Source organism: Venturia canescens, chromosome 8, assembly GCF_019457755.1.
Source record: "Venturia canescens isolate UGA chromosome 8, ASM1945775v1, whole genome shotgun sequence".
NCBI lineage: Eukaryota > Metazoa > Arthropoda > Insecta > Hymenoptera > Ichneumonidae > Venturia > Venturia canescens.
The window spans coordinates 9,674,877-9,819,055 of record NC_057428.1 but is presented as its reverse complement, the minus strand read 5'-3'; the positions used below and the strand labels follow the sequence as shown (position 1 = coordinate 9,819,055).

Sequence of the window (144,179 nt, the reverse complement as noted above, 5' to 3'; positions counted from 1 at the left end):
GACACGTTGAGCTACGCAAAGATCGGTTCGTGAACACGTGTTGCAGGATCACCTTTTACAGGCGTACACTGCTGCGTTTCAAAATCATAGAATATGAATATGTTCTCTTTTGACTTCTCATCGACGCGAATAGGCCTCATATAGCACAGGTGATTATAGGGCTGCTGCGATATACACGTTTTACAAAAACCCACCCTGCACACATGCTTCTTTTTCTCTAAAGGTCTTATCGAGCGAAAGCAGTTGCGCCCAGCGCGCAGGGCGGTGCTTGAAGGCAGCGAGGGCATTTTTTTTCAAACATCTATGCTCCCGGCGAGAACGGGTATTACAGATTGCGCAGAAGTTTAAGCTGCCTACAGCGCCACGCAGATTCAAGATAGGTTGGAAATGATGCGACCGCTCATAATACAGAATGTATAACGTGTGCCGGACTGAGCCTACTGTATCCATAACCGTCTGTGTACCGTCAAACACCGGTCTTTCGCGTCGCCCCAAAGTCAAAAACTCGAAAACTCGAAAACCACGATAGCTAACTCCTTGCGAGCCAAATAATTCTGGTATATAACAATTTCGCGTATACCACAGCCAGCGGGCCGTATAACAACATTTGCGCTTCTCGCGAGCTCAAGTGCCGCCTCTTTTTGAAGCGACCCGTTAATCAATCGTATACGCTGCCATGTAGAATGCAGAGCCCCCGAGCGTATCTCACCCCTTTCCGCGTACGCGCGTGCTGTTACTAACGAGCGCGGCAGACACAGATTGTCGGTATTTCGAATCGTTAAAATTGATTTTTTAGCAACACCTTCGTGTGTCAAACCTTTTCTCCCCCTACCCTCCAAGCCTTTAACGATACATACTTTTATATGGAAAGAATCATCAATATCCAGAGACGCTGCACTTTGAGCTATGTTTGTTATTAATTGCCAGATATCTACAAATGTATAGACGCGGACAGGACGCAATGAAAGCCAAACGGGGCCGTGCGCTATGCTGCTCGCGGAGAACGAGATCCCCGCGTAGTCACCACCCTCACAGTGACTCGTGAGATGCGTCAGAAGATCGCGGAATGCTCCTTCAAGCCATGCTGTCACGTTTGTACCAGCGTGAGGTTGGCGGATACGCAATGTTATCTCCCGACCACGTAGTTGAAAACGTTTGAAATAACGGGCTGTATCGTGTGTGATGATGATCCGCCCTCCCGGGGGTTGCACATCCCCGAAAGTCTCATTCCCCTGTGTATTGCGCGTTCTTCCCCCGCCCGTTTGCATATCTGTAATCAAACAAAGGCGTGAATTATAGAGTAGAGATCGTCGATAAAAAGGCATATTGTAACTTTAGTGTACCTGGTACTAATCGCGGTACGCCAATAACGAGTCAGCTGACGAGTCAACTGACGAGTACCCTGTGGTAAATATTACAAAACCTTTTTAAACATATCCTGTATATACCGCAAGGGCTACAGATAAAGAGAGAGAAAGCGCGCGAGTGAGGGAGAAAGAGAGAGAAGACGGCATTATTTCCTTACCCGAATCACACTCCATCAGCTGTTGAAACCATAGGCCGAAGCGTCTAGCGTCTAATTGCTCCTCGTTTAGACGCTCCTCCTCCTCCTCCCCCTCCTCCTCCTGTTGAGCATCCATCGGATACACCCCCAGCTGATTCTCGGTCTGTACGAGGTCATCTTCCTGCTGACGATGGTGGTGATACGATGGACCCGCTATCGCTCCGTCGTCATCGTTAGCTCTGGCTTGCCGGTACACAGCTGTTTGGGTTATTTCATAATCTCTGTTTATTAACGCGGTTTATTTTTATTTTATTATCACTGTACGACTATGCTTACCCAGTATATCAGACCGATCGCTAAACATCAAGGAGGGGTTGAGAATAGTCGACGCCTCGTCGTCATCAAACTCGGGCTGCAGCGGTATCGGCTCGGCCGAGGCTGCCGAGGTGCTCGCTCTAGGCTCTTCCTCAGCCCTCTCCTCATGCTGCGGTTCTGAAAAAATACCGCTCGAGTAGTTTTTATATCTAAAAACGAAAACCGCGGATAATAATGCCAAAATAGAGTTGAATACGCACGGTAGAGGGCGGTTTGATGCTCTAGATCCGTTTCTTCCACAGCTCTCGTCGCCTCAGCGAGAGCCTCTTCTTCTTCGTCACTCACCGCATCGTAAAACTGCCGATAGCCTATGGTAAAATGCTGCGGTATCGGCTCGGCCGGGGCTGCCGGGGTGCTCGCTCTAGGTTCTTCCCCTACCCCCTCCTCATGCAGCGGTTCTGAAAAAATACCGCCCAGTAGTTTTTATGTATAAAAACGAAAATCGAGGATAATAATGGCAAAACAGAGTTGAATACACACGGTAGAGGGCGGTTTGACGCTCTAGATCCGTTTCCTCCACAGCTCTCGTCGCCTCAGCGAGAGCCTCTTCTTCGTCACTCCCCGCATCGTAAAACTGCCGATAGCCTATGGTAAAAATAGCTGCTGTATTGCTAGCCGCCAACAACAGTGATTTATCGAGATAAAGGTACTTACATCTGATTTCATCGACAAGGCCTCTTATGCGGGGAGCTTCTAAAACACCGCGGCGCTGTAACTCCTCATACACAACATCCAGCACTCGTTGACCACTTAATATGCCTCTGTTATAGGCCACCACTAGAGCACGTAAAGGGGCCCATCAGATTACGTATTTAAGTCTGTTCACGAGTCGATCACCCGATAAACGCAGCAGCTCGTAACACCATAGGTCGTTACACCGACGTCTCAGCTGAGCGCTATGCGGTTTTGTTAGACGTAAAAGACCCAAAATACAAGAACGCACTGATTCATCCGACATTGTAAGGGATAATCGTTAAATACCGTTCTATATGACGGTTGAATCGCTACTGACATATCTCGAGCGAGAAGATAGGTGTAAATCATAATTGAAATGCTAGCGATACTTTTTTCAAGACAGCAAAGATGCAGTCGCTGAAGTTTAATAGTACTCTGCATGGTCCCCGGTGTTTGCGTGAAAAAGCACGCGCACGAGTGAGACAGCTTTGTTTATGCCTGCAAGCATATTTCCGAGCATATTGCTCCATCTCCTGTATAGCATCTTCTCCCGAAGACCGAGCTGTGTCTTTAGCCCTCGGAGATACGCCCTTCATAAGTGAATCGGTTGAATCCGCAAAAATATCATATAATAAAGAATATATATCGATGGGGTTTGTTTAGAGACATCAAGAGGCTGCAGCCGTATGCGTAATTTTGACAGCTCTGTATAAAGCATCGCGTCTCACGGGAGAGCGAGAGAGAGGATTGCGCGCTAAAGGATCGGTATGACGAGAGCGAGCAAGACGGTATACGGTATCACCGCTACAGCACTGAAGCGCTGTGCCTCTACATCTAGCGAAAGAGCGAGTGAGAGAATGCACGGTGTCGCGAGTGTGAGTGAGAGGGTATATGTTGTTGCTGCTGCTCTCACGCTCGTGCGCTTCACAAGAGAGAGAGTGAGCGAGAAGATGTATCATGTCTCCGGGTGTGGGCGAGAGGCTGTGCTCTATCCTACTTACAGCTCTGGAGCTCTTGGCCGATGCACGTGCAATTCTGATGACGCTGCGCGACGACGTCGCAAGAGCGCAGGGCCTCGCATCTCATGAGAGAGCGAGCGAGAGGGTTTATCACGGCACAGGTGCGAGCGAGATAGCATGCGCTATCATTGCCACGACTCTCAAATGCTCGAGTATTGTGTCTCACGAGAGAGAGAGAGAGAGAGAGAGGATGTATCATGACACTGGAGCGAGCGAGGCGGTATATGCCATCGCTGCTGGCTGTTGCTTAAAGAGCCAGCGCGATGCTATGACTTAAGGTCAATGCTACGATGACGTACTCCCCTGCCTGCTTAGAGACTGTGGTCGTGCACGGTGAGCGTGAAGTATTGCATCTCAACAGAGAGCGAGCGAGAGCGTATACGTTGACGCGTATGTTAGCACGAGAGCGAGTAAGAGGGTGTACGTCGTCGAGATTGCAGCCACGTGCAGTTTTGATGAAGCAGCGAATACCTCAAGCTCTCGCGAGGCATCGCGCCTCGCGAGCGGTCTTATCTAAGCGTGAGAGTGAGCGAGAGGGCATGTGTGAATCCTTTGCCCCGTATACGAGAATGACTGCATCGAGCCGAGGTGTCAGCTGTTTTTACACCCCTCCTGTCCTTCTTTTGCCCCTGCAATGATATGCTCATCATAAGCACGTATTTGCATAAACGTCTTAGCCTCTTCTCCCATCAGTCTTCAATCGAAACGCGCGCGAGCATCTCGTCCCGATCAACTCTGTCTTCAAAATGTATCCGCGTTACCGGGATTACGAGTTCCTCGGTGTGGCGTTTACGTGTCGTGTCATACGGCTGCTGAGCGTTGCGTCGCTGTACGTGCGTACCGACGCTCTAGAGCAGCTGTATTTACACGTGGTGGCGTTACTGCACAACGAATTTATAGACAGGAGGTTGGGCCGGCCCGTCCAAAGAGAGGAGGCAACGCCGGGCGTGAGTTGTGTGGTGGTGCCGCGGGGTTTGTGTATCGCGTACCGTGGGGAGGTTGTTTACTGTGATAGCTGTGACTATGTCGAGGTGTATCTGGTAGATCGTGGCGACAGTGCGTTTTACGATTTAGACTGCTTCTACCACCCCTCACCAGCATTAGAGGTGATACCAGCGCTCATGATAGAGTGCTCCCTCCACGGCCTCGCCTACTTAGACGGGTATTATTACGCGATCCACGAGGTGGAAGCGTTGTGCGAGGGGCCTCTTACAGCCATCGTCATGAGCCCTCCTACACGGCACCCCCTGAGCGTCCTGCTATTTGCTGAGGACGGCCGGGATCTCGGGGTTGTACTCGTGAACGAGCTGCTGGTACCCGACGGTTATCACGGCTACGACGAAGGGGGCGACGACGACGGGTTCATCGACGTTGTCGATACCCCGGCCGGTGCCGAAGAATAGGTTGTGTGTGTGCGTGCGTGCGTGCGTGCGTGCGTGTGTGTGTGTGTGTGTGAAAAACGATGGTGCGCGAGGCAACGGCGTGGAGACTGGATCGGGGAGAGAGATGCGTCACCCTGGTGAGTTTTTAAATATATATATATTTTTTATTTTTTATTTTTATTATTTATTTTTTCTTTTTAATTTTTATTTTTTTTAATTTTTTTTTATTTATTTGAAATAAAATGAATATATATATATATAGAGATTTTTTTATTTTATAGTAGTAGTAGTAGTAGTGGAGTTAAACATGCATACCCTTGTCGGGTTTTTACATGGTGTGCATCTCTTGTATTTCCTCTATTTATATATTTCCACTATTCGTTTCTTTTCCCACTGTTTTTTGTGTTTTTCACTACACGCACTGTGGACCTACTTTTTTACGTGGGTTCCGAACCACAGAGAATACAGCTTGGGACACTTAGAAAAATCCATTGGTGTCGGCGGCGGGAATCGAACCCGGCCCGTTACCACTGAGCCACTGCCTCTCTATTTTTATTTTATATTTTTTACAAATATAAAATAAAATATATATATATATATACACCGGAAAAACGATGGCACACTATGACGATACGCTCACTCCCCTCCGCACACCCGCAAACCTCTCGCCAACAACGCCGGCCGCTCGGCCTAGTGGGGGAAAGAAGTGGAGATAGGAGTGGGGGTCACCATAGTGTGCCACCTACTACTCCCGTGTACATCACCAATAAATCCGGGTATTCAACCACCCGACGTAACAGGTTTATAATATTTTTTGGTGGCAGCGGTGGGATGCCGTCGCGAGTTTAGTCATTGGTGATTTGCTTTATTTCGAGATCCTTCTAAGTGCACTAAACTCAGTAATATTGCTTCGATAAACATCTTAATGTATCGACCTCTCAAACGATTCGCCATACTTCAAAACCCATTCCGTAAAACTGAACATTCAGTTAAATAAAGTTTTCATTTGGCGAGCTACAAATTCTTCTCTCGCCTCGTATAACCAAAATTGATTTGTCAAAAAAAAAGGGGAGATTTATATTGAGGCGAAAATTTGTACCTGGTCTCTCCGAAAACTCATAGTTTAAATTTAGCTCCCGGTCATACGGTAACTTGGAAAATAATACTCCTCAAAATTTCGTTAAAAATTCGTTCAGTACGTAAACTCCAAACTGTAAACGAAAACTTAGTCGCTCATTTTGGCAAAATAGAAGCAAAATAAAATCCCGTCTCCAGTAATCACGAGCACGGTCAATAGTGTATTTTTCGGGTAGAAGTTTGTGAAATCCGGTAATAATTAAAATTGCAAAATGAAACACCTAACTTCCGAAGAACTGAACGTTCTCCGCGAACAATTACTACTGAAGGAACGCGAGCTAGTAGAAAAGGAACGCCGATTGCAGCACAAGGAGGAAATATTGGACGAGGAAAGAAAAGATGTAGTAAAACAATTCGAGTCCCTCCAGGCCGCCGTCGACGAAGACGAGGCCGAAAAAACGGAAAATAGTCAAAACGACCAACTCAAACACTTACTAGACATAATTAACGAGCAACAAAGCGCTAGCAAAGCGATGCAGTCAAATCTCGATAAAATAATAAGCGAGATAAAAAATTTGAAAACCGATAGGCCGAGTTCACAAGCCGCAATGTTCGTGGCAGACGGCGGTGGCGTACCAGCGAACCTCTCATCCGGGCAAAACGCGAAGACAAATTACGTACGCGAGAACCATCGAACCCAAACAATAGAAAACCCAAATTCTCAAAATCAACTCTACTCGCAAAATTCGGGGAACCCCCATAACACAATTAATTTGCCTAACATTAAACACAAGGACGCTCTCGAATCGGTACAAATTTTCACCGGTTACAATTATCCAGTTCTCCGTTATGTTCGCGCTTGTCAGAAAGTTCGGAGCTTGTTCGGTCCGCATCATGAAACGACGTTGGTCCTGCTCCTCAAAAACAAACTAAAAGGATTCACGCAGATGGCTTTCGAGGACGACAACTCGTGCTGTGTTAAAGAATTCACCGATAGATTGAAGTTATTGTTCGGTTCATCAAAATTAGTCAACGAGTATCGCGGTGAATTAGGTTCGATAAAGAAGTTGCCAACGGAAAACGTAATCCAGTACATTAGTCGTGTAAAAGACTTACACGCCGAGATCCTCGAAATGGACACGGAAACGTGGGGGCCGTTAAACCCAGAGCATCGGGCCCAATGCGAAAGCGACACTATGGACAGTTTTATAAAAGGGCTCCCTCCCGATTTCTGCATTCGCGTCCGGCAAGAACATTACCGTGATTTAGAAGAACTTTTTTCAAGAACTATCATGGTCGAGAAAGAAATCGTTACTGACCAAAATTTTCCAAACTCCTATTCGATAATCAACCAACGCGCAACATACGAGCCGCATTCGCGTCAAATGTACCTTGCTCTCATTGCAACAAAGTAGGCAATGAACCAGATAATTGTTGGCGAAAATTCCCAGAAAAGCGCCCGAAAAGAGACAATCGTGGCGGTAACAATTACAATCGAAATAATGGAAACTTTATTCAGGACAACAGTCACAACGGTAACGCAAACAGACCAAGACCACACTGCATTTATTGCTACAGATTAGGCCACGTCGAAGAAAGGTGTTACAAAAAACAGAAGGACCTTGCAAAAAATGAGGTTGCTCACCCAGCGGGACAGGGCACGTTGGGGAAACTACCATCTCGCCCTGTAAACCTGGTGGAGACGACACCATCCGTGCCGTCAACATCTGCTTAAGTAACGATTAAAAATCGCCTTCCGTTACCCTCTACTGTCCCCAGTTGAGTGGCCTCACCGAATTTTTAATAGACTTCGGAGCGGAAGTAAATATCGCCAAAATCAACATTGTCTCTAACCCCTCATTGATCGACAAGAGAGAGACGATCCAACTCAATGGGATCGCGGGAAAAACGGTCGCCACGTTTGGGTGGATCACTGTCAACCTATGTGGAACACCGACCATCTTCCACATCGTAGGAGACGATTTCCGACCCTGCAACACGCTCTTCTCGGGGCGGAATTTCTCGCGGATAATAAGGCGTCCCTAGATTGGTCGAAACGACTCCTTTCCTGAGACAACCAGACCTACCCGTTCACCGACTGTGACACTATTTTCCTCGCTAAAAGAAGCAAGACCGTCGGTTTTGCTTGGGTGAAAAACTCCGAAATAAAATCCGTCACCGAATCGATCCGAGAACTCCGTGCAACGGAAAGCCGGAAATTTTTTAGAGGTTAGGTGCGGACCCTGGATTATGGGATCGAGACGTCGCCGAGTCGCTCCGAGAATCCAGGCATCCAAGGAAATAGGCAATTCACCGTCCACGGGATATGGGATCGAGACGTCACCGAGTCGATCCGAGAGGATACCCCGAGAGGACACCACAGGAACCCCAAAAATTTTGAGGATAGGTTTATTCTTATTGAGGCTGATGTAGAGGTGTACTGAGAGAGGTCCGAGTTGATCCTTTAGCCAGGGAGAACTGTCTGCCGAATGAGTCGCGCAGCGCTTCTTATACCCGTGTCCCAACCATAAAATTCTCGAGCGCCGAGAATCTCCGTTTTCGCTCGGTTCTGCGCACTTTTCTGTAACGCCTACTCTGATTGGCCCAATGCCATGATTCGCGCTCGCCCGTTGGTCGAGCGGGCTAACATACGATGCGCGGACTACCGCTTTTTATGATTTACAGCTTATTACGATGTTGAACAACAAAAACTTCAATTTGATCTGTTATTATTTAATTTCCTTCATTTTTTAACATTGTTAGTTGTTTTAATATGATTCGTAAAATTATAATCGCTAAAAGTCACGTACACGTCCTATAGCCCATTAACGCTCTCCTTGCGCATGCGTCGTAGTCGCTTTTTACATTTTTCATTGTGATTGGATTTTACATTATTAATTTGACTTGTGATCATTTTTCTTAAACTCGTGTTATTTTTCTGAAAATTTCGATCGTAATTACGTGCTCGGGCGACTTGAAATAACAAAATTGTAAAAATAATTAATTTCGGTAAAATATAGCGCGGGGAAGTTCAGAGCGGTGCCGGTTGCCCCGCTCGGGCTCATGCCTACCGGCCTAAGATGGCCGCCACCTGTCACAAACGACGAGTGTGGTCGCCGCGATGTTTTGTCCGCGATCTAAAGATCGCGGAGTTTCGTTAATTTCGATGGGCTCGGGCCGTTGCGCGAGTGTTCCGTTACAATACATACATATACTTATACACACATATATATGCACGTTCTTCGAGTTCGAACCGGCGAAGATACTTGAGAGCGCCTGCAATTAGATTCGTAAATCAGAGAAAAGGAAAAAGAAATGTCTACCCGCTATTTACTCCCGGGGTAACAAGAGCACCACTTGGCTTACCGTCGCGCTCGCATCCGTTGAAAATATCTGATACACAAAGGCTCGCGAGATGAAGTCATCACAATTTCTTTCTCGCGCGAGCGGAGAAGTGTTTTGCTGACCACCCTTATCAGCGAAAGTCTCCAGACGATATCCGATAGTTTCATCCGGTGCTGGCGCGATCTCACGAGCGCGGTACAACTCCCTGAAAAAATTAACTTTCATACACTCACGGTAATCAGTTTCGACAATAGCCCATTTACGAAATATTCGACCAATAAATTCCTACCTGCAATATTCGGGCCTCCGTACCGCGGTCGTGGATACCGTTGAAGGCCACGCCCTGCAAACCTGTAACCTCAAAATCTGTTCGTGAAAAATTGTAACCAGTTAGACTTACACTCATCGTCAAACATTTTCACTCGTTTCATCTCTTTAGAACTCGGAAAGTCATCATCCCGCAATAATTAACTGTCAAATCAACGACCAATTAACCAAGGTTAATTAATCATTGATATTCTAATGAACAAACCTGTAACGCGCCTTCGATCGATAATTATAAAGAAAAAATAAAGTGAAATCAATGGATAACTAATCTTTATTAAATATCCAATGATTTCGACGGGAATATAGGCATATTTCTCCATGACGCAAGATAAAAGAATTAAGCGTGCGAAAGAATACAATATATAAAAATAAAGTATATGAAGCGCAACTTTGTACTTACGCTCGAGAAATCACCCCCGAAGACGGTCGCTTATCCGAAGGAATCGTATTACACCCTCGAGTCGCGCGACGCACGAATGTGCGCGCGTGTGTGTCAATCATGGCCAAAACTGCTTAGTCGCAATCACGTCATTTTTTTTCACTCACTCGGGGTGCCTTCTCGGGCTGTTTATTTAAGAGCACAAGATTGTAACGCTCCTCAGTTCTCGATCTCTCACCAGTCTACTGCGCCTCTCGATCTGAGTAGGATCATAGTCAAATCGTCGCGAGACTAAAATCGACTCATTAAAAATTCGTTTGTAAAACCACTGTAAAATCTCTACGGAGACACCTCAGTACTTTTTTTTCAAATATATCACCAGAGTGCACATCGTTCATCCGCATCATTTATATTTATTTCCGGCTCCTTCGCGATCATCTGTAATTATTCTTCGTTTGTCACCGTCGATAACTTTCAATATTTTTCTTCCGAGTTAAATCGCAAATTTCCAGAAATCGGCAACCTATTAATTCCTTTTGGTTCGCGAATTCATTAGTTGTTCTCTTTTTCCCATCAATTTTTTGGGGTTCATTATCTGCTCCCAAACATCTGCTCTGTTACGATAAGCGCGGGTAATCCTGACTTTTGCCTTCCGAGCCTTACTAATCGGCACGTCGGCACAGGAAACTCTCTTATCCCTCGCAATCACTGTACCTATCAAATCGGCGCGTATTGCGACCCCCTATTCTTCGCCCTCCGCGCCTTGTAAAACCGGCACAAAGCGAAGAATTCCTTCCATCACCTACAGTGAGCAGATTCTGACCCCCATAAAATTTGTCAAGATGTTCGATTACCATGCCTAAGCGCCGAGCCGGCAGGGCATTTCAAATCCGTAAAGCAAAAGCCATCCTTTACCAAGCACAAACCCAGAGAAACGGAGACAAAAATCCACCGGGAAGTCAAATCGTTATAACCAGTCGCGGTTCACCCTCCACGTCAATCAGTGTCGTATCAGTAAGAACCGGTCTTCCCGACCCGGCAAACATCTCCGAATCGGGCGAACTCTCTGACGCATCAACTGATACCGCACCATCGTCGCCTGGCGGATCGACCTACGTGGTGCGTCACGTATCATTTTCTACGTTCCCGAAAAACGCACCGGTCGCGGTGGTAAGGCCGATTCCTCGCCCTCCCGTCGCAACTACAGCCGAGCCGCCCACACCACCTGCACCGACCGTTCCTTCAGCCGTCAAAACGGTAACCCTCCAATAGGGGTAAGTAAATCATAACGGTATTTTCCTTTTTTTTTTTATTTTTTCTCTTTACTTTCACTCTTTTTGCCCAAATTGCCAACGATTATCTCGCGAACAAGGATTCTTTTCCCAAGAGGGAAGATCTCTCTCTCTCTCTTAAAACTAAGAATCCAAAATAAACTTAAACGTCGGTTCCCCGTGTACATCACCAATAAATCTGGGTATTCAACCACCCGACGTAACAACGGCCAATTCATACTTCGTTATCTCATTGAATATCAGAAAACTCAAATGTCTACACTGATAATGAGGGGAACAAAAATAATTTTCATGAGAGCAGGAAAAATCTGTTTTCTCGATAGTTTGAATTATTTTCCAATGTCTCTTAGTGCGCTCCCCAAAGCATTCGGATTTGATGATATTTTAACGAAAGGTGCATTTCCTCATCTCTTCAACACTCCAGGAAACCAAAATTATGTCGGTCCGTTCCCAGTCCTGCACTTTTATTTGTCTGACAAAATGTTTACTACGGAACGTTAGCGGTTCATGGCATGGTATCAAGAAACGATTGACTCTGGTTATGCTTTTAACTTCGCTGAGGAATATTTGCGATATTGTCGCGACGATGTATCAATGCTACACATCGGGCATGCTTAGCTTTTCGTAAATTATTTATCCAATGCGGTAGAGTTTGTCCGTTTGCCGAAAATTGTACAATAGCATCAGCATCGGCGTGTTCATTAGTATATCGCAAAAACTTCCTTCCGATGGATAAAATAGCGCTATTACCCCCTGGAGGTTATCGATGGGCAGATAAACAATCTCGCAAAGCTGTTTCGCGGCTTGTATAGCTCGAGCGAGAAAACGGTGTTATCATCACATACGCTGGTCGGACACGAGAGCAACGTTTACCCCCGGGATTACCTCCAGTAAACGGTTATTACGAAGAAAACAATATTCGTCACGTCTTACAATTCCATAGTTTTTATTGGCATGTATGTAAACGGTACTTTCGTGTAAATAAAGACAAACGAATACGCTGTGATGATACGATACATCAGCGATACGAGCGTACCGTAACGACATCTAAACGAATTAAAGAGCAGGGATTTTTATTAATAGAAATACGGGAGTGCGAACATGATGCTATGCTGAAAAATAATAATGAAATAGTTGAATTTCTGAAAAATCACCCTATGCTGTTTTCGAAGCCACTTGAACCACGTGAAGCATTTTTTGGAGGAAGAACGGAAAATTTTGTAAATATGTACGAAGTGAAAGAAGGTGAAAAATAAAGTATGTAGATTAGGGTGGCGCAAAAAAATCGACCATTTTTTTTCAGGGTCCTCTATGAAAATATGTTAATTTATTATTTTTCAAGAGCCCCCTCCAAAAATCAGCTGAAAATTTTTTTTTTTGTGGATGTATGTTCATTATATCCGTGGGTATGTAAAACTGGAAAATTTTTGATAGAACATCCCAAAGTCTACGTTGGTGAGGAGTGTCCCGTTCTCGTTGGACAAGACAATTCATTAGAGCGTGTTGAGAGCCTGGTCAAGTATACCTTTTTACCCCCTCGTGATTTGTATTTTCCGGTCTTACCATTTCGAGTGCATGGAAAATTGTTATTTGCATTATGCAAATTATGCTATCTTAACTTAGATAGAAATAGCAATTGTGAGCATGAAAATCCAGATGACCGGGCTTTCAGCGGAGTTACGTCCTAACACATACTCCTATGTAGGCCCCTAATTTTTTTTCGACATACTAGTAAATAGTATGCAAACTAAAACCACATCATCATTTGTCGACATCGGTAAGAATCATTTAGACATACAGTAACAATAACTCATAGCTCATAGTACACAAAAACAACTCTATCTCAGCTAAACAGTATTGATAAGACCTACCCGAATTATCCGCCTCTATATCAGCTGGGAAAAACAATCACTCCTTACAGTTCTAACTCACGATGATCAACCAGTCCAAGTCCACCGATATCGTTAGAACTGAATCACGTCGTTACGTAAAATTCCCTCATCCTAAAAACCGAGCCAATCAAACCCTCTAATATACTTTCCCACACTTTTTTCACCAGCATCCAAGCCTGGGAAACCTCTTATCATCTCAACAGCCTATCCTAAACACAAAAACAATCCCCTTCCATAACTCTCATACAGAAAATCCCGAAGTTATAAAATGACCATTTTTACAACACAACAGTTAGTTAACACCAGCTTCTCAAAAAGTGACAATCGAATATCAAACGTAATAACTCTTCTTCAATCAGTAAAATTGTTAAACTCAGCGAAACTCAAATTTAAATCTGTCTCAACTTGTAATAAAAAGTGTAACTCTGCATTAATAAACAAAGTCATATTTTTGTAGTAACAAAATATCTTCGAACACTTTTTATTCAACGACCTTCAACATCGACTCCGTGGTTGGAAAATCTCTCCCCAATCTACGGATATTAAAACCTCCAACTCAAGATCACGTTTACCTACAATATAACGTATGTACTCGAGAACCGTTCAAAACCTCAAAGAAGACTCACCAACGGTGATCGACCAATCGATACATCGTTCTCTACATCGAGGATTGAACGATCTCATCTAAATCTCCCTCTCGGGACGTAACAACGGTACATGGGTTGTCGATGAATTGAGGAAAGCGATCTCACTAGGCTATATTGTATTACACGTAGACGAAATTTGGCAATATGAAATTAAGCGGTATGACTCCTTAACTCAAAGCGGTGGTCTTTTTGCAGATTATATAATTACTTTCCTGAAAATCAAACAAGATGCTAGGGGAGTACCAATGAATTGTATTGAGAATCCTGAAGCGATGCAACAATACACCACCGATTATAAAAATGTAGAAGGAATCGTGCTTGATGCAAACACGATAGATTTTAACCCTGGTCTTCGTTCGCTTGCCAAATTGGCTCTTAATTCTTTTTGCGGAAAATTTGGCTAGCGTGAAAGCCAAACTAATACTTTGTTTATTTTCACGTGTGCAGAGCTCATGGATATACTAACAAGTCCAGAAATTGAAATTACAGGAATCTTACCTGTAAATCATAGAATCATGTATGTAAATTACAAAAAATACTGATGAGGCTATTCGTCCATCGCTTACAGCTAATGGTGTGATTGCTGCATATACGACGGCACAGGCACAGCTCAAACTGTATGAATATTTGGGGGGACTCGGACGTCATGTGTTGTATTGTGACACCGATTCGTGCATTTATGTAAGGCATGAACGAAGTGATGAATATCAACCTCTGGTCGGACAATTTCTCAGTGATCTGACTGACGAGTTATGTGCGTACGGAAATGGTTAATACTTCACTTCGTTTGTGTCGGGTGGGCCAAAATTCTATTCTTTTATTGTACGTGAGCCCGATGGGACCCCTATAGAAGTATGTAAAGTTAAAGGTATCACGTTAATCTTTCAAAATAGTCGACAAATAAATTTTATCAAACGATTCGCTCAATTGTGACGGGAGAAAGGAATGCGCCAATCGCGTTTTGAAATTCGATGCGATAAGACGTACCGAGTTCCATCATATCATTCCATGCGAGGAAAGTAAGTCTTGCGCCCCAGTGAGTGTAAAATGTCAGCACGATAGAGAATATTATACCCTACCCTAGGGTTTTGTTCGAACAATTGTATGAATGTAAATTGAGTAATGAAATATTATTGGATGTAAAATTTGGGTTTAGTATTATCATATTTCTATTGTTCAATTTTATAATAAAAATAATGTATAGTTCTGTATTGAAAAAAAAAACTGTGATAACGCTCAATAAAAATGGTAAACTTTATTTTCATATATGTCTACGGTGATAAATTGTACCCTCCTCTTTTTCCATCTTAGGAGAAAAAGTCTTGCGGGAATACAGCTGGAATTCCATATTCTCCCGAAAATAAATATTATTTTGCAATGAGTTCCATCGTCTAGAGTAAAAAAGCCTCGATCTACTCTACCATCCGCCCTGCCTCATTTTGCATCGTTGGTAAAAAAGCCATGCTCCGATACACCCGACACCTCACATTCTTTCGAAGGCCGGAGATCATCTCGAGGCTAGCTATTTTATACCTGAGGTTGAAAGACCTGGCTTCACTACAATCATTATCATGAATTCTTCCGAAAGACGGATATTATTTCTTAGTTAGTATGTCTGAATAATGAAATTTTCATACGGTCGTCTGTTATTTTCTTATTATTTCTATGTTTAAGAGAAAAAAAGTGCAATGCAATCTTTTGCACTTGAAAGAAGCTAGTAGTGAGATTTTTTCAAAATAACAGTAAGAATAAAGAATAATAAAAAAAGAGTAACAATTAATGTTTATTGACATGATTCAAATTGTTATTTCAAAGCTAATTGAAAAAATATTTAGGTCGCTTTTTAAGAAATTCATTCAAATAAGAAAATTTTTATTCATGCTTTCATGATCGTGAACGAATATAATCTAGAGCAATGAACTTTCTCATGATGGATCTATGGTGGAAACATCCATGGACATCCATGATTTGAAGACCAACTGGTCGTGGTAAAACTTTTTTCGTAAAAAAATGTTTGAAATATATTCACGAAATGGCTGACGTGCGTTTCAAATGCGTTTCAAATACTTTTTTATTACTCGGAATGACAACCTTATTATTTAGAGTATGATGACAAAATCGAATTCCGGGAGGGATTGCCGCAATCTAGTGATTACTCAGCAGATTAGCGGCCGAAACTCATCGTGATCGATGATTTAATGCGAGAGGCCTCAAATAATAGTATTGTAGTGTTACGTCCTCGGGTTCAACCCCATTGAATAAACCCAATTTTTTTTTTGCGAAAATTAAATATTTCTTTTTGTAATAATAAAATTTATTATCATTATCAACTCAGCGTATACGCGTAGTCTTATGTTGTTTTCTCACTGTGACGGGGGAAATTTTGAGCCAACCGGAAAAATTGTCATATTTAAAAATAACATTGGCAATGTCTCGCAACATACTTTGCAACTTTGTCCTACAGTCTGCTCGATATCCGATTACATTGGACCATCGAACAGCAAAAGCCAACACAGTTCTCTTATCGCCATCCGGTGTCGGATGAAACGTTCACCCAGACCCAGACTGGAGCCTCGCACGTGGAAACATTTTTTCGCGCAATCAGCATCCGGTCTGAGCGCGCAATCGGCTAGAGCACTCTGGCCACCGTGAGATAATCGCGACGACGTTATTGTAATCCCCTCCACTCTAGAAACGAAGAAGTTGCAACGCGACAAAAAACTAGTTAGTTTTCGATCATTACTCAGCCGTTTAACTCGGTCACCTCTCCGGGTATATTCAAATCCGAATACTTTTCGCGTTAGCAATCGTTTTTGCTAAAACCATTCTTTTCGTCGGGTATAGTCAGGACTCCTGAGCATGCGTGCGAAACGCCTGAGTTCGAGGATCGGTATTGGCTCAAACTTTTATCTTTTTACATTTTTATATTCTTATAAACTTCGTGTAAAGTCTTGGAAACCTTCGTATCGCGTTCGCGTTCATTAACAGTGATTTTTCATCAATTTGTCATATACAGTTCGCGTCGAGAATTTTCAACTTTATCACGTCTGGTTATTTGTAGTTGCGCATCGTCTTATCGGATTTAGAAGTGGGTGTTTTTCGAGAGTTTCATCTTTGGCCCGTTTCAACAAATTTTTCAACTGGACTTTCGAGTGAGTAACGTTCGTTTCGTCAAACCTACAACGTTGGATTAATTTCGATAACTCGAAATTCAAACGCCAAGCGTACGGCAATAATTGGAATTAGAAATCCCAGGCTTGAGTTTATTTCGTTAACTCGAAATCCAAACTTCAAGCCTTCGGTTATTTCAATATTTCAGAATTTTTATTTTTGAGAGTTTGATTTTGATAAATTCACACATTTACTAATTCAAGTTCAAGTGTTTTTTAACTCGCTTCAATAACTCCAAAATAAATTCCAATTTGTTTTTCGCCCAGTGTTGAATTACGAATTTGATTTTCGAACGATAGCTTACGACGATCTACCAATTTGACTTCTGGAGTGATACTTTTTGATTATTTACTTATTAATTTCCACGCGAGTGAATCGATTCAAATGTTTCAAATCCAACCTTGAGATTATTTGTATGCAAATTCAAATTCAGGGCCACTTTTACTTTTGAATAAATTTATTCCGATAGACTCAAATCTAATTTCGAGACCGTTTTAATTTATTTTAATATCTCCAACCAAATCCAATAACTCAAATTTAGACTACAAGCTCATCTTTCATGTCTAGTCGTTCACAATTCCGCATTCCAATAATCGAAATTTAACTTGCGATTGAATATTCAAGTTCGAATAGTTCGTTCAAATATATTCAGGTATTGACAGCTTATTCCAACAACTCAAGTTTAATTCACGATTTAAATTAATCCTTTATTTCAGAAATTTATCTTTCGAAGTGTTTTTGTTCTAATAATTTGAAATCTAAAAACCGAATTTATATTTATTTAAACTACTCACTATTTTCTTAATAATCCACGAATCAGCCGTTTATTGAAACTCTACCGGAACAACTCACAATCAAAAGCACTTCAGAAATTTTCAATTTCGTCTCACCTCGGGAATTTTCGAGCGCGTTTTATTCTGAAACTTTTGTTATATCTCACCTTGGAGATTCTCGATCACATTCATGTCTTAGCGATTTTCTTTTTTACGCGTACCCGCATCGTGACGCTTACCCTCGATACTTTGGTTGCTCAGCTTTGCGCGTTTTATTTTGTCATCGACGTTTTTTCTTTTAAAAAATTCGTCGTTTAATTTTCGAAATACTTGTTGCCATTTTTAAGCGAGTTCCGTTCGGCCCGGCCGACATTCTGAATTTTTTACTGGCTTTTGTTTGACAATATAACACTAAAGGAGGAACGAGTATATTTTATTTCGTCAATCCCCGCGTTGCATTTCTCCACGTATTATTACGTTCACAGTTATCCGTGGCAGTTGTACCGGCCATCATCGTGGTAAAACTCCGAAACTTTGAACAGTCTCGAAATCGAGACTCTGCAGGAGACGCCAAAACTAATTTCACACCCTATACACTTCGCTGCTACAAGGGAAAGGTAAGAGCTCGCTACTTCATTATTCATTTCCTTACGTCTTTTCCAGCCCTATTGAGATCGCGAATTATCAGCGTACTCGGTTCCAATCCCGGAGGGAACCCCCTCGCTCAACACAAGAACCTCGAATAAACCGTTGCTCAGGTTAGTCTTCCAATCTTTTGTTGGCATTCTGTTACAATCCTCTAAACCTTGGTGGACGAAAACCGTGACGTAACAGTAGATTTATTCACGAAGGGAAGTCATCATAAAAATTTGAGCGTCATTTTCATAACTCAAAACATATTCCATTGTTGTGTCCGCGAAGACCGTCGCGAAGGAACGAGTTATCAAGGACGAGTATTTAAGGGATTTAGGCCAAAAGAGCTGAACTCCAACTCGATACTTTTACAACAAGTTAACACTAAGTTTATTTAAGAAGTTACAAATTCGAGGTTTTATTGCCTCGAGACCGATCGTTACAATTCTCGTCAAAGACTGTCGAATTTTGGTTAGTTGGTAAATTTATAGACTTGGGGGTTTTCCCCTTCTCGTGCGAATATAACCTGGATTTCCTTCTGGAAGTTTCGATGTCGACATCGAGGGTCGATGCGCTCGTTCGGGAGCATCGATATTTCAACATTCCTGCGTTTGCGCTGAGAGTGCTTAATTTGTTTTAATGAGTGCGATGTACGGGCACAACATCCCTCCCCCCTTTGGGAGACGAAATTTATTTCGGCTATTTTTCGCACGGAATTAAAATAATTAAATTTGTGTGAAACTTGAATATGCTTTCCCTTTTTTAATTCCTTTTCCACTTTCAGTAGGATTATGTTTAGGTTATAATGAAGCGTTTTGTGTGGCATTATTTTTGTTTTTTGGGCGTGCCTTAGTTATGTAAATTTTATCATCAGTAGATCTAGATGCAAGTTCTTCTATGATTTTTGGTCTTGCCACGAAAGTCGGGGCTAGTTCGATATCATTAGTTTGTTGCATTAATCGAACTCTTTGACAATGTTTAGCTTTAAAAATTGTTAAAATGATAATTATTATGATGATCAGAGTCATGCTAATGGCACTTAGAGAGTAATTTCCAATTATGTGATAAGGATGTGCCCAAATATTCGGTTCTTCTTTTAGTTTTTGCTGAAGAATTTCAATTCGTTCGCCTAATTTATTCGTTTCCAGTGGATTAGTAATTATTTTTGATGGCACGCTGTAATTGAAAATTGGGTGATTAGCGTTTACCATTCCAATCGCATTAGTTAGATTATATAGCGGTATAAATGTTATAAATTCGTGTTGTCGTAGTTCGTTTAAAGATAACAATTGAAAATTTATTGATGTGGCGGAACATTCTCCGTCCAAAGCCAGTAATCCTGTATTGTGGATTATTTCGTGTGTCGTAGATTTATTTTTACAATCTATTCTTACGCTTTCGGGTTTTGGGGCTACGAATAGCCATCTACCTTCTTTTTCCAGTGCGATTATTAATGTTTTCTCGAGTTTTACAATTCGTTGATTACATAATAGTTTTTCGGGATTATTTCCTAAATAAATCGCTATTTCGCATGGCGTATTGCCGTTTATTGTTTGTAGTGACTGTTTAGGTTTGTAATAATAGATATTGTCGACTTTTCTGGCTTTGTTTAAATCTTCTTCAGACATTGTTATATACATTCTTTTGTAGTTGTCAACCATTATTATTTTAGATGTAGTTTCTATGAATTGGAATTGATTTTCATTGATTTTCGTAGGTAGTGGATAGACTTTGTTGACTTTCAAAATTGAATTTTCGATTAAAGGGAATTTTATGATTAGAACAAATCGTAGTTTTGCTGTGTAGCTAGTAATTTCTGCTGTTTTCAGTAAGTTAGTCATTTCACTACTCTTGACGTTCGTTCGAAAATTTAATCCTTTAGGAATGTAGGGAGTTGCTTCTATTAGATAGTCAGCCAACTGCTTAGGTGAAATTACCGTAGGGTTTATTGTTCCTTTGTAAATTTCTGTTAAAAAGTTTGCTAGTTGATTTACGTCGCTTGTAAAAGCTTCGACTGTCGTTGTAAATATGTTTATGTTTTCGTCTATCATTTGTTTCCTTTTTATTGTTGAAAATTGACCTTCTACCGTGTTTTTAATTCTTTCTATCATATGCATTAAATTGTCCATTTTGTCTATTATTTCGGAAGTAGATTCGTTGTAGAGTTTTAGTGTAGATTGTAGAATTTGTACATTTTCCTTTAACATATCTTCGTCAGTTTTTTGTCTTGTTATTAAGTCGTCAATGTTTTTGTCTATTTTTTCTGCGTCATCTTGGTCGAGATTCCCAGTTATTGCTTTGATTACTGTTCCTAGACCGTTAATTAATCCTCTCTTGTTTCTACTTTCTCCTGTGCCTACGAAGTTGTATATCGCTGTTATTGAGGAACTGACTTTCTTCAATAACGGTTTTAGTGTGCTGTCTACGGTGGAACATAGTGAATCGTCAGTTGTTTTGCTGCATAATTTTTCCAAAGTTTCTAGTGTTTTGAATAAAACGTCTGCTTTTCTTTCCATATAGTGTAGATCCATGTGGATTACTAATTTCCATGTTCCTTTTACCAAATATAATGATCCTATTTCCTCGAAGTATATTCCTGGCGATGTTTGAAAATTGTTGATTCGATATTCATTGATTACCGATGACTCGATCCCTCCTACGACTGCTATTGCGCTCGCACACCTGTAATGGGTTGTTTGAGTTAGTCCCTAGTCGGTCGGTACGGTAGAAATCGACTTATCTCGATGTCGGTAAGTGCGCCGGGTGGTTACTGTTTTGAAAGGATTTTGACCTTATTTTTTGTTTCTTTTCTGACTACTTGTCAATTCGCTGAATCTGCGTTTTGAGTTTTCATTTTACCGCGAAAGTTTCTCGTATTCACTTAGTATACTATCGTCTTTGAGTGTGTTTCGTTTACGAGTAAAATATTATAATGGCGAATATTGTCCACATTAATTTAAGAGAGGCAATGTTTTTTATCGTAGCGGAGACCCGCCGTAAGGAAGTGTCGGTGAGTCTAGATTAAAATGGATTGTGTATAGATATATATATAATGGGTGGATCTATTCAATGAATATTTTTTTTTTCATGAATATATATTTTTCCTTTTTAACTTTTCAGCGCGTTTTGTACGGGCCCCCTTTGCCGAAACGGCGTCGTGGCACCACGCTAGAGTTTGCGGCACGTGTTTTCCGTGAGGAATTTATTGTAAGTTATTTTCGTTTGTTTTATTTATTTTTATTTGTATTATTCTTATTTCTTATTTTATTTAATCCCCTCTTTCTTTTTTGTTGCAGGAATTTATTGAGGATTTTGCCGAGTACCGTCGGTATTGTCGGGCTGAGCCCAATGACGAGTTTGGTCGGCCGCGGGGTACCGAGGGGTTCGACATCGGGTTTATTCGATGGATGTTCGAAGGGAGATGGGGCCAGCTCCACCCGGAAGACGACTGGGATCATCCGGCTTGGTCCCACCCTTTAGGCGTCGCCTCCGCATACGATGCGGATTAGATTGTATAAAGATGTGTTTTGTTTTATATATTTCTGGGAAATAAATCGACCCGTTTGTTTTGTACTTCGGATGTGTTGGTCCCTTTATTTCCTTTTATGTATATATTCTCTTCATGTTATTTTATTTTTATCTTATATATTTTTATTTTATATATATATATATATATTGTTACGTCCCGGTATGATTTGATCTTACCGTGGTCGCAAACGACGCTTTAGTTTCGGTCAGCTGTGAGAGACCGGGGATTGAAGCGGTGTCGGGTGACAGACGAACCCTTTTCTTTTACAATTTGGATGGAACCCACTTACCTTTTCGCTGTTGCTTAAGATATTCGAGAAGAGTGCGGTGATATCTGTGGCAATGGTGAGGTCCCTCGTTCTCGTACCACCCGGTATGCAGCCGACGGCGATTGGAAAGAGACGAGTGGAGAATAGCGGGCGGAACCGTTGTTCGCGGATATATTCGCGCGGGTGAAATAAAAATGGACCTCCGCGCGAGTAATGTTTGAAGATGACAAATTATATTCAAAATTTAGAACGGATTAAGTGATACCATTTACATTGATGTTTTGTATTTTATCAGAGCGACCAAAGCGGGAGGAGAACCGTTCGGTTTCATTCGCGGATCAAGACAGACTGCCCTTTTGCATTTCTCTCGCTGACTTCGGCTGTCTTATCCGAGTCAGTCGAAAAATGCTTAGGTCGAGGTTCCCATGATTCGCGTTTGACGCATTCAACATTTTCTCATGGCGAACCGTCTCACGGCGTTCGTCGCTGCTGAGTTGGGTTTTCTTATCTCTAAGCGAGGCGGACCGCGAGCGGTTCGTCTCTTCGGATAATTATTATTCACGTACTATATTACGTTGTATCTCTTATTAAAATAGGCATAATTTTTGGGGCAAACTATCGAGACGAATCTCCAGGACGTAACAATATAATATATATATATATTGTGATATGCTGATACCACTTACCGATCACAGATGTATTTTCGACCATTGCGAGTATTCAGTTGCTTGCTCACTAGATGGGATAGATTTTTAATCCACGCGAACTGTCCCACATTTATTTCCATCGCATTTTCTATGTACAGCAAATTGATGTGTCTCTCTTTTTTCTATTTGTTCAAGCGAATAGGTTGAACAACATCATTCGGTGCACTATATATATTTATTGAGATGCTGTTGAGGTTCTCAAATTTTTTTATTTGATCCAGAGTCATGGGGAAGTTGATACCCTCAAGATTCAAGATTGTAGAATAATGTGGATATGACGATGGGCGATCACTATGATTGGCGGCGGGATGGAGGGCCGCAACGATCGCCCAGCCGAAACACGCGTTATCATTGGATTTCACATTGATCACTGCTTTTTTCGATCTAATGTGTTTTGATAGAGTTATATGGCAACCCGCGCGCATAGCATTATACTTATTAATGTTCAAAGTTAAATTCAAAATTGAACTTAATGTCCAACCACTATCACTTTCTTGAAATTCGTCGAGGGATTTTAGCGTTGGCTCAACAACATGATTTTGATACCAATCACTTATATCACATGTTTCGAGCAGTTCAACCGTCTTTGTAATTATACTTTTATTTGCATACCTGCCGTTCACAGTGAACTCGCCATTAAATTCGGTATTAACTTTTATGCTGTTATGTTTGGAGATATTGTTCACCACTTGTAATGCCACCAAGTCGTATGAGTCTTGTAAAAATTTTCGTGGATCGATGTAATTTTTATTAATCACAGCACCGGTTAGCACACGATTTCCAAACGCTGTGTCGACTTCACACCACAACAAGTTTCGATCATTTAACCCATCACCCGTGTGAATAAACTGGGAACGGGTTGTTGATTTCAAAGTTTCTAGTCGTATAATTCGCGCAATTAATAAACGATGTGCTGCTATATTCAATCGGGCACGTTTTGACGAATTTTCCCCACTCAACGATGCGATAAACGCATCACACTGTTCTTCCCACGCAATATATTCTTCCACCGATTGTAACGAAGCCGCACGAACACTTAAAAACTTTTCCACATCATCAACATCATTAACGTTTGCCATGATGATGAGGAGAATATGAAACTAAACTTCGATGTGGACTCGAAGAAAACTCGATCCCGAATGTCTCGATTTTTGAAATCATCTCGACAAAATTTACATCATCCCTCCAAACTTTTTTCCCCAAATGTTAACTTTTTTCTGGTAGAGGGGTGTGTATGTGAGAATTGAAAATGTAGTGGTTGTGAAAATCTATCACCGTCTCTCCTTTACATATTCATATTACTGCTCTAGATTAACTTCAGTCGGGGAAAAATGTTGGGTGGGCGAGCATTTTTGAGGGAGAACATCTTGAAGATATCTTTTTACGGAAACTATAAGTCAATCATGGGCACGTGCGTGCATTTTTCCCGATCCTGTCGATTATAGCGTGAAGAAAAAAAATGTGGCTGGGCTCCTGTTCTGGAGAAAAAAAACTTAGAGTTTGGGAAGTCATAAATCAGCTCACATTTCCCTAACCTTCTAAACTACGTCATGAAAAAAGTCAGTCCTGTTTTTTGCCGTAAGACTTAAAAAGGTCATGCATGATCTCATATGGTATGTGTAACGGTCAAAAAAAATTTTCGTTCCTTTCCGTTCCTTGTCACGTCTCCGCAGGTCATTGCAGGTACAGATTTTCGCTGTAGTAAAAAAAATATATATATCCTCAAATTTTGGGTTAAAGTCGTTGGAGGGGATTGCCATTAGTTGAAGAAGTATCAAGGGTATGCGAAATCCCTCTTTTTTTTCTTTCTGCAAAGACTTGAGGACAATTTTTCCCAGAAGAAAAATCTAGTCCTTCAAAAACCGTCGAAGACTTACCAGTCTCGTTACTCTTGATTTTATTTTCTCGCGAAAAAACCACAAAAAAAATGTATTTCCAAAACTATAACACTAGTGATCTTATTGGAACGTATAAAGATGTGAAAATCGCGAGTGTAATAAACCCGGAACAATTGTGCCTGTATATTCCTCGAGAAGATCAATTTACTGAGCGATTATTGTTTACAATAAATGCAATCAAGAAAGACCATCCTGAAGTGCATATGCTCATGGAGGAAGTGTTGTACCCGGGAAAACCTGTGCTATATTTGGAAGAAGACGACGGAGACGCACCCGCATTCTTTCGAGGAACGATTACCGAAAAAAATGGCACTGAGGTAACCGTGTATTTGGGAGATTATGGATTACAATATACAACGAGCCAGGAATCGCTATATACGCCTCTAAGGTGGACCTTTGAAGCTCCATATCAAGTTATTATATGTGGAATTAAAGGGTTAGAGCCTAAAAAGAGGCGATATATCTCGAAACATTCGAAAATTGTTGTCGAATTCGCCCGGAACGAAAAATGGACCTTGGAAATTACAGAACAAGGGCCATGTTCGGAGGCGATATGGGGAAATCTCCATTTACAAATTGAAAACTCAAATGAAACTTTAAAATATACGGAACTTATGCGAGCTCTGGGAGCAGCCCGCAAGTCCGAGAAAAAAAGTACATTTGAGTTTCAAACGACGGGCCTCGTCTATTGTAGTGCCGAACAACACGAGGCGAAATTCAGAAATTTTTCGCACGAATTTATCCATGCACGAGGAGTAGACGAAACTTCCAGTCGATCAAGTGTGAGTGATGAAGAAAGATGGAGTCATGAAGATGCGGGAGAAGAAGAGGAAGACTTCCAAGAAGTATTAACACCGGACGAGATCAATTGGAGAGTTCAGTGGGGATTAATGGCGGCACCGGTGTCACATCCCGCGTGCATTAGGGCACAACCGCGGGGCGTGACGACGCTCGCGAGACTTGGCAACAGAGCGACCTTGGCTCGACCTCCGTGCGTCGCCTCGTGCCGTCGCGAGTTGGGGCCCTCGGAATCCGCTGGCTCAGCATCGCCTGATCCCGGGTTACCGAGGAGGAATATCCTTGGGTACGACCGGGTGCTGACGGCGCGAGAATATCATGCCGCGACATTTGTGTGCACCCCCTATAACTTTCTTCTACCTCTTCGTACTCTTTCGCTATTTTCTTCTGTGTTTGTGTGTATGCGTGTGTAACCACCGCGCGTCTCTTGTAACGCGGTGCTGCGGCGTGTCAGTGTGGAAAAGGAGGGGAGAATTGTCCCCTCAAACCCAGCAACTGTAAGTGTTCTACTCTCCGTTCATGTTCTTTGTCTCTCTCTATTTCACTTCTTTTGAATAAACTCGAAATTACGAATACTAAATAACCTGACTTGTATTACTACCTTGAGCGATCCCGTCAACTCCCCCGGGGCCCGTACGGGACCACATAGGCGATCTTAATCTCATAAAATCCTACGCTTCTCGTAGGTTGGTGGCAGCGTCAATTTAAAGTAAACTCTGTTTCTTGTCCATCTCGAACCCTTCAGAATAATAACCATTACGTTCGTCCCTTCAGGACGTAACACCGGAACCAAGTGATGAGGAGTCCGATGGATATATGTCCAATGGATCCGGATTTTGATGGTGAGTCATTCTTATATATAAATTTTATAGACTGATGAAATTGAAAATTAAGAATTTTTGGGTTTTTTTTTGTTGCAGATCATCAGCTATTATAATAATAAGAAAAATTATAATTTCTAATTTACATGTAAAATTTATATTAACCTAGGACAATATTATTCTTGTTTAAAATATTTTTTTCGTTTTTTTTTATCTACATTATTAAAAGAGTGTAACTAGTTTTAAGAATAAATAGAATTATATCGATTTCATCTCATTAAAAATCTTTCCTAAAATCCCCACCCCAGAACAACCCTTTTCCATCTCTCTGACCATCCCCTCCACACACCGCAACGGTTCCCCTTCCCGCAACGGACCCTGCCCCGCAACGGACCCTGCCCCGCAACCGCACGCCCCGTTCCCGCACCCCCCTGAGATCCCTGGTCCAGAACTCTCATAGCTTTAATACTAATTACGTTTATGTACCAAAAAAAGAAATAAAAATGCGCTACACATCTCGCGATGTTCTAATAATGCGTTTGTAATGGCTGCGCGAGGAAGTCTCGGTAAAAAACATGTTATAATTTTAGGAGCACTTTGCTACTTTACGCAAAATCAACAACGACAGATTTTATGGATAATCGAACAAGCATTAATCCGGATAATCTGCGAATATGCGCTCAATGTATTACTCGGTAATGTGAACCTCAAAACTAGTGCAAGACGTCGGCTGCGAAAGTACGCAATACTGATTCGACGCTTAGCTGAAAAACGAGGAAATTGGAAAACTTAAAGACGATTCATCATCAACCGATGTACTACTTTTTTCAAGCTTCTCCTTGTTCCGGTATTGAAATATTTCCAGCATGGAACACGCCAGAAAAATGGTTCTCATTCTACATGAAAATCTACATCGTCTTGGAGAAAAACAGCGAAAATCCACTGACAAAACGTTTGCTCCTCCTTTAACATCATTTCTGAGCAGTTTTCAAACGACGGGTACTCCCTTTTCTCGTTTGGACTCTGAAATAACAGAAATTAAAAATTCTGCATCGTATGCTAGTGATGGAGATAAATTGGACAGCATATCTGCAAATTTCACATAGATATCTGAATCTCACTTCACATTGTAATGGCCGACCCATTTATTTATAATTTACTCATTAGATAGTTTAAAGTATATTAACTGATTGTCATAAATGTAGTTTATTATTAAATCGTATAATTTCGAAACGTTCAGTATGAATCACTTCCTCTTGTGAAACCGAATTCTTCCTACTGTATGAAATTAACTCTTGTAGCCAATTGCGAAACTTATTTTACAGATTGTAAGAATTTCGAGTTCCTTCACCTCTAAGAAACGTAAATGAAATGCACAATTCATTGCGAGAACCCAGAACGACACTCACTCTCTTACTTATTAGACATACTTTTATATTTCTGCATACACATTTGCTCAACAGTCTAAATTAATACGCTGCAATTTCCTAATATCGGAAGCATCGATAGAGAATTGACAACAAAAATTCGTCAGTCTTTCGCTAATCTTCGGTCTAAACGGAGCTCCTCAGGTATTATTACCTTGAGTCCGAGTCTTGTTCCAGGTTCTTACAAGATAGTTAATAGTTACGCGTCTTCGAATCTTCGCAATCAAGCATCACTGCTCGAGAGTTAGTGGAGCACTGAGGTGCAGCGTTTCTTTACCTCTTGAAGACAAATAAGAACTCATTAATCAATTATTTATATATCCAAACCTCCTAAGTGCTAATAATAAAAATTCCCAAATCAAACATTATTTCGATATATTATACTTTCAAATTTATCGAGTGTACTACGCGATTTGTGTACGCGAGTGTGCTGACTACTCTGTCTTCGAGGAGACCCGCAACGCTCTGCGTCAGCACGTCTCAGATTACGCGTAGAACATCAACCCGTAAGTCCAAACCTGTATCACTTTTCATTTCATTTATGTTATATGATTGTAAACAAGAGGAAGTAGACTGCGATCTTATTCGACTGTGATCTAAAACCCCAATTCTGATTCTTCAATGAACAAGCTAACGTGTTACTCACCTTCTGTTTATATGTCTTGACCTATATCGATCGTCCAGAAATCCCATATTGCATATAAGCAATCGTAATAGGTGCGCCTAGCACTTTAATAGCTATTCCGAACATCTACTATTTTTATTTTCTCCTTTCTACTCAATTATTTATTTGTTTATCTGAGAGATTAGTAACTTTAATATTTATTATTTGTTATTTTCCTCTCAGCCCGCTCGTTCTCACGTTCGGGCATAACACATTCAAAGCATGATGAAAAAAATAAACTTAATATTGCCGCAAAAACGGTTGGAACTTCGGAAAAACATGACTTAGAGGCGGACAGTGATCATAATACATCGGAACAATCAGCTGAGATGAGACCGCGATTAACGTATTATTGATAGTAATCCAAAAAAATTTCACCCAAAGGCTAAAATGTTATTGCCCAACCTTCATAGTGCCACGTTCTCGAGTTCAACCCTACTAAATAAATTTGATTTTTTCGTTCACAAAATCTAAATATTCTTTAGTTATAACAAAAACTATAATCAGTATCAACTTAGCGTATTAGCGTAGTTCTATGTTCGTTTTTTTCACGGTGACGAAGGAATTTTGAGCCTCCCGGTAAAAAATTCCCACATTCAAAAATGAAATTCGCAATGTCTCGTAGCAAACTTTGCAACTTAGTTTCACAGTCCCCCTCGATATCCGACTACATCGACCATCGAGTGGCAAAAGGGCTCTTATCACATCACAGTTCTCTTATCGCCATCCGGTGTCGGATGAAGCGTCTGCCCAGACTGGAGCCTCGCGTGTGGAAATATTTCTCGCATGATCAGCATCCGGTCTGAGTGCACGATCGGCCAAAACACCTCAGTTACCGTGGGATAAAAAATAAAAACGAAAAAGCTGCTCAAAAGTGAGTGCAAAACTTGCTGAAAGAATTGTCGACCCCTCGCTGATACTGAATCAAACTACCTCGGAACCAACAGAAATGTTCGAATAACCTGTTCTGGAGTGTTCAAATGCGAAGAGAACAAAAGTATATGAACGTCGATTAGCTTGGGCGAAGGGAAGATATAGTGGAAAATATAACGTTTGAATGTTACGTTAAATTTTTCGAAACGTTTCAAAATTCAAAAAATAAACTTAAAAAAATCTTTTTGTATTCTAAATCTGTACAAAATATTATGGATTTTCATGATTTTCAATTTCAAGAAAAAATTAGACTACTTTACGGATTCAACACATTGTTCGAGATTCTATGATAGAGTTTTAGTTATTTTTAGGGGTTTTTATCAGATTTATGTTAGTTTTAATGATAGTTGATGTTTTAATGATATTTTAATGATAGAAAGTGGTTTTTAAAACAGTCCAGGTAACAAATGTACTTATCTCTATATTTTCACAACATTCATTCTATATTTTACTAAATTTTATTTAAAGACTTGTTAGTTGTGTACCGTTAATTTGAAATTTTGCGAATGTTGAAAAACCCAAACTCTTCATATTACGACATAATATGATGATATTCTGTTATCGTTAATTCACTTTTTAGTTCATTCCAATAAATACACATAACTTTTCTTAGCCTTCTCGGCCAACTTCTTTTCTCGACGTTAGAATCATAGGCAACAACCCATGACGTACCAGATCTTAACATGCTTGTACAATGACCTTCAAATATAGTTTAACCATGATGGAATATAGCACTATTGACTTTATATTTTTGGCCGCATACAGAAACTACAGAGGATGGAATAGCTTTAATACTAGAAACAATCTTTGAAACGTTTTAAGTTTTTTTATCTACAGAGAATATGAAAAGTTGAAAAATCAAAACGCGTTGAACAGTTTCGAGCAAAATTTTTGTTAAAAGTGTTTCCATATCGCCACAATCGTTACACTGTCCTTCAATCGAATGCCACTGAGACAAATTATGTTCAATTAGCTCCTGTACAGTCAAAGCTTTTTTAATACGCAGAATGGTTGAACTAGTATATTATTTGTTTGTTCATCTGTGGTCGTATATTGATAAGTTTTACCCCGAACTTTAATGGTCAGTTTATGTTCTACAACATTTCGAAGTAAACCAGATTTTTTGCAGATTCCCATGAAAAATTCAAAAACGTCGTGCCGTTTCTCAATGACAAATTTTGCATAGCCCATTGCCGCCGAATCGGTATAATTTTTTGAGCTTAAACATTGCATTCCATAACAAAATAGCTTTTTTTAAACACTCATATGGTCATGCTAAGTCAGTAATTAATAAATTGTAAATAACAAACAAATTATAATGTCCAAAACCAAAGCAAGCTACTACATCTCACCTCACGAACCGTGCCTTTGGTCGACGCCCAGCTCCAACGGCCCCGCGCTGCTCGCTACCTGACTGACATCCGCACGCAACGTGAGTAATACCAGTGATCGACCAGAGGTGCGGATCGATGATTAATCTTTCTCGCCAACGATCCTGCAGCAAACCTCGATATAAGCGAGTCAGACGGTTCGGAAAGTTAGATCTCAATCTTGACAAACTCGCTGTGCCAAGTAATGCTACATAACTCTTCTGTATTGACACGTTAGCGGTTGTTTGAATATCTTTATTAAAGGTTTGGACACAAAAACAAGTTTTATTAAATTAGACTGTGGGTTGATAATATTTTGATTATTAATAAATGAACAATCTTATGCTAATCAAGAGATTCGGTAGAGTCGCGAGACAAGTACATAGATAGCCCTGTCGTCTGCTAGGCCAAGGCTCTCATATTATTATTTCTGAATAAAATAAATTTCGGTAGTGGGGGTAAAATTGATAAATCGTTTTCTTGAATTACGAAGCCAGGAGTCTTTCACAATTTGAAAAATGATTTTTTAGCTAATTTAAAAATTCTCTAACAGAAAGTTACTAACACATTCGTAGATTGCTATGTTTGCTTAGAACAGCATCAAAAGTATCTTGATACCAGCTATAATCCGTTTCCATGAAAACTCGTGTCCCCACGACAGGAATAATGAGCAGCGATTGATCATGATATTCGCTGTACCGATCCAGTGGAATAAAATTCTTGAATCGATATTTATATATGCAATACCATCAGTCAGTTTTTGATGGTATAAAAAACAGAGGTCTGACATTACGACGTATGGGATAAATAAAAGAAAATTCATCGTCTAATGAAATACATAATATCTATCTATTCATCAAAACTGGTCATGTAGTGTCAACACTCTCGAACTCTGGTTCTCTGGAATTACAATAAAGTATTTATTTATTTACTTAAGACTAATCACAAGTTTGGTCAATAAAAGGTGTCAAAGGTTCCGGAAATTTGTCTCTTACAATAATTTAAACTGTTTATAATAATTTCAACTGTCAAATTTCAACGATACAATGACTCAACTTACGGACTCCACGGAGCAAAAAAAATCCCTCTCAAAGAATTGCCTCTCAGCAATTTTTCGTAATAACAACGCAAAAAGCGGCAGATGTTTTACCGCGCATAACGATTCGAAATATTTTCTCAAATACTAACGCTACCCCGAAACAATATCCTTTGACAAACCCTCTGACTTTCGCAACCTCAGTAACTTGGATTACCGAAACAACGGTAATCGAAGTCCCGATAAACTTGGTGGAGACGACACCATCCGTACCGTCAACATCTGTTTAAATAATGACCAAAAGTCGCCTTCCGTTACCGAATTCCTAATAGATTCCGGTGCGGAAGTAAACATAGCTAAAATCAATATTGTCTCTAACCCAGTGTCACGTTCGGAGGGGCGTGAAGGAAAGGTTCGGGTATTCGAACGTCGAGCGGCATACGTTATGACCCATAGACTTTTCCAATCAGCATGTATACGCAGAGCGTTATTATATAGATATACTCATTATGAGTGTCGTGGGCGCACGCCGATAGACCTCGAGAAGTCTTGCTTTATCTTAGTTACGACTGCGGAAAGGGAATTGAAGGTTGTGAATAAAGAGATCTAGGATTCTTTATACACTCTTTAATGAAAACAAAGGGTTAGTAGAATTACAAAAGTGGAATGAGATACAGAGATCAAGGATTCTCAATATATTCCGATATTAAAATTAAATGTTAGTAAAATACAATTGAAGGATACAAACTTGATGAAATAAATTGTTAAGTACTTTACCGGAGAGGCGTCTTTGATTACTTCGATTCGTTGTAGCTAACTTGTCAATGTTGAGTTACGCGGATGATCGGAAATTATTATAAGTCCGAGAAGTGGACGTTCGAAATTATTCTAAATCCCAATCTTGAAAACGGACTTTAACTTTAATAGAAAGACTCGACTCGCTCTCTTCTACAGAAGACCCGGAGATCGGTCAGAGTTTAAGTATAAAACGGCTAACCGAATGACAACCGAACTACTGTTAACAGTATAATCGTGACTCTAAGTACGGAACGGACTGCCACGAAGAGGAAAAATCTCGCCTCGAAAATTTTATAGGGGCCAAAATTAGAAATTGGTGGGAGAAACGGAAGTGTTTTAAGCCTTTTGGATTCTTAGATCTAGTTTAGGGGAACTGGATGTGTCATCTTCGTAGTGCTGTTCGTATAGTGTTAGTTGGGGGCTTTAAGTTTATGGCCTAAGCATCTTGGGTCCAAGGGTCGCTCGGTGGTTTGTTGTGTATATAATGTTTCAACATCACAACCCTTTTTCCTTTTAGGCGAGATCAAGTGCAGAAACGTTTGCACGCTCGTTTCCTTTTTGGGAATAAGTGAAGAAACGTTTTCACGCCCAACTGATACCCTAATCCATTGACGAGAATAAGTGCAGAAACATTTGCACGCTTGTTCCTTCCTGCGGTGAGAATAAGTGAAGATACGGTTTCACGCTCACCATACTTCCTCCGATACGGGAATAAGTGAAGAAATGTTTTCACGCCCGTGAAACCTCTGACTAACCATGGGACGAAATTTCAACTTCGAAAACTTCATGCGCAACAATCGAGACCAGAAACATACCAATTAAATTATTTTCAAATTAAAAATATTCAAAAAGAGCTCAGTCAAAAATCATCAATTATTTCCATTGAAACAGTTACCCCGAAAATTCATATAAAAAAATTAATTCCAGTCGATTTACCCCCGAAACATCCAATCGATAATATACCTGAAAACGACCCACGGTTGCCGAAATACCAACAAATCAACAAATAATCCAAAATAATTCTATCTACTTCGAGAACACAGAATCAATTTGTCAACCACCCTTTTGAATCACAAAACAATAATTAAATATTTTACTTTTAACATATAATCAACCACATTTAACAAGCATTCTTCACCGACGGTCAACGAGACTGTCGCCTGTTGCGGAGAAGGAGGAGATAGCGAACCAAAATGCTTCTCAAGCGTCGGGTTCTCCACGTGGTCGGACATTGCTAGGCAACGTTGGCCTCACGAATAATATGGCGACTCCCGCGGTGACGTATGAACCGTACCTTGATGTATGGGACGTTTCAACTCCAAGAGCTGCCGCTCCTCCCGAAGTAGAGACTCGCTCCAATATAGTGGGAGATCACGAGAATCTCAGGTATAAAATGGATAATTACGTACATTTTATCTCCTCCGACGGCGAGGTGGTCACCCCGATCGGCAGGCTTCTGCTCGACTTGGGATTAATTGACCCAGTCGCTTTGAAGGATAAAAATCTGGCGATCGGCCAGATTGCTCTAACGCGATCCGGTCGGCGCAGGATTTTCAGTGTCGTAATTAAATCCAAATATTACGATCGTACCGATCCTGAAAAAATATGGTGCGGGCTCAGGAGTTTGGAGCGAGAATTCGATCGTTTAAAACTGTCGTCTTTCCGAATTTCTAGGCACGGCGATTTTACAGACGAATTGGCCCCCGAAAAATTGGTCTCGATGATTCAGTCCTTATTTGGAAATAAGGGAATGGACATCGCGATTTGCTACGGGAAGGCCCAGATACCTGCTCCGGAGTTAAGGGAGGGAATAATAAGAGAAGCTCATACGAGCCTTATAGGCGGACACAAAGGTGTGACCAAGACCTATAGGCGCATCCGAGAGCGCTTTTACTGGCCCACCCTTAAAAACGAGGTGCAGAATTTCATTCGAAGCTGTAAAGGGTGCCAAGAGCAAAAACTCGTGCGGGTGAAAACTCCTGAACCGATGCTGATTACCGACACTCCCGTAGATACCTTCGACAAAGTCTCCCTCGACACCGTAGGCCCACTGCCTGTCACTCCTCACGGAAATAGACATATTTTAACAATGCAGTGCGGCCTGTCGAAGTATATAATGGTGGAGGCAATCCCCGACTTAAAAGCGACGACTATCGCCGAAGCGCTAGTCCGTCGGATATACAATGTCCATGGGGCCCCTCTCGCCATCCTCACGGATCGGGGTGCATCGTTCATGAGCGGTTTATTGCAGGAGGTTTCTCGGTTGTACAAGATAGCCCATGTGACTAGTTCGGGCTATCGTCCTCAAACCAATGGGTCGCTAGAACGTAGTTACATTGTCTTGACAGAGTACATTAAGCACTACGCCAACAGCTGCGACGATTGGGACCGACTCCTGGGATACGCTGAATTTTCCTACAATACCAGCGTACACGAGGCGACGAATTTTACGCCGTACGAAGTGGTGCACGGGAAGGTTGCCAGGCAACCGAGTAAATTTCCGTCCGGGGAAAAATTAGCAACGTACAGCGCGTTCGTGTCCAGCCTAATAAAACGATTAAGCGAAATCCGCGAAATTGTGGGGAAAAACCTGAACCAGGCGAAAGAACGCGCTAAGGGCTACTACGATCGCAAAAGCCATCCGTTCACAGGCAGAATCGGTGACCAGGTATACGTTCTAAAAGAACCGAAAAAAGGAAAGTTCGATAGGCAATACCACGGCTCATACACGCGGTACAGCGGTTCGCAAAACATGTGGACAAAATTAAAATCGCATATGTTTAGCCGCTGGTCGATGTGCCGGGGACCCAAGGTAGGAACTAGTGTAGTACGTTAATGCATGAATGTCTTTTCTGAAAGAAAAACAGCATAAAGATGCTAGGACTCGTGTGCACGCTGCTTCTCCCCGCCGGTGTACTCCTTCTCAACCCGGCATCTGAGAGTTTATACCGCGTCAACAAGTTCGACGGCAATGCGGGCCTGTATTACGAACACGAAGGCCCCATACAACTACAGCGTGCAGACTGGAGGATAACCCTTCACATCGACTACTACAAATTCATATCATCTGTTCCGAACGAGCTCGCGAACATCGAGAGGGTGGAAGAGGAGTGCCGGCGCTACAATAGTCACTTTGGGTGTGAACAACTGCTTCGGAAAGCCTATATACTGGCCCGGCAGAACCGCGCACACGATGTGGTTGCCGAGCTCTGGGCGATTACCGGGCGGCAGGATATTCGCGTCGGAACACAGCCGCTCAAAACGATCAAGAAACGCGCGGCGCCGTTCGGGTTCGTCGGGAGTATTAGCAGGTCTCTTTTTGGTACCGCTACCGAAGAAGATGCTGCGTATTTGTCCAGTCAAATCGATCGACTGTTTGCGGACCAGAAACGAACCATCCACCTCCGCGATAAGCAGATGCACATCGTGGATGCTAAACTCCAGGACTTGCATAACGAGCACGTCGCCGAAGTCCAGCGCGTGAAAGACGTTTATCGCTTCGTAGCGGAGATGCACGCAGAACTACGCGAGCTTGCAAACAAGACCGCTATCGCGCATTATAATCTGACGATCATCGATCACGGAAACCGTGTCATTAACCAGATCGAGAATTTCATTCGCACGGGCGAGAAATACATTTCGATAATCGGTTCCGCGATAAACGGTCGATTCGATCCCAGCGCGATTTCCCGATCTCCGCTCGTCGATATCGCACACGAAGCCCAAGCACACGGGGGCGGATTGGAATTTCCGTACCCGGTCTCCTATCTACGACCAGAAAATCTAGTGCACCTCGCGCGCACTGACATCCTGTAACAGGAGTCACGGGTAATCATTATCGTCCATATACCACTTTTGGACCACTCGGTATATGATCTTTACCGAGTCATGCCGTGGCCGGTGCCCCAACGCTTTCACAATGGTAGCGGCTCCGCCAGCGTTGCCCCTTCTTCCCCTTACATCGCTCTCGCTAGAGACCGCCGGACCTTCTTCCTCGCGGAAGGAGGGTACGTGACGCAATGTAAGATAAGCGGGGAACGCCGGCTTTGTTTCGGTGGAATCCCGGTGCTTGACGTCACCATGGACGTGTGTGAACTCCGAATGCTCTTAAATCCATCTCGAGAAGCGTTGCGTGTGTGTGACATACGCCTACATAGTAGCCCCCTTGAGTATTGGAGCTACTTACCCACTCACGGCGGATGGCTATTTTCCATCACCAGCACCATCAAGCTCCGCATCGTATGCCTACACGGCCCGACGCAAGAGATCCCGATGAGCGGGATGGGAGTGCTGCAGTTGGAGACGAACTGTGTGGGAACGACACCAACGACCACACTCTCGGGCTTACGTACATACACCAGCAAGAATATATATTATTACGAGCCGGGTATTACGTTGAATATTTCATCGGTCGCTCCCACACTAGATCAGCACGGGTTCGTTCCCGAGCTCGGACCTTCGTTCACGCTGAGCGATAAGGAGCGCGCCGCGAGCGGTAACCCGATCCTGGCAGATAAGGCCGGCGAGTCGTTGCTCGCCGTGGAGAACGAGCTGAAGACCATCGGCAAGCATAAGAGAGAGAAAGAAGAACAGCACTTTCTCACTCTGACCAGCTTCTTTGGCCAGGCAGGTCTGCTAGGCTTATTCATCGTCTACGCTTCGAGAGGTTGGCTGTCCTTCTTGCTCTTAGGAGTATGGAAGCGGCTATGCTGCCGGCCGAGGAAAACATCGTCAAGGGTGGAGCGGGCCTTCCACTCCACTCCAGATATTGGGCTTAGCCTTTCTGCACGTGTCGACGGACACGACGGGGAGGGGGGCAGCTCGACGCCGGCCACTCGAGCCGAGCTACACAATAGCCTGCCCTGTATCCTCTACACCCCTCCACGTCACGTCCCTCGCCAGGAGATGTGCGTGTGACAAAGTAGCTCGGATGAATTCATTTACGCCTGAGTCCTCGCGCTTGAACCATCGCCTTCGCGCGTGCCCTCTCGTTCCAAGCGTACTAAAATTCTAAAATTCTAAAAATTCTAAAATTCTAAAGTGCATTAAAATCCTAACAGTGCTTCGAAAAGAACAAGTGAAAGTGGTGAATTCGTCACAAACCGGACTTAGACTTCATAAAACCAAAAATAAACTGTGCAAAATCGTAAAAATGCAGGCCGTCGTTGCTCGTTATATCCGTCGCCGAGAGTGCCCTGTGTGCGCGCTATCCATCGCGGAGTGTCGGGATCTGTTCTTGTGCCTACACGCGTTTCGTCGGCAACGGGCGCTGGACGGGTTACCCAATTGGTGCCCCCTCTGCGATATGGCGGGTGACGATAGCCACGTGTCATCGTGCTTTAGGAAATTCCGCGTCTTGGTATACATAGAGGCGCGGGACCGCAAGGAGGTGCTGGACCACGCCGGGTCGCGTGAGAAATACATCGAGGACGCTGCGGCGGAGGTGGACTCTATCCCGGCGGCTCGCAGATTTATCATCTCCCCCCGCCCCGTCACGCCTCTCGTGCAGGTTCCGCTCCCTGGGTCCTCTCGGCTTTCTCCCGGCGTGGAGATACGATTGGAAGGAGCGGCGGTCACACCAATCGGCCCCACCGGCCCCTCCGCGCCGCCATCGTCAACAGAGTGCCCGGTGTGTGGGAAACTCCGCGGATGTCCGGGGGTGGCCGCGTGTTTAGAATCGAGTGTCGCCCGGCTATCCCGGAGGAAGGGCAAGGTGGCCTGCCCCCTGTGCGGTGTATACGTGCAGGGGGAAACCTTCGCGAGACACGCCGGCGGCTGCCTCTCTCGCTGGGAGGGTAGGGGTCAAGCCACGCAGTCGGCACCCCAGATACGCTCACGAGCTCACACGAACGAGACCGCTCGCCAAGCGACGCGGTACACCGCTGCTTTTCCGGTACCCATCGCTGCGCCGCCGATGACGTCGCGAGCGGTCGTAGCGGCGGCCGGTGCTACACGACCCGCCGCACCGACAATGCGCGACACCACGGCGGCTCTCCGGGCCCGGGTGGCGGCACAGCCAGCCGCAAGCCGCCCCGCCCCCGCGCCTGTGACTAACACGGAGGCTCCCACCACATCAGCGCGCATGGAGCAGCTCGCGCAAGATGCGGGAGAAGTAGCGTCGCGACCACGTTTAAGTGCTTATTATTGTTCATAACTTATATATTACTTATTGTCCATACGACTATGAGTTTTATTCTGGTATATTCTATTTCCTCTTTGCTTTATTTTTCTCTTTATTTCCCTATTACTATATTCTTTTCTCAATGCCTTTTGTTTTATTTCATTTTCACGTTCGTCGAGGATGACGAAAGACCCCTAGGGGGGGGGGGGGGGGGGTGGGTGTCACGTCCCGCGTGCGTTAAGGCACATCCGCGGTGCATGACGACGCTTGCGAGACTTGGCAACAGAGCGACCTTGGCTTGACCTCTGTGCGTTGCCTCGTGCCGTCGCGAGTTGGGGCCCTCGGAATCCGCTGGCTCAGCATCGCCTGATCCCGGGTTTTGAGGAGGAATATCCTTGGGTGCGACCGGGGTGCTGACGGCGCGGGAATGTCATGCCACGACGATCGCTTTCGAGCAATCGTCGCCGTGGCTGATATTCTCGGGCCTTAGTTCCGTTTGATCTTCGCAGACACTCGGTCGTCCCCTCGGATAACTCGGTAAGTTAGCCACTCGCGGCGGTTAAGTAAACCCTGAAATAAAGGTGAAACCGCACAGAGGTCGTCAGCCTAACTTTCGATAATAACGCGAAGTGAGCAACACACTGCCCCTTGCCTCACGGACGTTCTATTGCCGAGTCTTGCAGACTCTTGTGTGCACCCCCTATCAATCTTCTCTTACTCCTTCGTACTCTTCCGCTATTTTTCTTCGTATATACCGCAAGGGCTAGTGATAAAGAGAGAGAAAGCGTGCGAGTGAGGGAGAAAGAGAGAGAAGACGTTATTATTTCTTTACCTGAATCACACTCCATCAGCGCATGAAACCATAGGGCGAAGCGTCTAGCTTATAATCGCTCCTCGTTTAGACGCTCCCCCTCCTCCTCCTCCTCCTCCTCCTGTTGAGCATCCATCGGATACACCCCCAGCTGATTCTCGGGCTGTACGAGGTCATCTTCCTGCTGACGATGGTGGTGATACGATGGACCCGCTATCGCTCCGTCGTCATCGTTTGCTCTGGCTTGCCGGTACACAGCTGTTTGGGTTATTTCATAATTTCTGTTTATTAACGCGGTTTATTTTTATTTTATTATCACTGTACGACTATGCTTACCCAGTATATCAGACCGGTCGCTAAACATCAAGGAGGGGTTGAGAATAGTCGACGCCTCGTCGTCATCAGACGCGGGCTGCAGCGGTATCGGTTCGGCCGATGCTGCCGAGGTGCTCGCCCTAGGCTCTTCCCCTACCCCCTCCTCATGCTGCGGTTCTGAAAAAATACCACCCCCCAGTAGTTTTTATGTCTAAAAACGAAAATCGAGGATAATAACGCCAAAACAGAGTTGAATACGCACGGTAGAGGGCGGTTTGACGCTCTAGATCCGTTTCCTCCACAGCTCTCGTCGCCTCAGCGAGAGCCTCTTCTTCGTCACTCCCCGCATCGTAAAACTGCCGATAGCCTATGGTAAAAATAACTGCTGTATTGCTAACCGCCAACAACAGAGGCTCCAATAAAGCGAAAGCGCAGTCCACCGTCGAGCGTCTCAAGCCGGGCAAGCACTTCTTCATTACCGTCTCATTGCCAGAATTGTCTGACACAGTCCGGCAGGATTTTGTTGACTATTTTACCGGAGTTGTTGCGTATTGTTGCGCAGTTGAGCGATCCGATACATCCAAACTCGTAAGTTATCATTTACATTGTTATTTGGAGTTCGATGAGCCCGTGTTGGTCAATACGTTACGCGAGTATGTCAATGTAATAACCGATTCGGGACATATCGATGTCCAGCCGTGTCGGTCCCCTAAGAGTACATTGATTTATATTACAAAGGAAGATCCTGACCCGTATTATAATGTATCATTGTCCAAATTGTCGTTTAACTATCGAATACGCTTTTGGGCGATGCGGACACCCGTGTTCTCATCAACTCATCAACAAACAACAGGTTAAACTGTTGTTTGTTGTTGCAATGTTTCCTGGAGGAGAACATCGACACGGTCGGAAGGTATGTCTGATAGTAAAGATTCGGGTACGAACCCTTCTACTGCGAGTCCGCGATTCAATAGAAGTCGCCGTATGTCGAGGCCGGTGGGTCTATCTACCAGGGTTATTCCTAGTGTTAGTGAGGAGCAGCTTCCTCTGCAATGCATGCTTTTCAATCTTAAGGGTCGCCTAGCCAGAAGAGTTTCGAGAAATCTCGTCTCGCTTTCGGCCCAGGGTCCTTCAAATTTTGGTTCTATGTTGCACAGATGGACTCGCATGGCTTTGCCCGTGGAAAGAGTTATTGAGGGTGGTAGAGACCTAAGGTCGTAGACGTTAAATCTTAATACTCCTCCGATATCAACCAAATCTAGGACTGCAAACCCATTGCTTATTGCCAGAATATTACCTCGTAACTAGCTATCAGCCAATTTAACGGCGCAACTACCCGTTTGCAGGGATCCTAACATACCCATATCGAAAATGGGGAAGTCCTTTAGGAATCTTCCGATGATCTTGCTGTATTTTTCCACCTTCGGTACATTCTTCGCTTTGATCACGTAGAAGTGTGACGGTGAGTAAAAGGTGCCCGTGTAAACCACGTATTTATTCCCAATTCTCTTCAACGGCGATTTTATTGGTATTGGAGGGTTCATGATGTTGCTAGAGAGTTATAACTATCGTTAATATGGTCTTTATTTTTTTTTTTTTTTTTTTTACGAGGAGTTCATGCACGAGTTCATGCTATTGTTTTGCCAAATGTTCCCAGTGGGGATCAGTTTCTCGCTCTGGTAGGGGTGTGAGGCCAAACAAGGACCGCAGGTCAAAAATGTCCCCGGGATTTGCTTCGGGGTCCCACCATACTAGACTTTTATTACGGGTGTCTTCTTTCCAAAGTTTTAACAATTCCTCTCGACGTTGGCGCCGTGATCGACGAATTTCTATTGCATAAGCAATAAAAATTACTAAATGTCTCTTAAGATGTTTTTGTACGATACGTGGCGCTGAGGAACTGGTTGAATTTACGTAATATTCTGTACTAAGGTTTGGCATGATCGGTATCCTGGAACAGATCCAGGTGTTTATAATTAGAAACTTGGAAAATTTATTCGGTCCAATTTATCACAACTTCGCGCCCACTTTCTACGTCAACTCTATTGAAAATCCAAGCCAGAATACAATTATCGCATTGATACGGCGTTTGTGATTTTAATAATCCTATTCCACAAATATTACAGCATGCCCCGTAATGCGGTCCTGGCACTAACCGGTGGGTTTTGACCATTTTCCCGGGTTTTTCGGTTTCATCCGCAGTTATATCTTTGTAGCAATCATTATAAAAAGTTCTGGCATAAGTATCTATGTACCATACAGGGGTTTCTAAAACGGTTTTAACACATCTGGCTTGAGCAATGCTCTTATAGAATTCGTAATTTCTACCCGGTATACTGGTGGCAGGGATTTCATATAACCAATCTAATGTTTCTTGTTCGTTTAAAAGGTTAAGATCTGATTACGAGATATGCATGCTTGTTAAATATGGTTGATTATATGTTAAAAAGGGGAATATCTATTATTGTTTCGTGATTGAAAGACTTACTGGGTGGTTGATAAATTGATTCTGTCTTTTCAAGTAGATAAAAATTTGAATTATTTGTTGATTTGTTGGTATTTCGGTAACCGTGGGTCGTTTTCTGGTATATTGTGTTGGACGGTTCGGAGGTAAGTCGACTGGAATTAATTTTTTTATGTGAATTTTCGGGGTAACAGTTTCAATGTAAATAATTGATGGTCTTTGACTGAGCTCTTTTTGAATATTTCTAATTTGAAAATAATTCAATTGGTATGTTTCTGGTCTCGATTGCTGTGCATGAAGTTTTCGCAGTTGAAATTTTCTTCCGGCACGACGACTTCGTCCCATGGTTAGTTAAGGGTTTCACGGGCGTGAAAACGTTTCTTCACTTATTCCCGTGTTGGAGAAGGTATGGTGAGCGTGAAACCGTATCTTCACTTATTCTCACCGCAGGAAGGAGCAAGTGTGCAAACGTTTCTGCACTTGTTCTTGTCAATGGATTTGGGTATCAGTTGGGCGTGAAAACATTTCTTCACTTATTCCCAAAAGGAAACGAGCGTGCAAACGTTTCTGCACTTATTCTCGTCAATGGATCAGGGTTGTGAAGGGCGTGCAAACGTTCTGCACTTGGTCCCGGAAAGGTTTTGTATGTTAGTGAAACTCAACAAAAATTTCATGAAGTAAAGAGGGAAGAAAAAAAAAATTTGATACATGGAAAGGAAAGCTCTCCTTACGTTATCGATAGAATTAAATTGGCTTCAGTCAAACATCAATGTTTTTCCTCGTTGATTTTAAAACAAAAATATGACACTTGGAAATAATAATTATCTTCTGTAAAAAAAAATTTTGTTGGAATATGTTGATTATTTTGAATAAATCTCAAATACCTGTAGGCAAGGTTGAACGCTTTGATGGTTTTGATGGTGAATGTCGCGGTTCGTCTAGTTATTGGGAAGGGGTGTGATTTTTTTTTCTTTGGCTCGAATTTCCTAAGTTAAAAGCGACTTGACTACTATACTACCACGAACTTTACTCTGAATTTCTGACGTGACACCACGAAAAATTTTGTTAGACTGAATATTAGTCGGGATTTTCTTCCCTTTTATAGTCAAACCTCATCCCTTTTGTTTTAGAAACCCCTCATCGTTTTAGAAACCCCTGTATGGTACATAGATACTTATGCCAGAACTTTTTATAATGATTGCTACAAAGATATAACTGCGGATGAAACCGAAAAACCCGGGAAAATGGTCAAAACCCACCGGTTAGTGCCAGGACCGCATTACGGGGCATGCTGTAATATTTGTGGAATAGGATTATTAAAATCACAAACGCCGTATCAATGCGATAATTGTATTCTGGCTTGGATTTTCAATAGAGTTGACGTAGAAAGTGGGCGCGAAGTTGTGATAAATTGGACCGAATAAATTTTCCAAGTTTCTAATTATAAACACCTGGATCTGTTCCAGGATACCGATCATGCCAAACCTTAGTACAGAATATTACGTAAATTCAACCAGTTCCTCAGCGCCACGTATCGTACAAAAACATCTTAAGAGACATTTAGTAATTTTTATTGCTTATGCAATAGAAATTCGTCGATCACGGCGCCAACGTCGAGAGGAATTGTTAAAACTTTGGAAAGAAGACACCCGTAATAAAAGTCTAGTATGGTGGGACCCCGAAGCAAATCCCGGGGACATTTTTGACCTGCGGTCCTTGTTTGGCCTCACACCCCTACCAGAGCGAGAAACTGATCCCCACTGGGAACATTTGGCAAAACAATAGCATGAACTCGTGCATGAACTCCTCGTAAAAAAAAAAAAAAAAAAAAATAAAGACCATATTAACGATAGTTATAACTCTCTAGCAACATCATGAACCCTCCAATACCAATAAAATCGCCGTTGAAGAGAATTGGGAATAAATACGTGGTTTACACGGGCACCTTTTACTCACCGTCACACTTCTACGTGATCAAAGCGAAGAATGTACCGAAGGTGGAAAAATACAGCAAGATCATCGGAAGATTCCTAAAGGACTTCCCCATTTTCGATATGGGTATGTTAGGATCCCTGCAAACGGGTAGTTGCGCCGTTAAATTGGCTGATAGCTAGTTACGAGGTAATATTCTGGCAATAAGCAATGGGTTTGCAGTCCTAGATTTGGTTGATATCGGAGGAGTATTAAGATTTAACGTCTACGACCTTAGGTCTCTACCACCCTCAATAACTCTTTCCACGGGCAAAGCCATGCGAGTCCATCTGTGCAACATAGAACCAAAATTTGAAGGACCCTGGGCCGAAAGCGAGACGAGATTTCTCGAAACTCTTCTGGCTAGGCGACCCTTAAGATTGAAAAGCATGCATTGCAGAGGAAGCTGCTCCTCACTAACACTAGGAATAACCCTGGTAGATAGACCCACCGGCCTCGACATACGGCGACTTCTATTGAATCGCGGACTCGCAGTAGAAGGGTTCGTACCCGAATCTTTACTATCAGACATACCTTCCGACCGTGTCGATGTTCTCCTCCAGGAAACATTGCAACAACAAACAACAGTTTAACCTGTTGTTTGTTGATGAGTTGATGAGAACACGGGTGTCCGCATCGCCCAAAAGCGTATTCGATAGTTAAACGACAATTTGGACAATGATACATTATAATACGGGTCAGGATCTTCCTTTGTAATATAAATCAATGTACTCTTAGGGGACCGACACGGCTGGACATCGATATGTCCCGAATCGGTTATTACATTGACATACTCGCGTAACGTATTGACCAACACGGGCTCATCGAACTCCAAATAACAATGTAAATGATAACTTACGAGTTTGGATGTATCGGATCGCTCAACTGCGCAACAATACGCAACAACTCCGGTAAAATAGTCAACAAAATCCTGCCGGACTGTGTCAGACAATTCTGGCAATGAGACGGTAATGAAGAAGTGCTTGCCCGGCTTGAGACGCTCGACGGTGGACTGCGCTTTCGCTTTATTGGAGCCTCGGCCATGTGTCGACTTCTCGACAGACGGTCGAGAACTGACGGGCTTATCCCGGACGCGGCGGGTAGGTCGCTAAAAAAAAAAAAAAGTATATTTTTGCCCTAAAAGCCAAAACACATGATGCCTTTTTCCAAGTCTGCTAACCATAAAACAGCAGGACACTTTAAGACCTCTCTAAAGAGGCAACATAGTAGCAATAGGCATACACCCGCACGTATATCGCTAGGGCGTAAGAAGCTCTCCAGTTATAAATATGCTATTTTCTCTCATTGACTTCAGTAAATACTAAGGATAAACGTACATTTTCTTATTTTTAAGGCTATACAAATAACCCTATTCCTATCGATTTAGATTTCAAGTCCAGCAATGGGAAGACCCGTGAGTTATTAATAACTTTTAGACACCCTGTGAGTAGATCTACACCCGCCGTTACACAAAATGAAGAAGAGATAAGTAGCGAAGAAGAAGACCACCGGCAACCTGAACCAAATTTACGACTAAATTTCAACAACTCCGAAAGCGAGTCTGAAGTAAGCAACCCAGAAGTGGCAGAAGAAGTACCAGTCAAAAATCCTGGAAGAACAGTTTCCCAGACCATAATTCCTGGAGTTTATTACCCCCACATGTGCAAAAGCGACAACCTCTTACAAGTAAACACCACAAACAAAAATTTAACTTATCTTAAAAATAATTATCTACATTTCATATCAGCCCGACTGTGAATTCACGACGGTCGTATCAAGACTATTGATAGAAACAGACAAAATTTATTCACAAGATTTAAAATTCAAAAAGCCAAAGCGTAAACAAGTTTTAGTAACAAACAAAGGAAACTACAAAATCCTGAGTGCGGTACTAATTAATAAACATTTTGATACATATACGGTTCAGGAACTCAAGGAGGTACTCCTCACTGTTAAGGACACAATTAATAAATATCAAATTAAAACACTCAGCATTTCAAAACCGGGAGATATGCTAGAAAATTTTAGCCACTCCTTTATTGCGGATCTATTAGAGGAATGCTTAGGAGAATGTGAGTGTGCAGTCACAATTTGCCGCGGGAATGTAACAATTCCAGACGAAGCCATACGACAAGAAATAATATCTGAATATCACGAGAGTTTAATCGGTGGACACAAAGGTATTACAAAAACGTATAAGAGAATTCGAGAACGATTCTATTGGCCAAATCGTAAAGATGAGGTAACCGAATACGTGAGATCATGTCCCGAGTGTCAACAACAAAAATTGACTAGAATAAAAACTCGTGAACCTATGATCATCACGGACACCCCATATGAAGCCTTCGACAAAATTTCCATTGACACCGTAGGATCGTTGCCCGAAACCCCAAATGGTAATAGACACATCTTGACCGTTCAAGACAACCTCACAAAATACTGTATTGCCGTCCCTATACCAGACATAAAAGCCGAAACAATAGCTGACGCTCTAGCTAGAAACGTAATCATTCAATTTGGTACACCAAAAATCATTCTGAGTGATCAAGGTAGATCATTTGTCGGGAAGGTTTTTAACAATTTAGCCAGAATTTTCAAAATAAAACATCTAACCACTTCCGGTTATCACCCTCAAACCAACGGCTTATTGGAAAGAAGCCACATAGTTCTAGCAGAATTCATTAAACATTACATAGATAAATTCGAAGACTGGGATAAACTTGTTCCTTTTGCCATGTTTTCATACAACACATCGGTACACGAGTCCGCAAAATTTACGCCTTTTGAGCTAGTAAACGGTATCGGGTTTATGGGTTTCGAGGTGGTGACGAGTGTGTTATGGTAAAATGATATCTCCGCCTTTTCGTTTTGAAGAAACTCGATTTCTATAATTCCGTCCGCGAGGATAGCAGTGTTTTCGTTTAGTACTTGAAACTTTGCTGGTATATCGAATAACGTTAATTCGGTCGATCCTAGTGTATGAATTTTATCTGGTGTTATTCCTGATAATGTTAAAAATTCATGACCCGCAATTATGCATCTGCGTTTTAATGCTTGTAATTTAACAATATTTATATCGGCTCCGGTATCAATCAGAAAACGTCCAAAACCGTTTTCGAGTTCGGGGGCTCGTAAAGTGATTATTGGGGAGCGTTCTTGTCCGCTGGTCCATCTAACAAATCTCCTGCCGTGAGGAATTTCACGGCTGTGGGACGCGTGGCTTGAGGGTCGCTCGTCGATGCGTCCGCTCGACGGGCGTCTTGCGAGTTTAAATTATCTGAAGTGTTGTTGGGTCGAGGAGATACTGGTCTCATGTTTTGAAATGAATTTTCATGTTTATAAAAAGGACTAGGATACATCGAGTGCGAAGGGGAAAAATTCTGTGGGTACTCACTGTACGGAGGGTACATGGGAGGTCCATATGGAACTGTAGGATAATATTGTGGTCCATAAAATGCGTTTGGTGGGTAACCATAGAAATTGCTTGGTGATTGATTTCTATTTTAGAATTTTCGCGATGGGAAATTTTCGCGTATTGGTCGTTGTTCACGAGGCGGTGTTGTGTTGTCACGTCTCGCGGACTCCCGGACAACCCAGGACACAGAGTATGAGGACGCCGCCTCGGTGGTAGACGCCATACCCGCGGCGCGACAATTTGTAATAACCCACCGGCCCACACCGACGCCCGAATCCGCGACCATGGGTCCGCCGCACGAGAGGTCATCATCTCGGCGAATACCCCCCGGCGTGGAAATGCGGCTTGAAGGGAGAAAGGTTACTCCCATCGGACCTTCCAACCCCCACACGCCTCCGCAGTGTCCAGTGTGCGAAAAAAATCGAGGTTGTCCGGGAGTAGCGGCATGCTTGGAGTCGAGCATCGCCCGGACCGGCAGGAGGAAAGGCAAAGTGGCCTGCCCCCTGTGCGGGTTATACGTACAGGGGGAAGCGTACGCGAGGCACGCGGGCGGCTGCCTTACACGATGGGAGGCCAGGGGTCAAGCCACGCAGTCGGCGCCCCGAAGCTCGAGCGAGCCCTCACCAGCACGCGCGAGCGCCTGCAATACTGCTCGCCCGTCGACATCCGCGAGCGCCTGTGCTACCGCTCGCCCGTCCGACACCTCAAGCGCCAGCGGGAGCGTTCGCCGACCCGACTTACAGTCGGTAACTCCAACTACGCCGGCCATAGCAACGCGGGAACGGACAGCGACGGTAACCGCCCAGCGCTTACCTACACCGACAACAGCCCCCGCGCTCGCTACTAGCACATCGCGCATGGAGCAGCTGGGCGAGCTGCTCCTCAATGCTATGAACAACGAAGATGGTCCGAGCACGGCCGAGCTCGGGCAGCTGACGGCCGTACTCCTTCGGAAAATGCGGTTGGACAAACAATAAGGCGCGCTCTCTCCCGGTCAATCATTTTTGTTCGTATCTATCAACTTTATAGTTTATTTTTTCCCTTTATTATGGGTTTTTTTTTCTTTTTATTTGGGGTTTTGAATCTAGTTTTAAGTTGTCTCAATACTATGTTTTTTTTGGAACGTAAGAATAAGATTATTATAAGGATTTCACAAAAAAATTCGTCGAGGGCGCCGAAAGGCCCCTAGGGGGGGGGGGGGGGGGGGGGGTGGGTCTCGCGTGCCACGTTAATACGCGAGTCGTGACGACGTGTTCTTCTGATCACTCGCGACTTGGCGACGGAGCGTCCTTGGGCGTTGCCTCGTGTCGCTGTGAGCGGATGGCTGCGGAATCCGCGCGATCAGCATCGCCTGATCGCGAGGTCCGAAGGCCGTATCCAACTGGACGAGCGAAATCGCTGATACGCCGAAAATCCCTGTCACGACGATCGCTTTCGAGCTATCGTCGCCGTGGCGAGGATTTTCATAAAGTAGTTCTGATTGCTCGCTACAGACTCTCGGTCGTCCACTTGGATAACTCCGTAATTCAGCAAGCTCGCGGCGGGGTAGTAAACCCTGGTAAAATAATACAGGTGAACCGCACAGAGGACATAAGTCTGGGTTCCGTCAACAAGCGCGAAGTGAACAACACAGTGCCCCTTGATTCACGAACGTTTCTTAAATTAGTTTCTTTTGCCTTCTTAAAATCTTTGTTCGAAGTGTGTGTGAGTGTGTTTAGGAGTGTCGGCGGAAGAATTGTTTCCGCCAGTAATCGTAAGTCAAATTCACCATTGTAACTCAAAATTGTAATTCTGAACCAATCTCTTTTCGTCAACCAATTATAATTTAATTCTCGTTCCAAATTTGTGTCTCCGCGTTTTATTCCAATCTTTGAGCGATCCCGTCAATCTTCTCCGGGGCCCGTATGGGACCAAATAGGCGCATTAAAACATTTCATTAACTCTACTAAAACTTATTCGGGTCGTCAATTAGTTATCAATCATCATTAAATATATTGGAGAAAATCCTGCAGCTTCTCTGCAGGTTGGTGGCAGCGTAACTAACCTTTTCTTATAAAAAATTTCTTTATTCTCAAATTGCCTTTCCCATTGTTCGTCCCCTCTGGACGTAACAGTGTCACGGCGAAAAATTCTAATGAAATTTGAATTTTTGTTATCATAATTATTTTCACGATCTTGAAAGGATACTCTACGATACCCATTGTTGTTATTAGAATTATATTGGGGTGCGCGATCTTGTTCTGATTGAGCATATCTCAATGAATTCGAGTTTCGAGCATTTGCTCCTTCCATATCTCGTTCTATGCGTTGTACGACTCTAAACGCTTCCTCGAGTGTTTGGGGATCTTGTACGCTAATGGCGTATAATAAATCGTCCGAGAGGCCTCTTTTGAATGACTCTAGTGGTACTCCGTCAAGCATGGGTAGCATTCGGGTAGCCTCAGCTTCTGTAAATTTGTCTTTTAAGGCGGCAATGGCGCTGGTTCGTAATCTTTTAATTCGTGTATAATAATCGAGCACTGTTTCATCACGTCTCAATCTAACTGATTGAATTTCTGCACAATAATAAGGATATGATTTCTTGGGTGAAAAATATTCTTTTAAGGCTTTCGACAAGTCTTCTACCGGCTCTATGCTTTTATCAGCTACCGCGTCGCGAGCTGTTTCTTTGAGTTTCGAACAAACTCCCTTGAAAAATGACGTTTTTAGGCCTTCAGGCACGAACGTAAAACCGTTTTCTACGTTTTCTATAAATGATTTGAGGAGCATATTCTTCCCGTTAAAACTTGGCACATGTATGAGTGCCTGTTGTAGAGCCATACACTCGCCCATACTTGTGAGCATAGCATCAGTAATAGCTTGGTGATGCGTAATATTTGCAAGTTCTGCCATTGTTATATATATATATATTTTTTTTAATTATTCACTTCGAATAACTTTTCTTTTGTTTAATTAGATTTCCATTAATTTCGTTAGTTAAGATTTGTAATTAGAAAATTTTTGATAATTGTTAGTTTTCGTTTCATCAGTGGTAACAAGAATAAAGCGCTCAGCGTACTAAAAAGTATCCCACCGCTGTCACCAAATTTTTATCTGTCACGTCCGGAGGGGCGTGAAGGAAAGGTTCGGGTATTTGAACATCGAGCGGCAAACGTTATGTCCCATAGACTTTTCCATTCAGCATGTATACGCAGAGCGTTATTATATAGATATACTCGTTATGAGTGTCGTGGGCGCACGCCGATAGACCTCGAGAAGTCTTGCTTTATCTTGGTTACGACTGAGGAAGGGGGATTAAAGGTTGTGAATAAAGAGATCTAGGATTCCTTATACACTCTTTAATGAAAACAAAGGGTTAGTAGAATTACAAAGGTGGAATAAGATAGAGAGATGTAGGATTCTCTATATATTCCTATATTAAAATGAAATGTTAATAGAATACAATTGAAGGATACAAACTTGATGAGATATATTGTTAAATGCTTTACCGGAGAGGTGTCTTTGATTACTTCGATTCGTTGTAGCTTACATGTCAATGTTGAGTTACGCGGATAATCGGAAATTATTATAAGTCCGAGGAACGGACGTTCAAAATTATTCTAAGTCCCAATCTTAAAAATGGACTTTAACTTCTAATAGAAAGACTCGACTCGCTCTCTTCTACAGAAGACCCGGAGTTCGGTCAAAGCTTAAGTATTAGACGGCTAACCGAATGACAACCGAACTACTGCAAACAGTATAATCGTGACTCTGGGTACGGAACGGACTGCCACGAAGATGAGAAATCTCGCTCTTTTATGGGAGCCAAAATCGGAAATTAGTGGGGGAAACGGAAGTGTTTTAAGCCTTTTGGATTCTCAGATCTAGTTTAGGGGAACTGGATGTGTCATCTTCGTAGTGTTGTTTTCGTGTAGTGTCAGGTTGGGGCTTTAAGTTTATGGCCTAAGCGTCTTGGGTCCAAGGGTTGCTCGGTGGTTTGTTGTGTATACAGGGTTTCGAGTGTCGATGCATGGGTGTGGTCGTCGTGTGCCGCGTACAGATGAATGACCTGACTATATATATCAATGGCTAAGGCTCGAGTAGGAGCGCTTATAAGTTCGGTAGTTGATTAATCTAATATTAATTATAATATAATTAAACAAAAATTTACGTCGGTTGTGACAATGCGTTTATATTCTTGTCTATTATTTGTTTTTTTTCGTAATGTTTGAAAATTGATCTTCCACTGTGTTTTTGATTCTTTTTATCGTATCGTATCAAATTGTCCATATTTATTATTATCTCGGACGTCGTTTAGTTATAAAGATTTAGTGTAGATCGTAAGATTTGTACAATTTCTTATAACATATCTTCGTCGGTTTTTTGTCTAATTATTATATAATCAATATTTTTATGAATTTTTTCCGCATCGTCTTGATTTAGATTTCCTGTTATTGCCTGTTATTATTGTTCCTAAACCGTTAATTCTTTATTTCTATTTTCTCCTGTACTTACGAAGTGGTATATTACTGTTATTGAAGCACTGACTTTCTTTAATAATAGTTTTAACGAATCGTCTACAGCGGATCATAGTGAACCGTCTGTCGAATTTATGCATATTCTATACAATGCGTCTAGTGTTTAAAATAAAACATCTGCTTTTCTTTCTATATTGTGTAGGTCCATGTGGATTACCAATTTCCAAGTTCCTTTGACCGATTATAATGAATCTATTTCCTCGAAGTATATTTCTGGTGAAGTTTCGACTACTATTAAGACTGCTATTGCTGCTATCCCAGAATATTTTATAATCGAAATATGTCGAACATCGTTCATATTAGCCGTTTATTAGCTCTTTGTGACGTTGGCGGAAACTCGCCGAAAAGAGATTTCAGTAATTACTCATATTTTCAGTTTCGATTTCCGACTTCAGTTCCCGAAACAGACGAGTTCCATTAATGGTACCTCGGTAAAAGTAGGCCGATTGTCCTCAAAGGGCTTTAAATCTATAAAAGTTGTCAACCGCCATTCAGTTCGAGAAAATTGAACTTCATGCATTGGTTTGTAGTAGATGCCGGCTAGGTTGGTGATCCGTTTAATCTCATGTGCTTTTGTCGATGCCCAGACCTAGTACCGAATTCGAGTGCCAAAACTAGTACGATGGCTTTAAGGGTACGCATTTTCTGAAAGAAAAAGTATTTTTGAGTTTTCGGAGCATGGCCAGTAAAACGTTAGTATGAGCAAAGCGTTACTGGAGTTAAAGCAAGCGTTACTGGTGTTAGTGTACATCCTTGTTTCCTTCTGTTTTTTCCTATTTCTATGCCTCTGCGGCATATGTGTGGATGTATGCGTGTACGTACACACACCACTCTTCTTTTTCTTTCTTTTTCCGTTTTTCTTCTTTCTTTTTGTCTTATGGTTGGCAGATTTTCTTGGGGTGGGGTGTAAAATTTTGTTCTGGTGGGGTGGTTCGAGAAAACTTTTCGGTTGTTCTTGGGGATGCTCTTCATAACGCTCTGTTCATCGTAAGAGAACATATCGAAGTTCACTGTTTTTTTTTATTTCTAAAAGAAATCAAAAATCATGGCTCGTCGTCGGTTCACGCAAGCCTTCGCAGTAAGTATTTTCCGATAATTATTGCTATTTATTTATTTAACTTCAGTTAAAAATATAATTTATTATCATTATTATATATATTTTTTTCCTGTTTCAGTACGTTTGGGATGTAATTTACATCTCTTTTATAAAAAGGAGGAGGTCGGAGCACCAAGAGCTTCGTCGGAATAACGACGAGTGGCAGGAGCGCGAATTCGCGTTTGATTCATTCGGGATTCGCTGAATGATGGAGGGCCACTAGGGCAAGACGCATCCCGAGGATGACTGGGATCATCCTGCCTGGTTCCACCCCCTTGGGATGATGTCCTTATACCATCCCGATTAATACGGCGAAGAGTTCCCACAACCCTTTTCTTTTTTCTTTTTCTTTTTATACAAATATATTTTATGTATGGGGTTAGGTTGATTAGGAGGGTTTCTTAATCAATAAATAACAAAAACTATTTCGTTTCCTATGCTGTTATTACTATTTCATAATTATCTTTTTTTTGTCCAAATTATTCTAAATGGTTTTATTTATGAAAGGTTTCTCTTTTCTCATTTCCCTAATTTATACTGGGGAGGGAATGAGATAAGGGAGAAATTAAAAAAAAGTTTTATATATAAAAAAAAGAATTTTTCTTCAAAAGTCGGTATCTACGGGAATCGAACCCGTGAGCCACGAATTTTGAGGCTACCACTCTACCAATGTGCTACGAGCTCTTCCTTACATTGAATGTTCAGAAAAGTACAGGCTTTTCTGCCCGTATGCTTCCAGGTCTTAACAGAAGTTTCTGTATCTCTAAGGGAGCACTATGTATGTGGTGTATCTTTGTATGCGAGTACGATATGCGAGCACGATATAGATCAAAGTAAAAGCTTTAATAAAAACTTTCAAATCTATGTAAAATCTTTCTCATGACATTGATGAGGTACTTACCCCTTATTCAATCTAGATCACAATCTGGACAGATATTTTGCGTCACCATCTGGTAGAGACGAGTCCTGCAGTCCTGACAACTCGATACAGATGCGGTATTCCAACACTCTGTTTTATGCTTTCGGACCGCTGTTAGCTTCTCGAACATTTCACCTCCTGCCACAAAAAACACAGACACCACACAATTTTTCACCACTTTCGGTGCGGTAATATACCGAGATAATGCACACTCTCGAGTTTTCACTCAGATTATTTTTTTCTTCTTCGGTGAATGTACACCACGCTTTTTCGTATCAAAAGACTCGGTAGAGTCTCGGCGGCTTACTCCAGCTCACCGGCCAATATACCAAGACAATGCATATATATATATATATGTCCATAGTCACACGTTCATAAAGTCTGAACGTGATCGGTGAGCTGGAGTGAGCCGCCAAGACTCTACCGAGTCTCTTGATACGAAAAAGCGTGGTGTACATTCACCGAAAAAGAAAAAAATAATCTGAGTGAAAACTCGAGAGTGTGCATTGTCTCGGTATATTACCGCACCGAAAGTGGTGAAAAATTGTGTGGTGTCTGTGTTCTCGGGGCAGAAGGTGAAATGTTCGAGAAGCTAACAGCGGTGCGAAAGCATAAAACAGAGTATTGGAATACCGCATCTGTATCGAGTTGTCAGGACTGTAGGACTCGTCTCTACCAGGTGGTGACGCAGAATATCTGTCCAGATTGTGATCTAGATTGAATAAGGGGTAAGTACCTCATCAATGTCATGAGAAAGATTTTACATAGATTTGAAAGTTCTTATTCAAGCTTTTACTTTGATCTATTACAGAACTAGCATCAATCGGAAAGCAGACATTATGGAGAAAACTCATACATACATACACTTTTTTATAGAATTCGTTTTTGTAAAATATATGATAAATTCAATCTAAATGAGTAAAGCCTATTTGATCCTATTCAAACCACCTATCTCTCTCACACTCAGCATTCGCTCTATCTGATATGTCTCTCTCGCTTTCTCCGTCTTACGAACCTGCAGCTGACCCTTCGTTGCTTCGTTGTGCGTACATACACACGCACAGACTTTATATTGAATTATTTTTTCTTGTAGAGTATATGATAAATTCCATCTTGATGAGTAAAGTTCATTTCGTCCTCCATCTCTCTCACACTCACCATTCTCTCTCTTTTTCCTTATCCGGCCCCACATATGCATTCTTCAGGCAATAAAAAATCCAAAAATCAATAGTATTCCATTAACTATATGTTGAAAAAGTTCAAAATCTTGAGCAGACAGACTTCTTATAGAATTATTTTTTTTTGTAGAATATACGGTAAGTAAGTAAAGTTCATTCCGTCTCTCTCATACTCATCATTTGCTCTCTCTCTCTCTAACTGTTGAGCTGCAGACCCTTCGTTGTGCCCCCCCCCCCCCTCCGATAATCCTTATCTACATCCTGCCCTATGGCATGCATTTTTCAGTCGATGACAAACCAATGGTATTCCAAATTAACTGACTTCCCCGCACACCGCTCCCCCCTGAGATCCCCAAAACAGAACTGGTATAGCCTTACTACTCAGGGGCACGTGATCAAGAATTCCCTGACGATTACGAGCGTCCTATCAGAGGCATCTTGTCAATGCGAGAAATTCGGAATTCCTTTCGGGAAAAACGGTAATAAAATAATCTCCATCACAAGACATGGTCTTCTTCTCGATAGCGACGCGAAGAAATTGGAGTCTCTCGAAAGGTTTCCCTAATTCGAGGATATCCCGATTTTCAGAGCAAAGATTTTTAAAGAAACAGTGTGTGTTACAATCGCATTACGGATAGAATTCCATCTAAAAGAAAACATACTTCTAGACGATTTGGCAGACACATTCGAATCTTCGCGAGACGTGATTCGGGCAGAGAGTATAAACTCTGTCAATATCGCAGAAACAAATGTAATTGCCGGGTTGAATTGGACCGATATCAAAAAACTATTCATCCAAATTCTAAAAGACGAGACGTTAACCATCGGTCAGCAATAAATGATCCGTTTCTCGTCCGTGCAGAAATGCCTCTGCGGTCGGCGGACACACGGGTGTGAACAAAACATACAAACGCGTCAAAGAAAATATTTATTGGGAAAATATGAAATTGCAAATACAAGAGTACATCTACAAATGTCGAAATTGTTAATTGAAAAAACTCGTTAGAGCCAAAACCAAACAACCCATGGTCATTAACGATACGTCGGGGCGTTCTTTCGACAAAATCTTGATGGATATTGTAGGCCCGCTTCCATATTTCATATTGTTTTTGACGCGTTCTTGAGTCGCCTCTACCCGGCGAATAAAATCCGTGGTGCACTGGTTTGACCAGCCGGAATGTGCTGATCAGGCATCACCTGATCGCGGCTCTGAGAGGAACTGGATCACTCCCTGGTAACAACCGAACCTATTAAGAAAACTGGTGCAAAAAGGAATTCGCCACATCGATCGGCTCCCAGCCATTATCACCGTGGCTGAACTTTTTGCACGTTAGTCCCGAATTAGTCTTCATCGACGATCGGTCGTTCCTCGGGGACAACTCCGTAACACCAGTGTTCACGTCGGAATCGTAAATCCTCTGTGCGAGCAGGGTAGAGACGCGTAGAGGCAGTGTGTCGATAACGCGAAATTGGGCAGTACCAATCCCTGACTCAAGAACGCTTTATTAGAACAGAGAAAGCAGCACTATCTTTCTTCTGTTCCAGCATTAATATTATTATGAATCTCCTTCTAAATTTATTTGTGAGTGTCCGTGTGTGAACCCGCGTATTTGGTCTGTAAACGCTGGGTTCCGTAAGGTGCGATAAGCGGAAGAATTATCTCGGCCCGCCATTGGCATAAACTTCTGTAAGTCCTCTAGCTATAAAAATAAATCTACATTATATTGTACTTTTGTTTCGAACTTCTCTCGTGTTAATAATTTGAGTAGCTTCTCCGATACCTAAAAATATGTGTTCCTTTAGGGTGATTTCACCCCCTAGAAACGTTTTTCCGCCGAGGAAAAAAAATACGTGTGTCTTCGATTTTGTGCTAAGCACAAATGTCAAGGCGTCGTAACGGTAAAAAATTCAAAGATCGTAAACAAATCGCGGAACTTTCCAGGAGGAAATAATAAAACTGTGCTCCAACGATTGGTAAATTCTTATTTGCTAATATTAAAGGAAGTTAAACCGGGTATTGTATCGATCAAAAAATTTGTCGGTAAGGTTATTATTTCGAGCATCAAAAGCGGACAAGAAAAACTCCCCATCGTTGGGACGCATACTTGACACTATTTCGCCGTTGCTCCATCAACTCCAGAGGCCGCACTTTAAAATATCGAGGAGCCGTCTTCTGACACCGAGCATCCAGTATATCCGTAATAATCCTTAACGTCTCTTCGCTCATCTAACAGTAAGGTAGATTCCACTACTTTTTCTACTGTTACATTTCTAATTTCACACCGCCCGCTTGAACATATTCCTAACATACACTTGTACCTCTTAACCTTGTCCTTTCTTCTACCAAAATTTCCTATCCAATCTAAATCTTCCGATTCCAATCCCGAAGGACAAATCTCCTCTTCTAAACCTGGGAACCTTAGATTAGTTGCGTGGGTCCAGTCGTTCGAATTTGGAACAGATCACAGAATCCGCCCAACTTTTTTAACCAAAACGTAACATGTCTAGATATACGAATTTATCAGACTCTTGTATTCCCGTTGAAACTTAATTCATGAGACGTTGAAATGTTGCAGATACATTTTCCGCGCGATGTTTTCGTCGCATCTCTTTTGCTCTCATTGTTGCATTTCAGGCTATATTTCAGTATTGTTCTATTGTTTATTTCGTACTGCGCATTCTTTTTCGTATATTCTGCAATCTCCATTTCATTTATCGACTGGGGTATTTTCTGTTACGTTTTTTGAGTTTTACTATTGTACAATTATGTTATTTTCTATTACCTGGCGTATTCTCGACTACCTTTTGCCATTCGTATTACCTTCGCGTATCGTACGAGAATTACGGGACTTTGGCGTTACCTTTTGCGTGGCCGAAGTTCACTCGTTATTGTCTTTCTAAATATTCGCCGCCACGTTTTAAGGTTTCTTGCGATCGAATTGTCGTGTAGGGAATTACCTGGGTATCGATTATCTTCTGCCTTTGCGCTACCTACGATACCTGCGTTAGTTACTGAAATTCATTCGCAGAGACCACTCATTACCTTAGTGGCTTATGTGTTTCGATTTCTCTCGTCGCAATTACCTATTACCTACTACCTGTAGCTACCTTGCGAACTCGAGTAAGACGGGTGCAAAACTCTTAGTTACCTACTGGTACTTGTTACGAATTGATATTGCCATACGGCTTGACAAGCCGCATACCCTCACGAAAATCAGTCGCGATGAAAAGAATAAATATCGAAAGCAAAGAGATGTCTTTGATTACTTCGATTCGTTGTAGCTTACTTGTCAATGTTCGAGTTACGCGGGTGATCGGAAATTATTATAAGTCCGAGAAGCGGACAATGGATTTTACTTTTAATAGAAAGACTCGACTCGCTCTCTTCTACAGAAGACCCGGAGTTCGGTCAGAGTTTAAGTATAAGACGGCTAACCGAATGACAACCGAACTACTGCTAACAGTATAATCGTAAATCTAGGTACGGAACGGACTGCCACGAAGATGAAAAATCTCGCCCTTTTATAGGGGCCAGAATCGAAAATTAGTGGGAGAAACGGAAGTGTTTTAAGCCTTTTGGATTCTCAGATCTAGTTTAGGGGAACTGGATGTGTCATCTTCGTAGTGTTGTTTTTGTGTAGTGTTAGTTTGGGGCTTTAAGTTTATGGCCTAAGCGTCTTGGGTCCAAGGGTTGCTCGGTGGTTTGTTGTGTATACAGGGTTTCGAGTGTCGATGCATGGGTGTGGTCGTTGTGTGACGCGTACAGATGAATGACCTGACTATATATGGTAATGGCTAAGGCTCGAGTGAGAGCGCTTATAAGTTCGGTAGTTGATTTATCTAATATTAATTACAATATAATTAAACAAAAATTTACGTCGGTTGTGACACCTAAAACCATTATTTTCCGAAAAAAAAGCATAATGTGTGGAATCAAAAAAACTGGAATTCCAATAAATGGAAACGTAACAATCCCAAAGGTGAACAACGATCATAGTAATGCCAGCAAACCTCAAAGTAATGCCAGCAATCCCAAAAAATCCAAATCCAACGAGCCTCAACCCGAAAAACACAAACCCAAAAAACCCAACTAAAAAAAACTCAAAATTAATGAATCTTAATAAACCTTATTCCAAAAAATCTAACGAGCTTCGATTATATTATTAAAGACCGCTCCAGTACATTGCAATGGTTGCGCGACAATAACCTGTTCCCAAGCAAACGGTACTGTGCAAAACACAAGAAAGCGATGTCTCTAAATGAGTCGAAATTAACATGCGAGGAATTTATGTGCCAAAAATACGGCAAATACAATCATAGCACAACCGTGGCGGAAAGAAAGTGGTTTGAGAGGTGCCACGTATCAGCAGGAACCTGTATTTCGATAACTTAGAGCTTCGCGATCAACCTAACATTCCAGCAAACCATCCGAGAAGGTAATATTGTGGAAGGGCAACAAGTATCCCGAGGAACCGTACCAGATCGATTTTCGTTCTATCGAGAGGTTTGTATAATCGCTCTCGACGTACAATTCGAAAACGAAGGTAAAATCGGAGGTCCAGAAGAGGTTGTTGAAATCGACGAGTATAAAATAGAGTGGAGGAAGTGTTACGTCCCCGTAGAAGATTTTGAATTGGCAGGGGGTATATGCAACACGGTATTGACTCTTCTTTTGGGTCAAGACACTCAAGTCCTTTATCCGGGGACGAGAGCCACGTCGATTGAGTATGGGAGCGCAAGAATGATATTTCCTTTTTGCGAGTTAGGTTGATTTAGACCCCGATGGCATGCAGATGATGAACCCTCTGTGGGGTGACGATGTGGTTTGTTTGAATAAAAGAGTACTCACAGGGTTTTTCCTTGCTGGGTTAATTGATGTTACTCTTTATTGGAAGGTACTGGTTGTTCCCTCTTATATTTGCTTTACAATGGTCCGGGTTGAAGTGTCGTCGTAGGTTTCGAGCAGTTACAAATGCTCGCTCCGAGATAGGTTACAATATTTATAATTATATTTTTCTTGTTGTAATTATTATTGGAATTTCTGCTTTGGTTGAGTCTGAGATATTGAGTGAGATTACTTCTCGAAATTTTCTAAGTTCAACTTTGAACAAGAGCCGATGAAAATTCTGACTAAGTCCTTTTCTTTAATTATTCGCGGATGTGGTAACAAAGACTTCTTGAGACAACTGATTTGATCTTTCTTTTTATCTGCGCTTTCTCACTGCGCTTTTGGGCACTTGCCCCCCGTTTTATAGGGTTTCCCCCATCTACTTCTTTTCTTCTGATTGGTTCGCTAAAATATGGCGTGATTTCTGCGTCTTGAGGGATGAGCTTTGGAGGTTCTGGGTCGCGCATGTGACCCATTTGCCCATAGCCAATGGTTGCAAATAATGAAAGGAGGGGGTACCCGTGGCTTCCTTGCATATGAGTTCAACAACAGTTTTATGTCTTTTCTGGCGCGTGTTTCGGCGCATATTCTTTGACCGCAATACACGTCCTTGATGGGTCTATCCGTGTGGCGTGTATCATAGTGTCTTAGTATGGTGAGCTGGGTGAGTCTATCCGTGTGGCGTGTATCATAGTGTCTTAGCTGGGTGAGTGTATACTAGCGGTGTACAGTGATTTTATAAAGTTGGGCAGCCACTTTTGCCTTGCCTCGATAATTTTTATGCGTTGATATGATATTTGTTTTTTAAAAAAGGAGACTTATTTTTTTGTGTACTACATTTTCTCTTACTTTGTATCTAATAGATTTTTCATTAGGTCAGGGGTTACTAATCATGATGTAACAGAAGTATGAACTGGGTCGAGTCGTTAAAGGCTCGTGGATATTGGGCATGATCCACAGAGGGCATCCTAACGAGTACCGAATGGAGATCTGTCCAGAAAACAAGAGAGACGAGGCGACGTTGCTCTCTTTGATTCAAAAGTACATGGAGATGGGAACAGAAATCCAGACGGATTGCGGGAAAGGTTATAAGAACCTAAGCGATCACGGGTATATTCACAAAAAGGTGAATCATTCCAAAGAATTTGTAAATGAAGAAACCGGGGCTCATACCCAAAACATCGAGTCGTCATAGCGGTGGATGCGCCGATCGCTATCGCAAGGAGGGGTGCATAAAGATAACATTGGTGACTGCCTTTGTGAATTTATGTGGCGCCATCGGGTGAAGAAGCTGAACGTGGACTCTTTCACCCAGCTGCTCCGGGACATAAGGCTGGTGTACCCTGGTATCGGCAATTAAGCTTCTTTATCCGATGGTGCCACAAACTCACCAAGATGAAGGGACAAGTTGTCTTCGTACACGCCTCCTCGCAATGAACAACGACGCATCCATTGCGCGATGACTCGATGATTGGAAGTCATTGTTACGTCTTGATAATGCCCTCTGACCCGAAAACTAAGCCGAAATAGAAGGGAAATAATAAACACAGAATAAGGCTCTATTGAATTCCGTAAAACATAAGAAACGATTCTGTAAAGAAAGATTTCAACGAAGTATGATGTAAGACAGTCGAAACAACAAATTCCATAACGTAGGAAAAGGAATAAGAGTGGGTCACACGCCAAAAAAACGCACCGATTGACCTTATTCGCGGAACATAGCAGTACGTGTGTGTGCGCGCGCGGAATCCTCAAAGAAGAAATATGACATTCTCGAAGCTTCTACGCCGCAAACGAATCAATCGTATATATTCAAGATCTTTAACAGTATAAGTATGGTTCTCAATAGGTATTAACGTAAAAGAGAAAAAAGAAATCTTTGTCGGTTGCACGTGCAGATCGTCCCCCTCGTTTAGGAGAAGACCGGAAATACCAAAGGACAGGTCAAATGCGCATACTGTCGATTAAAAATACATCGAGAGGACAGTAGCCGAATGGGGGCAAAGCCTATTTAAACTGGGTCACAAAGAGCCCGGTGTGCCATTTTTTCGCCGATCTTTGGAAAGCCGTCGCTACGTCAGTTTATTTTAAATAATTGAGAAAAAGGACTTAGAGGAATTTTCGTCCGAATCCAGTCTTAATCGGGACTTAGAAAAATTTCGTAGAAGTAATCGCGAATTCAAACTCCAGTCTCAATCCAGTATTTTCGCGAAAGTTAAAACGATTGTCTTAAATCAGAATCCAACGAAATCTTCTCTTAACCCAAAGAAATAAACAAATAATTTTAAAACGAACATATTATAATCGACACTACATCTTATCGTCGAACGAACTTCTGTAATCGCTCGAACCACAACGAACTGTTTCCACCAACGACGACGTTTCGAAACCGGACATTGTAAAGAAAAAGAAAGGGTCTAGAAGAAACCCGAATAATAAAATAATCCACGCATACCATTAAAGGAAACTTTGTGAGTACTTGCATAAATATTAAAGATATATATCATCACACCTCAGAGGGTACGCTTGCATGTCATCTTGGTTGCAACATTCGAACTCGCAGAAATCATTCTAATCACTCCCCATATTCAATAGACGTGGCTCTCGTCCCTGGGTAAAGGACTTGAGTGTCTTGACCCGAAAGAAGAGTCAATACCGTGTTACATATACCCCTACTAATTCAAAATCTTCCACGGGGATGTAACATATTAAAAAAATAATTTGGTGTCAGAAGTGGGATAGTAGCGCAGTTGATATGGAGAAAATAGAATGACTCAGAGAACTCCTACAAAAAAATCATCGGAAATTAAATTACTAGAGTCAGATACGAAAGCTGGAAGTGATAACGAAGTGAATAGTAAAAGGAAAGAGTTTGGAAAAAGTAAAATAAAAAACACTCCGGAAAAGATATCCGAATCTTCCGACGCAGCAAATCTACCAAGTTCAAGTGCTAGTGATCCTCTAATTAATTTTGACGATTATCCAAATCCTCTTGACGACGATCAAAACCTTCTAGATGCGCTGAAAATTGCTCTTAACATTATCCGATCCTTTGAAGAACGAGTAGAACAATTAAGTCTACAATTAATACAAACAGTTCAAAATTCAAACTCAAACATGGCTAATATTCCTGTTTCAATTAAATATGCTCTTGAAGCCGTTCCAATTTTTGATGGACACAATATCCCACTGGCTCATTTTATCGAAGGATGTGAAGAAGCACAGCAAATGATAACCGAAGATGCGCGACCCAATCTTGCACGCGTTCTTCGTAATAAATTGAGAGGCGAGGCTAGACGCGCAGTTCACGGAGTAGAACGATGCTTGACACGATGCCTAAATTCACTACCTTTTTGAAAACTTTATATGCCCCAGCGAAAATTGTTAATCAATTGCTTGGAGAACTTGGTCGAATTTTTCAGAACGAAAATGAATCCGCATTATCTTACGCAAATCGCACTAAAGAATTGGGAAACAAAATTCATGAAGCATATAAAACAAAACTGGGAGTAGAACTAAATGCAGAAATGAAAGCAAATCTAAACGAAGATCTAACAGAGTGTTTTATACGTGGTTTAAAAACTGAATTGGAAACAAGAATTAAAACGGGACAAAATTTTGAAAATACGGTAAAGGAAGCAGTTGAACTCGAACGACAAGTGCAAGCAAAAGATGCATTACGAAACTTTAGATTATCAAGATCTTTTAACTATTCGAAACCTCAATATCAATCAAACGAGCGTATTCATCATATTCAGTCGAACATACCCATTTGTCAATTGTGTTCACAAAAAGGACACGTTGCTAATCAATGTGCGGTGTTTAAAAATCAAGAGCAATCATTAAACCTTACCAACGATTATTAAAAACGCTTTTTGCCGTAAAACAGAAATTTTAATCAAAGCCATAATCGATATCAAGGAAATTTTATGCAATCAAATATGAGCCGCAACTCAAATAATAAACCCTCAGAAAATCCTATATTCGAACCAACTAACTCATATAGAAAACCTGATAGTGGGCAAATAAGTAACTCAGGTTCCGGTCCGCCTAAATTTTGCCGATATTGCAAGAACCCCGGACATCTAATCGAAGAATGTCGAAAAAGAGAGTACGCGAACGCTTATAAAAATCAAACACCGTTCCGTCAAAATTCAAACGAAAGAAATTTTAATCCAACGCAATATAAAAATCAAACATCGTTCCGTGAAAATCTAAATGAAAGAAATTTTAATCCAACAAAAAATACTGAACAACCAAATCTACGCAGTGAGAGTGAACCAATAAAAACCTCCTTCGTTCGGAGCATAAAGCATGTTGAAACAAATGAAGATCTGGCATGACCACAAAGAATAGCCATTGTACTTTTAAATCGCACGAGTAACGTACCAGTCATCTCCGTCGAATCTAAAGATCTTGTGGGATTGACCTTGCTAATGATAGATACGGGATCGGCGTTAAACCTGATAAAAAATTCTCAAATAGCACCAGGAGTTGAAGTTGACAGAAGTGATATTATTAAAATCAGTGGAATTACAAAAAATTACGTCAATACGTTGGGTAAAGTGGAAATCGAAATTCTAAATTCAACCGTCACCTTTCATCTGGTTGCGGATGATTTTCCTATCGAGGACGACGGTTTAATCGGAACTGAATTTTTCAACACACATCATGCTGATGTTTCTTACTCTGAAAAATGTCTTAAATGGAAAAGACATAAGATACCATTCGTTAAACTCGAAACTATAATTATTCCCGCACGAACTAGAAAAATGTTCTATGTGCGCGGGGCTAATCCAGAAATGAAAGAAGGATATTTACCTAAATTAAATATATCGGACGGTATATATTTAGGAAATGCATTGGTAACAAATAACAAAGGAAAGGCACACTTATATTTGATCAATACCACGGAAGAAGAGATCGAGGTCGCAGTACCCGTCTTAAAGCTACAGCCATATGAGCTCTTATCGGCCTCCCCGACGCGACAAACGAAGGGGACAGTCAACTCGTCTCTGGGAGACGAATCAATGCATAACTCTAAAGAGTTTCCACAACTACTACATCATGATTATCGTAAATCTGAACCTAGGGAAGGGTTATCGAATTCTACACAAGTTCTATCAATCAACACACGAATTCTCGACGAGAATCGTTCTTCTATCTCAAATAAACCTACTATCTCATGTGAAGGCCGAGTGCACCAAATTCTAAATCTACTACGTCTCAATGACCTGAATACGGAAGAACGAGAAAGCGTTATCCGTCATATAGAGGAATTTCAAGATCGTTATTATTTACCAGGAGAAAAACTAATGGCCACAAACGCCATCCAACATCGAATTCCGACGGTAAACGACGTACCGATAACGACTCGGCAATACCGTTATCCACCCGTCTTAAAAGAAGAAATCAATCGACAAGTCAACGAATTATTAGACGGAGGAATAATAGAACCGTCTCAATCACCGTACAATTCACCTGTATGGATCGTACCCAAGAAGGCAGATTCAAAAGGAAACAAACGCTGGCGTATGGTTCTAGATTATCGCGCATTAAACGAAAAAAACAATCACAGATGCATATCCGCTACCGCTTATTAACGAAATATTGGATCAATTAGGAGGGGCAATGTATTTCTCGACTTTTGACCTCGCTTCCGGATTTCATCAAATTCAGATGTATCCAGAGGATCAACATAAAACCGCTTTCTCAACACCTTATGGCCACTATGAATTTGCCAGGATGCCATTTGGACTGAAAAATGCACCTGCAACATTTCAACTTCTTATGAATCAAGTTTTAACAGGAATACAAGGCTCTGATGCATTTGTATATTTAGACGACATAGTAATATACGCCTCAACATTGGAAGAGCACGAATTAAAAATCGAACGATTAATGAAACGATTACGAGCAGCGCAACTAAAGCTCCAACCAGATAAGTGCGAATTCCTACGTCCAGAAGTAATATATTTGGGACACATAATAAGTAAGGATGGAGTACGACCTGACCCATCAAAATTAATTGCGGTCAAAGCATTTCCACAACCTAAAAATGTGAAAAACGTACGACAATTTCTTGGACTTACTAGATATTACAGAAGGTTTATAAAAAACTTTGCTCAAATTGCAAAACCACTTACCACATTATTGAAAAAGGATGGCTCCTTCGAATGGGACGAGCCTCATCAAACAGCTTTCGAGACTTTGCGAGAATCACTCATTAAAGAACCGGTCTTACAATATCCTGATTTTACTCAACAATTTATCGTAACGACAGACGCTTCAGGATACGCGGTAGGAGGAATACTCAGTCAGGGAACGTTAGGAAAGGATCGACCCATAGCATATACTTCACGCATACTCAATGACGCCGAACAGAAATATAGTACTTATGAGAAGGAGGCTGTCGCTATCTTGCACGTAGTCACACAATTTCGGCCTTATCTGAATGGCAGACTCTTTAAATTTGTGACGGATCATAAACCACTAGTTTGGCTACACACTTCGAAGGATCCGACATCGCGGTTGACCCGATGGCGCTTACGTCTGGAAGAATACGATTATGAGGTCGTGTATAAGGCTGGGAAAACAAACGTCAATGCCGACGCCTTATCGCGTAACCCATATATTCCGAGACTCGCTGACGATCAAGTGAAACGAATCCATCCTATACATCAGAAGAAAGGTCAGGGTTCTGAATTAGAAAAAGAAAAACAACAAAATGTCTGTGACTCCCCAATAGCTACGAGACTAAGAAGTAGAGCTACTCAAGAAGCAGTGGCGAAGGAAAGCAAGACAAAAGAGACCTCTGTTCAACTGGAAAAGGATGACGATCAACCAATAGCTAGAAGACTACGAAGTGCAAAAGAAAGCATCGAAATAAAAATTACAGAACCAGTTAAGAGAGCTGCAAAACGAGTATTAAAAAATTTAAAGAGTCAACCGAGTAACAAACAAGAAAACGAATATGAAGAAATAGTAAACAACGAGCTAGCTAGAACGGTAGAACCATTAGAAGAAATAATATGTGAAGAGGATATAATTTTGTCGGGTGACGAATCCGATGAGTACTATTTCGATCAAATCAATGAACCACCGGAATCAAGTTCCGACAACGATACTGAAGGCGAAGAAACTCAAGAAGGAGAATGCTCCACCTTTTCGGGAAAAAATTGTTTACCCACAGAAATAGGAGAACAGCTATTCATGAGAAAAGATAATTACATATATTTCATCTCTGAATCAGGGGAACCCTGTGACAATGGATCGACAGGCCTTGCTGAAAGACGAGCTTTGCCAAAATTTCTAAAAGCAAAATTAGGCGAAGTTAAGACACAAAAGGTTAATTCAAAATTGCATATAGCAATCGTAATTAAAGGTAAGAATGGAGAAGCATTAGATCAACAAACAACTTTAGAGATTTGTGCAAAAATCGGAAAGGATTTAAGGAGATTACGACTTCCTACTATCAGTATAGCCAAAACGAAGGAAATTAATGGAATTAGCTGGGAAAAGATAATCGAATTTATACGTAAAGGCCTAAAACATCTTTCAACCAAGTTAATAATTTGTCGAGGCGATGTGAAATATCTGAGGAAAGATATTCGTGAAGAAATAATGGAAGAAGCTCATAATTCAGCAGTAGGAGGGCACAAAGGAGTTACTAAAACATATAATCGAATTCGCCAAAGATATTATTGGGAAAATATGAAGGAAGACGTACAACAATTTATAAGTAGATGTTTAAAATGTCACTTAAAGAAACTAGTACGCGTAAAAACTAAGCAACCAATGATAATTACAGATACACCAGATTCCGCATTCGATAAAATAGCTATGGACATAGTTGGACCATTACCTATAACTAGGAAAGGGCGTGAATATATATTAACTATTCAAGATTTACTCACGAAATTCTGTCTCGCAATACCTTTGAGAAAAGCTACATCAGCTAATATAGCTGATGCATTGATAAAAAATTTTATTTGTATTTTTGCATCACCCAAAGTAATACTAACAGACCAAGGAGCTAATTTATTGAGCAATTTAATGAAGGGAGTGGCAAAGAAATTTAAAATCAAACAATGTCGAACAACCGCATATCATCCTCAATCAAACGGATCATTGGAAAGATCGCACCACTCACTAGTGGAATATTTAAAACAATTTATTAATAAAGATAATGAATGGGACGAATGGCTTGAATTAGCAACATTTTCCTATAATACCAGCATCCATGAAGGAACTAAGCATACACCATATGAGTTAGTATTCGGGAAATTTGCCCGACAACCATCATTCGATCAAGAGCCCGAGGAAGAACACCGAACTTATGAAAATTATTTGACCAAATTAGCTACCAAATTACATAACGTTCAAAAAATTGCAAAAGAAAACCTCATCATGGCAAAGGAACGATCAAAAAGGTATTATGATCGAAAATTAAAACCACAAGAATTTAATTTGGGAGACGCAGTATTTCTACAGAAAGGTCAGAAACAAGGAAAATTCGGAGATCATTATACTGGACCACATAAAGTTCTCGAAGTTAAAGGAGATGAAAACATAAAAATTAAAGTGGGAAACGAAACTCGAGTTATTCACCCAAACAGGCTCCGCTTATCTCCTATAGACTTGAGTGATAGCAGCAGCGATGAATAGAACGCTTCTCGCTGAAGTATAACGTTTTATTTTTCCCTCTGTCTTGAACAGAAATAACTATACACACAATCAAAGAAAAAGAAGCAACGAACCAATAATTCATTTTTCTAACAGCAACTTTCTGAATTCTCAGGTATAAGCGCATCTATAACAACCAAATGGTTACGGGAAAAAGGTTGGAAAGAAACACTTGACGTACACAACGCCCCACAAAAATCAAAGACAATAACGTAAAAAAAAAAGAAAGAGAATTTTTTTTTATATAAGAATATATATATATATCCTCAATGGCTGTGGAACATTTATATGCAGTAGACATAGGATATTTTATGATCAAGGGCACGGAAATCGTAATAAAAGAAATAGCGACAATGTCACTAACCGGAAATTATATGGAATGTTGGATATTGGAACCACCAGACGATTACCCACGAGTGCCAGATGGGCTAGAAGAACAGCGCTATACCCATGGAATAGGATGGTATGAAGGCAACATGTCATATCGTAAAGGAATCAATTTATTCAAAGCTTTGAGCAAGAACGCTAAGCGAATGTATGTGTTTGGGAAATATCAAAATCTTATCCTACCAACGATTGTTGATTGTCCAGTTGTGGACCTTGAAACGATGATTCCTACGCTTAAACTAACCAACGCACTTAAGTGTTTTTGTATCCATCATGGGGTATATCTGAAAGAAAACTTTCCTTGCGCATTAAATAATACTGTAAGAATGAAAAGATATCTGTGGGAACAATGGCAATGGATTATGGATAAGAAAACCATGGAGCATCGAATTCTATTTGATACGCTTACGTTTCATCAACCAACAAGCGAAATAGCCTCAGCAGAAACTGAATATCTGGACATGTCGGGAATACACACTCGCACAGCACCACCAGCATTTACGTTACCAATCAACGTGCCTACATTCCCGATCGACATGCCTACAACCTCAAAAACAAATGTACATCCACCAGCGGAGAATCCAGGAGTCGATACAGTAGACGGTATCGATATACATATGGAAAATCCTTACGGGCATATGAAATCAGAACCATCTGACTCCCCGAATTCGAAGGTTAGACGGATTTCTAAAATTATGGTTGCAATGATATTGACATATTTTTTCATTTCGGTATCCGCATTAGTTGGATATGACTGTGGCTCTACCCGATTAAATATCACAACAATGTCTCTGTTAGATGTAGAAGAGTGCGACATACCACCCACAAAACTCAAGATTCAGGACACGCAAATACAACTCCTCCAGCTAAAGGAATTCACACAAACACAGGTTTATCAGTGCAAGGTCGCAATCGAACGAACTGTCGAGCACTGTAGAACCTTTTCCCACGTTTCGTCAGTAGCCTACGGAGAAATGGAATTTTTAGATGAGATAGGCCCAGAAACGTGTAAGAGCATACATCATACCGGGACCTACAAATATTCCACCAACCTCGTAATAGTAGGAGTCAAATCAAATATGACCACGTATCGCAGTGCAATTTTAGCGGGAGAACTGACTATGAATGGTAGTTGTCAAGGTACACAATACTCTGATCCATATGGGACCTGGAATGGAGTCGTTGTTCAAGGTATAATACGAATCACTCTCGTCGATTACCTGGCAGTAGTAAGTATAGATGAAAATAAAGTAACTCTGAGCTCAGGAATTTCATGCGAACTAAGCGCAGGAAATTGCATCGATGTAAATGGAGAAAATACATACTGGAGCCCTTTGCCACCAATGGATGACTGCAGTTTCAATCGATATGATATTCTGTATAAGGGACCATCAAAAAAATTAAGAGATGAAACGCACAAGTATGAAGTGGTCTACACCGTTAATACACCGGAAGCAACATTTGCACTTACTCAAAAAGGAGCACAAATGAGATGTGGACATACGTTACGGCAAACGGAGCATCCTAAATTATTCATATTAGAAGCAGCAGAAGACTTAAAGCTGATAAAGCATACTTCAATGGAAAATATGGACATATTTGCCTTTATAAATACAAAATTTGTTTTTGTGGAAAAACACATCCGAGATCAAATGAACATACTCTATCGAAAAGTTTTACAGCAAAACTGCGATCTAGAAAGACAAGTATTAATGAATGCTTTATCAATGGCTATACAAGCACCCGATGAATTCGCCTTCCAATTCATGAAAGGACCAGGATACATGGCAGTACTTGCCGGAGAAGTAATACATATAATTAAATGCGTACCCGTCAACGTGATAGTCAAACGAACAAATGAATGTTATCAAGAATTACCGGTCACTCGAAGTAATCGGACCTTTTTCTTATCTCCACGGACGCATCTTTTACGTCAATCAGGAACCCAAATAGACTGCAATGTTTTGATACCAACGATGTATCGATTAGAAGATGCATGGTACAAGTTCTTACCCGGCCCCGTCGAAGGAATACCACCGCCAAGGATTAAACCTCAAACCAAACCAACATGGCGGTATATTAGTCCAGAATATCTTGCAACGAGCGGGATATACTCCCAATCCGAGATCAATAGACTCAAAAATTACATAATGTTTCCTGTCGAAAAACCGGCAATACTCAATGTTGTAGCACGAAGTCTCTCCGGAGAACCCACGGAACGACAAGGGTTATCTCTTATCCGTTTAATGGACGAAGAATCATTAAAAAAATTAACAAATGACACATGGGACAGAATTTGGAAATCCTTCATGACATTCAGTACTGCAAGTGCAGGGATACTTGGAATGATGATGATTTTTCGACTAATCAAACTCGTCGCAGATACGATAATCCATGGATACGCCTTACATGGTATGTATGGATGGTCCATACATTTATTAGGAGCAGTATGGAGCTCTATTACACATTTATTACTACACCTAAGAACTAAAGAAGAAACACGGAAAAAGACACCTGAAGCACCATGTGAACCAGAACTACAATCAAAAAACGCACCCCTTTATCCCAATTGCCAACTCGGAAAAATGCACTATGACGAAAAAGAGTCTGAAAAATTATCTGTTGCTTATACACTAGCAGAATCAAAATAAATCAAACTACGTCACAACCCAGTAATCATTGTCTTTTTGCAGAAAAAAAAGAGACATCATCAATGAATCGGCGCCAATATAGTATACCAGCTGGAAGGATAAATCCTGAATATTTTAAAAAAAATGAGGCCGCAGTTTTGTCATTCCTCCAAGGACTGGGAGCAGCACAGAAAATCGCAGGAGAAATACCAATAGGATATTTCATCGTACTTCCCTGGTCGTTACCAAGCCCAGAAAGTAATTTTATCTCCAGGCCAGCCGGAGTATATGACGTGCCTCGACCGCATCCACCAAATTCAGATATGACTGTCGAAGCGATAATGAGAGCGTGGCCCGATACAGTAGAAGCCGGAGTAATAAGTTGGTCAAATCCGGAAGAAGAAGAAATTGTATGTTTCAAAATGGAACCACAAAGGACAACAAATTCTTGGTTTAGACGAACCCTGGGAATATTTTGCAGATGTTTAAGATCACCGATACGCGAAGAAAATTCAGAAAATACTGTTCCTATGAAAATGCCTTTAAAAAAGGAAACAATGCCAAATCCATCATGGAAGCATGAGGCATCAACCCTGTCAAGGGCAATCTCACAAGAAGTCCCCAATCCTAATGAAATCGTACTAACGCGTAACCAATCATTCACACACAGACAAGAAGTTGATATTCATGAGAGAGCAGAAGAAGTACTAACCAAAAACCGTCAACAGCCTTGAAATATAATTGAAATCATGTGTATATATATTACAGACTAACGCTTACTCATGTCCGGACGCATTCAAATACCGTCAGTGGTGAGATCGTACCGCCGACCAGAAAGGGGACCGTCAATGCCTAGTCCTCTGGACATACTCTATAAATCTTGGTGTGTACAAGGACCAGCGTGGTTCGATCCAAGCATCCACATATTTGTCTGTGAGGTGTGTTATAACCAATTATATAAGGGATGCGAATGCTTCGAATTTTTCGATGAACATACTCTATTCTATCCGAGTTACAATTGCTCAATGACGTGCAAGGAATGTGGAGAAATAATAGTCTACATAACCTACGCCGATTATTGCAAAACTTCCATTAAACAATATCTCGAATCATGGAGTCAACTGGATCGATACTTCCACGTTCATGTAAACGGAGAACCCGAGCACTTCTGCCCGAACAGACCCAGGTGGGGCGAATTAAGTATGATGGAAGAAAAGCAGGAAGAATCAGAAGAACCACCCCAGCCAGAAGCAGAAACAGGAGCAGAAGCAGAAGCAGAAGTAGGAGCGGAAGCTTAAAACCCAATCGTGAACAAGTACGAGAACAAACCCCTTTAACTCCGAAACCGAAAAGCATAAGCAGAGGACCCAAACCTCTACGACTAATTCTACAAAATAACTTACAAGGACAAGGAAAGAACCCTAAACACCCTTATACTGAACGATGGATATACCAAAATATCAAACTTGTTGCTAAATTTTTAAATGAAGCGTTAGGAGGAAAACTCCAACTATTCGGAGAAGAATGGTGGAATGAGCTTAGAGAAAGCATGAAAAATGAAGCAAATTCGTTCAAGGACGCACTAACAATAGCTACTACCCTTACTACTATCACTACTACCACAAACATAATATTATAAAACGAATATATATATGAATACAAATATATAACCTCATACACAAATGAACGAAGCAACTGTTTACAATTATTACAGACGAAATGGAAGCACATACTATTAAAGAGAAAGACGGGACTAGCAAGACGAGGAGGCTTATAATAATGATCATAACCAATTTCCTTGAAAAGATCAGACGAAAAGAAGACGAAATGGAGAAGGTCGAAGCAATTGAGTTCATTGATACTTTAAGACTAGCACTAGATTGTTTAGGAATCCTAATATACAGTCCATTTACTTACGGAAGGAAATCAACGTCAGCAATGTGTATCATTAACACATCACCCGTTATATGCCATACAGAGTCATTTATTAAGGGTTCGAACAAAGACGACATACGACTGGGCGTATTAATAAAAGCAGTCTACGAATTGATGACACAATTTGAAGAGAAAGAGGGAACTAAATATCGAAAATTTACCATACGTTAAAGAAAAAAAATGCCAAATAAAAAAAAAATATATATATATATATAATAAAAAAAAAAGGAAGGAAGGGGGGGAAGAAGTGAGATTGTAACCATCACTAACAACCATAGTTTTAATCGATCAACATATATAAAAAGAACTGCGAAAAAAAAAAATGCATATATATATATATAAAATATAACGTACAATTTTCTTAGTTTTACATATGGAGCGCATAGGCGACAATTTTGTATCTCGAACAAACTTACCTCGTGGGGATAATAGTATGCAACCACCAACATTTGAAGACCAAACGATCCTAGAAGATTTTCATCTGGCCATTCAACATTTGGAGCGTGAAGAATTTCGACCCGACAATATTAACCTCAAGGAAACGCGGAATCCACCACGGATGTTATACCAGGTTTGGACTGGACAGAAGACTGTTCCATTCAAAAGAAGAGATTCGAATCAGACAAGGACATCAAAGAACGAGGAAATCAAATCTTGCGGATTGACAAGGCTTAATAATGACAGACGTACGCACGATGAAGAACGATATAATGACGAACCAGACACAAGACGACCTTACGCATGTAAGAGTTGTTGGAAAAGATACACCAATAACGCTAGTTTAACACGACATGTTCGTTTGGAGTTCCTAAAAGAACAATGTCAGGGCACAAAGATTCATGAACTGGAATAAGGAGGAAGTATCAGACAGCAAACCACCGAAAAGGGAAAAGGGAGTTTAATCTCCAATTATACGTTTTTTTTTGCTTTTGCGTGATTTAAACAACAACAATTAATCAAGTTTATATTTTATTTTCGTAGAAAATCTTTGTTATAATTTTTTTTTCTACACGTTTATAACTTCGTCATACCATCGGGGACCAAGGCAAGCCTTGGTCCCAGGTGCTACTATCCCAAGAACAATCCTTCACGGGTCCTGGAAAGACACTCATGCCAAATAGGCGCCGTAATCCAAGAAGATCCCCTGGTGCATCTTCAGGAGCCCAATCATCATATTCCATGGAAATAAAGTCCTCTCGCCACAATTTAAGCACCGCCATGCGACAGACCTCACGGCGGCGCCTCACATCATTAAGGTGTTTCAAGAAGGGTACGGCCCATAAGAATTGAAGCGAACCATTATAATCAACACGTCTTACTTTCTGAAATAACAAAGATTATACATATAATATCATACACTATAGATATACCTATATTGAAAAATAATAATAATAATATTAACAATAACAACTTCAAAGTTAACAAAAAAAAACAGCAGAAAATTACCATATAGAAAAACTCAGAATCCTCGAGATAAATAACTTCAGCATCTGGATTCGCTGTAGACCAAGAACGTCTGTTTCCAGGCATACCGATTATTCTAAACAAAAAAAAATGGGAGAGAGAAAAAGAACACATAAACGATTTAGTTTTTTTTTTTGAGCACCAAGCATTGTACGTTTAAAATCTCGAGATATATCAAGACATATCAAGAACAAAAGTGTAATACTCCAACTAACAATATTATCAATACTCAATATTATTTAGTACATAATAATAGAATTACTGATCACTATCGTTTTTTTTGAAGAGCTTACCTTTAAAGATGATGTTATTAGTTGAACGACTCTGCTCACACAGCTTGGAAAATCACAGCTCACTCGAATATTTATACAAAAGGGGAAAGAAATGGATCAAAGAAGCTATAGAATTTCATCTTTCAATAAGAAGACCCAAAAAAGAATCATATGAAATAGGGAAAAACTCAATTCGCATGTGGACATGTGAGGGCATTGCTGAATTTCGTCAATGCCCTATCTCAAGGGGGGAGGTGTTACGTCTTGATAATGCCCTCTGACCCGAAAACTAAGCCGAAATAGAAGGGAAATAATAAACACAGAATAAGGCTCTATTGAATTCCGTAGAACATAAGAAACGATTCTGTAAAGAAAGATTTCAGCGAAGTATGATGTAAGACAGTCGAAACAACAAATTCCATAACGTAGGAAAAGGAATAAGAGTGGGTCACACGCCAAAAAAACGCACCGATTGACCTTATTCGCGGAACATAGCAGTACGTGTGTGTGCGCGCGCGGAATCCTCAAAGAAGAAATATGACATTCTCGAAGCTTCTACGCCGCAAACGAATCAATCGTATATATTCAAGATCTTTAACAGTATAAGTATGGTTCTCAATAGGTATTAACGTAAAAGAGAAAAAAGAAATCTTTGTCGGTTGCACGTGCAGATCGTCCCCCTCGTTTAGGAGAAGACCGGAAATACCAAAGGACAGGTCAAATGCGCTGTGACGTGACAATTCGACCCGCCACTCGTACGAATCGTGTCGACCAGTGGACCGGGTTTACGGCCCTGTGGACGCCGCTGCGACTCGTCGGGTGGTGCTCGGAAGGAAAACTCCTCATTGCGTAGTTTTAAGTTTGTATTAAGAATTATCTACCTTACCTGCCGAGCGCTATTTACCGTGCGAGACTCATTACCTACTGCGTGCCTGGACAGAGAGAGAGAGAGGAAAATTTGATTTATCCCGAATGGTTTTCGTAATGCCATAATCTGATTAGCATTTCAGCTGCCTCCTTTAGCGTGAAAGTTCGGTGTTGCCTCCATCACTTCGGACTCACACATCGCTCGATACGTCGTGAGGTGGCTCTTCGTTCTACCCGATCTCGCTTGGGGGATGGGCCCTCCCAAAACTTCGAGCATAAAACATCGCTCTCGGCACGCGGACGAGTGAAGGGACACGCTGGCATAGGCCACTTGTGAACGCCGCCCGTGCCCTTCCCGCGGAGCAACCGAGAGTTACACCGACTATTAGATCGTGAATTCGGGTATCGCAGCCCGTGAGACACGGCGCCTCGTCCAGTGGGGTCCGGGGGAGTTTCCTGGGGGAGAGGTGCTGTATTGCCTGGTGGTTATGTCGTGGGCCCACCGTGATCCTGCGGGACGCCCAGGGTCGTGAGGGAGGCCTCCCCTTGGCCCTTTCAGAGATGCCCGCCGGATCCCCAAGAGGAAGGATGCCCGAACCACGGTCGTCAAATCGGGAGGCCCTACCCAAACGGGCGGGGGAAGGGAGAACGAAGAGGTGTGGTACTAGATAATCATCCGTTAAGAAGCGCGGCGAAGAATCATTGTTGCGCGCGCTTGGACTTTCAAAATTGCCGCGAAAGCGTGAGCCGGGGCCCACACTTCGGCCGCGCCTAGCAACCGAGCGCTGCGGTGTGACGTCCGAGTGGTGGGGATAGCGCCGGGCGCCGGGAGCAGCTCGCTCGCATAAATTAGTCTACTTCCGAGCACCCGATTGACGAGCCACGTCCAGATTGCTGCGCCACCCGTCTTTCTTCGTGCCTTTCCTTTTGTTGCGAGCTGTTCCTCGGTAAGTCCGTCTTTCTCTCCAGGAGTTCTTTTATCTCGTTGAGCCTTCCGTTCTCGTTCAGTATTTTCGGAATATCGTTCCGGATTAAAGTTTAGTTTATTGCGTTTTAGTGGGGACGCGTGGGTGGTAGTACCGAGCGAGATTGTGGCCGGTACTTCCCGCTTCCCCAGCCCTTTTGGTTTTGTGGCTCAATTAGATAAACGAGCTCGATATTAGTTTGGTCCATAAATTTAGAATCATTGTGGGAAACAGACGTTATGCTGTTCTTCCAATTTTGCCGATTGCGCGTTGGAGATTTCCACGCATTATTTTTCGAGTCGCTCTATCTCTCTCTCCCTGCACGTGCTAAGGTCGCTAGCGAGCGCGCTCGGGCGCGCAATGTTTTCGTTGCGTCTCTCTCGCTCCTACGACGCGCTACGGCTAGTACGGTGGCCCACCTCTCGGTCTGTGTTGATTATATTTCGTTCTTTTCTTCGTCCTTTGTCACTGCGTATCGACTCGAACACTGCGTTGTGGATCGCATCGGGACTTTGTTCGCGTGTAGTTTTCTCCGCATTATTTTATAATTCATTGCTTGCTTTTATTTATCGTATTGGTTCGGGATGTGAGGAAATCGCGGCGTACCTTCCGCCTGGCCGAAGTTTCCTTCTCTACTACTTGTGATACTCGCGCAGTACCTCTCGGGTTACCTAGCGTCATTACCTTGCCTATGTTGCCTACGACGCTCTCGCGAATTATTTCAGGGCTACCTAGCGTCATTACCTTGCCTATGTTGCCTACGACGCTCTCGCGAATTATTTTAGGGTTACCTAGCGTCATTACCTTGCCTATGTTGCCTACGACGCTCTCGCGAATTATTTTAGGGTTACCTAGCGTCATTACCTTGCCTATGTTGCCTACGACGCTCTCGCGAATTATTTTAGGGTTACCTAGCGTCATTACCTTGCCTATGTTGCCTACGACGCTCTCGCGAATTATTTTAGGGTTACCTAGCGTCATTACCTTGCCTATGTTGCCTACGACGCTCTCGCGAATTATTTTAGGGTTACCTAGCGTCATTACCTTGCCTATGTTGCCTACGACGCTCTCGCGAATTATTTTAGGGTTACCTAGCGTCATTACCTTGCCTATGTTGCCTACGACGCTCTCGCGAATTATTTTAGGGTTACCTAGCGTCATTACCTTGCCTATGTTGCCTACGACGCTCTCGCGAATTATTTTAGGGTTACCTAGCGTCATTACCTTGCCTATGTTGCCTACGACGCTCTCGGGAATTATTTTAGGGTTACCTAGTGTCGATTACCTTGCCTATGTTGCCTATGACACTCTCGCGATTATCTCTCGTTACCTGCGGAATCCGGCCGAACCGCGTGCGTGATCGGCGATTACCTACTCGGCCTCGGCGAAGCCTGTAAAAGGGCGAAAACTAGTACTCGAACCTGCGCTCTTTATTACTCTTCGTATCTCAACCACACGACAAACTATGTTAATTTAATCACCCCGATTTTGTTCATTATTTGTAATTCGACCTACTGGAATAAATTGTTATTTGATATTTAATTCCCCGCTGTTTCGGCTACATTTTGTTTGTGCTGTAATTCGTGTTGCGACCATCGCTACCTTCTCTCAAGGATCCCCCCTCCTCTACCTTTCGTACCTCAGCTGAGCTGAGTAGCTGGACCGTCCTCGGTCACGTGCGTCCCTCAGGAACTCGTTATTCTATCATTTAGTTAAGTTAACACCGCGAGAAGGGGAAAAATCAAGTCGAGTAATTCGGCGGTACTCTGTACCTGGCGCCCATCCCCTCTTCGCTGCCGGCGAGTTCATGAGGAGGCGCAATCCGTGAGCCGAGAAGGGACCGATCGTACCGTTCCGGGAAAATCGTTGTTACAGCGCATACTGTCGATTAAAAATACATCGAGAGGACAGTAGCCGAATGGGGGCAAAGCCTATTTAAACTGGGTCACAAAGAGCCCGGTGTGCCATTTTTTCGCCGATCTTTGGAAAGCCGTCGCTACGTCAGTTTATTTTAAATAATTGAGAAAAAGGACTTAGAAGAATTTTCGTCCGAATCCAGTCTTAATCGGGACTTAGAAAAATTTCGTAGAAGTAATCGCGAATTCAAACTCCAGTCTCAATCCAGTATTTTCGCGAAAGTTAAAACGATTGTCTTAAATCAGAATCCAACGAAATCTTCTCTTAACCCAAAGAAATAATCAAATAATTTTAAAACGAACATATTATAATCGACACTACATCTTATCGTCGAACGAACTTCTGTAATCGCTCGAACCACAATGAACTGTTTCCACCAACGACGACGTTTCGAAACCGGACATTGTAAAGAAAAAGAAAGGGTCTAGAAGAAACCCGAATAATAAAATAATCCACGCATACCATTAAAGGAAACTTTGTGAGTACTTGCATAAATATTGAAGATATATATCATCACACCTCAAAGGGTACGCTTGCATGTCATCTTGGTTGCAACATTCGAACTCGCAGAAATCATTCCAATCACTCCCCATATTCAATAGACATGGCTCTCGTCCCTGGGTAAAGGACTTGAGTGTCTTGACCCGAAAGAAGAGTCAATACCGTGTTACATATACCCCTACTAATTCAAAATCTTCCACGGGGATGTAACACGGTTCACATTGATTAACAGTGATTTCCACCAATTTTTCACCCACGGTTCGTCTCAAGAATTTCCAGTTTTGTCACACTCCGTTATTCTTGATTGCGTTATTTGTTTATTTCGTTTCGAAATTTCGACCGTTGATGATCAACCCGTTTTCACAAGACAGTATAGATTTACACCAATCCATAAGGATGAGATAATAAATCAATTCGAGGAATTAATGAAAAATGACGTAATCTCGCCATCTCTCTCGCTATATAGTTCTCCTCTGTGGATTGTTCTTAAAAAGACTGATTCACATGGAAACAAAAAGTGGAGGATGATCATAGACTATAGCAACCTTAACGAAAAAACAATCGGAGATGCGTACCTTCTTCCCCAAATTAACGAAATTCTGGAACAGTTGGGTAGCGCAAAACACTTTTCAGTTTTTGATCTAGCAAGCGGATTCCATCAAATTAAAGGCGATCCTAAAGACAAACATTGTCACGTTCCGCGTTCGTACGCCGAAACCCGCAGTGCGTCACCACGTTTTTTCTCCCCTCGATCGAGTTTATCTTTACACATAAATTTATTTTTCGAAGCCTTTATAAAATTGCAAATGAGTCGCGGGACCGGCCGAGCGTTCGGTGAGCGTTGGTTGCTGTCAGTAGATATACAAGGCGGGTTCTGGATATTCTGCTGAGTCATTGTCACGATGACGTCATCATTTCGAACGTTCTAGAACGATGACGTCATCATTTCGAACGCTGTGGAACGATGACTTTCGAACCTTCTAGAACGATGACGTCATTTCGAAAGTTCTAGAACGTCATTTCAAAATATTCTATGAGACACCATTTCCTGTTTTACCGACTGAACATTTCGGAAAAATGTTGGAATCATAGATGTCACAGCTAATAGTCGCTCCTGATACATTCCAAGAATTTTTAAATCTGATTGATGACGTCATCCCGATTTTAAAATTCTGGAAAAATGTGTGTCATAGTGGGGGTGTGTCCTATAAAAGGAGATTTTACCCCTCATCGTCACTTTATGCCGAACCCTTGAGCATTACGATACTGTAAAAAATAAGCTGAGCAATGGAAGCCATTTTAGATTTGCAAGGTTTCAAGATGCCTATCAATAATTTCGTATTGAAAGAGCTAGCCGTCATTAAAATTTATCCCAGTGCGGAAGCTTACGAGGAGTTTGGATGCTTTCTAGTTAAGCCTCCATGTGAATGGGATAGTTTGCCAGCCAAATATAAGAGTCAGAATAAGTGGTGTGAACGTAACCATCACGGTATCCCATGGAATGCTAGTGATATTCCTTATGATGAATTAAAGAACGTATTTGACATTATTTTAAAAAATGTGAATTTAGTTTATGTGAAAGGGTTGGAAAAAAAGCAATGGATCACAGATATTATAGGAGATTCAAAGTTGATCATTAATATGGAGGATTTGGGTTGCCCCGCATTGCGAAAATTACCCACGCCAATATATCAGCATTACAAGTATCACAATGGGGTACGCGAATACAATTGTGCCTTTGAAAATGTTCAACGTTTGAAGGAATGGTATTTGAAGCATGGTGTTGAAAATTCATCATTTCCACGATCCTTAAGAATCTTCGCTACATTGGGAAGTCTGAGAGCAATGAAGACGGAGGATATCGCTTGTCTTCCTCAAGAATTTATTCTAACTTATGCATGGAAGGACATTGACGACGTATGGGACAGACTTCCTAAAGAATGGCGCATCGCTGAGCATTTCATGAGTTATCGCCGATGTCGAAAACACTATCAAAAAACGGATAGCGACGAATTCGATGGACCTATACCGTTAATCATAAATTGTCTCAAATGTCAATTTTGTTCTGAAAATCTGTATGATGAATATACATAAATGTTTTCAAGTTGTTGAAATCTAACAATAGTGCTGATAAAAAGAGAGAAATATCAATTACTGATTAAGAAAGAAAATAACTCATCTTTCAAATATGACATCAGTTATGAGCCGCACTACAGAACAACAAATCCGTGATAGTTCGAGCATACTTGTAACATGATGCTCTGCGGAGCCAGCCACGTAATAATTATTTATTTTTTTTCTGGGTCACCGAGTGACGCGAAATAAGTTTGCTCTATGATCCAAGAAAAAATTTGAAATTATTACCTGCGAACGTTTATAACACATATGTTTCCGTAGTGGAGCGTCTTATCTCCTGTAACCCGATCTTTGGATAAATTCGTCTATGAATGTTACGAAGTATTTTCTCTCGTTTATTGTAGGGAATTGTGCGTTTCAGCGGACAGAACCTTCTCTTCTGCATTCTCTGTAACAACGCTTTATTTCTCGAATAAACGGACGATCTATAATTTCTTATGTGTACTTTATTTCGCACTGACCTGCCTCACTCTCTTTCTGCATGTTCGATTGACGATACGTTTCACATTCTGACTCAGGAAATAATCATAACTAAAATATATCTAATTTCGTGTCCGTGTGAGAAGAAGAAATCAAGTTGTACTCGTGTGCTCCACGCACACCAGCATGGGATATTCGGCACGTCGATCGAGAGTTCAACATTCTCTTATTCTTTTTACTTGATCTCATATTTTCAGAGCCCAGTTTTCTATTAAACAATTCAATAAATATATTTTTCTCACAGTATGCCAACCAATTAACTCAAATCGTAAATATTTTTACACATAAAGTTTAAAAAAAAGTTAATACGAAAATATGTTTTTTACATTTTTATTCGTTGATCGCTGTTATACATTTTTCAACAATTTTGCATGGAAATAAAAATGTTCACATGAAAATAAATGTTTTTACATATAAATAAATTCACACTGGTTATATTTTCCACCCAAAGGGCGCACATGAAGATGATTTTCCACAGATGCTTGAGTCATTTTTTGAAATTCCTCTGGATGTTCTTGGAATGCTTTGGTGATTCTGGCTGGTAGAAATACTTGAAATTCGTTCTCAAGTTCCATTGTGACTTGTCCTCCGAATGTTGTATTGATTTGCTTCAACCCGGTGATTTTGTAGATTTTTCCAGGCTCCAAATCTACGAACTTCTTCGTTGGCAGGAAATTATCCATGCGACTGACTTTGTTGATTACCGACAAATCCATATTACTGAGATCACTGTTCTTGATATAAATATAATTGTGACAACTTTCTTGTGAGATTGTTTGTATCACTTTTCAATTGAATGAGCTTTCGAAGTTCTTGAATATTTTTCAAAAATAATTCGATTCTCGTTTTTAATTCTCGACGATCCTTATTTCGATCTCGCATTTGACTGATGGACATCATGAAAAATTCAGCCTTTTATACTCATCTACCCCTTCTCCCTGAATTTTTTCTGAATGATATCATCTATCCCGAATGATCCAGAATATTCTATTGATATTATTTATCATGAGTTATATTTTCCATCGTGAATGCTGCCATCTACTCGCACATTCTGGAATATACTAATCAGATAAGGATTATTGCTTGAATTTTTTTTCGGTGAATCATTTTTCCATTGAAATCTCTGCTCATGCTCGAGTATAAATAGAGCGGTACTCGTGTGATTCTTCATTGATTTCCTACCCTGTGCGCAATTACGATCTATACACAATGGAATCAAAAAAGTGTTTGCAACTAATAAGCTTGATGAAAAAAGCCTATAAATTATTAAAAAATGCATCCGGTGATCAAGTAGATAAATGGATGAAATATGGAACTCGTAATATCAAATTATTAAATAAAATATTGAAAAATTGTGATCTATCGAGTGGTGAAAAAACGAAAATTCAAACAACTATATCGTTGCTCATATCATTGCGTGGAAAATTCAAGAATGATCAGAGACGTGGTGGAAATATTGGCGCGCGTGAAAAAACGACTGATCGTATTCGCTGGGTAGAACTCGAAACAGCTTTTAACAGTCGTATCCGAACTGGTGCAGTGGTGAATCTCCTTCACAAGGATCTGAGATCATTCCTGTATGATGCAAAAGTATCCACAGTCAAAAGATTAGCAAATTTAATACAAAAAGTTGGAAATCTGAAAGTGAACGTTGTATTGGCGTGTGAATTTTCTACAATGAAAAATGGTGAAATAATCGAAGAGAAGAAATTTTTCAATACTAGAAACGAAGCAATCCTCGCCGCTACAGACATTAAAAGACTTTTCGAGCTACATAAAGATCTCCCACTTTGTCACGATTCTTACATCTTTATGTTTTCTCACATTTTCCATTGTTTTTCCAAAAATTGCGTTGTTCATTAATTTATAAAAGTTTTTTTCAAATTCATTATTGGATTTTTTTCGCAATTCTGTATTTAAATCTATGTATTTTTTCAGCCATGGAGCTTGGTTAAATTTTAGAATTCTGTGAATTTTGGTTAGTTTCATTCCCAGGTTTAAATATTGTTTTAAATTTCGATAATGTAGTATATATTTATGTTTGGAATGAAGTGTCGTTATCAATTTTGATTGTTTACTATTGGGTGGTGTGTAATGTTCCGGACAAAGTGGGAGATCTTTATGTAGCTCGAAAAGTTCTTCAGGGTATTCCAAGTCTACTTCGAGTATGTAACCAATAGGCGAATCATCTGGAACGTTGAATATATCTATATGTGATATCCATTCGAAACCATCATAGGGTAAAAACAGACTCATAGCTCCACCGTAGAGATTATTCACATCAAAGTACATGAGAAATGTTTCCTCTTTGCTTGGATCGAATTTTTCATTCATGTATCTATTGTTTGCTTGAGCATATCGGTTCGAGCACTGTGCTACTCCACCGCGAAGACCACTCTCGATAAACAAAATTTTCTCAACATCAGTGAGAAGCTCAAGCTCCACCCCGGTACACTTGAGCATCGCATCAAAAGCAAGCCCCGGAGCCGTGAAATAATGCAGAGGGTCCAATTTGTAAGTAGAAAAGCAGTTGCGTCGAAAATTTTCAAATATGTCGGACAAAAGCAGTACATCAGTTTTCAAATATAAATCCGAATATTCAGCTAATGAGGTGATTTTTAACGCATTCCAAACTTTCATTGCATGATCGTAGTCTTGGTCGGAGATTTCCTCGTTGTTGAGTTTTGAATAAAAATGCTCTTTTGATGGCAACTGCTTTTCATCGAGTTTTTCCCAAGAATCAATGTATTCATAAGGAAATACTCCCTTTCTTGAGAGCATTTTGAACTCCTCCACACTATTACAGTGTTTTCGGGTAATCGATTTATCATGGTCATTCAGGTAAGATGACAATTTGTCAAGACTGCTTGGCATGAACCTGAATGAATCGATGAAGCGTAAATTTACATTTGTGCCTGAGACGTATTTTGTGAAAGAAATATATCTATCTTTATTAATTGGAAGAAGTTTAACCGTACCATCGAATCGTGTAGCCAGAGATTTAATGAGAAAATGTGAGTCGTAGCCGGAGAGATTGTGAAAAACTATTGGAATGGTGTGGGACTTGGTATAGTTCAAATTACACCCTTGATGCGCAGCACCGCGATACTTACCAGTAAAATGACAATGATCACGGTGCTTCACATCGGTGTGAGTGAATGGCTGCTCACAGATATGACACATTTCAGCATTTTTATACGCTATTTTTTCGTTGGTTGTGAGCGGTTTCATAGGCAAGATATTATTCACGCGAGAATCAACCATTTGCGCTATTAACAATAATTGATCGATGAACCACTCGATACAATCAGATCCACGTTTTATTGCAAAATTTGAGAGCGTCTCGTCAAAGGCACATTGTAAATAATACGCTACACTGTGTGGGACATGCTTTTGATACTGTATATCATTTCCAGTTGGTTCGAGAATACTCTCGAGATCGGCATACACAACGAATGGTACTGATTCTTTGTACCGATAATTTTTGAATTTCAATATTTTGTTTTCTTCGTTCGGTAACACCATTTTCGCCTTATTTAGACTCAAGCAATCGCGTTTATGATTTTCAAAAGAACTTTGCAGTTTGAAGTGATTCAAGCAGTTATCACAGAACCATGTGTGTTGATTATAATTTGTTACCTGTGAACTCAGTAGACGCGACAAATTACGAATCCAAGCAAAGTGATAAATTGGTTGGAAATTGTTCTCATCATCCACTTCCATACCAATATTACTCGCCACCATGAGAAGGTGAATCGTTGGTTTTTACGATTTATTTTTGCTCAAGTATAACGGTACAATTTCACTTTTTTGTTTGCATTTTTCAATACCATATACGGTACTCGTGTGATTCTTCATTGATTTCCTACCCTGTGCGCAATTACGATCTATACACAATGGAATCAAAAAAGTGTTTGCAACTAATAAGCTTGATGAAAAAAGCCTATAAATTATTAAAAAATGCATCCGGTGATCAAGTAGATAAATGGATGAAATATGGAACTCGTAATATCAAATTATTAAATAAAATATTGAAAAATTGTGATCTATCGAGTGGTGAAAAAACGAAAATTCAAACAACTATATCGTTGCTCATATCATTGCGTGGAAAATTCAAGAATGATCAGAGACGTGGTGGAAATATTGGCGCGCGTGAAAAAACGACTGATCGTATTCGCTGGGTAGAACTCGAAACAGCTTTTAACAGTCGTATCCGAACTGGTGCAGTGGTGAATCTCCTTCACAAGGATCTGAGATCATTCCTGTATGATGCAAAAGTATCCACAGTCAAAAGATTAGCAAATTTAATACAAAAAGTTGGAAATCTGAAAGTGAACGTTGTATTGGCGTGTGAATTTTCTACAATGAAAAATGGTGAAATAATCGAAGAGAAGAAATTTTTCAATACTAGAAACGAAGCAATCCTCGCCGCTACAGACATTAAAAGATGGTTCGATGAAAATGTAACGGATCAGCTGTTGACGAAAATCGAGGATTTTCAAGAACGTGATTCCGGTTGGTCGTTGCGTGAAATCATAGACCTCGTAGTCAATATCAATCAGTACTCACCGTTGCGTGGAGCTTTGTCAACATTTGTTACGTTACCTCACGACATACAGAAGAAGAAGGCTGTCGTAAATATAAAAAACGATGATGAATTTTGTTTTCTGTGGGCTGTGACAGCAGCCCTTCATCCAATGCATGATAATGTAGATAAACTTAGTTCATACTCCCAATATTTATCAGAGCTCAAGCATGACGGTATAAACTTTCCAATTACTTTAAACAGTATTCCTAAATTTGAAAAAATGAATAATTTGACAATCAACGTATATGGTATTGAAAAATGCAAACAAAAAAGTGAAATTGTACCGTTATACTTGAGCAAAAATAAATCGTAAAAACCAACGATTCACCTTCTCATGGTGGCGAGTAATATTGGTATGGAAGTGGATGATGAGAACAATTTCCAACCAATTTATCACTTTGCTTGGATTCGTAATTTGTCGCGTCTACTGAGTTCACAGGTAACAAATTATAATCAACACACATGGTTCTGTGATAACTGCTTGAATCACTTCAAACTGCAAAGTTCTTTTGAAAATCATAAACGCGATTGCTTGAGTCTAAATAAGGCGAAAATGGTGTTACCGAACGAAGAAAACAAAATATTGAAATTCAAAAATTATCGGTACAAAGAATCAGTACCATTCGTTGTGTATGCCGATCTCGAGAGTATTCTCGAACCAACTGGAAATGATATACAGTATCAAAAGCATGTCCCACACAGTGTAGCGTATTATTTACAATGTGCCTTTGACGAGACGCTCTCAAATTTTGCAATAAAACGTGGATCCGATTGTATCGAGTGGTTCATCGATCAATTATTGTTAATAGCGCAAATGGTTGATTCTCGCGTGAATAATATCTTGCCTATGAAACCGCTCACAACCAACGAAAAAATAGCGTATAAAAATGCTGAAATGTGTCATATCTGTGAGCAGCCATTCACTCACACCGATGTGAAGCACCGTGATCATTGTCATTTTACTGGTAAGTATCGCGGTGCTGCGCATCAAGGGTGTAATTTGAACTATACCAAGTCCCACACCATTCCAATAGTTTTTCACAATCTCTCCGGCTACGACTCACATTTTCTCATTAAATCTCTGGCTACACGATTCGATGGTACGGTTAAACTTCTTCCAATTAATAAAGATAGATATATTTCTTTCACAAAATACGTCTCAGGCACAAATGTAAATTTACGCTTCATCGATTCATTCAGGTTCATGCCAAGCAGTCTTGACAAATTGTCATCTTACCTGAATGACCATGATAAATCGATTACCCGAAAACACTGTAATAGTGTGGAGGAGTTCAAAATGCTCTCAAGAAAGGGAGTATTTCCTTATGAATACATTGATTCTTGGGAAAAACTCGATGAAAAGCAGTTGCCATCAAAAGAGCATTTTTATTCAAAACTCAACAACGAGGAAATCTCCGACCAAGACTACGATCATGCAATGAAAGTTTGGAATGCGTTAAAAATCACCTCATTAGCTGAATATTCGGATTTATATTTGAAAACTGATGTACTGCTTTTGTCCGACATATTTGAAAATTTTCGACGCAACTGCTTTTCTACTTACAAATTGGACCCTCTGCATTATTTCACGGCTCCGGGGCTTGCTTTTGATGCGATGCTCAAGTGTACCGGGGTGGAGCTTGAGCTTCTCACTGATGTTGAGAAAATTTTGTTTATCGAGAGTGGTCTTCGCGGTGGAGTAGCACAGTGCTCGAACCGATATGCTCAAGCAAACAATAGATACATGAATGAAAAATTCGATCCAAGCAAAGAGGAAACATTTCTCATGTACTTTGATGTGAATAATCTCTACGGTGGAGCTATGAGTCTGTTTTTACCCTATGATGGTTTCGAATGGATATCACATATAGATATATTCAACGTTCCAGATGATTCGCCTATTGGTTACATACTCGAAGTAGACTTGGAATACCCTGAAGAACTTTTCGAGCTACATAAAGATCTCCCACTTTGTCCGGAACATTACACACCACCCAATAGTAAACAATCAAAATTGATAACGACACTTCATTCCAAACATAAATATATACTACATTATCGAAATTTAAAACAATATTTAAACCTGGGAATGAAACTAACCAAAATTCACAGAATTCTAAAATTTAACCAAGCTCCATGGCTGAAAAAATACATAGATTTAAATACAGAATTGCGAAAAAAATCCAATAATGAATTTGAAAAAAACTTTTATAAATTAATGAACAACGCAATTTTTGGAAAAACAATGGAAAATGTGAGAAAACATAAAGATGTAAGAATCGTGACAAAGTGGGAGATCTTTATGTAGCTCGAAAAGTCTTTTAATGTCTGTAGCGGCGAGGATTGCTTCGTTTCTAGTATTGAAAAATTTCTTCTCTTCGATTATTTCACCATTTTTCATTGTAGAAAATTCACACGCCAATACAACGTTCACTTTCAGATTTCCAACTTTTTGTATTAAATTTGCTAATCTTTTGACTGTGGATACTTTTGCATCATACAGGAATGATCTCAGATCCTTGTGAAGGAGATTCACCACTGCACCAGTTCGGATACGACTGTTAAAAGCTGTTTCGAGATCTACCCAGCGAATACGATCAGTCGTTTTTTCACGCGCGCCAATATTTCCACCACGTCTCTGATCATTCTTGAATTTTCCACGCAATGATATGAGCAACGATATAGTTGTTTGAATTTTCGTTTTTTCACCACTCGATAGATCACAATTTTTCAATATTTTATTTAATAATTTGATATTACGAGTTCCATATTTCATCCATTTATCTACTTGATCACCGGATGCATTTTTTAATAATTTATAGGCTTTTTTCATCAAGCTTATTAGTTGCAAACACTTTTTTGATTCCATTGTGTATAGATCGTAATTGCGCACAGGGTAGGAAATCAATGAAGAATCACACGAGTACCGCTCTATTTATACTCGAGCATGAGCAGAGATTTCAATGGAAAAATGATTCACCGAAAAAAAATTCAAGCAATAATCCTTATCTGATTAGTATATTCCAGAATGTGCGAGTAGATGGCAGCATTCACGATGGAAAATATAACTCATGATAAATAATATCAATAGAATATTCTGGATCATTCGGGATAGATGATATCATTCAGAAAAAATTCAGGGAGAAGGGGTAGATGAGTATAAAAGGCTGAATTTTTCATGATGTCCATCAGTCAAATGCGAGATCGAAATAAGGATCGTCGAGAATTAAAAACGAGAATCGAATTATTTTTGAAAAATATTCAAGAACTTCGAAAGCTCATTCAATTGAAAAGTGATACAAACAATCTCACAAGAAAGTTGTCACAATTATATTTATATCAAGAACAGTGATCTCAGTAATATGGATTTGTCGGTAATCAACAAAGTCAGTCGCATGGATAATTTCCTGCCAACGAAGAAGTTCGAAGATTTGGAGCCTGGAAAAATCTACAAAATCACCGGGTTGAAGCAAATCAATACAACATTCGGAGGACAAGTCACAATGGAACTTGAGAACGAATTTCAAGTATTTCTACCAGCCAGAATCACCAAAGCATTCCAAGAACATCCAGAGGAATTTCAAAAAATGACTCAAGCATCTGTGGAAAATCATCTTCATGTGCGCCCTTTGGGTGGAAAATATAACCAGTGTGAATTTATTTATATGTAAAAACATTTATTTTCATGTGAACATTTTTATTTCCATGCAAAATTGTTGAAAAATTTATAACAGCGATCAACGAATAAAAATGTAAAAAATATATTTTCGTATTAACTTTTTTTTAAACTTTATGTGTAAAAATATTTACGATTTGAGTTAATTGGTTGGCATACTGTGAGAAAAATATATTTATTGAATTGTTTAATAGAAAACTGGGCTCTGAAAATATGAGATCAAGTAAAAAGAATAAGAGAATGTTGAACTCTCGATCGACGTGCCGAATATCCCATGCTGGTGTGCGTGGAGCACACGAGTACAACTTGATTTCTTCTTCTCACACGGACACGAAATTATATATATTTTAGTTATGATTATTTCCTGAGTCAGAATGTGAAACGTATCGTCAATCGAACATGCAGAAAGAGAATGAGGCAGGTCAGCGCGAAATAAAGAAAACATAAGAAATTATAGATCATCCGTTTATTCGAGAAATAAAGCGTTGTTACAGAGAATGCAGAAGAGGAGCTTCTGTCCGCTGAAACGCACAATTATACCTCTTACGATAGACGGGAGAAAATACTTCGTAACATTCATAGACGAATTTACCCAAATATCGGGTTACAGGAGATAAGACGCTCCACTATGGAAACATATGTGTTATAAAAGTATTTGAATAAGCATTCAAAAATATCCTGCTCCCACTACGCAAAAGAAAATTAAACAATTTTTGGGATTAGCCGGGTATTATCGTAGATTTATTGAGAATTTTTCCGGAATATCGAAACCACTCACTAACCTCCTAAAAAAGGGGATACCATTTAAATGGACCGAGGCACAGTAAAAAGCATTCGACGCCTTGCGCGAGACTCTTTGCATAGAACCGATCCTCCAGTATCCGGATTTTACAAAGCCTTTCAATATTACCACCAACACCTCGAATTACGCAATCGGCGGTGTGCTTTCCCAAAGACATATTGGAAAAGATAGGCCAATTGCTTACGCCTCCAGAACACTAAACAAACACGAGCTAAATTACTCGATAATAGAAAAAGAATGTCTCGTAATTATTTATTGCGTCAATCACTTCCGTCCGTATAGTTATGGGAGGAAATTCAACTTATTCACTGATCATCGTACTCTAGTTTGGCTCGATTCTGTAAAGGACCCGGCGAACCGCCAAGTCCATTGGCGGCTGAGCCTAACGAACTATGAGTACAAAATCCAGTACAAACCCGGAAATGTCAACTGTAACGCTGACGCACTCTCCCGTAACACCACTTTTCCTACCCGCTTTTGGATCGCAAATCGTCAGCCCACTCGGTACCAAAACGGGAGGGTAAATTCCCCCCTCCAAACTTAAGAACCTCAAATAATCCGTCACTTGGGTTAGTCCTCCCAATTTCATCGACATTCTGTCACAATTTTCCCACTTCCGGCGGACACAAAACCGTAACGTAACAGTGGTTTTTTTTTACTGGTATGAGTGCCAATGACTCAACTATAGTAGAGGTGACGGATTTTGATGACTACAAGTGTTTTGCTTGTAAAAAATTTATCACAAAAAATGTGTTGAAATGTCAGTCCTGCGTGAAACGATTTTTTCACCCATCCCCATCTCTCACACTGTTTTCGGGTACCGAAAATCATTCTCGACCTGCGGAGGGCTGGAAGGACACGCTGTCATAGGCCATTCGTTGAACACCGCCTTTGCCTTTCCGGCTGTAGCAACCGAGAGTTGCACCATCCTCGACGACGTGAATTCGGGTGCCACGGTCCGTGGCACCCGAAAGGCCCTCGGAATTCGCGGTTTCAGCACACCTGATCGTAAGTTCCGAGGAAAGAGTAAAAAGGAAGATATCCCCGATAGTGACCGAAGTGCCGGCGGTGCGAGAAGATCACGCCACGACGATCGCTTTCGAGCTATCGTCGCCGTGGCTGATCTTTTCGCGCCTCAATTCCGTTTGATTCCTAACCGACACTCGGTCGTCCCCGTGGATAACTCTATAAGTCAGCTACTCGCGGCAGTATAGTAATTCCTAAAGAAAATGAGGTGAAACCGCGTAGAGACCCCGTAAGTCTGATTTCCGACAATACACGCGATTAGACGGCACCAAACACCGTCTCATGAACGTTTTGTTAACGAGTCGCACGACTCACTTTTTGTTATTCCTCTGAAATCAATTACATTCATGTGTGTATGAACTGCACGTCACCTTGTAGCGCGGTTATAGTGTGGAGAGTGGAGCGGGAGAATTGTTCCCATTCGAGCGAAAGTAAGTTGGCGTAAATGTTAATCTACTGTTATTCTCAACTTCAAAATTGTATCGCTATACCTCTTTCAAATTTATAATTCACGTTCTCGTCGAATATTGACTTCTGGTATAATAAATATATTTCGGTGTAATTTCTGTCTTCCTGTTATACATTATTTGAGGGACCTAATCTCCTGCTTCGGGGCCCGTACGGGACCATAAGCTTTTCCCCATTATTCTCTAAAATTAACTCTGATTATTGAACCGTGATCACTCTTATTATCTTATTGCATGTACATCTTCAATTTATTCCAGTGGTTCTTGGGTCTCTTCTCTTTTAAAAATCCTGCAGTTTATGCGGGTTGGTGGCAGCGGAAATAAATAACCATTAACCTTACTCACGTTCGTCCCTTCTAGACGTAACAATAGAACACGTCTGCCTACCATACTTAGGAGATCGTTGTAAATCTTACATTAACAAGGAAGACCCAACGTTGAAAAGTGACCTCATCAATAAATACCTATTATACATTCGAAAACAAAAAGGCGTCGAACCAATAATAAGCTGACGAAGCATTCCATTCGGATTTGTTGGAACAACTAACAAAAGCCTTTTTGGCAAATTGATCACCGATGGCCCTGAATATTTCAACGCCGAGATCGACAAATTATACGAAGACCAAAAGAGAATGACCTCACATAATAAGATCGGAACTTCATGACATTTCCGAAAGATTAAACAACGTGGAAAATGAACACAAAACAAGATGGAGCAACTTAGTAGAAATATTTCACAACTCAACCGATATGATAATGCACATACAGGGTCTTACGGAATGGCGAAACTGCATAGGAAACCTCGCTCAAACATATCTTGAGAGCCTTCGCGCCATTGTAGATGCTATCCATTTCGTCAAACTGCGACTTTTACACCCTAAACTCATAAACCCCGACACTTTGGACCTCGTTGTCAAAAGTTTCGCCGAAACTCACCATCACTACCCATTTCCAATACCCCTCGACGAAATCTTATGAAAAATTTCCTGTATATCAGCCTCCTATCACAAAAAGAAAATCATAATCATTATGCATATCCCCTTACTTGAGCCCACGACATTCTTCATTTACAAACTTTATCCTTGTCCAATTCCCCAAAAATTCGTAAACAACAGTAGAGGAGCAGCATATGTTTAGCCCAGAGCGTCACATATCATCATCTCAAGAGACATGGACAAATATACTCTCGTTCCCGAGAACGATCTACCCAGATGTCAACATCTCCATAGATATCAAATCTGCACGCCAATGTACCCCATTTATGGAGTTTCAACTCGTTAAAACTGTGAACTAATGCTATTAACCAACGGTGGACACGGATCTCTGAAACTTGGACTTCTGACTCAGAAAACAATCAGAACTATAATATATCTAATTTTGTGTCCATATGAAAAGAAGATGGGTAACCACAAGGATCGAGAAGTTAAGTCGCACTCGTGTGAGTGTGCTCCTCGTACTCTATAGACACCAGCATGGGGTATTCGAAAATATGTTTTTTAAATTTTTATACGTTGATCGAAAACATTTTTTCAAAAATTTTCATGAAAATAAATTTTTTTACATGTAAATAAATTCACACTGGTTATATTTTCCACCCAAAGTGTACACATGAAAATGCTTTTCTCCAGATACCTAAGCCATTTACTGAAATTCCTCAGGATGTTCTTCTTGGAATGCTTTAGTGATTCTGGCTGGTCGAAATACTCGAAATTCGTTCCAATGTGACTAGTCCTCCGAATGTCGTATTGATTTGCTTCAACTCGGTGATTTCGTAGGTTTTTCTAGGCTGCAAGACTACAAATTTCTTCGTTGGGTAGGAAATTATCCTTGCGGCTGACTTTGTTGATTACCAACAAATCCATATTACTGAGATTACTGTTACTGTTACTGATATTAAATATAATTGCAGCAACTTTCTCGTGAAATTGTTTGTAAGAAATCTTGGACAAGCCAGTTGATTAAGTTTCTTACATTATTCTATTAACTGAATTATTCCACAGTGATGATACTGGGGTGTAGTAGAGTGGTGCGTTCAACTCCGCGTCTCGTCCAAATCGGCCCCAGCCCTTCTCGCCAGGACCCAAATCCTTTGCCCTTGGACATAGGGCCCTATTGTACTCCTCGAATGAGGCGATGTGTCCTTAAGCAATTCATAGGTCTGGCCAGTTATTTTAGAAAATTCATCGAAGGGTTTGCATCAATTGTCAAACCCTCGACTCAATTGACAAAAAAGGATGTGTCGTGGAGTTGGGGCGACGAACAACAGCATGTCTTCAGCGTGCTTAAAGAAAGTGTCATCACTAGACCCATTCTGGCTATTTATAAACAAGGCATCGAAACATAACTACACACTAGTCAGAAGGGTTAGGAAGCGTATTATTACAAAATCAAGTTGATGGGGACAAAAGCAAGTTGAGCAAGTGAGGCAGCTCAGCGCGAAATAAAGAAAACCCAAAATATTATGGAAATTATAGATGACGTCATCGTTGTCATCGTCGTTGACTACGATGACGTTGTTGTCGTCACACTTACATCACACATATACATTCGAGGTGACTTCGCGCGATGATTATTTAAGAGCACAAGATTATCACGCTCATTAGTTCTCGACCTCTCATCAATCTGACCGATTAAGAGTACGGACTTATCCACCGTGGGCGATCCGTGGGCGATAAGTGAGCGAATAAAAGTATCAACACGGGAAATGTTGAACTTTTCATAACATCGGACCTGAGTGAGTGGTATCAGAAGCGAGTCGTGGAGCCGACTTTGAAATCACTCGAGAAGTTCCAGGAGAGTGACAGTGGCTGGGCCCTAACATCGATAACCAATCTAACAGTGAACATCAACAAGTACAATGCCTTGGGCGCGGGATGTTACGTTTCATTGGCGAAACGTATTAAATTGAAAAGAGCGGTGGTAAATGTGAAATCGGCGGATAATGCGTGTTTTGTGTCGAGATTACATTTCATGTCCTCATATGCATCTTCACACTCAATATGGTAGATTAAACTATCAGTATCTGTATACATGACTTTACATTTATTCTGATATGTTGGCATGTCCATTTTAGGTATTTCAAAAACTTGTTTATATGAATTCCATCACGAGTTCATGATGCCGACGTATCAGAATAAATGTAAAGTCATGTATACAGATACTGATAGTTTAATCTACCATATTGAGTGTGAAGATGCATATGAGGACATGAAATGTAATCTCGACACAAAACACGCATTATCCGCCGATTTCACATTTACCACCGCTCTTTTCAATTTAATACGTTTCGCCAATGAAACGTGATATATCCCGCGCACAAGGCATTGTACTTGTTGATGTTCACTGTTAGATTGGTTATCGATGTTAGGGCCCAGCCACTGTCACTCTCCTGGAACTCCTCGAGTGATTTCAGAGTCGGCTCCACGACTAGCTTCTGATACCATTCACTCAGGTCCGATGTTATGAAAAGTTCAACATTTCCCGTGTTGATACTTTTATTCGCTCGCTTATCACCCACGCTGAACTCTGCATTGAACGAAATGTTCACTTTGATGCTGTCATATGTGCGTGTATGAGCACTCACTTGTTTTTTAACAAGTTCATATGCGTCCAATAGGAACTTCCGTGGGTCGATGTGATCGCGATTAATTATGGCACCGTTTGACAAGCGATTTTCAAATGCGCTGTCAATTTCTCGCCATATTAATCCACAATCATTTGATACTCCGCCGCTTCAATGTATGAAGCGTTGACGTGTTACCTGCTTCAAACATTCGAAACATAAGATTTGCGAAGTGACTGCGTGGTGCCATCCCGTTTTTATCAGTTGTGATCGCTTCAATCGAACTTGCGCCTCCAACAATTCGATGAGTGTATCACACTGGTATTCCCACAATAAATATTGCTCCAACGTTCGAAGAAGCGTTGCTTGCATACGCAGTAATTGCTCCGTAGTAACGTTGGTGGCGAGAGACATGGTGCGCCGATATCCAGTGAGTTTTGCGACAGAGTCTCTCAAGATATCCCGTGTCAACTCTTTCGAGGTTCGATGCTAACTAACAATCAGCTAGTCAAGCCGAAGATTGAACCCTTTTCGGGAGCATGATGTCATCGACAGAAGTCGATTGTTTTATCGAGATTTAAAAATGGAAAAGAGCGAGAGAGAGAGAGAGAGAAAGAGAGAGAGAGAGAGAGAGAGTTTTCTAGAGATATGATTAAAGGAAAAAGGATTTCTCGGAGTTTTCAAGTTCAACCCAGCATTCTAGGTCATAAATTATCTAAATGTTTCAACTCGGCGCCTTCTTTTTCTTTCCGATAGTTTGCAAGAAAGCGTGAGAGTAGATTTTAACGTTGCACTTGGTTGAGCCTGGTAGAACACAGTTTACTGAAGTAATAAAATTTTTTGTTACTATTGCTGCTCAGGTCATTTTTTAATATTCTGAGATAAGTGCGTTTTTGGGAAAAACTTGGAAAGAGAAGATGAGTTTGAAAATACAACATCGAATTTGGAACGAGAGCTTTTTCTCGATCCAAGTCATTTCCATTTCTGCTCGGGCGTACGCTCCCTTCGATCGCTATTTCTCGTTTGAAGAAAAAGAAAACAATGTCGCAAAACGAATCCGTGGTTACATTGAGTGAATGTGATACAACATCTCACGTATACGAAAAAGCGTGGTGTACATTCACCGAAGAAGAAAAAAATAATCTGAGTGAAAACTCGAGAGTGTGCATTGTCTCGGTATACTACAACACCGAAAGTGGTGAAAAATTGTGTGGTGTCTGTGTTCTCGGGGTAGGAGGTGAAATGTTCAAGAAGCTAACAGCGGTGCGGAAACATGGAACAGAGAGTTGGAATACCGCATCTGTATCGAGTTGTCAGGACTGCAGGATTCGTCTCTACCAGGTGATGACGCAGAATATCTGTCCAGACTGTGATCTAGATTGAATAAGGGGTAAGTACCTCATCAATGTCATGAAAAAGACTTTACATAGATTTGAAAATTCTTATTCAAGCTTTTACATTGATCTGTTACAGAACCAGCATCAATCGGGAAGCAAGCATTATGAAAAAACGCATACATAAATACACTTTTTTATAGAATTCATTTTTGTAAAATATACGATAAATTCAATCGAAATGAGTAAAGTCTATTTCATCCTATTCAAACCAGCTATCTGTCTCACACTCAGCATTCGCTCTATCTGATATCTCTCTCTCGCTCTTTCCTTTTTACGAACCTGCAGCAGACCCTTCGTTGTGCGTACATACACACGCATAGACTTTATATTGAATTATTTTTTCTTGTGGAATATATGATAAATTCCATCTTGACGAGTAAAGTTCATTCCGTCCTCCATCTCTCTCACACTCATCATTCTCTCTCTCCTTTTCCTTATCCGGCCCTACATATGCATTCTTCAGACAATGACAAATCCAAAAATCAATGGTATTCCATTATGACTAAATGTTGAAAAAGTTCAAAATCTTGAGCGGACAGACTTCTTATAGAATTATTTTATCTTGTAGAATATATGGTTTATAAGTGAAGTTCATTCCATCTCTCTCATACTCACTATTTGCTCTCTCTCCAACTCTTGAGCTGCAGACCCTTCGTTGTGCCCCCCTCCGATAATCCTTATCTACATCCGGCCCTATGGCATGTATTCTTCAGGCGATGACAAACCAATGGTATTCCAAATTGACTGAATGTTTTCATCTCGACACACATATACACACCCGGACTTTTATAGAATTATTTTTTGTTACGTTCATTCCATCTCTCTCACACTCACCATCGGCTCTATCTCTCCTTTTTTCAAAGGGCCGCGAGAAGGCATAAGACACAATAATTTTTTATAGAAGTAATTCCATCTCTCTCATACTCGTCAATTGTTCTCTTTCCTTCTCTTGACCTGTTGATCCTTTGCTGCCCCCCTTCCTTATCTACATCCGACCCTACGGCGCGGCGCTTCCTCGCACACCGCTCCCCCCTGAGATGCCGGAGTTAGAAATGGTATTACTGCTATTCTAACTCAGACTTACTTACTACTACCGATATTAGTCTTTTGGAGGTTGGCTGCTAACTGACTTACAACTACAGTTTTTTTAGCTTAGTCAGAGTTAGAAAATGAGATGTATTTTGAGGGTCGGATGCTGTAGAGGGGAGTTATTCTATGAAGTTTTTTAGTCTCGATTGGTTAATACATAGGTCATGAAGTTGATAGTCTGACTTGGTGATTAGAATATGGGGGACACTTTTCCGAAGATATGATTGGAGGAAATTCGCTCGACATTTTCTCAGAATTAGGGAAAGTGCGTTGAGCGGAGTTTCTAAGATCTGCACGTGTTCCACTTGAAATTGGAGTGTGCGTTTTCGGGACTCGTGGGAGCATAACTTTCGAAACGCAACGTTGAAATTTCATGTGAGTCTGGTGTTACGTCTTGATAATGCCCTCTGACCCGAAACTAAGCCGAAATAGAAGGGAAATAATAAACACAGAATAAGGCTCTATTGAACTCCGTAGAACATAAGAAACGATTCTGTAAAGAAAGATTTCAGTGAAGTATGATGTAAGACAGTCAAAGCGCCAAATTCCATAACGTAGGAAAAGGAATAAGTATGGGTTATACCACGCCAAAAAAAACGCACCGATTGACCTTATTCGCGGAACATAGCAGTACGTGTGTGTGCGCGCGCGGAATCATCAAAGAAGAAAGATGACATTCTCAAACCTTCTACGCCGCAAACGAATAAATCGTATATATGCAAGATCTTTAGTATAAGTATGATTTTCAATAAGTATTAGCGTAAAAGAGAAAAAGGAAATCTTTGACGGTTGCACGTGCAGATCGTCCCCCTCGTTTGGGAGAAGACCGGAAATACCAAAGGACAGCTCAACTGCGCATACTGTCGATTAAAAATACATCGAGAGGACAGTAGCCGAATGGGGGCAAAGCCTATTTAAACTGGGTCACAAAGAGCCCGGTGTGCCATTTTATTTCGCCGATCTTTGAAAAGCTGTCACAACGCCAGTTTATTTTAAAATAATTGAGAAAAGGACTTAGAAGAATTTTCGTCCGAATCCAGTCTTAATCGGGACTTAGAAAAATTTCGTAGAAGTAATCGCAAATTCAAACTCCAGTCTTAACCAAATACTTTCGCGAAATCTAAAACGATTGTCTTAAATCAGAATCTAACGAAATCTTCTCTTAACCCAAAGAAATAATCAAATAATTCTAATCAAACATATTATAATCGACACTACATCTTATCTTCGAACGAACTTCTGTAATCGCTCGAACTACAACGAACTGTTTCCACCAACGACGACGTCTCGAAACCAGACATTGTAAAGGAAAAGAAAGGGTTAAGAAGAAACCCGAATAATAAAATAATCCACGCTTACAATTAAAGAAAACTTTGTGAGTACTTGCATAAATATTGTTACGTCCTGGAGATTCGTCTCGATACTTTGCCCCAAAAATTATGCCTATTTTAATAAGAGATACAACGTAATATAGTACGTGAATAAAATAATTATCCGAAGAGACGAACGTCCGCCTCGCTTAGAGATAAGAAAACCCAACTCAGCAGCGACGAACGCCGTGAGACGGTTCGCCATGAGAAAATGCTGAAGCATCAATCCAAGATCATGGGAACCTCGGCCTAAGCATTTTCGACTGACTCGGACAAGATAGCCGGAGTCAGTGGGAAAAATGAAAAAGGGCAGTTAGTCTTGATCCGCGAATCAAACCGAACGGTTCTCCTCCCGCTTTGGTCGCTCTGATAAAATACAAAATATCAATGTAAATGGTATCACTTAATCCGTTCTAAATTTTGAATATAATTTGTCATCTTCAAACATTATTCGCGCGGAGGTCCATTTTTATTTCACCCGCGCGAATATATCCGCGAACAACGGTTCCGCCCGCTATTCTCCACTCGTCTCTTTCCAATCGCCGTCGGCTGCATACCGGGTGGTACCAGAACGAGGGACCTCACCATTGCCACAGATATCACCTCACTCTTCTTGAATATCTTAAGCAACAGCGAAAAGGTAAGTGGGTTCCATCCAAATTGTAAAATAAAAGGGTTCGTCTGTCACTCAACACCGCTTCAATCTCCGGTCTCTCACAGCTGACCGAAACTGAAGCGTCGTTTGCGACCACGGTAAGATCAAATCATACCGGGACGTAACAATATTAAAGATATATATCATCACGCCTCAGAGGATACACTTGCATGTCATCTTGGTTGCAACATTCGAACTCGCAGAAATCATTCTCATCACTCCCATATTCAACAGACGTAGCTCTCGTCCCTAGGTAAAGGACTTGAGTGTCTTGACCCGAAAGAAGAGTCAATACCGTGTTACGTATATACCCCTACTAATTCAAAATCTTCTACGGGGATGTAACACTGGAAAATGTTACTCGAGTAATAAGTTCAAGGATAAGGAATATTTATGATTTCCTGAGCTAGACATATAGTTTAGATTGTGACTGAAAGTCTCTGGATGTCTGGGGTGCACGTGTGTTTGTAAGTACTTGGAAAAATTGAAAGTTGAAGAAAAAAAACGGTGTGTGTCATAGTATGTATCGGTTAACAATTTATGTACTGCTTTGGGGTAGCTTGGATACTGTGGAGTATATACTATGTTTAAATTAATCATTGAATATGAACTATTTATCGAAGAACAACGATGGAGATTTGGAAATATACTCGTGATAGTGAGAGAGTTAAAAAAAAAAGTTAGGGGCGTCCAGCTTGGTACGTTTGATGATTAACCGACACTCGGTCGTCGCCATGGATAACTCCGTAACTCAGCTACTCGCGGGGGTATAGTAATTCCTAAAAAAATTAGGTGAAACCGCGTAGACACCCGGTAAGTCTAACTTCCGATAATACACGCGATTAGACAGCATCAAACACCGTCTCGAGACTCACTTTTTGTTATACCTCTGAAAATCAATTACGTTCATGTGTGTGTGTGTGTGTGTGAACCGCACGCCGACTTGAAGCGCGGTTATTGTATGCAAAGCGGAACGGGAGAATTGTTCCCGTTCGTCATGTGAGAGTAAGTTGGCGTCATTGATAATTTTTATTTCTTTTCTGTATTTAAAATTGTACTTGCGTTCGTCCAAATTGTAGATTTTTGTATCCGTTTCCGTCAAATATTTTCATGTCATATTAATAAATCTAATCTCGTATAACTCGTGTTCTCCCTGTTCTGTATTATTTAAGCGGCCCAATTACCTGCTTCGGCGCCCGTACGGGACCATAGGCATTCCTCGATTTCTCGTTCAATTATCTCAATTACTACACTATTTCAATTGTTTCATTGATTATTTCAGTTATTTCAATTCCACTCAGACCAAACTTAATATCGATTTAATTATTCCATTGAAATCCATTAATAAGGTTAATTAAATATCAAATAAAATATTTTATATTGGAAAATCCTGCACTTCGTGCAAGTTGGTGGCAGCGAAAGCAAATGAAAGTCAATTTTGCCCACGTTCGTTTCTTCTGGACGTAAAACTTTGGACCGTTGTAGCTTACCTACTTGGTCCTACGGAAATTATTTTAAGCTCGAGAAACGGTTGATCAGAAATTATTATATCTTGGGGATGCTCTTCATTACGCTCTGCTCCTCGCAAGAGAACACTTCGAAATTTTTCCGTTATTTTCATTTCTAAAAGAAAATCGCAACAAGGCCTGTCGTTGGTTCGCACAAGCCTTTGCGGTAAGTTTTTGATAATTATCGTTATTTGTCTATTATTTTTTTTTCAAAAATATAATTCATTATTATTATTTTATTTATATATTTTTCTTTTTTCTGTTTCAGTATGTTTGGGACGTTCTGAACATTTCCTTTATGAAAAGGAGGAGATCGGATCGGCGGGAACTTCGCCGAAACAATCTCTATCTGGAGCAAGAGAAAGGTTTTGATGTATATGGGGTCCGTCGGATGTTGGAAGGATGATCGGGACAGAAGCATCCAGAAAAGGATTGGGATAATTCCGCCTGGTTCCACCCCGATGGGGTATATGCCGCATACGACCGCGACTAATACGGCGGAGAGTTTTTTCGCAACCCCTTTATTCCTCATTTTTCGTATAAATATTTTGTATATTGATTTGGTGATTGGGAGGGTTTCCTCAGTGAGGAAACCGAATAAACAAAAGAAAAATTATTCCGTTTCCTGTGTTTGTTTTGTTTTTTTTCTTCCCTTATTATTATTTTTTTATTATACGTGCGTTCTCATTATTGTTTCACCGTCGTTACTAATTTCTAATGGTTGTCATTCATCATTACTTCTTGTCTCATGTGTTCATCGTTAGTTTTGTTATTCAGTCGTTGTTGGTTATTGTTGATTCGTTATTCTGTCGTCGTTGTCGTTAAAACTTTATATATTCCTTAATTATTATTATTATTATTGTCATTATTAATATTATTATTATTTATTTATTTTATATATTTTTTTTCTTTCTCTTCATTGTCTGTTTTCCCTATTTAATATCTAAATTCTCAATTTAATTATTTTATTTTCTCTATTATAATTTCCTAAATTATTCTTAAATCGTTTTATTTATTAAAAGTTTCCTCTTTTCTTATTTCCATAATTTACTAGAGGGGAATGACAAGGGGGAATAAAAAAAATTTATATATATAAAAAAAAATGATAATTTTCAAAAGTTGGTGTGTACGAGAATCGAACCCATGATCCACGAACTTTGGGGCCAGCACTATACCACTGTGCTACGAGCTTTTTCTTAAATCGAATGTTCGGAAAAAGTATAGGCTTCCTGTTCGTATGCTTCCAGATCTTAGGAGTAGTTTCTGCGTTATTGAGAGAGAACGAAATTATTAATAACGAACGAAAAACGTAAACAGAAGACACACACATTCAAGGCCTTGACCTATCGATACCTTCTCATACTGTCGCATTGCTTAAAATCGTTTAGTACGAATAAGTTCTCGTTCGAGAGACGATGAAATTTCGCGCGACGTTCTGCTTGCGTCGGAAATAGATAATTTATAGATTCATTTATTCCATTAGTTTTCGCTTTTACCGCACAAAGTTAAGAGGATACTTTTTTTTATCGTATTTTTTTCAAAAAGGGAACTGAATCCTGTTTTTTGTTCATTTTTCGTTTATTTCGAATAATTTTGAGACGTTCCCACTCTTTTTCTTACTCTCAAACTCCAAAAAGAGAGAATTGTTTTCTATTCCACATATTCCTCTACTTTTTTCATTTGCTATTTAACAAAATAATAATTTCGTTTTTTTCTTATTTTTGTGACATTAAATTTCCTTTTTCATTTCTTTCCATCTGTTTTTCATTTTCCTCGATAAAATGGAGTTAACAGACTCACCACCGCGAAAAAAATCAAATCTGTTGGCTTGGTAAACGAGGATAGCCTTGATACGGAGTTGACGAAATTAAGAGGCGTAAGTATCGATGATCCCGATGATATCGATACTGATAGCCGTATGGATACGGATATCAACGAATTAGCTACGGAATCAGTAACTTCTGCCAAGATTCCCCAAGATTCGCAAGAAAAACTCAAAATCGCAGCTTCGAGAATCGCATGCCTTGATGGCAAATATTTTAAAGTCGATCTGACAAATTCAGTGCTAAGCGGTGAAATTATAACCTTATGCCAGCTCTGTACACCACCAAAATCATACAAAGGGAGCATTAGAACGACGTCTAACGTTATTACTTAATACCCATTATTATCATCTGATGTGTGTGAAATGACATTTTCTACAGCCCTAAATATAAAAACATCCAATGTGACATTGGAGCACATTACGCGTTATTCCATAAACAAACGGATAAACAAGATGTGTACGATAAACGCTGCAGAAATTCGCGAAGCAATGGCGGCAATAGTAAATAATGGTGGATTCATCTGTACGACAGCAGATGTATGGACCGGAGGAAACCGTCGGTTTCTTGGTTTAACAGTGTCATGGGTGAGTTTTCTTGGTTACGAAATAGATTGCAGCAAAAATTTTGTTCAGTAGAACTATTTCGCATATCGTTGTTCAACTTCTCACGAATAGAGCGATAAAATGTCATATACAAATATCCTCTAAAGATGACAGTATTATTACTTTCTGCACCGGAAATAGCTTGACATTGAACAGCGTATAAAATATTTCCAAACCGTTTATGCTCTATCAATTTCAAAATCGATCATTAAATTGCCTGTTAAGCCATTTTTTGATTTTCCATTCAGAAAAATTCTATCATTTTTCGAGATTGAATCAACAGTTAATGATTCATTATGCCGACCGTAAAATTAATTTATTGTGTCCTTGTAAGAAAACAACGTCGACTATCGAACCATATGACAAGAATCACTTCCAAATTATGTAGTAACAACTTATTTAAAAAAATGTAATCAAACATAATATCAATATAGCATCGAAAAAGAAAAATATTCTGAACCATATATATTTTTTTTTTTTAAACTGGAAACAGGTATTTTTTTCGGTCAATAGTATTAGAAAAGAATGTACAATGTTTTGGACGATAAATCACGCGGAATTATCAATACAAATTTTAAATGGACAAAAAAATGTTACAAATGCATATGATTTTTTTCCATTTACAGATTGATCTACAAACACTGACCCGTAAATCCGCAGCTATTGCATGCAGACGGTTTGCCGGGACACATTCTTTCGACGCCATTGCAACCGAATTATCGCAAATTCATTCGTCATTTGCTTTGACCCCGTTAAATATCAGAGCAACTGTGACGGACAATGTGTCAAATTTTGTGAAAGATAGGATGTCGCAAGGCTAAAATCGTCTCTTTCAAAAATTCTCGCTGTAAGTCCGTTGTTAAATCTTTACGGAGATACTTCCGTACTTTTTGTTCAAAATATACTACAAGTGTGCATATCATTCTCCGCATCAGTCATATTTATTTCCGGCTCCTTCAAGTTTATCGGTAAATACTCTTCGCTTATCTCCGTCGTCGACTTCCAACGTTTTTCTTCAGAGTTCTACCGCGAATTTCCAAAAACTGGCTACCCGTTAAATCCTTTGGTTCGTCAACTCATCAGTAGCTCTCTTTTGTTTCTTTTCGATTTTCTTGGGGTTCATTATCTGCTCCCAACCACCTGCGCTGTTACGATAAGCGCGGGTAATCCTGATTTCTGCCTTCCGAGCCTCACTATTCGGCACGTCGGCACAGGAAACCCTCTCGTCCTTCGCAATCGCTGCGCCTACCAAACCGGCGCGTATTGCGACCCCCAATTCTTCGTCCTCCGCGCCTCGCAAAATCGGCACGGGGCATAGAATTCCTTCCACTACCTACAGTGAGCAGATTCTGACCCCCGCGAAAATTGTTAAAATGTTCGAGTACCATGCCTAAGCGCCGGGCCGGCAGGGCATTCCAAGTTCGCAAGGCGAAAGCCCTCCTGTACCAGGCCTAGAGCCAGAGAAGCGGCGACGAAAATCCACCGAGTAGCCGTATTGTAATAACTAGCCGCGGTTCGCCCAAAGCGTCGATTAGTATTGTGTCCGTCAGCACCGGTCCTCTAAACCCGGCAACCGTCACCGACTCGGGCGAGTTCTCGGACGCGTCAACAGACTCCGCACCATCAACACCTGGCGGATTCACCTACGTGGTACGCCACATCTCATTCTCGAACTTTCCAAAAAACGCACCGGTCGCGGTGGTAAGCCCGACCCCTCGCCCCGCCGTCGCCGCTACAGTCGAACCGCCTACACCACCAGCACCGATCGTTCCTGCAGGGGTCGAGACGGTAACCCTCGACTAGGGGTGAGTAAACCACAACGGTATTTCCCTTTTTACTGTTTCTCTCTCGTTTTACTCATTTCCCCCCCAAATCACCTACGATTATTTCGCGTACATGGGTTTTTCTCCCAAGAGGGAAGATCTCCCCCTCTTAAAGGTAAGGATCCAACATAGACTTACACGTCGGTTCCCCGCGAACTTCTCCGATAAATCCGGGCATTCAACCACCTGACGTAACAGCGCAATAACGAGGTCAAATAATGACCTCGTTATTGCGCAATGTTGACAGGAGATTCGAAAATATTTTCAAAATCACTGAGGGCTATACAGACGCAGCAATCGCCGCGATTTCTCACCCGCAATTCAAAGGTCGCTGGCTTCCATGTTTTTCTGAAGACGAACAAAAAATCATACACGCGAAGTTTACGGAAGTAGAATTAAGGGAGCAGAAAAATAATGAAAATGCAACTGAAACTTCTTTAGGCAATTATGAAGACGATTTTAATTTCAGAGGTGACAGTGGCATTATTCCCGAATTTCAAATATCTACCCAAACGGTCGAAATCGGTGTACAGGTCTCACGATATTTGAAAACGTCGAATGCCAATTTAAAAATTTTGAGTGAATATCCTCTAATCAGAAAAGTTTTTGTGAAGTATGATACACCTTTGCCCCCATCTGCTTCGGTTGAAAGACTCTTCAATTACGCAACGCTTGCCGAATTGGAATTTGCCGAAATACAATCGTCCATCCGATCAAAACTTTGAGCAACGTGTTCTTCAGAAAGCAAATTTTGCTAGATCTTACGCTTAAATTCGCATATTTACGTAAACTTGTCATGGATTTTCCTAAAGTATTTAAAGTAGCGGCATATAAAAAAAAAACTTTCGTTTGGAACAATCATATGATATAGAAACTATTATTCTAATGATGCATTACTCAAAATAATCCATTATTAGTGTTTTCTCGAATAATGCATTAATGGAAGTAATGCATTATTTGCATTGTGCAATTAGCAATTAATAATGTAATGCACAACGACATATTTTTTTCAACTAGCAGTACTAATGTAATGCTTAATGGCTTATTATTGGCATTATTAATTTTGTAAAATAAATGCAATATTTCTAATGACACTATTTTTCATTGAGTGAATAATTTTTAATGTGATTAAAGTATCAATATTCATTACTAAAATAATTATTAATGAAGTCGATAATGCATTAGGAAAACACCCTTTCGAATATATTCATGTCCGAGCACTTACGAGTTAGTAATTTTTCTCTAACCATTTTTTCACGACGGCAATAGTCAGGATTCGCGAGAGTACCCGTGAAGCGTGAGTGTTTGAGGATTGGTATTGACTCAAACTTTTCTCATTTTTCTATTTTCTGTATTTTTTTGTAAAATCTTAGCAACTGACGTATTATGATCGCGATTATTATTATTAATAGTGATTTTTGACAATTTGTTACTCACTGTTCGTCTCGAGAATTTTCAATTCCGTCGGTCTTCGCCAATTTACATTTTCGCTTCGCGTTTAACAAGTTCTGAAGTGTGTATTGTCCGAGAATTCCATCTTCGTTTCATTTCGTCAACTTCGCAACTGAATTTCCCAGTAAGTTTACTCCGATATATTAAAACCAAAAATTTCAAGTTTACTTTCGTAAATTCAAGTTTAAAATCACAAGCTTACACTTATTTCGATAATTTGAAATTCAAATTCCAAGCTTGTTCCAATTATTTAAATTGGAAATTCTAATCTTGAGTTTAATTCGCTAATTCGAAGTTTAAACTTCAAGCTTACGCTGTTTTAATAATTCGGAATTTTAATTTAGAGTGTTTTATTTTGACTAATTCATAATTTTATTTCCATATGTTTTTTTTGTCAAATTTAAATTTAATTATTGAGCAGGTTTTAATGTGGATAATTCGTAATTCAATTCTCCAATGAGTTGTTTCGTTAAATAAAATTTTAATCATCGAGTGAATTCAATAACTGGAAATTTGATTTTTTTTAAATGAATTTTAATTTCAACAGTTACAAATATAATTTTTAAGTGAATTAATTTCAATTTAAATCTGATTCCAAGATTATTGTTATTTCAATAGTTTGCCATTCAATTCGTGAGTGAAGTTATTTCAATAATTCGAATATGTCCAAGGTTATTTTTATTTCGGTCATTCAATTTAAATTTCAAGTGTCTTCGTTTTCGACAATTTTCAAAGTGAAATTATTTCAGTAACTCAAACTGCATTTCCAAAATAGCTTTCATTTAAATAAAATACAATTTGATTTCCAAGTGATTTTTATTTCAATAAGTAAAATCTATACTTCACAATTATAATTATTTACCAATTAATTTTCAAGTGATTTTTATTTCAATAATTTAAATTAAAAATTTTACGACTTTAATAATTTACAAATCAATTTTCGAATAATTCTTATTTCAATAATTAAAATTTAAATTTCAAGGTTACTTTTATTCAATAACCCAGGATTCAACTTCAAAGTATTGTGGTAATTTGCGATTTAATTCTCAAGTGAATTTCATCTTAACAATTCAAAAATAAATTTCAGGTTTCTCGAAACTGCTTTTTCAAAATCGGTGACCACTATATCTAAAAAAACGAGTGAACCGATTTACTTGAAATTGTGTATACTTCATTTTTATATCTAGGAAAATGAAGTGATTTTTCGACCGAAATCTAGACTTTTACTATCGATCGCCGACCATTTTTTCAAAAACTGATAATTTTTCAAATCCTTCGATTAAAAACTAGATAATACAATATAAAAACTTAATTCATTTGGTTTTTTGTTTTTGGGACAAACGCAGGTTGGTAATAGCGGAAAATTAAATTCAAACTAACTCTTACCCGACCCTTCAAAAAAATAATTGAAATTCCGGAAATTAGCAGTTTGAATTCCAAGTGCACCAATTCGTCTCAACGATTCGTGGCCGAATTTTTCCTAGGGGAATCGATTTTTTATAAAAACACACTATTGACTTTTTCGAATAATTTTTTCCCGAAGAGCTATTATACGATGATCAAAGGTCTCAATAGTTTCCTGGGTTATTTATATAAAAATCTTCAAATGCAATGCACCGTTTAAAATAATTGTATGATGATCTCTGCTACTGGCATTCTTTTTTTCACCTTCGTTCAACTTTTTTTGCTGGATGCAAAGAAAAAAAATATTGATTTATTTCCGCACACTCCAGTACGTAAATTTTTAGAATATCTATAATGTTCTAATACAAATATATTAGATAATCGATCGGAGTGAAATAAAATAACGACAGACTCCCGGTCTTGACTCAACTAATGTAAGATTACCAATGCAGATGACGTCGCCGTTGGAACACATGTGAATCAGGTCATTTATTCAAGATTATAGTGATACAAATATCTTTAAAAATAAAAAAAATAAAATAAATAACAGTTATGAATATTGCAAGTTAAAAATTTTCCCAGCACGTGTCGAAATGTCCACTAAAAAGTAGTGAATTTTTATTGAAATATCAAAATGGTTCAAGGTAGAAAAAAAATATATATTTGTTTAAAAACTGAAAATTTGTATGAAAATTTATTTTAATATTTTTTTCGTATTTTTTTTCTGAAACGATAACTCGAGACGAAAAGAAATTCCTGCTATTTTATTTTGATATTTTGGTCATCGAATGAGCTATGAGCGTTTACAAAAAAAAGTAGGAAATTTCGAAAAAATTATTGTGCTAAATGGGTTGAGAAAAAAAATCTGATAAAATTCCGAACATCTACTTCCACTACATACAAAATAATAGGAAATTTTCAGCGGAATAAAAAATGCTCGGAATCACGGATTGATCGGTTTGGTACGGATTGACCCATTCATGCATACACGCGAAGTTCAAGCTATTGAGGAAAGACTTTCATAGACGACTAGTTTTCTTGAAATATAAAGCTTGACATAGTACATTCATTACGTTTGGTTACTTACCAAGAATTAGAATATTAAATATTGATCAATCGATGACTGACAATTTTTATTTGATTATTATTTTACTGTAACTGTTTTCATCTTGATTTAAGAAGTCTATCATTCATGGATTTATTAAAAATGATGTATGCAGTGGATATAACACATCTGCAGTATATGCTACATTTTTTAACCAAAATTTATTATCTAGATGATAGTGTGGTGGATAGTGTTAGCGTGTTAAGTCGAAGATCGATAGATAAGTCGAATAGAGTCCCGGTGTATATAAGAAAATAAAAATTAGTTACGTAACTTCAATCACGACAAAAGTATTTTTCATAATGTTCATCAGTTGCTAAAACTCCATCCAGCTTTCTTGAAAGGTTTCGAACTCTTAACCTGCTCGGATTCTTGCTGCCAAAGAGTGATCGGGCCGCTAGAGGCTTCCTAAGTTTCCATATTCGGGCCATAATAAAGTGAGAAAAAAATTGGGCTTATCCAAGGCTCATACTGAATTCTTACACAGGTCAGAACACTAGTACTAGAGAATAATCAGGAAATCTTCCTCGGCAATCATTCAGAAAATGAATCAAGAACAAGACGTTACCTTTTTAATGAAGTTAACTCAAAGACTTAAGGAAATTTTAATACGTTGGCATACCTGTAGACAATATTAGTTTACAGATACATTATCAGAATTTTAACCGTTTTTTTATGTCTCGATTTTTCTTGAATTTGCACAATTAATAAACATTTGAAATCATTGAGCATAGCGACAGTTCACCGTTTTGCATTCTAAAGGTTGTTACCGGAATTAAATTCCGGTAACAACCTCGGATCAAAACAATGATATTCTTTCTGTCGGATTTTTAGTGGTGAGAACGGTTACGGATGCAAAATACGTCCATTCTTATTTCAGTAAACAATGCGAATCCTCGAATTTTTCGAGAATATATTACATCATGATATTCGGTCCCAGCTCTCTACCCGTCACCTGCTCACTGTGAATCTATTGCCTGACTCTTAGATTGGTACTAATAAACAATAGATTCCGATGATGTAAATAGATATCATTCTCGATTGAATAATTTCGAGATTCTATTTTCATTTAACATAATTTGTCGATTTCCGACTAGTTCATCTATCTCCATGAACGTGACATTGAGTTTAGACGGCTCCAGGTAGAAGCTCTGAGCTAAGGACCCATTTGATATTTGTAATTATGCGCTTTCTTTTGTATATGACTGAAACATTTTCGATGATGCTCTGAACGACAACGTATACCTTGACTCTCCCTTTCCGACTTAGAAATCATACCAACAGGGACTGTCGCTTGCTCCCGCACATACATGTTATAAAGGAAAAAACAAAATAAATAAATTTATTTTCGGACAACTTGCCAACATATCCTGTATAAAAATTCAGTTAGAGCACTGTTTTGATTTCAATTGGGAACCCCTATATCATTTAGGGCCCGTTTTTAGAAACCTATTCTGGCCCCTATAAGCTCGATCTCTCTATGTAAGGGCATTTGGAAGGCAATAAGTCTGGGCCTTCATAGTTACCTCTGTTGAAGCCTTAGCAAAATTGGAACAATGCAATCAATGTTGAACTATTTATTATATTTTTATTTTCAATGATATCCAGTCAACATTTATTTGATTATTTCTGATATTAATTAAGGCAGAAAAATTTCTTTTGCCAGCACCGGGATTCAAATATACTCCCTTACTTATCAACAGATCCACCTGCATATGTACGCTACCACCAAACAATCACTTTATTCAAGCAAATTTATCAATAACGGTCGTGAACGTAGGATTTCATACTTTTCATGCAAACAAATCATAATTTCAGTGTAGCGAGATTATAAAAAAATAAATAGAAAATATATCAATGAAAAAAGTATATATGTGACATTTTTACTCATCAAACTAATTATGCAGTCATTAGTATCAATAGATAAATAAAATGTTGAATGTAATGCAAATGTCAATGCAAAATTTCTTATTATCAAGCTCTCCACTAATTCCATGTAGTATTTTGAGACAGGAAAATCCATCCTCGACTCCTTCGCTCGAGAAAAAGGGCTAGTGTTAAATTACGCGCCTTTAACGTAAGTACCGAAATTTGAGCCAGTGTCGACTATGTGGCAATACCGTACGATTTTCCCCGATACATTGCAAGAGATGGCTCTTCAACCTCACCCCTCTCCCCAGATTTTGTAACGAGTAAAAATTCGTCACAAAGGGCAGTAGTCTACGCTTGACCACCGCAGCGATTAGTACCTTATCTGTCTTTGTCACTCTTCGTAACAACTGTATCGATCTAGTACATAAGACGTATTGATACCACGAGAAGAATATTGTCAAGTGAATCCAGCCATCACTTGGAATCTATTCTGTCAAATAAAAGGAAATCAGACGTCATAAGAACTCCAAACTGAATAAATTGTCTTTGTGAACGTTTAAACCAAGTAAGTCAGTTTATTTTACTTTCATTGCTCGCATGATTCCTTCGCTTCGCTTAGCACGTTTTACCTACCAACTGAATCCGCTTCTCTTACTCTCGCTAGCCGTAATTATTCAATTTTTTGTTAACATTTCGTTAACTGGCGCCCAATAAAATTGTAAAACTATACTTAGAGTTCTGTCAACCGATCGGACCACGGCCGCGGCAGGTGTTGGTTAAAAAATCTAATAAAATCTATTACACCGGTCTCAATTTTTATACCTGATCTGCAGAGGCCTAGCCGAATATTTGTGTGGCTAACTATTAAAGGACTTCTACAATTAATTATTTTTTAGATGCTCAAGATTTTCTGATTTTTAGTGTTCACATTATTCAAATTTAAGCTATAAACAATTTGGCCTGATGAATTCTATGAATAAAGAATTTTTATTACAAGAACAAAATTATGTGCCCGAGACGTATTATGTTGTACAGGCATCAAATGAATAATCGCTTCTCCTGAAAAATATGAAAAACATCGAAGAAGATCTGGATCCCACGTACTCGGAGTACCTCGAAAATTTATTTTTCACCATCGATCAGCTCCAAAATCACGCACGCGAAAATTTAATCACCGCTAAAGAAAGATCGAAACGATATTACGATCAGAAAATTAATCCGCAACAATTCGACGTCGGTGATATCGTACTCATGCTGAAAGAACCGTGCAAGGCGAAATTCAGTGATCAATACACAGAACCCTGCGAAACCCCTGCGAAATTATCGAAATCTTTTCTGGGGGAAATTAAAAAATTTTTACAAAGGAAAACCGCGCATAGTTCACGCGAATAAACTAAGAGGTACCCGTCTTGATTAATAATCGGGTATCCTCTTACTTTCAGGAAGACCATGTTGCGATTACTACTTGGCTTTCTTCTCTTACAAGAGGCTTCCGCGCTGTTGGGATATGACTGTGCGGGGTCAAATCTCAACATCACCACCATCTCACTAAACAACGTGGGAGAGTGCAACGTTCCGATTGATACACCCATTCCGAAGGACACTTATATTCAACTGCTCCAGCTGTCAGATTTTTCGCGCGCGGAAGTAGTGCAATGTCGCGTGGAAATTGACCCAACTATTTATTATTGTGGCATGAGTTCGCATGCCTCGGTGGTCCAGAACGGTTGCCAAATTTATCTTCACGAGCTTGACGAACATGGATGCCAGAAACTCCAGGAGACGAGGATGGTATAACTTAGCCTGTCCAGTGTCATAACTGGATTAAGTGTTACGTCCTAGCATTACGCTAAACGCCCCTCACTTTTTCTCTTTAACTCAATCGCTATCACAAGCATATTTCTAACGTTTATCATCATTTGTCGATACATAGTTCTTATTCGAGAATATATTTAAACACAGAGCATACCCAGACCATCTCTAACAAATACATAGATTGTAAACAGAGACATCCTGCGAGACACCCAGCGCTCATACATATTTTTTTCCTCAACTGTCCATTCTTTAAACATGCATAACGCGCGCCCTAGACTCTCCCCGACATTCCGGCGCTATAAATAATCCTACAAGACGAGCACGGAAAATCACAAATAAATATTCCAAGACCGATTCCCTATCCTTGAATTTATTATCAAAGCAACGTTTTTTAAATCCACACAAAATTCCAGAGCCGCGTTTCAAAACTCGTGTTTCCCATGAGTCCCGAAAACACACGCTCTTATCTCAAGTGCAACACGTGTAGATCCCAGAAACTCCGCTTAACACACTTTCCCTAATTCCGAGAAAACCTCGCGCGACTTTTCCTCCAATGATATCTCCGGAAAAGTCTCCCCCATATTCAAATCCAATCACCAAGTCAGCTCACCCACCTAATCATATATTATGCAATCCAAACTAAAAAAACCACAGAGAATGACTCCCCTCTACAGCATCCAATCCCCAAAAAATGCATCTTATCCTCTAACTCCGATCTACTCAAAAAACTCTAGTTGTAGTCAGTTAGCAGCGAATCTTCAGAATATCAAGACTGAAAACTAACCCAAAAACTCAAACTCTTCAGTTAAATCACTAACTCCTAAAGTTATAATATTCATCATCAATCGTATATAGTGTAAATAAGTGTAAACTTCAATCAATAAATTCATCGACATATTTTGTAGTAAACAAAATATCACAATCAGCATTTATTCAATTGGAAAATCCTTCCAATTCGCGGGCACAACCTCAATAAAAAGGTCACGTATACCCGAAAATATAGTATATGTTCTCGGGCCTCGCACAAGTCCCAAAGAAGACTCACTGGCAGATGTACTCAACGTACACTCTGCTTCTCTAAATCGGCGACTGTGTAACCCCAACTAATCCTCCCTCCTGGGACGTAACATAAGGAAAAACAGTACAATGGATAGAGCCATCGTGTTAGGCGGTTCGCTTACAAATAATGGAGGCTGTGAAGGGACGCAGTACAGCGACGCATTCGGAAATTGGAACGGAGTCGTGATCCAAGCTACAATCAAGATCACGTTGACAAATTATATGGCCGATGTGAACTTGGTCAACAACAAAATAATTCTTCAATCGGGAACTCAGTGTTATCTTTCTGGCCTCGCCAGTAAACATCAGAATGCAGATTCGACTACAAACAACCCCGACGTCTTCTCATTAACGACGCATGAAACAACATTCGCGTTGGCAGTCAGATCAACCAAACATATATGCGGCTACACTCTCATCTGGACAGAACATCCTAAACTTTACATCCTGGAAACTCAAAAAATGCTGCAAATCGAAATTTGCAAATTGCTTCCTCAAGATGGTCAAGATGCACGATGCTCAAAGCTTACTCTATGAGGTGCTATATTTTTTATTTTTTCATCCTTTCACTACACAAGCACTGCAAACAAACCGAAACAATCATTAAAAAAAACTGATTGATGACCTTTATACAGCAATATTTATCAAAACAGACGAAAATTGATTAGCACAAAATTGAAGAAACAAACACTACGGAAACGACGATTTTATGATTAAAATCGAAAAACCGATAAAAATCATTATCGAATGACTTCGAAATATTTTTAGAAAATACCATTACAAATCAAAAGTTTTGACTTCTCGTCTAATCAATTTATTTAACTTTCCAATGCGTTCATGAGGGAATTAATTTCTTTTTTTTAACTCTGTTGGACAATTTTTTTTTTGAGACAATCTTCGAAAAAAAGTAGTGGCCAATTTGACGTAGAATTGCCGATACTAGGGTTTTCATTACTATTAACCGAATGTTTCATCAATATTTTTTATGATTCTAAATTCACAGTCCCTATATTTCGGGCCAATATATTTCTAGCGGTAATTTGGATCGTCACACATATTCGAACGGTGTATAGGAAAAAAAATTTTTTTTTCAAATTCAGCTAACTAAAGTTATTTCATTTTTAAAAGAATAAAATTAAAGGCAACACAGTACTTTTTTGGTTTTTTTTTCATTGGCAATACTAAATCTTGCCAGTTTGGAGTCTTAGTTTTTTTCGCTTACACTCATGCTAAAAGATCCTAGTTTCTAAACACAAATTCATACTCATTTTTAGAAAATGTCTATGAATGTATAAATTTCTAGTTTTCTAATTTAGATGCAATTACGATGAAAACTATGGAAAATGGAATTTAATTACAGAATATGCACATCGATGCATTATTATTTCAATGAATTTGAGCCCAATACGTGATTCCGAGAACTTTTTGAATGTGCCGAAATTATCAATTAGAAATGATATAATTAATCTGTCATTTTTATCTGAGATTTTTATCAATCGGTTTACAGGGAAATGCAGAAAAATTGAATGAGAAGATGTTTGCATAATAATCTTTTGTGATTTCACAATTATATGAAATTTAAATCGATCAGTTCTTACTTAGTAGGGAATTATTATGTAATATTATTCTCAATTCTAAATAAATATATCTGGTGAGCATTTAAATGGATAGGTTGATAGGCTTTGATTATATCCCGTTACGTGTTACGAATTAAGTTTTTCTAGCATTCTTACTACTGTATTTTTTTGACTGTAGATTATATTAAAAGATTTTCCGAGTTCTGATAAAGATTGTGACGAACCGTCACTCTTTTTAGCTACAACGTGCTGCTGCGCCGCTAGCGCACTAAGAAAATATGGTCATGGTTAGACAATTGTCGAAAAGAATGGCAATGTCTAATCATTTTTCCTTCCAATATTTTTCATATACGCTCGAGAAACGCACCTCTATCGAACGTCGCGCCAGCGATCGTGCAGCGCTCCGGGCGAAGCGACAGGGCGTATCGATTTTAAGCGCAGGGCGCACGAGTTCGCACACTTCGACCCCACTCATCGATCCGTGATACTTCTCCTGATACGCGATCAATGCGGAAGCGAAGAGGACAGACAAGATTTTGGAGAGACGTCGGGAAGACGTATTATTTTTCTTGGACAGACGAGATTTTGTAGAGACGTCGGGAAGACGTATTATTCTTACGAGAGAACTGATTTTAGATAGACGTCGGGAAGACGATATATTGTATTATCTTTACGCAAAAGTTTAGAGACGCCGGTTAGGCACAGTTTTGTATATAAAAGATTTTCTTTTGAGCGTCGGTCAGACGAGAAGTATATTAGCGCAGAACGTCGGTTAGACGATAATCTATTAAACCATTGTCAAAAGATTCAGCAGCGCAGCGAGCGCTTACTACGTTGTACAGTCTAGCGTACTTTACACGCCACCATAGTAAAACCGAAGAAGAGCTTTTACATCCAGAGTACCATTCTTTCACCTGGAATCCCGGTTCCGACCAGACGCGATTTTGATAGTTGAATTGGAGCGCAGGGACTCCCGCCGTTCCGACAGCGAGAAAAAGGGGTAAGTTTGGAAGCTTTAAACAATTAAAATTCGAGCAATAAGTGTGATTGTGCCTACATGTGTGGTACATGGGACTCACGGTCACTAACTTTCCCTCGAGCGCGCGCAAACGCAGATTTTGAAAAAGCGTTCTAAGCCGCGTATAATTTGACCATCCCTCGCGTTCGAGCTAGCCTATGTTAAGCAGCGAGTGGACCCGGTTACAAGATGTTGCTTTTTATAATTCAATATAATATTATTATATTATTTCCAAACAAAATAAAATATTTAATTTTTGTACTATAATTTTGAAAATGCTATTTTCATTTTTTTGGTTCTGAACGAAAATTATTTTGCTTTTTCCTATTAAATAATTATTTTATCAAAACATTAATAATGTAATGTATTATCCTATACTGTTGCATATAGTAAAATTGCTATAAAATTAACTGTAGTGTAATGAGAAAAATGAACACGCTAGATATTTTAAAGAAAAAAAAATTGACCTCGTGTTCTGATGCTGCATGAGCACGATTACAAGCACGATTGAATTCAATATCGACAAGTGTCAATCCTACTCTTTTGCGTGTTTTGTTGCTTGTCCACAACGAATTCAATCACGCTCATAATTGTCTTTCAATTATTATATATGCAGGTTTGATTGACGATCGGAGGTACAATGACACCTATACACATCTCCATTCTGCGGATTTTACGCAGTTTTTTGGATTAAACAGGCAAATCGGTTCTTTACCCAAACGGACAAATATACAGCACATGGATTTCAGCATTACATACTATTTCATTACACGAAATGCGTAAGTTCTCCGTAAAAGTGATTCAGATTCAGTATTGGAGCGTCGACTGAGTGAGATACTAAATTTCAAACACAAGGACGATAGATGGACAGCCAATCAATTATTTTATAGAGAAAAAGGGGACGTGTATTTTCATTTTGTTTTTTCCGCTTTTCAAATCGAAATCGGCGCATCCACTCAGTTTATTTTTTAATTTTTTCTTTTTAACTCGAAGACGGAGTGTTTATGGTGGCAAGCCGATTAAGGGTTTTTTCCCAAATTCCGCCGTCCACCGGGATTCCCAGGTAAGGGCAAAAAAACTCTGTCCTCCCTTCTGGCGACCAGATGTTTTATGAGTTTATCCTTTTGTTTTTTACACTGAAGCGACTGGTCGTGCCTCCGAGAATTTCTGAAACGGACTAGCAATCATCGAAGAAATACTCGTGAAAGAATAAAAACTGATGTAAATGCACGTCTTAATTTTGTATCAAGTTTCAATCCCGTTCTAAGTGCGGATAAAATCAAGACTCGTCATTTTTGTGAAAATGTCAAATCAGTTCTCAAAGCCGAGTCTACTATACATTTTTTTTACACATTCTCTAGCATTCTTAAGTGGCGCTTAATAATTAACTCATGGTTACCGAGTCAACCAATTCAATATCCATTTTAATCCACCTGTAACCGTTTATTCAAGATTAAATTACTGTCCATTACATATCCAAAGTTCTAAAATGTATTTTGAGAACTAGTCACCTTCAATTAAGTTTGAGTGTGACATCGTCGAACTTCTACGTCTCAACAGTGCAATGAGCCCTGCAAACTCATTAGAAAAATAATATCGCGAAGAAATTTTATACGAAACAAATGTTCGATAACAAATTTAAAGTAACACACAAACAAAAACAGCACATATCGAGGAAAAAATATTTAATTCGTTCAACTAGGATCTAGTTAAATTAAATAAATTCCTCTCTTTTTTCCACGACCTGATGAGGCTGTATTTGACTTGAAAAAATTGTTTTCTTCAGTTGGCATATTTTTATTATTAAGATCGTTCAAGAATCCATTCTCGTGACCTTCAATAGACCAAAATTTCCTCGAATTTAACTAGCACATTATATTATTGAATTGCAAAAAATATTTTCGAAGGTGTGTTAACCTATTCTCAAACATGCTTCGTTTTAGGTATGTATTAATAACCCTATATAAGTTACCGCACTGTAAGCACATCTAGAGCATATTTCGTATATAAAGAATGTAAAAATGACACTCTGCATCCTGTTGCGGTGAGAACGGAATGTTCAACCGCGAATACCCTAATAAATGCACGCAAATAGACTTATTTATGTATTTTCTATATAGCTGGCCAGCCGAGGCCAGGAGGTATTTTGTCAATCGAATAAAAAAAAAATCGAATAAATAAACCTTGTATATTGTGCTGTGTTCGCGAAAACCGTCATTTTGTTAAAACTTCTGGGAAATTTTGTTATATTAAGTCTAATCTAATCGTTTTATCGATACTATCCCGGGGTACAATCATGCGATCTTTTTTCTCGGTGCAATAAGGACACGGTCGGACGTATTGTAACAAATTAATTCTGATATATTTTATGCTGACATCATCCATTTTCAATAATAAAAAATATTCTCGTAGCAATAGCTCAGGGCTTCACTGCATATTGACACTATAGTTCCGGTTTTCTATAGACGACGAATGCTTTGCAGCTGCACGTTCACTAGTAGTGATTGAAAAAATTTTTTGTGAATTTAACTAGAAATGTTGACAATACCGAGCATACGTCGTTGCCGTTACAGCACGCCGGTGTCTCCATGCTCTGCGCCCGCGAGGCAGAGCGAGTTGACTTGGTCCGACCGACCCTCGTACAGACTCCCGATAATCACTTGAGAGTTTCCCACGCCTCGACTTTTCGACTATTTCCCAGGCAATACGGAGGTGCCTGGCTGTCGCTATCGTTAAGGAAAATTCCAGAGGAATGCGTCCCGTCTCGCGTAAGACCCTTCCCGCCCGTCTGCCCTTCGATAAGGGAAAATATGGAAAAGGGGAAGAACGTCGCCGTATCTCTCACCTTAAATTGTAAACCAATAAATAAAGTTGCAGTTAATTCTTCTTCGTATGTTTCAAATACAAAATATCGTGTCACGAACCGTTTATTTAACTAACTCAGTGAGTTAAATTGGCGATCCTACTCCCATTCTCCTTTCACGTAACAGAAATACAAAAATCTATTAATGAAAATACTGTTCTAACTTGGATTTTTTCTGTTTACAAGGAATTTTTTTCGTTTTTAATATGGCATTAAACATTACAGAGTAACGTTTTTTTCAACTATAACTCCAAGAAAACTGCTATTGGAAAAGTTCTAAATCTCACAGGACCAGAGAAAAAAAATAAAAGAATGTATTCGAAACGGCAAGCGGCAAAATTTGTGTATCTTGAAATTAAATTTAAATCCTTCTCTGTGAGTTCAAAAAATTGTTGCTCCATGATTTTCCGGATATTCAATTTTTTTATCAACTCGATAAATCGTCAATCTGTAAGTTGGTTGAGTATCAAGCTTGCCGAGTTTTCCACGACGACAAGTTATCAACTTCTTTATGGTTGTTTCTGAGTATTTTTAGTGTTGTATTATTTAAGGCATTAAGTTCAGAATTTGTGCTTAATAAGTTATCATTTTGCATACCACCAAATAATTTCTTACATAATGTTTTCATCAAAAACATACTTTGTGCAGTATTTCAGGATATGGAATGCTCTTCAGTAACGACGTTATAACATCAATAAAAAACTGTTGTCATCGACAACATTTCCAATCAACATTGATTCAACATTGATTATTGATTTATTCCATATCTAGATATTTTAATATTTATTCAGTAAATACCTTTTTTTTAAATTGAACAACATGTATATAAAATTATTATATAAATAAAAAAAAACATAGTAACGATCTTGCCGATGAATTACTAGATTAAATTAAGTATAATCGGGAATACACATAAGTGAATGAATGCACAGTAATGTGTGCTCTCTAATTCAACAAATAGTAAATGTCAATATAAATTTGCTTACTTTAAAAAAAAAAAAACACTTTCAGGTATATCAAGTGATGAAGTATTTTCAGTTTCAACTAAAGAGTCATCTGGAAATATAACTCTTCAGACCCACAAGCAGACTTTTATATCTTACAAGAGAACAGTTTCTAAGGCTGCAAAAATGTCATTCATTTCATATAAAAATACGACTGTATTAATTTTGATAAAAGATACAGAAAACAATTTCCAATAATTTTATGAACAGTATAAAAAAATAGAAAAATACTACGAATTTTTCTGTACTACACAATATGAAAAAGGTTTCACTTTTGTCGCGCGTGGATTTTTCTTCTAACTCTGCATGGTTTAATGTGTGAAATTCAAAGCATGGCACGTACTTGAAAAATGAGTGAAACATGTAAATGTACATCTGGTGACCAAATTTAGGATATCGCAGACAAAGCTATGCATGGTTTATGTTCCTTAGTTTATGACCGAGAGGTACCTACTAGAATATTCTGGAGAAACAAAGAATAAAACACTATATATCCTATACGCATGGGTCAGGCTCGTTTTTTTTATAGTATAACTTTTTTCATACCGTTTGCCTGATAGAAATTCAAGAAAGTTTTAGCTTAGGCATGAAAACTTGTGACATACTGATCGGACCGTCTCCACGAGTTTTTTAAGTTCGCAGAAAACTGCAACTATCTTTCTTTAAGCTCAAAGTAAATGGAGTTGGTATGTCACACATATTTCAAAACTCTATTTGAGCGATTTCATCATTGAGGTACAAAAATACATTTATAATATTACTAACATTCTTAATAGTATTCTTACACACTTCTCGAGATTCACCTGCACGCCATCGGGGTTGCAACAATCATATACGTAAAGCTCTTACGCTCCCATATTCAAAAACGTAGCTCTCATCCCTGGATAAAGGACTTGATCCGAAAGAAGAGTCAATGCTGTGCTGCATTTCCTTTTAATTCAATATCTTTACGAGAACATAACAACATCGTATTGTAAAATTTATAATTTCATACAAGATATTTTTTAAAAACTCTTCTCAACAAATACTACTCATTAATTAAAAGGAAAACTCGGAAGAATTTTTCAAGAACATAACGATACAGTGTTGCGTGTCGCACACTGTATAGATTATTTTAAAGACCAAGAATTTGAAGAGTCATCCCCAAATCTTCTCTCAGGTCGAGGGACCGATCTCGTATCGAAGTGAGCGAGGGATGAGATTCAAGAGCCAGCATGTGAGGGTCCTCTGCTTGGCGACTACGTGCATGGGTCATAAATTCGAGGTTGGGTGACGTTTCGTCCCGAAATTCTCGGAATGTCTACGCATACCCTAAATGAGAATCAGTCGAGATGAAAGAAATATCGAAAACAAAATTTTATTTACGAAGGCGACGAGGCAAGACGAAACGCTTCCAGCTCGAAACGCAAGTATCAAGTGGTTCGCACCGAAAAAAAGGCCACAATATAACTATAGACGCTGTTTACTTTGCATTAAACGAAAAGATAAAACTCGAGCCTTACACGTGCAAGTAAACATCTATATACGATGGACGATTGCACCGAGCCAACCCAAGCCTCAAGAATGCAATATAAAAAAAAAACAATAATACATATCTGGAGCATTGCACGATACAGATATACCGTTTAGACATAGCTAGACACGATATATCTATACAATCAAAGCCCTCCTTTATTTTTCGGAGCGAGAGGAAAACAAAGATTGAATCTCGCGATTGGCTGGTGGATTGTTCTTTTATAAAAATTTTAAGGGGAATCTCTATGGAAGATAAAAACTTTCTATGGAAGAGAGGAACTCAAGAGGGGTAAAGTCTATTTAAATCAGATGTAAAACGCCCTGAGGGTCGTCTTCGCCAGCATCTTCCAAACGCAGTCCCGTTATTATTTTTTTTTCGTTAATTAATTCGCGAGTCTTTACGTAAAAGGTCCAATTATTTGCTAAATCCCGTCTCAATCTGGACTTAGAATATTTTCAAGTAATATTCATAGATCTACAACTCAGTCTCAATCCATCTCTATATGAATTTAATTTTTTTATTTCTAATCAAGTTCCAAAAACATTTTAATAGTCCAACTATATTGAAAATAATTATAATCAAATATACTGTAATCAATATTGTAAATCATCTTCGAACAAGCTATTTTAACCGCTCGCGACGTAACGATCTTGTACAACGACAACGATTCAATTGTAGGGAAAGAAAGAGAGGAAACCAGAAATCCGGTCAATAAATATTTTACGATAGATAATCAATAATCAATATCTCGTGAACCAACCACCCCACGAATGTCGCTGCTCTAAATATAGTTAACCATATTAATTGGAGTCATCAAAATTAACCAACTACCCTGAAGTCCGAGTTTTCTTACAGACATAATTCAAAAATTTTTCTTTGAAATTTCCTTTTTATTATATTATTTATTATATTATATTATATTATTATTCCCTTTTTCTTTAAAATGCATGAATAAACGAGAACTTTCTCATCGCGATGACTCAAGTTGCTTGAGAATAAAGATCAGATTAATCACAAAATCACAAGAGACCTTTTATAGAACATTCGATTTTCTACAAAAAACTGTTTGGGAATCATCCTACATTGACCTGTCTGTGAGTACTAAAATTCAAAAGTCGCCAGAGATGTGTTCCCCGGGTTATTTAAATGGGAATTTGAAGAGGAAAGAAAAAAAAATTTTTTACACACCCCAATATATATATATAGATTTAGAACTCTACGATCTAGCACATAAAGTAGTGAGGAAATTAAACAATAATGGAGAGAAATTAATGACGCTAGATACAGACGCTACTCCGAGCCAACGTAAAATGAAAATTTTTCGGTATAGAGACAATATGTCATGCGATAACGAACAAGAATTCGGAAGAATTGTTATTCCTCCTTCATGGAATAATGGATGCTTCATTGTAATGAAAAGATCCTTCAGAAATTAAAAGAAAATGATAACCCTTTGATTATTAATTATTAAAAAACATTGATAATGAAATAGACCCGCGTAAACAAAATCTGAATAAAAAAAAATATGAAAAATAATGATGATAAAATGAATAAAATAAGAATTAATAAAATAAATTATAAGAGCAGAGCGAGTAAGTTAAACAACAAAGAAGAAAAAGTTGTAGATACAAGAGAAACATTAAAAAATAAAAATGATGGAACAAATGAGAAGGGTATAGAAAAACTTGAAAATAAAAAAGGCAAACCGTCTAAATGAGCATCGAACTCTACAGACGTCAATGGCAATGGATACATTAGTACAAAGGAAGCGATTTTTCTGTAGAATATGAAATTTAGATAAAAAGAGAATAAGAATAAAGTCCTACGCAGTTGTTACTGAGGAATTGTTTCATTATAGAAAAGATTATATTATTAGACGAATTTTTTGAACGAGACCGAAGATCCATATAAAGAAAGTCCTATAAAGTTAAAAGAACTAAATAAATCACTCTCAGTAAAAGCCATAAAATTGGGAAATATTATCATTTAAAAGATTAAACGAAAAAATCTCAATTGCAGAATCCAAATTATATCAGAAATATTACATAGCACGAAATAATTGACGATGCTATATAAGGAGTCTTCGAAAACGAATGAATAAAAATAATCATTTTCCTGAGAACGATTCGTCGCGTTCGAATCGAGGAACGGGACGATATTTTATGAAATGCATGATTCCTCGAATGCTGGACATAAAAGCTAATCAAAAATGTTAAATTGTATTGAATAGTTATTGTCATCTAAAAAAGTTGACTCTGGTAGAAACAAAACATCCAATGCGCATATGTTACTTCCTCGATTCTATCTCGCTTTTTCGATTTCTAAAAATAGTATAAAAGGGTCATGAAACCTAATAAATATATTTCATACTAATTTTGAGCCGACCGGTAAAAATTCATAAATTCAGAATAAAATTTGCAATATCCTGAAGCAGGCTTTGTAACTGTATATTACAGTCCTTTCTAATATCCGGATCATTGAGTGCCAAAAAGAAATGCATATTGTTATCACCATCCGGTGTCAAATGAAGCGTCTGCCCAGACTGGAGCCTCGTACGTGAAAATATTTCTCGCGTTATCAGCTTCCGGTCTGAGTGCACGATCAGCCAAAACACCTCGGCTACCGTGGGATAATTGCGACAACCACTAGTTGTGATCTTTCCCACTCTGGAGACGAAAAAGTCTGAGTGTGACAAAAGACTAATTAGTTTTTTATTTTCTCTCGTCTGATTCACTTGTTTTACTCCCGAAAGTATATTCGTATCTAAGCATTTTTAATGTTAGCAATTTTTTTGGTTAACCAGTTTTCGCATCGGCTATAGTCATAATGTTACGTCTTGATAATGCCCTCTGACCCGAAAACTAAGCCGAAATAGAAGGGAAATAATAAACACAGAATAAGGCTCTATTGAATTCCGTAGAACATAAGAAACGATTCTGTAAAGAAAGATTTCAGCGAAGTATGATGTAAGACAGTCGAAACAACAAATTCCATAACGTAGGAAAAGGAATAAGAGTGGGTCACACGCCAAAAAAACGCACCGATTGACCTTATTCGCGGAACATAGCAGTACGTGTGTGTGCGCGCGCGGAATCCTCAAAGAAGAAATATGACATTCTCGAAGCTTCTACGCCGCAAACGAATCAATCGTATATATTCAAGATCTTTAACAGTATAAGTATGGTTCTCAATAGGTATTAACGTAAAAGAGAAAAAAGAAATCTTTGTCGGTTGCACGTGCAGATCGTCCCCCTCGTTTAGGAGAAGACCGGAAATACCAAAGGACAGGTCAAATGCGCATACTGTCGATTAGAAATACATCGAGAGGACAGTAGCCGAATGGGGGCAAAGCCTATTTAAACTGGGTCACAAAGAGCCCGGTGTGCCATTTTTTTCGCCGATCTTTGGAAAGCCGTCGCTACGTCAGTTTATTTTAAATAATTGAGAAAAAGGACTTAGAAGAATTTTCGTCCGAATCCAGTCTTAATCGGGACTTAGAAAAATTTCGTAGAAGTAATCGCGAATTCAAACTCCAGTCTCAATCCAGTATTTTCGCGAAAGTTAAAACGATTGTCTTAAATCAGAATCCAACGAAATCTTCTCTTAACCCAAATAAATAATCAAATAATTTTAAAACGAACATATTATAATCGACACTACATCTTATCGTCGAACGAACTTCTGTAATCGCTCGAACCACAACGAACTGTTTCCACCAACGACGACATTTCGAAACCGGACATTGTAAAGAAAAAGAAAGGGTCTAGAAGAAACCCGAATAATAAAATAATCCACGCATACCATTAAAGGAAACTTTGTGAGTACTTGCATAAATATTAAAGATATATATCATCACACCTCAGAGGGTACGCTTGCATGTCATCTTGGTTGCAACATTCGAACTCGCAGAAATCATTCTAATCACTCCCCATATTCAATAGACGTGGCTCTCGTCCCTGGGTAAAGGACTTGAGTGTCTTGACCCGAAAGAAGAATCAATACCGTGTTACATATACCCCTACTAATTCAAAATCTTCCACGGGGATGTAACAATAACTCCCGGTAATTCATTTTATGAGCTCGTCGTTTTCAACATTCAAATATTTGCCGCCTAATATATAAAGCGCTCTGGTTACCTGATTTTGCCAAATTATTTATTATCGTCGAAGAAAGGGAATCGCCCTTGAGGGCAAGAGCCACCGAGGGACTCATCAAATAAAAAATTAAGATAAATTTTTTCATTGTCGTATCGATAACGAACACTATATGCATGAATGTGTGAAGAATAAAACTGAATAAATAGCTGAAAAGTTATGACTCCAATGTAAATGAAAATTTGAAAATTGATGATTCAAATACAAATGATAGCTCAGAAAATTACGACTTGTATGTAACTCAAAATCCGAAAATTATGAATCTAATGTGAATGAAAAACAAATGCGAAAAATCCAAAGATTGATTAATGTTTGAGCGAACGAACCATTGAATAATTTATGGGTATTAACTGCATTTACATAATTACAATAAATATGCAGTACTCAACCTGTGAGGGTCTGGTATGAGTAAAAAAAATGTACAAATAAAACGATTCGATCCATACAAATAATATTCTTACAATCCTCACTTTATTTCTGCTGCAAACATTAACTAAAGTTCGTATCGAGAATTTTGAATTTTGCCTCAAGTCAATTATATTTTTCAATTATTTGATTATCAAATCCCACTCTATAACCGATGTTTTACCTAATTCACGGTTCGATTTCAAGAGCTCACTTTGTCAATCTACGTCCCAATTTTGAATGATTCATTTTGACTATTCAAAATTCAGCCACAAGAGTTAATTTCGACCGATTGACCAATTTTTGAGTACTACTTTAACAAATTATAGGTCAATCTCCAATGTCTCATTTTAATAGAACGCGTTTCGAATTGCAGCGTCGAGGATTCAATTTCCAAGTTTTCACTTTTAGTGTTTCATCAGCCCAATCTCGGGAATAATTTAAATTTTGGAAATCAGCAGTGTGAATTTCAAGCGGGTTACTTCGTCTCAACAATTTTTACTCGAATAAATTACGACTAAATTTCCCGTGTTCATTCTGAGAATTTGCGATCTGTTTTCAGTGCTCATTTCGATAATTCGTCTTTCAAGTTTTAGCATTATTCCAAAAACTCGCATTCCAATTCTCGATTTTATTTCCACGTTTCGTAACTAGATTTTCACTCTAATAACTTGCCGATCAGATTTTCAGTGTTTATTCCGATAATTCGCGACCCGATTTTCGAGTTTTATTCCAGAATTCAAGATTCAATTTTCAAGCGCCTATTTAACGATTCGCAATTTTTCATGCCAATCCGTTCGTAATCTAATTTTTAAACTGCAGCATTCTGTTTCAATTCTACCGTAATAAAGAGCAGTTAAATTTTTTGCGCAAACTCATCCCGATAATTCAAAAGTTCCCGGATGACTCACAACAGAACTCCGAACTGTTGGTTCACTCCAAACATTCACAATTGAAACTGTAAAAAAAATCGTAAACTTCTGTGTGTTTTGGAAATGTTTGATTGTTCTTTTATCTCGGTTGCTAAAGTCCAACATTTAACAACGCCAGAACATGACGTTTATTTTATCAAATCTTTCCCGTTATCTCGATTCATACATTCCCTTATATTTTTTTTACCTTTTGCTCATATTGCGAAATATAAATATTAAAGGTGGACGAATATACTTTATATGAATATTTATACGAATATACTTTGAACGAATATATTTTATCTATTTCACCGCTATTTACTTTCCAGTCCTTTTTATCACGAATTATAAATTTTTCTTCCGGTCAAATTTGCGCGAAAAGAAATGTCTTATATAATCTTAGGTTGTGTTATTTTTCTTCAACATTCATACTCTATTCGTAACCCTGGAAAGGAGCGTGAAACCGAGCATCAAAGTGCTATCGGAGTAAATCTCGAGTTTTAGCCGCCACCGATCACCAATTTTTTCAGAGCCGTCTACTCGCTACTTTGTTTCACTAGTTTTTCCCCCATCCCCCTTTTCCGCAGTTTCCAAATTGCAAACGATAGCGCATTTGGTTCCAATTCTGAGAGGTAAATTTCCCCCCTCAAACCCAGGAACCACCACTAATCGATTACTTTGGGTTAATTTGCATGATTGTTGTCAAAAGGTGAAAATTCTCATTCGTCTCAGATAAGCAACAGGCAATTAAAAAACGAATTATCAAAATTTTCTATACTATACTTCTATACTTGTTCTATTAAAAAATAGGATAGCAAAAACAGTAACGAACGTATTTATCAAACGATTTTTATGTGCGGTTGGTGCTCCAAAGGCGTTATAAACTGATCAAGGTAAAACTTTTATCAGTTCATTCATACAAAGAATCGTCAAAGATTTCAAGGTTACAAACCACAGCTTTTAGACCGCAATCAAATGGTTCATCATGTCTTAGGAAAATATTTAAAACAGTATATCAGTAATGAAAAAGAATAGGACGAGTGACTAAAACTCGCTACTTTTCCCTAAACTCATGTGCTCGAAGTTCGAAGTATGTACCATACGAACTTGTATTGTGCAACATTGCTGAAGTTCTGACCAATGAACCATTACATGATTTACATAGTTTAACAACATTTGATAATATAATGACTGATTTAGTTCAGAGATTGATAGACGTTAGAAAAATGGAATTCGAAATCAGGAAAATTAGGAGATCATTATGACGGACCATACAAAATTTGAGATATATTTTCAAATGGGAACATGAAAATCCAAATAAAAAACAAATCGAAGTTGATAAATCCGCGATAACGTTGTGCTTTCGTAGAAGAAACAAATGAAGAGATAAAAAATATAAAGGGAAGGAAAATAGAATAAGAAGAATAAAATTATAATCATAAATAAATTAATTCTGTTTATACGAGAATAATGCTAACAAGTAAAAGTGATGATGTTACTGAGGTCTGATAAAATGATTGCCCCGGAGCAAAATTCGTTATATATTCAATAAAATATTAACTGAAGGAGTGGTTGTATCCTTTCTCTCCAGGCAGAGTGAGGTTTGTTCAGATTTCGTTATAATATTTTTAGCCTTTTAATTTTATTAGAAACAACGTGAATATGAAAAATTTTAAGAGATTTGAAATAAAGACATGATTCATTTTCTTTTCTTCTGGCACTTCATTATGAACGCTGCACATAGTTCTCAAGGTGACGTTGAACTGGTTCGAAAATTAGCAAAAGTCTTTTTCAAAAAGAAATCAACGGAAGCGAGTGCAACTTTCCATTTTCTCTTGAATCTACAAATGCTCCGGTACCCAAGATTTTTTTAATTTGGTCCTTTTTGAGAAATGATCAAGAATTTTTAAAAACCTGAATTAAAACTTGAGCTGCCCTCTTCTAAAAAACTCTTCTAAAAAATTCTTTAAAACGAGGTTCAACCATATAGTGCAATATTAAGTAAAATTTAATATTGCACTTATAATAAAATGCACTAATATTAAATAAAATTTAATATTGCACTTAAATAGAATTTTACAAAAAACAACAATATTAAGCTGAATTTATTTCTCTCCAAATATTTTCCACCAAACTTACATTTTTTTTCCAAAAAAGCAATCAAAAGTTTTTTACGATTTCATTTTGAAAATCATTTAACGATTGATTTAATCTGTTTTTTAAATTTTATTTTAAGTAAAAAATAGTTTTGTTTACGATCCTTATATTCTTCAATCTGTTTTACACTTTCTCAAAAATAAAAAATCATTTTTCAATTAATGAATTTCAAGCCTAATTAAATCGAGCGTGATAAAATTTTGCCCTGAGATAATAATCTATTATTGGTGAGGCATTCTGTAAGAAATCAGGCACTAATGGACCTTTGGATTTTTTGTGCGGATACATGAAATCCATTATACTTTCATCTGTGTCATAAGTAACTTTTTGTGCGATGCAAGAACTAAAAAGAACCGATTACTGTAGAAGCAGCAATTTTATTTTTAGAATGGCAAGACGAACAATATTGAATAAAAAATGAAACGTACTTCGATTCAATTATTTTCTATTGAATAAATGTTTTGTATTTTTTTTTTATTAAATTCACTGATTTGATGCATATAATATCTATTAAAAGATTGAATTTGTTGATCCGATGAAAGTAATTTTCATTACTCACGGAATTTGATGGTTCAATAAAAATACTAAAGTATTTGAAAAAGTATCACAGAATTTGCAAACCTACATTAGACATGATAAAAGTTTATAGCTCGAATATTGATATGGATATTTTTGCAAGTATTATTTCACGAAAAAAGAAATTCTGAAAAATTAAGAGTGGTCGTGATACCGGCGAAAAGTTTCCAAAGAAAACATGATTCTTAAATTTCAGTACTTCATTTTAAAAATTGATATTTTTCACCATTCTTGACACGGTTTAGAAAAAAAAATCTTTACGCATTTAATCGAACGGAATAATAAAAAAGAAAGTTTGAGCTTTATTTTGGAGAAAAAAAAATTTTTCCACATTTTGGTCGGAAAACAATCGTTCATTGACCGTAGGTCAAGAAATAAAAAGTTCTTAATCAAGTTTAAAAAAGGAAAAATATTATTTTTTTTCGCTTGAAATAATTCAAACTTCTATCACGTAGAGAAAACCATTTTTTACTGATAACGTCTTCTTGATCACATGCGGCATACTCCAGGAACAAAAGATGGAAACAGATGAGATTTCATGAAAATTTTTTTGGGAGAACTTTGAAAAAGTGAATTGTGATGCGTTGAAAATGAAAAAATTGTTATCCTGGAATATTATCGAGTAGCCCATAGGTCTTCAGTTATTGAATGGTAATAGTGATTGAATGATCTGAGCTCCGATCGAAATTCCAAGTGAAGAAAAATTATGACACTGAAGTTTGCAACGTTGGAATCCAACGAAATGAGCTGGAAAAACTCTCCAACAATTCCAGTAATTCTTCGATTTTGTTACTTGCCTAATTTGCAATTCGTTGTTTTTCACTCTGCATGAATGATTCGTGAAATAAAAAATTGGTCAATTACAAATATTATTTTCGTGAATTTCGTTGGTCTTCAACGTTGCAAACTTCAGCATCGTGAAAAATTCCAGAAAAAGAATCTCAAAAAATTCGTGAAAGCCCTATCAAAACCGACGCAAGATTCTTTTTTTGAATTTTTCGCGAATCCTCTTTGTTTTCGAATTATCCAAAATTTATCTAATTGCTCCTTTTTTCTCAAAAAAAAAATGGGATAACATTGGATTAATAAAAAAATAGAATTTCCAAAAAAATAAAACTGAAGCTCAAAGTGTAGTTTATATAATTTCGCCAAAAAAAATGCATAACAAAAAATGTTGTCTGGGTCTATCTGTAAAACGGAACAAAAGTAGCAAAAAATTGTCTCTTTCAAAATGGAGTAGTAAGCATATATCCGCCGATAGTGTATGAATACAAAATGGTAAACGTTATCGATGATTAAATAAATAGCAATGATTGGAGTCTTACCGCACTGGAGAATGTCCATCCATCACGGCGGTGTCTGATTTTCTTCAATTTAAAAAAATATTGGAGAAAAAAGTTCACTCGGAGAAACACGTGGATTCAACTTTTTATATTTCACAAACTTTCACAAACTCGGGAAGTACCACACTTCGCAATATCGACTACTTATATGGTTTTCAATGATCACCAAATTAAAAAAAAAAAAAACACCAATACGAAATCGTTTTAGCACGAATAAGATTATAAATCTCGCAACTAATCTGACAATGAAATTTTTGAATTCACCAACCAATTCATGTGTTTCAGTTTTTTGATTATTCACAAAAACTCATGTTAGAGAAACAGTATTTTAACTGCGTGCTCTCAATGGAGACCAAACGACGACTGAAGTGCAACAGCCAACAGTGGTTAGTATGTACGACGCACAACTTCGGTACTCCGCACTAAGTTGGTGAGGAGGGGATGGCCCTTCTCAATTCCATGTGCTCTCATGCTTTGTCTACAAAGCGGTTCTCGTCCAAGCATAGGATGAGGCGATTACCAGGTCAGTCAGAATATACATGGGCCTTGGACTCTAAGAGTTCAGCGCTGTTTTTCATCGATGAGAAATTACTAAAAATGAGAGGACGTCGTTTTTACGTTGAATCTCCGTTGAAATCCATTTCATCAGAAAATGTAACACTTAAAACTTGTACTTTTAGATCCTCTCTACAAAAAACTCTACAGAACTTGAGTCTATGAGACCTATCGAATACGTTTCAGTGGTTGAAGGAGTAACTTTAACTCTAACGACAAAAAATCTCGTGTCTCCCCCTCTTCCATAGTTTGTATATTTTTTTCATAAACAAACGTATAGGATCTCGACCGCGCTTTTTTAACCGGTGTTTAAGATTAAATTTTAAGTACTACGTTAATGGATTATTTTCGTTCATACTCCAATTATTGAAAATATAGCAATGAAAGCATGTATATGGGTCATTCTAAGTCAATTCAACGACGTTGCAAAGGTGACCGTCTTCGATTTTTTAATATGTTTTTATACATTTAAAAAGAAGTCTTCAGCTAAATTTTTAGTTCGTTATCTCCACTCATTCCGGAGTTATCGATTTTGTTTAAAAAAAAATGTTTATCTCAGACTATAACCATGATTATGTCACTTAATACGGGTCATTTTAAAAAATTTTTAACTCTCTTTCTAAATAAAAATTAAAAAATGGAAAAATAACTTTTTTCAATGCTTTTTCGGCTATTTTTAGTCAAACAATTGGTTTTTTTCGTTCAATGGAATACTTTCGATTTTTTTTCAAAAAAATTCACAAAATTCTAGGTTAAAAAACAAAATTTTTGAGGAAGATGGGCTTTAAATAACTTCTAGTAAAAAAATGTTTAAACTTATTTTTTTCTGTCATATCGATTTGATTTTTTTTCTGAGATCACGTTGTTACGTCCCGGTAGGAGATTTTTGAAATAGAAGGGAACGCAACACGGTATTGACTCTTCTTTCGAGTCAAATCACTTAAGTCCTTTACCCAGGGACGAGAGCTGCGTCTTTTGAATTTGGGAGCGTAAGAATGATTTTTACAGGATAAATTGTTGTAATCCCAGTGGCATGCAGATAAACCCACAAAGGTGTAAATATATATATATATATTTTAAGTGAGTACTCAAGAGATATTTCTTGGTTATTTATCGTGGATTATTTATTAATCGGATTTCTCCTGGTTTCCTTTATCTCTTTCCTTACAATTGAGTCGTCAGTGTTGTACAGGCAGATCATTGTGTTCGAGCGGTTACAATGGCTCGTCGAAGATGGTTTACAATGTTGATTACAATATATTTGATTACAATTATTTATTTTAATATAGTTGGTTTTAAACTGATGAATTTTCAAATGAATGAGATACAGAATACTTGTGATGAACCAGTATATGGATAGGTAGACAAGTAAAAAATTCATACGTGGCTGGATGAAGGATAACGAAATAAAAAACAAATGAATTACTGGGCATTGAAATTCGCTCTAGATGCAGACGGATGGAGCATTAGCATTCCTTCGCCGAGCTTCCATTTGAAAACCATCCACGCCAAGTTTGTGTGTAATTTTGACAGTGAATTTGTGCATTAAATTAGAATAACAATATCTTAATCGCAAAATCATTCTGGGAATGCTTGAAGTCACAAAACTCTTTAGCCGGTACAGTTAGAGGTGTAACATGATTCTCTGCAGAAATCGAAATTTATTTAAAATTCTTGGCTATGCTAAAATGATCTCATATTTTTTTCCTATCTTAATTATCCTACTATGTCATTTTAGCAATAAATAATGGGAAAGGAAATTTTTCATTTACTGAAAATATAGTAAAGATCATTCGAAACTAAAGGGGCGGTTTTTGAATACTTGGCGTTCTTTTTTTACTTTTTTGAAGTATTTTTATAGTGATTCCTTTCTACGCGACAGATTTTCGTGAGAGTATGTGGCTTGTTAAGTCATATGGCAATATCAACTCGTAACAACGTAATTCCTCTAATCAGTCTCAAAATACATAACTCTTCTCTTAAATTTGACATCTTATTTGATTCATTATCATTACAGACTTTTTCTTTTATTTCTTTTTTGTTCAATACTTTGCGTTTTTATTTTCGGTGATCTAGAAACTCTGTTTGGACGAATTGCGTTATCAGTATTCGGTGTGGCAGAATGAATTTGTTGCTTATTGAGTATGGATTTAACACTCATAAAATGATTGAACAATTTTTTCTCCATTGATTTATACTGAGTTTTAGAAGAAAATTTAGCTTTAATATGCTGTAAGGGGCCTTGAGATGGTGTAGGTGGGATCGTGAAAAGCATGGCTGCTACAGCTAGTCTTCAGTTACCTATTGATCAGCAAATCACAACGACACAAGAGTTTTATGAATAGGCTTCTCAACCGAATAATTTACCAAAAATTGAAGTTAATCTTTCATCTAAAACTGGATATCAACAAATTTATTCTGCCAAATTGTGTACTGATAACGCAATCAGTCTAAAAAGACTTTCTAGATCAACGGTAATAAAAACGCATAGTATTCAGAATAATACGAAATAAATGAAAAAGTCTGTAATGATAGCGAATCAAGTAAGATGTAAAATTTGAAAGAAATTTGTATTTTGAGACTGATTGGAGGAATTACGTGATCTCAGAAAAAAAAACAAATTGAAATGACAGAAAAAAAATAAGTTAAAAAAATTTTTTTACTACTATTTTGTGAATTTTTTAAAAAAAAACAGACAATGCCCCATTGAACGAAAAACCAATCGTTTGACTAAAAATAGTCGAAAAAGCATTGAAAAAAATTATTTTTCCATTTTTTAATTTTTATTTAGAAAGAGCGTTAAAATAAAAAAAAAAAATACCCGTATTAAGTGACATTATCATAGTTATAGTCAGAGATATACATTTTTTTTAAACAAAATCGATAACTCCGGAATGAGTGGAGATAACGAACTAAAAATTTAGCTGAAGACTTTTTTTACTTTTATAAAAACATTAGGGTGTGCGGAAAAAAAACGATATTTTTTCTTTACTTTGCATCCAGCCGAAAAATGTGATTCAGGGTGAAAAAAAAGAATCCCAGAAGGAGAGTTCACCAAAAATTTTTTTCGAATAGCGCTTTGCGTTTGAAGTTTTTCCATAAGAATAACCCAGGAAATGATTGAGACTTCCGATCATTGCATCATAACTTTTCAAGAAAAAATCGCACAAAAACGACAATAATATGCTTTTATAGAAAATCGATTCCCCCACAAAAAAAGTCCTCATGAATATTCAGCTTGGAGCAACGATTCTCGTGCTATCACCCTTCGAAGTTGGATCGATAGAAAAAAAATTTTCATAAAGCTGTCGAAATCAAATTTTTCGTTTCACTAACAAACTTCTCGGAACTTTTTCGTAGAAAATTACTTGCTCTTTTAGAAAATCGTTATTATTATTCGAACAATGCTTTTTTCGACAATGCTGTGCCTGTGAGCATGAAGGCTGAAATGTTGCAATCTCGAGCAAAATCTAAAATTCCTTCGGAGCGAGTAATCATTAAAAAAAGTGATTACAAAACGTTGCTTTCAAAGGATATAAGGTATTTCGTCACACAAGAATCCTTATTCCTTTTCAACCAATTTAATTTACCGCATGGCTGTCTAAGGGTAAATATGGACTTATGGCCTCAAAATGCCAGTTATTTAAGCTGCTCAGATTTTTTTTTTTAATTTGAAAGATGTCAATGACGTGGCTGAACGTGGCATCGCTTTGATAGAAGCCTACAACGGCTCATTGACCAAAAACGAAGAGCAGTTACAATATTTATTGAAAATAATGCAATCTCATCGTGAAAAATACCCCAATTGCAATAAAGGCACACTTAAAAATAGCAATGGGTATTATTTAATCTTACCCCGTGTAAGCAAAAGCGTTAATTACCCTCATTTGTAATTTTATGTATGATACCGGTTGAAAAAAAAATCATGGCAAAAAGTGAAAACTTTTGAAACCCGATTATTGATAAATGCCGTTTCTTTTATTATTCCTTTTCATACCCAATTGTAATGAAAACGAGATAGAAAGTTTATATTTAAGGGTTTTTTTAGTGGAAATCATTGTTATTCTATGGAAACCAAGCACGAAGCATGTTTACAATAATTTGATGAAAATCATAAAAATAAGTAATTTTATTCAAATTATAAAATTCGAATAATAATAACGATTTTCTAAAAGAGCAAGTAATTTTCTACGAAAAAGTTCCTAGAAGTTTTTTTGTGAAAGGAAAAATTTGATTTCGACAGTTTTATGAAATTTTTTTTTTCTATCGATCCAACTTCGAAGGGTGATAGCACAAGAATGGTTGCTCCAAGCTGAATGTTTATAAGGACTTTTTTTGTAGGGGAATCGATTTTCTATAAAAAACATATCATTGTCGTTTTTGTGCGATTTTTTCCTGAAGAGTTATGATACAATGATCGGAGGTCTCAATCATTTCCTGGGTTATTCTTATGGAAAATCTTTAAACGCAAAGCGCCATTTGAAAAAATTTTTTGGTGACCTCTCCTTCTGGGATTCTTTTTTTTTCACCTTTAATCACCTTTTTCGGCTGGATACAAAGTAAAAAAAAATATCGTTTTTTTTCCGCACACCCTAAAAAACATATTAAAAAATTAAAACAATCAAAGCGGGTCACCCTCGCAACGTCATTGAATTGACATAGAATGACCCATATATAGATGAAATATGTTCAGTAGGCGAGCATAATATAAAAAATATTTATCATCAACATTGGAGTAAAATCTTGAAGTCGTTATTGAACTTAGTCGTTTAATTAATTAAATCCACGCAATCAAAAGTAAGTGTTATCATTAAATCAATTCTTGTCTGATTTTTTCCACCTTAAGAACCTTCATCATGGTCTAAAAATCTTTGGTTTCGCAGCTTAGAATTAAAACCGATTTTAATGAATATTTGTTAGTTCATCAACTATTAATCAATCATATCGATATCCTTCATGGTATGGGTTCTATCTATTTAAATAAATTGAAAGTGTATTCATGTTATTTCGTATTACTTTCATATTTTTCATATTATTTCATATATTTTCTCTATATTTTTATATATTTTCATATATTTCATAAAGCATTTCATACTACTTCGTTCCTGGAATTTGTATACTACAAGTTTATCAATAAAATTATCTTATCCATTTATTTTCTTTCTTCATGAACTTCGTTTTTTATTTACCAAATATCGGTTAAGGTACGATCATGTTTCTAGCATCTAATTATTGTCTGAATGCAAAAGTTTGTTAGAAGTGTTATGAAAATTATTTACGATTGATTTTTTTTCTGTTTTTGTATTTGGCATTCATAAGTGGTTATGAATTCACTTAGAGGTTTAAAACTCATACATAATGTAGAAAAATCATCGTCAAGATATTCGTGCGAAAATTTTTTCTGACTTATCATGTACTACATTCACAATTAGAAAATAATCATTCTTGTTGAAAAAAACCAATCTTTTTAACAATTTCGAATTTTTATTTATAAACGCCTAGCTTTTTAACGCTTACAATAAGTTCATGAAACGAATATATTAAGAAAAAAAAACGTAGTATCTTAGTTATTACCCGATATATCGATTTTTTACCGATTTTGCAATGTACTGTTGTCGTAGCGATAATTTGTGCAGAACTGGAATTCATAAACATTTTGAATATTTTTGGGCATCAGATTCAATATGACGCCAACCGTTTGAACTAGCCACCCGCGCGCAGATTAGCAAGCAGCGTTGCTTTGTCTATAACGTCGTGGTGTGGTAAAGGTACTCATCCCATCCCACAGCCCGTCTCAAACGGCTTAGTTGACGAATTCAATAACTTCTTTAAAGAGGTTTTTCATAGTTCTGTGTATTTTTTCTCACAGATACAAAAAGTGCTAGATATCAATTAAGAAAAAAACTCCTGAAGAATTTGTTTTATGATAGTTTTCTTGTTTTTTGTCTTTTCATTTTGTTTTTACATCTGGGTATCATATATGGGTCATTTCAGGCCAAATCGGCCACATTTCATATTGCATTTTTTGTTTGATCGAATTTTTTTTTCAACTGTCTCATAACAACTTATCTGATTTATTTGAAATTTTTATCTTAACATGTCTATCAGCTACGAATTTTTTAAAAAATATCCGATTTTTTTCTATGAAAAATATTGAAGAGAAAATTCTTTATGTATAACGGCGTGAAGAATTAAGCGAAACTAATGTATGAGAGGGCTTAAATCTCTGTTTGAAAATAACCTTTTGCTTTGAAAATATGATAAAGAATATCAACAAATTGGTTCAAGCAATTTTATCTGTGTTAAGTAAGAATATTTTTTTTCACTGTATTCTTTGTAATTTTTTATGAAAAAGGTTCATTTTTAGAATGAATTTGGAGCCTTGTATCATAGTGGAAAAATTCCAGTTCTATTTTTTTATAATTATAATGAGAGTTTCATATTCAATTATCAGTAAGACGTTCAAAAACTAATTAAAGCGAACACATGAGTGATTCAAAATGTGTGATTTGAAAAGCATATTCACTTAAATATAGGTGATCAATTATCAAAAAATTAATTTTTTCAAATTTATTAAAAAAAAAATTTATACAAATTATTACAAAATTTTTATTTTTAATTGAAACAAAAAAAATCGTTCTCCCGCTTGCTAGGTTTGATTTCGTTTAGAATTTTTCGTTGATCTATAATCGCTATCATTATATAATATATCTCTATTATCTCCCACCTTAAAAAGCTAAAATAAAAGAAATTCAACCGCAATAAAACATTAAGCAACTTTGTGAATTGCAAAACTGATATTTATTTTCTTTAACGTTTAAAAATCTTACATAGACAGAATCCGTCCGATTTTCCACGGAGTTATATGTATTCAAAGAAAAAAACTACGATATTTTTTAAAAACTCGTAGCTGACAGAAATGTTCAGATAAAAATTTGAGATAAATTAGATAAGCTCCTGTGAAAGAGGTCTTTTTGAAAAAAAAAATCGATCAAATAAAAAAATGAGATATGAAAAGTGTCCAATTTGGCGTGGAATGCTTCATATAATATATTTACATGACAAATATAAGACGCCTTTAAGCCGCCATATAACAATCTGATTAGAAAATTGTTGCCCCGGTAGTATTTCAAAATTCTACGAAATTTCGTAAAAATATCAGTACGAGAAAGAAGTGTTCATGTATCTATTTTTTTTTTTTTTATTTACAGTAAAAAACTATTCCTTCCTCAGTAATACAAAACTGATGATAAGGAACGCCATGCCATTTAAGTTTTATAAATCTGTGTAGCTCGCGTGAACAAACCGTAAAAATGGTTCGAAAATTGATTTGAAAGTTTTTTTTTTTTAATTCATGCAAGTATCAGATATTTTCGTCATATTGAGCTAAATTGAAGAGGATCTTTTTTCTCCATGCCAGTTTGCAAATGCAAACTCGACCGAAAGTGTTAAGAAATTCACGACAGAAGTTATATAAATAAACTGCACGTAGTTATTTTCTGAGTAATGAAATAAGGCATTTAGTAAAAATTGATTTCGAAAAAAGAAAATACTTTGCAATCTCGATATATACATGAAAGAGAAACTGGTGATGAGGAATTGCATTGATGGGTTAGAAATAAAGATGATCGACTGCATTTATTCGATCGTCTACGTTCCATTAAAATAAAAAGCACAATTAATTTAACGACGGGAAAACTGAATGGATATTGGAAGAAATATTTTTTCGATGTTTCTGGAAACGTCTGCCGGACATGTGGTGACCAAATGACAGTGCTCTCCGCTCTTCTGTCCCTCAATTCGTAAAGAGTCCTCACGGTTTTTTCGGGGGAAAACCGAGAAGACGGCTATTGTAATAAAAGCGAGGCACTCCTTTAGGTTCGGGCCTCTAGAACAACTTATACCGAACCTCGAATTTCTTCTTTTCATTTTTTCGAAAGCAAATTTTACTATACAATTTATTCTATCTTTTATCCGGCAGAGGTTCCGAGGGTTATATTTATGCAGTAATTTTTCAAGACGATTAAGGAAATCAAAGTAATAGCAAGCCTAAGACGAGGAGATGTTTATTACATTTTTCATAAAGTCTCGTTCATTTTCACGAATGCGAAAAAAACGAGGGACTCACATGGCTTTGTGGCTGTATCAATGTGATCGCCGAAAATTTAAGTGATTTTCGAGAAATTCTTGGAAGAAAATTACCCAACTGAATGTTTTAAAGATTACGAATATATTGAATCATATATTTTCTATACAGCATTCCACGCCAAAACGGTCACATTTTTATTTTAATGATTTGTTTGGTTCCATCACTGTAAATCACATGACAAAAGAACACCGATGAAAAATCACACGATAAAATATTACACGGTCAAAATATTACATTGTTAAAAAATCACATGGTCAAAATATCACATCATCAAAAATTCACATGACAAAATATCACACGGTCAAAATATCACATCATCAAAAATTTTGTCATACGACAAAATATTACACGGACAGTATATCACCATTAAATTATTTGAGCGTGTATATTTGAGTGTGTGTGTGCGCGCGGGCGCGCCACAATATATCACAGGGACAGCATATTACCGATGTAGACAAATGTAAGAGCTGGAAGAATTTTTTTTTGTACTCATTACAGTGCCAAGTGCACACATTTTTATTTTCAGGGTGACACGAATATATATGGGTCATTCCATGTCAATTTAACGACGTTGCGACGGTGACCCTCTTTGATTTTTTAATATATTTTTATACATTGAAAAAGAAGTCTTCCGCTAAATTTTTAGCTCGTTTTATCTCCATTCATTCCGGAGTTATCATTTTTGTTTTAAAAAAATGTATATCTCTGACCATAACTATGATAATATCACTTAATACGGGTCATTTTTAAACATTTTTAACGATTTTTTAAATGAAAATTAAAAAATGGAAAAATAATTATTTTCAATGCTTTTCCGGCTATTTTTACTCAAACAATTAGTTTTCCGTTCAATGGGACACGTTCGATTTTTTTCAAAAAAATTCACAAAATTCTAGGTTAAAAAACAAAATTTTCGAGCGGTATTGCAAGATGGGCTTTAAATAACTTCTAGTAAAAAAATTTTTTAAACTTATTTTTTTTCTGTCATGTTGATTGGCTTTTTTTCTGAGATCACGTAATTCCTCCAATCAGTCTCAGAATACATAACTTTTCTCTTACATTTTACATCTTAATTGATTCACTATCATTACAGACTTTTTCTTTAATTTCTGATTATTTTGAATACTATGCGTTTTTATTTTTGTTGATCTAGAAACTTTGTTTAGACTAATTGTGTTATCAGTATTCGGTGTGGCAGGATAAATTTTTACATGTTGGATATGGATTTAGCACTCATAAAAAGATTCAACAGTTTTTTCTCCATTGATTTATACTGAGTTTTAGAAGAAAATTTAACTTTAATAAGCGGTAAGGGGCCTTGAGATGGTGTAGGTGGGATTGTGAAAAGGATGACTGCTACAGCTAGTCTTCAGTTACCGATTGATCAGCAAATCACAACGACATAACAGTTTTATGAATGGGCTTCTCAATCGAATAATTTACCGAAAATTGAAGTTAATTTTTCGTCTAAAACTGAGTATCCATCAATGGAGAAAAAATTGTTGAATTGTTTTATGAGTGCTAAATCCATACCCAACACACAACCAATTTATTCTGCCAAACCGTATACTGATCAAGCAAGTAGTTCAAAAAAAATGTTAAAAAAAAAATTTGTGGTAGAAAAAACAACTTTGTAAAAATAATGTTTTAAAAAAACATTTAAAAAACTCCCGACTGAAAAATTGTATAGCGTATTTAAAATAAAACGAAGTCCAGAAAAAAATGAATGTTAGAAAAAAACAATATTGTAAAAAAAGGATGTGCGTTTCCAAAAAATGATTTTAAACTCTTTTTCTTAAGAAAGTTGCAGTAAACTTTGAAAAGACTGAAATAAAAATAGATTAATAATAAGATAGATAAGAAACCATTTAATACAACTCCCTCGAGATTCGATTTTTATGGTTAATATCGATTGATGGTAGTTAAGTCATTTATATATGAAAATAAAAATTTTAATATAGTAATTGTCGAAGTTGAATGATGGTACAAAGAATGAAGGTGATAATAAAACAAACAATTTTATCCCACAAACAACTAAAATATGTTATAATCATAATGGAGTTTAATATTTGTCAGGAGAAGTCTCTAATCAAATCATTGAGTAAGAGTTAGAGACATCTCCCGACAAATATTAAACTCCATTATGATTATAACATATTTTAGTTGTTTGTGTGATAAA

At 39.0% G+C, this 144,179-nt stretch overlaps 1 protein-coding gene and 1 long non-coding RNA gene across 3 annotated transcripts; both read right to left on the bottom strand.

The window, feature by feature from the left end:
- Positions 1–907: 907 nt before the first annotated feature.
- LOC122414641 (uncharacterized) lies at positions 908–1,605 on the bottom strand. The gene is made up of 3 exons (XR_006261794.1): positions 1,526–1,605; positions 1,344–1,402; positions 908–1,270 (listed from the first exon to the last, which is right to left on the bottom strand). It is a non-coding gene; the product is annotated as an uncharacterized lncRNA (long non-coding RNA).
- A 29,495-nt stretch (positions 1,606–31,100) lies between these two features.
- Positions 31,101–133,642, bottom strand: LOC122414855 (uncharacterized). 2 transcript variants are annotated; one of them, XM_043426457.1, is made up of 5 exons: positions 133,279–133,642; positions 40,250–40,354; positions 40,009–40,164; positions 39,694–39,930; positions 31,101–31,806 (listed from the first exon to the last, which is right to left on the bottom strand). In XM_043426457.1, exons 1-4 carry the CDS (start codon positions 133,295–133,297, stop codon positions 39,743–39,745), a joined length of 468 nt encoding a protein of 155 aa, XP_043282392.1. In that variant the 5' UTR covers positions 133,298–133,642; the 3' UTR covers positions 31,101–31,806; positions 39,694–39,742. The 2 variants fall into 2 exon arrangements, with proteins under 2 accessions (XP_043282392.1, XP_043282393.1); XM_043426458.1 differs by lacking the exons at positions 31,101–31,806; positions 39,694–39,930; positions 40,009–40,164; positions 40,250–40,354 and adding exons at positions 75,085–75,394; positions 75,519–75,612.
- Positions 133,643–144,179: the final 10,537 nt, after the last annotated feature.

What these genes read in the sequence shown, in the direction of transcription:
- LOC122414855 (XM_043426457.1), bottom strand. An exon ending in GCGTCAAACCGCCCTCTACC is followed by an intron (nt 40,165 to 40,249) that starts GTGCGTATTCAA and finishes GTATTTTTTCAG; the next exon opens with AACCGCAGCATGAGGAGGGG. An exon ending in CGACCGGTCTGATATACTGG is followed by an intron (nt 39,931 to 40,008) that starts GTAAGCATAGTC and finishes TAACCCAAACAG; the next exon opens with CTGTGTACCGGCAAGCCAGA.